We start from the raw sequence: 144,179 nt of genomic DNA on the forward strand, positions 1-144,179 counted from the left end.
GTGTGTGTGTGTAAGACTGTGACTGCTGAGCTGTGTGTGTGTGTGTAAGACTGTGACTGCTGAGCTGTGTGTGTGTGTGTGTTTATGTATGTGCATGTATATGAGAGAGCCCTGGCAATGTGTATGTGACAGACATTCTGACTCCTGACCTGTATGTGTGCATATGAGAAGCAAACTATGGTGTACGGGTATGTCGCTGACTGCAACAATGTGTGTGAACATGTGAGAGAGAGACACGGTGATTGTGGTATTGCGGGCAATTCTGTGATTGTTGAGCTGTGTGCGCGTGTACAAGATTATGGGGTGTGTGAGCGACAGACAGCAATACTGTAATGCGTAGAGAGTGACTGTTGTGCTGTGGTTGAAATCTGTTGCATTCTCACAGCACGGTTTATAATAATGACTCTGTCACCCCTCTTATTCCTTCCATTTATTTCTCGCCAGGATGTGCTGGATTAAGCAGAAAATTTGGCAGGAAGCATTTTGTTCCTGGGTAATTGAAGGTCCTGACGGACAGAGCAGATATTTATAACACTGAAGAACAGAACAGAGTGTACCAGCTATTCTAAAAGATATATACTGAATAAAATGGTCAAAGAGCTCCCAGACAGAATAGACATTAGCTTCTGTGCATTCCAGGAAGGACGTGTGCTCAGTAACAAGCAGACCAAGGTGTCCAGTACCAGCCTTAACACAAGAGGGTACACGTGCTCAGTAACAAGCATACTGAGGTGTCCAGTACCAGCCTTAACACAAGAGGGTGCGTGCTCAGTAACAAGCATACCGAGGTGTCCAGTACCAGCCTTAACACAAGAGGGTATGTGTTCAGTAATAGGCATACCGAGGTGTCCAGTACCAGCCTTAACACAAGAGGGTATGTGTTCAGTAATAGGCATACCGAGGTGTCCAGTACCAGCCTTAACACAAGAGGGTATGTGTTCAGTAATAGGCATACCGAGGTGTCCAGTACCAGCCTTAACACAAGAGGGTATGTGTTCAGTAACAGCATACCGAGGTGTCCAGTACCAGCCTTAACACAAGAGGGTATGTGTTCAGTAATAGGCATACCGAGGTGTCCAGTACCAGCAAGCTCACACTATACCTCTGGCATGCCTGTCACTCACTGAATGCACATCCTATTGTATACTTCTGCTATTCCTGTTGCTAACAGCCACAACACAAGACAGGGCGTGCAATGAATCAGCAACAGACTAGCTGAGGCTTTAGTGCGACAGAGTGTGCATTCAGTGACCCAGACTGAAAGGAGAGGGGCATGTTATCTTCCTCAGGAAAGCAAGAAGCTGTGTGTGACAGTTCCCTATACATATCTTGCGATATGTCCTGGGTGAAGGCACTAGAAAAAAAATATCATACAGAACATAAACCAATCAAATGGAAGGTACTTTGAGAGCATTTTATTATCACTCAGACATGTATTATTGGAGACAAGAACCTGCCTGCCAGATTGACTCAACAGCACAGAGTAACAGAGCCCCAGCAGGGGAGGGAGTGCACTTTACAGTACTCCAGGTGGTTGCTTCTGAGACTGTTACTGTCTATTAAGGACAGTAATCTTCACATACTCCTCTGTATCACAGAGAACCCTATGTGAAATCAGGCAACACAAGCCACTGCTTCTCTTATTCAATCTTAAGCACAAAAAAAAACCCAAAACAAAAAACATCCCAAATTATAACACAGGTCCCTTTAGCATTTCCAATACATGAGATATGCTGTATGATTTTACATTGAGGAATACACACCCACTTCCTTTATAGTTCACAATACATAAGTTATGTTGGACAGCTTTCTATTAAGAATAAATGGCCTGCTCCCCTCACCTTCCCCAATACATTAATGATAAAGAATTGAGGGAAACCTCTGTAAGCAGCTCGGTTAAATACAACTTGTTCAGCGCCAAGATAGATAAATACACAAACATCAATCAAGCCCCTGCCACATCTTATTCCATCCCAGCATGATTAAAGGATCCCCAAGATCTCTCTCAGAGAGCTCATCCAATGCCAATGACCAAGGAATTATATTCCTAGGAAGTGCTATGCTGCATCCCTCCCACATAAAAAAGGTTAAATCCATAAAGAGAGGAAACGGAGAGGAATAGAGAATTTATTAAATGATTCCAGGTATCCCCAGGCCTTTCAGCTCCCACTCCCTCTTCTAACTCACACCGACTCCATCTGCAGCTCTTCTACATCTGTACATTCCAGCTCATGGAAGGCAGCATGGGACCCAATAGACACCAGGGTGGCACCTGAGAGAGAAGAGGGTGAAGCATCAGTGACAGGGCAGGGAGAAGATCTGAACCGGAGAAGCACAGAAACTCACTCACCTAAAACCCAGAACACAGCCGAACCTGCCCCAGCCAACCAGAAGAAGGGGAAGGAGACCGCACCAGCCACGCCATATTGGTGGGCTGTACTCAGCTCACGACCTGAAAGAAAGAATATCTGCTTATACAGCTGTATATGCAGTGAACACAGAAACATGATGGCAGGAAAAGACCTTATGGCCCATCCACCCAATTAATTTAGCATTATAATTGTCATCACTTCCTTAAAGATCCTCTGTATTTATTCCATGCTTTCTTGAATTCAGATACTGTTTTTGTCTCCAGCACTTCCACTGGGAGACTGGTCCATGCATTCACCACCCTCTATGTAAAGAAATATTTCCTAGATTATTCCTGAGCGTATCCCCTTTTACCCTCAACTCATGACCCCTCGTTCTAGAGCCTCCTTTCCATTGAAAAAGGCTCACCTCCTGTGCATGGAAACCTTTAAGTTATTTAAATGTCTATCATATCTCCCCTATCTCACCTTTCCTTTATGGTGCACATGTTTAGATCTTTAAGTCTATCCCCATGTGCTTTAGAACGAAGACCACTGACCATTTTACTAGCCACCCACTGGACCGACTCCATCCTACTTACATCCTTTTGAAGGTGCGATCTCCAGAAATGTACAAAAGAGGGGTCTCTATGCAACAAAGCATCTACCTAGCATTTACTGTGCTTTAAAAACATAAGATAATGCCATACTGGGTCAGACCAAGAGTCCATCAAGCCCAGCATCCTGTTTCCAACAGTGGCCAATCCAGGCCATAAGAACCTGGCAAGTACCCAAAAACTAAAGTCTGTTCTATGTTACTGTTGCTAGTAATAGCAGTGGTTATTTTCTAAAAATAAAAGTCTGCCCATCCAGTCTGCTGGGCAGACTGGATGGGCCATTTGGTCTTCTTCTGCCGTCATTTCTATGTTTCTATGTTTCTAAGTCAACTTAATTAATAGCAAGTAATGGACTTCTCCTCCAAGAACTTATCCAATCCTTTTTTAAACCCAGCTATACTAACTGCACGAACCACATCCTTTGGCAACAAATTCCAGAGTTTAATTGTGCATTGAGTGAAAAAGAACTTTCTACGATTAGTTTTAAATGTGCCACATGTTAATTCATGGAGTGCCCCCTAGTCTTTCTATTATCTGAAAGAGTAAATAACAGATTCACATCTACCTGTTCTAGACTTCTCATGATTTTAAACACCTCTATCATATCCCCCCTCAGCCGTCGCTTCTCCAAGCTGAAAAGTCCTAACCTCTTTAGTCTTTCCTCATAGGGGAGCTGTTCCATTCCCCTTATCATTTTGGCCACCCTTCTCTGTACCTTCTCCATCACAACTATATCTTTGAGATGTGGCGACCAGAATTGTACACAGTATTCAAGGTGCGGTCTCACCATGGAGCGATACAGAGGCATGACATTTTCCGTTTTATTCACCATTCCCTTTCTAATAATTCCCAACATTCGGTTTGCTTTTTTGACTGCCGCAGCACACTGAACCGACGATTTCAATGTGTTATCCACTATGACGCCTAGATCTCTTTCTTGGGTGAAAGCACCTAATACGGAACCCAACATTGTGTAACTATAGCATGGGTTATTTTTCCCTATATGCATCACCTTGCACTTGTCCACATTAAATTTCATATGCCATTTTGATGCCCAATTTTCCAGCCTCACAAGGTCTTCCTTGTGGGAGGGAGGTTCTGGAAGCCACAATTTAGGCTCTTAGGTAGAAAGATTAATCCAGAACCTCCAGGGTAGCATTCTCTGAAATGCTCCCTGTTCCACGCGCAGGTCACCAGAGGCAGGCAGAGCTCCGGAGTCTCAATGCGTGGATGAGACGATGGTGCAAGGAAGAGGGATTCAGTTTTGTTAGGAAACTGGGGAACCTTTTGGGGAAGGGGGAGTCTCTTCCGAAGGGATGGGCTCCACCTTAACCAGAGTGGAACCAGACTGCTGGCGCTAACCTTTAAAAAGGAGATAGAGCAGCTTTTAACTAGAACAAAGGGGAAGCCGACAGTCGCTCAGCAGCGGCATGGTTCGGAGAGAGGTATCTTTAAAGGATACTAATGATGCATTAGAATTAGGGCATCCCGACAGTGAGGTTCCAATAATTAGAAAAGTAGTCCAAGTGCCTGTAACTAAAAACTCACCTGAGCTAAAAAATTCTAACTTATCCCTATCAATTAAAAACAGAATTAAAAATACAAACAAAAAAACAAACTTTGAAATGTTTGTATGCTAATGCCAGAAGTCTAAGAAGTAAGATGGGAGAATTAGAATGTATAGCAGTAAATGATGACATAGACAATGGCATCTCAGAGACATGGTGGAAAGAGGATAACCAATGGGACAGTGCTATACCAGGGTACAAATTATATCGCAATGACAGAGAGGAGCAGTCGGGAGGAGGTGTGGCGCTTTATGTCCGGATGGCATAGCTAGTCCAACCGGATAAACAATCCTGCATGAGACTAAATACAAAATTGAATCTTTATGGGTAGAAATCCCTTGTGTGTCAGGGAAGACTACAGTGATAGGGGTTTATACTACCGTCCACCTGGTCAAGATGGTGAGATGGACAGTGAAATGCTAAGAGAAATTAGGGAAGCTAACCAAATTGGTAGTGCAGTAATAATGGGAGACTTCAATTACCCCAATATAGACTGGGTAAATGTATCATCGGGTCACACTAGAGAGATAACGTTCCTGGATGGAATAAATGATAGCTTTATGGAGCAATTGGTTCAGGAACTGACGAGAGAGGGAGCAATTTTAGATCTAATTCTCAGTGGAGCACAGGACTTGGTGAGAGAGGTAACGGTGGTGGGGCCGCTTGGCAATAGTGATCATAATATGATCAAATTTGATTTAATGACTGGAAAAGGAACAGTGTGCAAATCCAAGGCTCTCGTGCTAAACTTTCAAAAGGGAAACTTTGAGAAAATGAGAAAAATTGTTAGAAAAAAAACTGAAAGGAGCAGCTACAAAAGTAAAAATAGTCCAAGAGGCGTGGTCATTGTTAAAAAATACCATTCTAGAAGCACAGTCCAGATGTATTCCACACATTAAGAGAGGTGGCAAGAAGGCAAAACGATTACCGGCATGGTTAAAAGGGGAGGTGAAAGAAGCTATTTTAGCCAAAAGATCTTCATTCAAAAATTGGAAGAAGGATCCAACAGAAGAAAATAGGATAAAGCATAAACATTGGCAAGTTAAATGTAAGACATTGATAAGACAGGCTAAGAGAGAATTTGAAAAGAAGTTGGCTGTAGAGGCAAAAACTCACAGTAAAAACTTTTTAAAATATATCCGAAGCAGAAAGCCTGTGAGGGAGTCAGTTGGACCGTTAGACGATCGAGGGGTTAAAGGGGCACTTAGAGAAGATAAGGCCATCGCGGAAAGATTAAATGATTTCTTTGCTTCGGTGTTTACTGAAGAGGATGTTGGGGAGGTACCCGTAATAGAGAAGGTTTTCATGGGTAATGATTCAGATGGACTGAATCAAATCACGGTGAACCTAGAAGATGTGGTAGGCCTGATTGACAAACTGAAGAGTAGTAAATCACCTGGACCGGATGGTATACACCCCAGAGTTCTGAAGGAACTAAAAAATGAAATTTCAGACCTATTAGTAAAAATTTGTAACTTATCATTAAAATCATCCATTGTACCTGAAGACTGGAGGATAGCAAATGTAACCCCAATATTTAAAAAGGGCTCCAGGGGCGATCCGGGAAACTACAGACCGGTTAGCCTGACTTCAGTGCCAGGAAAAATAGTGGAAAGTGTTCTAAACATCAAAATCACAGAACATATAGAAAGACATGGTTTAATGGAACAAAGTCAGCATGGCTTTACCCAGGACAAGCCTTGCCTCACAAATCTGCTTCACTTTTTTGAAGGAGTTAATAAACATGTGGATAAAGGTGAATCGGTAGATATAGTATACTTGGATTTTCAGAAGGCGTTTGACAAAGTTCCTCATGAGAGGCTTCTAGGAAAAGTAAAAAGTCATGGGATAGGTGGCGATGTCCTTTCGTGGATTGCAAACTGGCTAAAAGACAGGAAACAGAGAGTAGGATTGAATGGGCAATTTTCTCAGTGGAAGGGAGTGGACAGTGGAGTGCCTCAGGGATCTGTATTGGGACCCTTACTGTTCAATATATTTATAAATGATCTGGAAAGAAATACGACGAGTGAGATAATCAAATTTGCAGATGACACTAAATTGTTCAGAGTAGTTAAATCACAAGCAGATTGTGATAAATTGCAGGAAGACCTTGTGAGACTGAAAAATTGGGCATCCAAATGGCAGATGAAATTTAATGTGGATAAGTGCAAGGTGATGCATATAGGGAAAAATAACCCATGCTATAATTACACAATGTTGGGTTCCATATTAGGTGCTACAACCCAAGAAAGAGATCTAGGTGTCATATTGGATAACACATTGAAATCGTCGGTTCAGTGTGCTGCAGCAGTCAAAAAAGCAAACAGAATGTTGGGAATTATTAGAAAGGGAATGGTGAATAAAACGGAAAATGTCATAATGCCTCTGTATCGCTCCATGGTGAGACCGCACCTTGAATACTGTGTACAATTCTGGTCGCCGCATCTCAAAAAAGATATAATTACGATGGAGAAGGTACAGAGAAGGGCTACCAAAATGATAAGGGGAATGGAACAACTCCCCTATGAGGAAAGACTAAAGAGGTTAGGACTTTTCAGCTTGGAGAAGAGACGACTGAGGGGGGGATATGATAGAGGTGTTTAAAATCATGAGAGGTCTAGAACGGGTAGATGTGAATCGGTTATTTACTCTTTCGGATAGTAGAAAGACTAGGGGGCACTCCATGAAGTTAGCATGGGGCACATTTAAAACTAATCGGAGAAAGTTCTTTTTTACTCAACGCACAATTAAACTCTGGAATTTGTTGCCAGAGAATGTGGTTCGTGCAGTTAGTATAGCTGTGTTTAAAAAAGGATTGGATAAGTTCTTGGAGGAGAAGTCCATTACCTGCTATTAAGTTCACTTAGAGAATAGCCACTGCCATTAGCAATGGTTACATGGAATAGACTTAGTTTTTGGGTACTTGCCAGGTTCTTATGGCCTGGATTGGCCACTGTTGGAAACAGGATGCTGGGCTTGATGGACCCTTGGTCTGACCCAGTATGGCATTTTCTTATGTTCTTATCACAATCTGCTTGTGATTTAACTACTTGGAGCAATTTTGTATCATCTGCAAATCTGATTACCTCACTCGTCGTATTTCTTTCCAGATCATTTATAAATATATTGAAAAGTAAGGGTCCCAATACAGATCCCTGAGGCACTCCACTGTCCACTCCCTTCCACTGAGAAAATTGTCCATTTAATCCTACTTTCTGTTTCCTGTCTTTTAGCCAGTTTGTAATCCATGAAAGGACATCGCCACCTTTCCCATGACTTTTTAATTTTCCTAGAAGCCTATCATGAGGAACTTCATCAAACAACTTCTTAAAATCCAAGTACACTACAACTATCAGTTCATCTTTATCTACATGTTTATTAACTCCTTCAAAAAAGTGAAGCAGATTTGTGAGGCAAGACTTGCCTTGGGTAAAGCCATGCTAACTTTGTTCCATTAAGCCATGTCTTTCTATATGTTCTGTGATTTTGATATTTAGAACACTTTCCACTATTTTCCTGGCACTGAAGTCAGGCTAACCGGTCTGTAACTTCCTGGATCGCCCCTGGAGCCCTTTTTAAATATTGGGGTTACATTAGCTATCCTCCAGTCTTCAGGTACAATGGATGATTTTAATGATAGGTTACAAATTTTTACTAATAGGTCTGAAATTTCATTTTTGAGTTCCTTCAGAACTCTGGGGTGTATACCATCCAATCCAGGTGATTTACTACTCTTCAGTTTGTCAATCAGGCCTACCACATCTTCTAGGTTCACTGTGATTTGGTTCAATCCATCTGAATCATTACCCATGAAAACCTTCTCCGGTACGGGAACCTCCCTAACATCCTCTTCAGTAAACACCGAAGCAAAAAAATCATTTAATCTTTCTTCGATGGCCTTACCTTCTCTAAGTGCCCCTTTGACCCCCCTCGATCATCTAATGGTTGAACTGACTCCCTCACAGGCTTTCTGCTTCGGATATATTTTAAAAAGTTTTTACTGTGAATTTTTGCCTTACGGCCAACTTCTTTTCAATTTCTGTCTTAGCCTGTCTTATCAATGTCTTACATTCTACTTGCCAACGCTTATGCATTATCCTATTTTCTTCTGTTGGATCCTTCTTCCAATTTTTGAATGAAGATCTTTTGGCTAAAATAGCTTTTTTCACCTCCCCTTTTAACCATGCCGGTTGGTTGAACTCGACAATAAGACTTCATACACCACAACATGAGTTAAGATCCGCCAACAAGGGTCTTCTTACAGTTCCCACAGTTAAATCTGCCCACTTAAGTGAGGTGAGAGACCACGCCATTTCGATCACAGGACCTAAACTCTGGAATAGTCTACCACAAAATCTGAGTAAATTTAAAAAGAGTTAAAAACATGGTGTTTTCAACAAGCGTATAAGATTGATCCCTAAGACACAGGTGGAGAGTTATATGAGTTCTATTTTATATGAGTTTTATTTTTACTGATTCTTTAAAGTAATGACCTTAGATATCTTTTTAGTGTTATTTTATTGAATGGTTTATGTAATTTTTATTCTAATTCATTATCCTTTTATGTTTTTTTATATTATTAATATGTACACCGTGGTGATAGAAACTTATCTTCTGTACAACGGTATACAAAAGTTGTATAAATAAATAAAATAATCGTTTTGCCTTCTTTCCACCTTTCTTAATGTGTGGAATACATCTGGACTGTGTTTCTAGGATGGTATTTTTTTAACAATGACCACGCTTCTTGCACACTTTTTACCTTTGTAGCTGCTCCTTTCAGTTTTTTTCTATTTTTCTCATTTTATCAAAGTTTCCCTTTTGAAAGTTTAGCACAAGAGCCGTGGATTTGCTTACTGTCCCTCTTCCAGTCATTAATTCAAATTTGATCATATTATCCACCAATTTGCCCACCTTAAGATGATCAGATACAATCACCCCCAGATCCCGCTCTTCCTTTGTGCTTAGAAGAATTTCACCTCCAATACTGTACCTATCCCTTGGGTTTTTACATCCTAAATGCATTACTCTGTATTTTTTTTTTTTTTTTAACATTTAATCTTAGTTGCCAGACCTTAGACCATTCCTTGAGCTTTGCCAGATCCCTCCTGACATTTTCCACCCCTTCCTGACTATCCACCCTGTTACAGATTTTGGAATCATTGACAAAATGACAAATCTTTCTCCGACTATCCTTCCATTATATTGTCACAAAAATGTTGAACAGAATCAGACCAAGGATCAAGCCCTAAGGAACACTACTAGTAACACCCCCCCTCCTCAGAGAAAACTCCATTTACCATGACCCTTTGTCACCTCCCACTCAGCCAGTTTCTAATCCAGTCACTAAGATCCATACCAATTTATTTATAAGTCTTTTGTGTGGAACTGTGTCAAAGGCCTTGCTGAAATCCAAATACACTACATCTAGTGCTCTCCCTTGATCAAAGAGATTGATCAGATTTGTCTGACAAATTTTACCTCTGGTAAAAACCATGCTGACTCGGATCTTGCAATCCATTGGATTCCAGAAACTGCACCATCCTCTGTTTTAGCAGTGATTCCGTTAGTTTACTCACCACAGATGTCAGACTAAGCAGCCTGTGGTTCCCAGCCTCCTCCTTACTTCCACCTTTATCAATTGGAACCACATCCTCCCTTTTCCAGTCTTCTGGGACTACTCCAGACTCTTAAGAAACACTGAAAATGTCAGCCAGCAAAGCTGGCAGGACATCTCTAAGTTCCCTTAGTATCCGAAGATGTATTCCATCTGGCCTCATTTCCTTATATACTTGAAGTTTAGTTAGCGCCTCTTGAACACACTGTCATCAGTTGACTTTTACCTCACTTCCAGTCTTATTTGTGTTTGTTTATGTGGTCCTGCTCCAAGCCCTTCCACAGTGAACATTGAATAGAAATATTTGTTAAGCAATTTTGCTTTTTCCTCATTGGCTTCTACATATTCCTCCCCTTCACCTTTTGCATTTCCTTCTATCATTAACATATCTTTAAAAAAAGAAGTCTTGTCCCCCAGTTTTACCATATTTGGTATTTTTTCTTCTACATGAAACATAAACATAGAAACATAGAAATGACGGCAGAAGAAGACCAAATGGCCCATCAAGTCTGCCCAGCAAGCTACGCACTTTATCCATTTTTTTCCCCCTTTTTCTCTCTCCCACCTGTTACTATTGGCTTCCAGTACCCTCCAGCCCTAATTCCCCTCCACCCAATTTAGAGAGCAGCTTTGAATCTGCATCCAAGTGACATCCAGCTCAATTGGGGATAGCAACTGCTGTAACAAGCAGGCCACCCCCTTGCCTCATACTCTTACCCACCCCTGTTTTTATTTTTATTTTTTTTTGGAAATAGCAGCCCTCCATCCTTCCACTCCGTGAAGGTGGAACACCAACTACTGGCCACTGGCATCCCGCTCCGTGAATGCCTCTGTGGCTCCTGCCGCTCCGTGCAGTGTTTGAATGCCTCTGTGGCTACTGCCGCTCCGTGCAGTGTTTGAATGCCGCTGTGGCTACTGCCGCTCCGTGCAGTGTTTGAATGCCTCCATTTTATTCACGCCCTCTAGACTTGATGGATCCACAGTGTTTATCCCATGCCCCTTTGAAGTCGTTCACAGTTTTAGACTTCACCACCTCCTCCAGAAGGGCATTCCAGGCATCCACCACCCTTACTGTGAAGAAATACTTCCTGACATTGGTTCTTAGTCTTCCTCCCTGGAGCCTCAGCTCGTGACCTCTGGTTCTGCTGATTTTTTTCTGACGGAAAAGGTTTGTCGTTGTCTTTGGATCATTAAAGTTTTTCAAGTATCTGAAAGTCTGAATCATATCACCCCTGCTCCTCCTTTCCTCCAGGGAGTACATATTTAGATTCTTCAATCTCTCCTCGTATGTCATCCTATGAAGATCCTCCACCTTCCTGGTCGCCCTTCTCTGTACCGCTTCCATCTTGTCCTTGTCTCTTTGTAGATATGGTCTCCAGAACTGAACACAATACTCCAGGTGTGGCCGCACCAAGGATCTGTACAAGGGGATAATCACTTCCCTTTTCTTACTCGATATTCCTCTCTCTATGCAGCTCAGCATTTTTCTGGCTTTTGCTATCGCCTTGTCGCATTGTTTCACAGACTTCATATCATTAGACACTATCACCCCACGGTCCCTCTCCTGCTCCGTGCACATCAGCCTTTCCCCCCCCATCGAATACAGTTCATTCGGATTTCCACTCCCCATATGCATGACTTTGCACATGAATTTTTGCATTCCTGATTACTTTCCCAGCTTCTCCTAATTTTTCCAGATATTGTCTTCCTCTTTATGCAATCTCTTATAGTTTATGAATGCTAGCTTTTTCTCCCTTACCTTTTCAGCTACTTATTTAGAAAACCATAACAGCCTCTTTTTCCTCTTCCCTTTATTTACTTTCCTAACAAAATGATTAGTTCCCCTTAATAAATCTCCTTTTAGTTTTGCCCACTGTTCTTCTACTTCTCCTAGATTTTCCCAGCCAGATAGCGACTCCTTGCGGTACTCCTCCATTTTAAGAACGTTAGTATTCCTGAAGTCTAGGACCTTCACCTTAGGGTCCTAGACCTGTGTCCTAACATTGAACCACACTATTTGGTGGTCATTGGATCCCAGATCATCATCCACTACAACATCAGAAATACTATCCCTGTTGGGAAGTACCAGGTCCAGTATTGCCCTCTCCTGTGTGGGTTCAATTACCAGTTGACAGAACAGGTCTTGCAGAGAATCCAGGATCTCCCTGCTTCTAGAAGATACTGCAGTTGGGTTGTTCCAAACAATATCTGGAGAGGTCCTCCCACAACAGCTAATGTAGGTCCAGCAGTGTACAGTATGTTCTCCAAGCCACCCATTGTGTGGCATCTTCAGCAGAATGGCCACCCCTCCGTGGGCACTCCCCCAACTATGCAGCACTGCCACCAGGCAGCTTTCCTAACATGCAACACCTCTACCAGGTTCATCCCCTGGTTTTACAGAATATCTCCATCGGATACACATCCACCCTGTGGTCTTCACCAGGCAATCCTCAACTATGTGCTACTGCCACCAGGTGCTGCTCCCAATTCACAGTGTATCCTACTACCGCCAAAAGGCGTGTGGTTAGACACATCTCCACCCTGCAGTCTCTCTGTCCAGTACCCCTCGACTGCATGCCATTGCCACAAAGTGCCACTTCCAATATGTAACATATCTAGGAGCTGCACTCCACTCCCCAACAACTGCCACACAGTGTCTCCGCTAGATACACTCTTAAAGCTATGCTATCTCTGCAGGCAGTCTCCTCAACTATGTGACATCTCCAGCAAGCACTCTCTCTACACTGTGCGGTGTCTCTGCCAGGTGCTCCACCCCCCCTCCCCAACTCCAGCAGATTTCTTGCAGTTCCTGTGCAATCTCAACATGTCTCTCAAATCAAAAGGGGTCGAGGTCCCCACAGAGGTATATCTAAGATGACGTCAGCTTTGAAAGCGGACTCCATCTCCATCTGCTAGCAGGGGTGCACATAACCCATTGGTCCTTAGTCCATCTGGCTATACGCTAGGAAAGGGTGATTTCAGCATGACAGCAGGAAGCAACATGAACACTTACAAATTCAATCAGGTCTCTCCGTTCCCCGGTGTGCTAGGGGTGTGTTTTTTGGTTTTTTTTAATAGATGTAAGAGTATCACAGACTCTAGCCCTCTGGTTTCACGAGTGAAGGGTATATGAGGTGAAGTCGCCAGAGCAAATCACAATGTGACACAGCTCTCAGCATGAATGGGAAGACAAGCCCTTTACACTCCACCTTCTGCTGAGAGGTCGGCAAGGTTTCCTGCTGAATCTACACATTACATACCTCCTGACCCCCTTCAGATCATTAGCAGCTACAGATGCCTCTAATTTACTTGGTGGAAGGTGGATCTAGGGTATCTCTGGACTGTGAAAGTCTCCCCTCAGTGTGACGTTTCTAAATTAATCTCTGCTCCTTCAGCTGCCTTTAACTGGAATATTCTCTCACCTAAATCTATGTATCATACTGTCAAATATTTACAGATCCCTTCTTTCATGCCACCCTGACTAGCCCATGTCTTTCCAGTTATCCAGGACCAGAGAAGATACTCTGCTCGCCTTAGGCATGCTCTTGGTTTTACACATAGTAAGTGATCGGGCTGAAAGGAGATCAGGGGTCCTATGAGCCCCACCTTTCTCTGACTGCTACATAGTTTTCCCTCTGTGGTAATCCACGGGAAGGCAAAAAACACTATTTGTAGCTAATTCTGCAGCAGTGAAAAAAAATTCCTTCCTAACCCCAAACCTGTTCACCTCAGATTCTCTGGATTAGCTCTCTTGCCTGGCTGCAGCTATCTCATCCCACCCACCAATATCTTTTTCCTCTAAAATCTTGATAATTTCATTTTAAACTGATTTAGTGCTGCAGCCATAAATACTTCTTCTAGAAGAAAAAGATTCCATAATGTTTCTATCCTGGATAGAAACTCTCTTCCTGTGAAGGCTTATTTTTAAGAGAGTGTCCCCTTGGTTGTTTTGTTGCTCCTTTGGTAAAAAAAAAAAAAAAGATCACCTGCCAGATTCCCGCAGGGTCCATTCATACATCTGTTTAGTGTAATTAAATCTCTCTAGAAAAGAATGAAGCAGCTCAGGAAAGGGCTATTAATAAAGTGATGCAAGGCCTGTAACACAAATCTTGCAAAGAAAGACTTAAAACAGATACAGAGTGCAGGAAAGGAGGGATAGGAAAGACATGATCGAAACATTTTGACAGGCTTCAATAAAGTACAGGCAGGTGACATTTTTCATAGAAAATGAATTTCAGAGAGACATGAGATGATGTTAGATGACAGAAGGTTCAGAGGAAATCTTTACTGAGAGGATGGTAGATGCCTGGAATAACCTGCTGGCAGAGAAATCAGCACGGATTCAGAAGTCAGCTATGCTTGAGACAGATACAGAGGACAGAGGGAGCGAGAGGGTTGGAAGACGGCAGTGCTGCAAACAAGCCATCCTTTCCACTCTCCAGAGCAGAGGCAAGAGGAAAGGTGATAAGGAGAAAACGAGGTAGATAAAAAGAAAAACAACCTAGCAATGCCGCAGGCCACAGGACAGCCAGGCTACACTTCCCCAAGAAACCAAATCGGGTCCATGCTACAGGATGGTGGGGGCCTGGTACCATCCAGCAAGGCCAAAGGAGACTAGGCATGCTCAGGCAACAGTTTCACTAGCACTGGTAACCATTTAGGTTATTACAAAGCTTGGCAGTATCACACTGGTTGAGTACTGCTGGATGTTGGAATAACTAGGGGAAATTCTATGCTCATCTATCCAGAATGGTAGAGAACCAAACAGAAGCACAAAAAAAAACGGGACTTGGATAAAAAGCATCTTCCCACAACTGGTGAAGCTTCTATGATTGGCAGCTGGGATACATCCTAAATGGCGAAAACCAGACTAAAGGAAAATTCGTTCTTACCTGTTAATTATCGTTCCTGTATGTCCATTGTCATCCAAGAGATGCTTCTGGTGCTTCTAATTATAATCACAGATGAAAAACATTCTGTATCCTGCAAAAACAGGAAGGAAGCTTCGAGCGGATGGCAGGAAGTATAGGGAAGGGTGTCTGGACTGATCCGTGGTACTACAGGAACGAAAATTAACAGGTAAGAACTAATTTTCTTTTCCCTGTACGTACCCGGATCAGTCCAGACTGTGGGATGTACCAGAGCTTCCCTAAACAGGGTGGGACCGAGACACTCCCGCTCGAAGCACCTGCCAACCAAAGGAACCAAATACTGGCGCCTGTACATCAAGGCGGTAATGCCAAGCAAATGTATGCAGAGATTTCCACGTAGCTGCCCTGCATATCTCCTGTGGAGAGACCGACTGACTCCCCGCCCAAGAAGTAGCCTGAGAACACAAGGAATGAGCTTTCAGATCCTCCGGAACCTCCCGGCCCTGACAGAGATAGGCCGACGCGATTGCCTCCTTCAACCAGCGAAAGATCGTAGTCTTAGAGGCCTGCTTGCCCCTATTAGGCCCACTCCACAAGACAAAAAGATGATTCGAAACTCGGAATTCATTGGTGACCTGAAGACAACACATGAGGACGCGCTTCACATCAAGACAGCGTAGATCATCCCCTACCTTACTCGCTATATCCTTGGGAAAGAATGCGGGGAGCTCCACTGACTGATTGACATGAAAGGAAGAAATAACTTTCGGCAAGAAAGACGGGACAGTCTTGAGGGAGACCCCCCCTTAGTCCAAAAAACACAGGAAGGGCTCCCTACACGACAACGCTTGAATCTCCGACACCCGTCTGGCGGAACAAATAGAGACTAAAAACACCGCCTTAAGTGTTAGATCCTTAAGAGTAGAGCGGCGGAGAGGCTCGAAGGGAGCTTGACAGAAAGCCCTGGAGGACCAAATTAAGACTCCACGAGGGACAAGTGGAACAAATCGGCAGCTTCAAATGCTTAATGCCCTTGAGGAAACGGACAACATATGGATGAGATGCAACCACGTAACCTTCAAGATTTCCCAAGAGAGAGCCGAGGGCAGACACCTGTACTCGGAGCAAACCGAACGATAAACCCTTACAAAGACCCCGCTGGAGACACCCGATTCCGCACAGACAATTTCAAAAAACTTCCAAACCCGGACATAGGCGAGCGAAGTAGAAGACTCGCGGGCACACAGAATAGTGGATATAACTTCCTCCTTATATCCCTTCTTTCTCAGTCTCCGCCATTCAAAAGCCAAGCCGCTAGACAGAAGCAATCTGCCTGATCGAAAAATACGGGACCCTGCCGGAGCAGGTACTAAAGATGACAGAGACGAAGAGGGCCATCCGTCGACAGGTTTACTAGTTCCGCGAACCACGGTCTGCGGGGCCACTCGGGAGCTACGAGAATGACTGGACCCCTGTGGAGTTATAGAAACATAGAAATGACGGCAGAAGAAGACCAAACGGCCCATCCAGTCTGCCCAGCAAGCTTCGTACTTTTTTTTTTTCTCCTCATACTTATCTGTTACTCTTGGCTCTTAGTAACCTTTTGGTTCTATTTCCCATCCACCCCCACCATTAAAGTAGAGAGCAGTGTTGGAGCTGCATCTAAGTGAAATATCTAGCTTAATTAGTTAGGGGTAGTAACTGCCGCAATAAGCAAGCTACACCCATGCTTATTTGTTTACCCAGACTATGTAATTCAGTCCTTGCTGGTTGTCTGTATATAGATCCACTTTTCTTCATTCCACCTGCTGTTGAAGCAGAGAGTTATGCTGGATATGCATTGAAAGTGAAGTATCAGACTTTCTCCCCTGTCTTTGAAGCAGAGAGCTATGTTGGATATGCATGAAGTATCAGACTTTCTCCCCTGCGCTGAAAGTGAAGTGTCAGGCTTATTTGGTTTGGGGTAGTAACCGCCGTAACAAGCAAGCTACTCCCCGCTTTTTGTGAATGCAAGTCCTTTTTTCCACATTTCCTCTTGCCGTTGAAGCTTAGAGCAATGTGAGTCGCATTAACCATGTATATGTTTATTGAAAAGGGGTATTATCTCCAGGTAGTAGCCATCATTCCTGCGAGCAACCCACTCTTCATTGACGTCCTCTAGACTTTATGGATCCAGAGTGTTTATCCCAAGCCCCTTTGAAGTCCTTCACAGTTCTAGTCTTCACCACTTCCTCCGAAAGGGCATTCCAGGCATCCACCACCCTCTCCATTAAGAAATACTTCCGGACATTAGTTCTGAGTCTTCCTCCCTGGAGCTTCAAATCATGACCCCTGGTTCTGCTGATTTTTTTCCCCCGACGGAAAAGGTTTGTCGTTGTCTTTGGATCATTAAAACCTTTCAGTATCTGAAAGTCTGTATCATATCACCTCTGCTCCTCCTTTCCTCCAGGGTGTACATATTTAGATTCTTCAATCTTTCCTCATAAGTCAGTCGAAGACCTTCCACGTTTTTGGTCGCCCTTCTCTGAACCGCCTCCATCTTGTCTCTGTCTCTTTGGAGATACGGTCTCCAGAACTGAACACAGTACTCCAGGTGAGGCCTCACCAAGGACCTGTACAAGGGGATAATCACTTCCCTTTTCTTACTCGATATTCCTCTCTCTATGGTGGGAAAAGTCCTTCTGAGAACTTTTCCCACCAGGAGCCAAGGAGTGAAGACATACAGAAGGACGTCACGTGGCCAGGGAAGGACTAGTGTATCTACCCTTCCGAGCAGTGCTCCCTCCAGCGGCTGAAAAACCTGGGAGCACTGGCATTGTCCAAGGTTGCCATCAGGTCCAGGTGAGGAGGACCCCACCTGTTGACAATCAAATCCAGTGCTTCGGGCAACTCCCACTCGCCTGGATTGAGACACTGGCGACTCAAGAAATCAGCTTGAACATTCTCCTTGCCTGCTATGTGAGAGGCTGCTAGGCACTCCAGATGGTGCTCTGCCCAAGCGAAGAGCTTGCTGGCTTCGAGGATCACTAGGCGATTGATATACGCCACCGTGGTAGAATTGTCCGAGAGCACCCGGACTGTTCTTCGGCGAAGCAGCGGGAGAAAGGCTTTGAGAGCCAGACGAACCACCCGGGCCTCCAGGCGATTGATGTGCCAGCGGGATTGGACTGGGGACCAGTATCCCTGCATGGTCTGCAACTGGCAGACTGCTCCACACCCAGAGAGGCTGGCATCTGTCGTGACTACCATCCACTGTGGAGTCTGAAGGGAGATTCCTTTCAGAAGGTGCTTGAGCAATAGCCATCACTGTAAGTCGCTGATGGTAGAGTTGGAGAGCGGGAGTGGTGTCTGAAACTGTTCCGACACCGGGATAGCAAAGTTTTCTGTAAAGGACGCATATGCGCAAAAGCCCAGGGGACCAGTCGATAGTGGAAGCCATGGTCCCCAGGACTTGAAGGTAATCCAACGCTGTAGGGAGAGGCATGGAAAGGAGGTTTCGGTCTTGATCCATCAGCTTGAACGCTCGAGCGTCCGGCAGGAATACCTTGCCGACTTGGGTATCGAACCAAGCCCCCAGGAATTCTAAGACCTGTGAGGGTCACAGATTGCTCTTGGGAAAATTGACTATCTACCCCAGTGAAGAGAGAAGAGCAAGGTTGCGGTCTACTGCCAGCTTGCACAGAGTCTCCGACTTGGCCCGCACTAGCCAATCATCCAGGTAAGGGTGGACTAAGAGTCCTTCCCGCCGGAGGGCGGCCGCCACCACCACCATAACCTTGGTAAACGTGCGTGGTGCTGTGGCGAGACCGAAGAGCAGAGCCCGGAACTGAAAGTGTTGTCCCAAGATGTGAAATCGGAGATAGCTCTGATGTTCGGCACGGATTAGTATGTGCAGGTAGGCCTCCGTCAAGTTGAGAGAGGCCAGATATTCTCTGGGATGAACAGCCGTTATAACTGCCCTCAGGGTCTCAATCCGAAAGTGGGGCACTTTGAGGGCTCGGTTGACTCTCTTGAGGTCCAAGTTGGGGCGGAAAGAGTTGTCCTTTTTTGGAACCACGAAGTAGATGGAATACTGGCCAGCGCCTTGTTCCTCCACAGGAACCGAGACTATAGCCCCCAGTCCCTGGAAACTGGCGAGAATCTGACATACAGCGGCCCACTTCCGATGTCCGCACAGGGAGAATATGTGCAGATCCGGCAGGTCTCGAGCAAATTCTAAAGCATAGTCTCTCTCGATTATCTTGAGGACCCACTGGTCTGAAGTGATTTTTGACCCATTCCTCTAGGAACCGAGATAGACGACCACCTAAGTTTGGAACAGAGGAATGGGCTGGCTGAATCTCCATTGGGAGGTGGGCTTGGTCGTGGGTTCCATCTCGGAAGGCACGATGGCCTCGAAAAGGACAGAGATCTGGAGGAGTTCCCCTAGAGAAGGCGCCTCTTTACCAGAGGATTATATCTCGGCTGACCTCTGAATCGGGTACGTGAAGGGAAGAAGGCTCTCGACTGTTTCGGGCGGTCCTCAGGTAGTTTATGAACCTTGTTCTCACCCAAGGATTTAATAAGCTGCACCAGGTCCTCGCCAAAAAGCAACTTACCTTTAAAAGGAAGCGTGCCCAACTGCGCCTTGGAAGAAGAGTCAGCCGTCTGGCCAAGACCGCTGAAGCTATCGCTTTTGCTTGGACACTGAATAAGTCGTAAAGGGCATCCGCCCCATACGCTATAGCACCTTCCAACCTTTCAGCCTGCTCTGCCTCTGCAGACGGGAGGTCCTGGGTGCTGAGCAATTGTTGAACCCACCTAAGGCTTGTCCGCTGCATGAGACTGCTGCAGATCGTCACCCGAACTCCCAAGGCCAAGACTTCGAAGATGCGCTTGAGATAGAATTCTAACTTGCGGTCTTGAACATCTTTCAGAGCCATAGCACCCACCACCGGAATGGTGGTGTGCTTGGTGACTGCAGACACTGAAGAATCCACCTTAGGAATTTTCAGCATGTCCAGGCACTCCTCTGGAAGAGGATAGAGCTTCTCCATAGCCCTCCCGACGCAGAGCCCCAGAATCGGGAGCCTCCCATTCCCGGAGGAGCATCAGCCTATGCATGGGATGGAATGGGAAGGTGCACGGAAGAGCCCTGAGTCCCGCCAGGGACCGGGTCCGCACAAGTCGGCATCACAGCCGAAAACTCATCCACTGAAGGACACTCGATCCCCAGCTCCTGTGTGATAAAGGGGTAAGTGGTTCCAGTTCCTCCCTCCGAAATAAACGGAGGACTTGGGAGTCATCCCCCTCTGGGGGAGAGTTTCAACAAAATCTGCATCCTGATCCTGGTTGGGACCATCAAAGGAAGGGGGGATCCGGAGGGGGGGGGGGGGAACCCGAGGAACCACCCGCACCCTAATAGACCCCTGTGCGTCCGGCACCGCGGGAGCAGGCGGGGCAAATAGAGGAATTTTAGGAGGAGGGGGTCCATCTCCTCTTGTAAACGGGCTAGGTAGGATTTGTGCATTAAAAGCACAAATTCTAAGGAGAAACGAGGTCTGGAACTTCCGGAGGGGGGAGGGGAGGGGTCAGTACCTGCATCAGGAGACTGCACAGGGCTCAAATCTGGCTCCTGTGTGTCCTGCTGCCCTGAAACAGGAGCAGCTGAAAAACCCAAGATGGCCGCTGTTCCCGCGATCTTCCGACCTGGGAAAAGCGTGGCCATGCACTTACTAGGCCTGATGTAGAGGGGCCCTTCCCCCAGCAGACACTTGGAACACAGCACTTCGCGGGAGAGCCAGATCGAAGACTCCCCGCAGGCAAGACAGAGCCGAGCGCGGCATGACCGAAAGGCAGAGAAGGAGCAGCAATTAAAATCAGCTGAGCTGACGAGGCTGAGGGAGCGGAGGCAGAAGAACAAATTCTGCACACTCCCGTCTCTCAAATAAAGCTGTCGAGAGGAAAGTTAAACCTCTTTTTTTTTTTCTTTTTTTTTAATCAAGCAGTGCAGGGGAAAATAAATGTCTCTGCTGGCAGCACCGGGGAATAAACGTACCGGAAGAGAGAGAGAGAGGGCGTGTGCAGGGGGGAGTGACTGGACCACCAGTATCACCCCACAGCCGAGGAACACCGGGAATAGGAAGCCTAGGCTATATTAAACAAGGGACAAAGCCCCTCCTGGGCCCCCAAGAGCGAGGAGACAGAGAACTGTCTCCTGAAAGGAAAATCAGAGTCCAACTTTAACTTTTTTTTTTTTAAACCAATTTCAAAAGATAACAAATACTTGCTTGATCCAGTAAATTTAGACAAGGAAAAAGCCCCAAAGCAAGGGCTAAACAAGAAAAACCAGGGAACCGCAGGGTGAGCTGTCGCATCTGCTGGAGACAGACAAAAACTGAAGGGCTGCAGGGTTGGCTCTGTCCTGATATAGGATACCCTTTCAATTTTAGTCTGTCTCCATCTGCTGGACAGGAGGCTCAACCCACGGTCTGGACTGATCCGGGTACATACAGGGAACTGGGCCAATTGGTCTCTACCTGCCGTCTCCTATTTTCTACTGTAAATAGCCCCACTGTGAATATTCTTTCAGCATGCGTAAGCCCCGGTGTCCCCTTCATTAGTTCAGCTGCCATTCTCTTACACTTGGATAGCCTTTATGAGTACGGGTACTCAAATCTGAGCCCTGTACTCCAAATGGGCTCTGACAAATACCTTGTACAGTGGATGAACAAGATCCTCATTCTCTGCTTCTGCCCCCATTTAAAGCCTAACACCATGTCCCAGGTTTTGGCAACTGCTGCCTGGCTTTATATAGCCATTCCTGTTTGCTATCAACTCAACAACAAATACACTACACTTGCCTGTTCTTGTGCCCCAATCGCATTACTCTATACTCATCCGCAGGTAGGATTTAATTCATCAACATTTTGTCTCCGCAAAAGCCTTAGAGAATGGCACTAAATTTCATGTCAGTGGGCTGCCCTGTAAAATCAATGAACCCTTCTGTGTATTTACAGTATGACAGAGTTTGGTGTCAGCTGCAAATATGGCAATATTACTGTTTATTCCTTCCTAAAGATCAGGGTGGCCAGCTCCGGTCCTGGGCCGTCACAAAGAGGTCTGGTTTTCAGGAGAACCATAATGAATATGCATACAATGGAGATCGTGCATGTAAATCTGTCTCATGCATATTCATTGTGCATATCCTGAAAACCAGACCTGTCTATGGCTCATGGGGACAGGAGCTAGCCACTCCTGCTCTACATCTTTCATAAAAATACTGAATAGCAGTGCTCCCAGCACAGCTCCCTCTGGAACTCCATGTTACGCGATTCAAATTAGACTCTTTGTAACCTCCCCAAGCAAGTTCCTAACCCATATGATAAATGTTGACATCTGTCTTATTTTGAAATTAGCCTTTCATGTGGTGCCATATCAAAATCGTTAGTGAAATCCAGATAAATTAGATCAGTCATGCTTCTCATATCAAGTTTGCAGCTGAGAATCTCAAAATAATCTGGTTTGGTAGGTCTGGCAGGACCTGTTGCTTCTGAGCCCAGGTTGGTGCTTGCTAATTATTCCCATCCCCTCCTTTTAGTGCTGAAAAGCACTTATTGGGTGGCTTGGCATGATAATTTTGTTAAAGTGAGTCTATCAATTTCATATTGTGTGAACGCCAACCACAGTCCTAGAATTCAGTCTATTGAAATTCACTAGAACCTGATCAGTGAAATGCTGAAATATGCTACACTATTTAAGCGCATGGGTGGTTTTCACCGCCTTGTTTATGCCTCAGTGTTTCACCTGGAACTGAAGGTAGGCTATGCAGTCTATAGTTGCCAGGTTCTGTTTTCTTTGAACTCTCCATATTTCCAGTGAAATTGGATGCCTTGTATTCCAGCTATGACCTCATTCAAGGACTGGTTTAGGCAGACACAAACATGCATGCTTCCCACTCTGCTAGATACTCAAAATCCCACAGTGCCCTCTGCTGGGTTACCAAGGGAACTGCTATACAGCAAACAGCCTTTACTGAAGTTCTGGCTGGAGTGATGACCACAGTCAAAGGTGAAGGAAGATTTCCATTCTTACCGAACAGGACCAGTTTGGACTGTTGAGTCTTCAAGTAGATGATATAGCAGGCACCAAAGAAGACAGCTAGGGCAATCAGGAGCATGGGTGAGGTGATACTGTGGAAAGAGAGAGAAGGAGGGGAAGAGAAAGAGCTAATGTCAGACTGTGCCAGATCAAGACTATGTAGCATGGTAGTGGAGGAGGAGAGCTAGGGCAGAGGAGGTGCAGAGTGGAGGGGGGAGGGAGGGATAGGGGTAGAGGACGAGCCCCCAGAAGACAGATGGGTGTGCAGTTCAGGGTGGCTCATAGAGCAGAAGCAAGTGATGGCACAGACTCATAAAACAAAAGATAATGAGCCAAGGAAGATAGACTATAGGGAATGAAGGGCTGTCAGACTGACATGTCTATATCACTCCATAGCATCTGCTCTGGAAGGTGAAATTACTTCTTACCTGATAATTTCCTTTCCTCTAAGGAAGGCAAACTAATCTACACTGGTGGGTTATGCACTCCTACCAGCAGGTGGAGACGGAGACAACTGACTCGCTGACATCACTGACATATAGCTCTACCCCGACATCAGCCTGACAGTATCTCTAGAAAAAAGCAACATGTGGACAACAAATTATACCTGACACATGACTCTTAACAGTTAATGACGCATTACCTTCTCTTAACTCGGAAGCACTGAGCTCAAGTAAAATATTAAATTACAACTGATTACATAGGCTGGTTCTCACTTACAGTCCTTCAAATGACTCAGACAAGGAACAATCTGCATCATCCCTGAAGGAAAGGACGAACTGGAAACCAAATCACAAGAAGGCAGCCCAGGGCGGGATAATGGATTGGCCTGCCTTCCTTAGAGGAAAAGAAATTATCAGGTAAGAAGCAATTTCACCTTCCTCTGCATTCAAGCAGGCCAATCCACACCGGTGGGATGTACCAAAGCTACTCCTGAAATGGGTGGGAGGCTGCCTGCGCTCCCAATAACATCGCCCTTGCAAAGGCCGCAGCCTATTGATCTTTAACATTTAAGTCATAATGCCTAGAGAAAGCATGGAAGAAGGAGCACACTGCAGTCTGAAATCTCGGAATAAATGCACAGGCAGCTGCTTGGTGAACCGTAAGCACGCCAAGCGACCCACATGAGCTTCCAAATTGATTAACGGTCCTCTGTCGATCTTCGGCATCTCACCGACCATACGCCATTAACTCTTGGTAGGGAGCCTCCCAACCTAGGGGGGGGGCACCCCTGTTATGAGCCCCTACCACTCCTGTTATGAGCCCCTGTTATGAGCCCCTACCATTCCGAGGTCTCTAAAGGTATCCCTGTTATGAGCCCCTACCATTCCGAGGTCTCTAAAGGTATCCTTCTCAGGAGGAGTTCTTTTTTGCAACCACCACAGCAACTTTGTGTGCTCACTTCTATCAGCCAGGCGAGCCTCACTGCCTACACCTGTGACTGCGGAGTCCACCATGCCCATCAGAGCCTGCTAAAGCAGACATATATGCATCCTCGCCCTTGCCCAAGGTACTACCTCCAACACTGTTACCATCAACCCAGAGACTTAGAAATAACTTCACACCATTGGAAGGATTGAACCTGAGATTCCAGCTGTCAGAAACATTGTTTTGGCAGGCCCTGCCTCATGCCATATCAAATCTCACTCTGAAGTAGTCTAAGTCTGTATTGGCTGTAGACTGCTTTTGGCTAAGTTTACTAACAACCCAACTTGAGGAGGCAGATCACCTTGTGATTCACCCCGGACTCTCTTCCACAAGCTTTTTCCAATTCATCCAGCCATCCAGATATGGACAGACCAAAATACCCTCCTTGCACAGAGACGCCGCTACTATCCCCATGATCTTGGAGATGGTTCTAAGCACTGTAGCCAGGCTTGACACTAATGCCATCCTAGAATGGCAAAATGCAAAAACTGCCGACATTCCTGTTGTACAAGGGTATATAAATATGCTTACATCAGATCGCGAGATGGGAGAAGGTCCTCTTTCTACACTACCATAATGAAGGAACACAAAGATCCATTCTGAAGTGCGCTATGCACAAATGCTGTTTGACCCCTTTCAGATCTAAGAGGCATCGAAAGGAGTCCTCTTTCTTCTTGGACAAGATAAAATAGAATAGCACTCAGCATTTTCCTGCAATTAGGGAACTGGAATTACGGCCCTGAAGTCTGCCAATCTTCTTTCTACTGCCCCTCTCCTCACTAATGAGCTGCATGGATAAGGGCATCTACAGAGAGTCAAAGAAACTCCAGAGCCAAGCTGTCTCTCATTACTTCCAAGACCAACTGATCTGTCGCAAGTTGAGTCCATCTTGGATAAAAGCAAGTTATAAGGATGACTATCTCTGAAACCTGTAGGTGGACCCTCGCACCTTCATTGCAAGATTCAAGGTGCTCTGACACTGGAGCCCTAGTCCTTACTCGGCTCTCCGACTGAAAGCTTTCAATGGGATAGGACTTCTGATTCGTTAATCTCCTGTAGAGGCAAAATCGATGGGAATTCTTGGAGTGATCCCTTACCCCCAAAAGACTGTGCAGCCATTCTCTAATGTTCCAGCAAATACGGAATCTTGGAATCATCCCATTGATTCGCCATCCTCTCCAACTCAGTTCCAAACAAAAGAAAGAAACCTGAAATGGCAACTGTGTCAAATTTGATTTAGAAATAGTTTCTGCGGACCAGTTCCACAGCCACTAAAGAAGTCTTGCTGCTATAAACAGAAACTACTCCTCTAGCGATCATACGCACCAAGTCACAGCCCGCATCAGGTAGAAATGTGGTTACTGGTTCCAAAGCAGGCTTGAGTGACATGCAAACCTACTCGAGGCACCATAGGGCAGCAAGAAGCTATTTGCAAATATACTGCCACCACCTCAAATGCCTGCTTGAGGATAGCCTCAATCTTTCCATCCAGGGTGCCTTCAGAGCTGCCCCAACTTTGACCAGGATGGTGGTTCGCATTGATTGCGAACTCCAGGGCATCAACCTCCAGGAATCCAATTGCCCCCTTGCCCTTGAGTCTAGAGGTTACAGGCCCACCAAATATCACCCCCCTTTAAAATTTTCTACCAGGGTGTTCCATGTAAAGTTAACCAACTCATGCACTGATTCCAGGAGTGGCAATAAAAACTGGATGCCTTACTTAAGGTGTCCAGGATGGAAACCTTCCTCTTCATTCCCATATCTCCACTCCCTTCCACTCCAAGTGTTTTCAGGGTAAGAGCTAATAAACCTGACCCTGTAGAAGAAAATGGAGCAGAGCCCAAATTCTTCCAGGATCGGAGGTGGAGGAGAAAAGGAACATCTGAAACATTTGCTGGACCGGGGTAAGGAGCACCTTGCCCGACGGATAAAGCGAGGACTTCCGGGTTTGACGTCAGAGGTGGAGCCGGTGAGAAGGACTATAAAATCTAACCCCCCTGCGGCCAAATCCCGAGGTGGAGGAGAAAAGGAACATCTGAAACATACTTGCTGGACCGGGGTAAGGAGCACCTTGCCCGACGGATAAAGCGAGGACTTCCGGGTTTGACGTCAGAGGTGGAGCCGGTGAGAAGGACTATAAAATCTAACCCCCCTGCGGCGCACAGCCGACACTGGCACGCGGCTTTGCCTGGAAGTCTCGCTGTTTCTTGAAGTAATTAGTTCTTCTCCTCCACTAAAAGTAAGTAAGAACGTGATTTCTTCTTAAAGTTGTTATCTCTGAAACCTCCATTGGTGGAATCAACTGAATAATTTACTGGATAGGGTTGAAAACTTTTATTTCTTCTTGTTTTTTTTTCCCTTGGGTATTCTAGAAATGCCCCACACAAAAAGGAAGGGGAAACTGAGGGAGGTAACAACTACTTCCTCCCCAGTAACCCCCTCCCAATCCAAAACTGAAACATTTTTCAACTCAGCCCCAGAAGTTACTCCCATAGAAGGAGGCGCTGTGAACCCTTTGGTTGGGCACAAAGAGGATTCACCTGCCTCATTGACATCTTTAAGTCCGGGAGCACCGAATACGCCTTCACCCCCCCCTTGGTGGACTTTCTGTATCAAAGATTTTTGAGTTAAAATCTGCTTTAACAGGGGACAAGGTACTACAAGGAGGTGGTGATGTAGAACATTGTGATCCGGATGAAGGAGTAGGCACAGACACACACAAAGCTGTGAATACTGTCAGTGCCTTAGGGTCAGAACCCATTTTACCTCCAAAATTCAAGAAACCCTTTAAAATAATGTTAGATAATGTCTGGACTGCTATAATGACTTTGGAAAAGTCTATTACCACTCTTACAAATGTGGTCACAGATGTGAACAAAAGAATGTTAAATATTGAACAAGAAATGAAATGCAAGAGACGCAAATGCAGGATATGGACCAGAGGGTTTCAAAAATAGAGAAAATATAGACGAGCCTAATACAAGGGGATTCAATACATCATATAAAAATGGAGAAAATTGAAAATGAACTGAGATACTTAAATCTGAGGGTGATTAATTTTTCACAGGTTGGAGGAATTTCAGTTCAAGAGCAATTTAAACAATATCTGGGTACAGTATTGAAAATACCGAATGAATCAACACCACCTCTGGCAAAAATATACTTTCTACCTGAGAGAAGAGAGAAAGAACAAGGAGGACAGCAAGATCAACAGCATCAACAATGACAAGGACCATTAAATGTTACAGAATTGTTAGAAATGTCAAATGAAGAGATGGTTCCTAAGAGAGGAACTGTACTTGTTAGATTTATTTTCCCATCAGATAGGGATATGGTATTAAAATTGTTTTTGAGAAATAGATCTGTAAAGTATTATGAACAACAGATCTGGATTTTTCCAGATGTAACCAAGACAACACAAACTAGAAGAAAGGAATTTTTGGCTTTAAAACAATTAGCAGACAGAGTGGGTGCCCAGATGACAATACGATACCCTTGTAAATATATGATAAAATTGAATAATATAAGTTATATCTATTATGAACCCTCTGATCTAAAAAAAATTCCTGGAGGCTAAGAATTTATTAGGGGAAATGGTTTCTGATTAATGGTATTCATAAAGCAATGAAGATAGGGGTTATAATTTCCAGTTAATATATTTAGACTTAAATTGCTTTGATAATTGCTCAGCTAAGACGTTGATTCCTCCTATTTCATGGGTCAGGATGTCTAAAAGAATGTCTAAATCTATTTTGCCTTCTATAATTGAATTTATATGAAATGGAATATGTAATTTAAATATTCTGTATTGTAAACTTATGATAGTGGACATCCAAATAGTGTAAATGACAGTATTATGTCATGATTTAAAAAATTAATAAAGATTAAATAAAAAGAAAAAAATTCTTCCAGGATCATCCACTGAGCCTCTAGTGGGAAGGCCTAGGATGCTTCCCTTATTTACGGGACTATTTGTTCCCTGCTGGGCACCCTCTCAGAAAGGTCTGCAAATCCTGGAAACAATTTCCACTCAGGAAAAGGATGCTGAATCCATTCCTGTGTCCATGGGGCCAACCAAAGCGCTCTCCCCACTCCCTTGGGGAACCAGGGGGTTGGAAGTGTCACCGACTGGAGAATCACCTCCTGCGCTCACCTCTACCAAGTCTCCGTTGGCCGAGGGGATGCCACAAAAGCAGCAAAATGCTCGCAGGAGAATTCTCCTTGAGCTGCCAGGCAACATTGGACTGGGCGAAGAGAGAGCGATTGCTGGATTGACCTGTTAGGCAAGCTGCACCATGGGAGACCTCTCCTTTCTACCGCCGATCTCAAAGAGACTGCCTCCTGTGGGCTGCTAAAATACCACTAACGAATCACTAGGACATGGTGCAGTCAAGGCCGCGCACGCGAAATTCATGTCTGCAGTCTTGTGCGCATTGTATGTGCATGGGGAAATCCAGGTTATGGCCTTACTATGCATACATGCACATGCATTTGAGCTTTCAGGAAAACCCCCAGCCGTGGCCTTAATGCGAGTCGCAGTGGCCTAACCTTTCTTCATGCAGCCGACATACAAGAAAAGCTGCATGGGAACCTAGAAACACGACTGCCACCCAAACTAATGACATCGGTTCACCATTCTCCTCCACTCCCTGGAGATCGATCAGAGATGCAGGATTAGCGCTGGTGGGGGAGAAAACAGCCCGCTAGGGAAGGGAAGGCCTACTGTAATTTTTTTTTTACCTGATCTCAGACCAACTGAAATCACGATTTGGCAAGTGGCTACAGGGGAAGAGGGCACAAGCCTTCACCGCTGAGCTCCCCCATTTGTCGCCATATATATATTTTTTTTTTATAGCCAAAACCTGGCAAGACACAGCAGCTCAAAACGCTGCTGGGTTCACCTCAATAGCTTAAGTCTCTCTCTCTCAAAAAAAAAAACCAAAACAGGCAAGCCCCACCAGGGAGATGCATATCCACCATCTCCTGGAGATGGAGAATACTGGCAGGCTGATATCAGGGAAGGGCTATGTGTTATAGTGACTTCAGTGAATCAGTTTTCTCTGTCTCCATCTGCTGGTAGGAGTGCATAAACCACTGGTATGGAGTGGCCTTGCCAGTGGTGTCCACACTGCTCTGAGCTAGGAAGTTTTCCACATCTCTGGTTTATATCCAGGTTTGGAGAGTGTTCGAAATTTGATACAGTAAGACATTTTCACTCTCTCAAGAGTGGAAATACCGCTAATCCTGGGTTTTCTCTAGGAAGGATTAATAAGGGTCTGGCCCTAAACTCTTTACAGGTTCTGGTTGCAGCACTGGCATGTTATAGAGGTTGTATTTATGTTAGACCTTTGTTAGATGTTTCTCTATTTTTGGTATAATCCTTTATCCACAGTTTGCTTTCTTAGAGATACTGGCAGTTTGATATCGGGGCAGGACTATTCGTCAGTGACAACAGCGAATCAGTTGCCTCTGTCTCTATCTGCAGGTAGGAGTACATAAGCCACCGGTGTGGACTGGCCTGCCTGAATGCAGAGGAACCTTGATTCAACTAAAAAAAATGTGATTACTGTATTAGGAGCAAAGCTTTATGCAAAACTGGCAATAAATGACCACATTTCTTCCACTATTAGGATAGTTTTCTTTATGATTTCTTTGACAAATAAAACCTTTTTTTCATAGAAAGGTTCTAGACTCTCTGGTTCACTCAATTTCTAGTCTTTTAAATTACTGTAATAACTACACTCAGATATATTCAGCTGTTACAAAACACTGCTTTTTGGAGTGAGAGACTGATTCAATCAATCCTATATACAGTAGGCTCCACTGGTTACTTCTAGTCTATAGGATTAAATTTAAGATCTTATCCTTAGTGCACAAAGCCTTACATGGGGTATTCCAGTATACTGTAGATCAATTACTCCCTTTCAAAGCGTCTTGTACTCTAAAGTCATCCCAGCAGGATCTGCAGATGGTGCCTTCTCCTACAATAATGAGATTATAATCAACCCGAAGACCTATCTTTTGTTTTATTGCTCCTTTCTTGTGAAATATTATTATCATTCTGAATGTTAAAGGAAGAAGAGCTTAAAATTCAGCCTGGCTATTTAAATCAGGCTTATCATGACATTTAGGCATGTATTCTATTTATTTTATTTAACATTTTTTTATACCGGGATTCATGTAAATTTTACATATCGTCTCGGTTTACATTGTAACTGAAAAACAGGCATGTGAAATGCAATTACAAAGAACAAGGCATAAAACTTGGATCAGGATACATGGGGAAAAACTTGGAACATAATTAAAAAGGGGGGTGGAGAACAAACGCATATTAATATTAAAAGGCGCATAATTTAATATGAGAGGAATAAAGCTATGGGGTAGGCTGAAGTAGAGTAAGGTTACTAAATTGTAAGGGTGGCATGAATGGATAGTCTTAATTTAGAAAGTTGGCTAGTGTGATGGTGTTGATGTATGTTGTTGTCGTACTTAGAATGCTTGCTCAAATAGCCAGGTTTTTAGTCTCTTTTTAAAGTTGATAGGGCAAAGTTCTGAGCGGAGTTCTGGCGGTAGAGAGTTCCATTGTGTAGGACCTACTACTGACATGGCTCGTTTGCTTAGAGAAGTTTTGATATATGTAGTTAGTAGAGTGTTTTTGTATGCTGTTCTCGTCGGTCTGGTTGGTAGATGTGGTTGAAGTGGAATGTTGAGTTCCAGTGGAGTGAGCTTGTGGATGGTTTTATGAATGATCGTCAGTGTTTTGTATAGGACTCTGTATTTGATTGGGAGCCAATGTAGGTTTCTTAAGATGGGGGTGATGTGATCTCTCTTGTTAGTCTTAGTCAGTATCCTGGCAGAGGCGTTTTGCAACATTTGAAGGGGTTTAATGGTGTTAGCTGGAAGGCCGATTAGCAGAGAATTGCAATAATCGATTTTGGAGAAAATAATTGCTTGGAGTACTGATCGGTAATCTTGGAAGTGTAAGAGTGGTCTGAGACGTTTAAGGACTTGTAATTTATAGAATCCCTCCTTAGCAGTGTTGTTGATGAATCTCTTTAGGTTTAATTGATCATCCATAATGATTCCGAGGTTTCTCACCTGGGGGGAGAAGGAAGGCTGATTTATGGGGTTTAAGATTGGCTTAGAATAGTTACCGTCTTGAGAGATGAGGAATATTTCCGTTTTATTGGAGTTGAGGATTAGGTTAAGGCTAGAGAGCAGGTTGTTGATGGATATAAGGCAGGTGTTCCAGAATTCTAGTGATTTTTGAAGGGAATCTTTAATCGGTATCAGAATCTGTACGTCGTCTGCGTAGATGAAATGCTTTAGTTTTAGTTTGGAGAGGAGCTGGCATAACGGTAAAAGGTATATGTTGAAAAGTGTCGGTGATAATGAGGAGCCTTGAGGGACTCCTATAGATGAGTCGACGGGGAGTGATTCATTGTTGTTGATTCTAACTTTGTAAAATCTGTTTTGTAGAAATGATTTAAACCAATTTAGAGCAGTGTCTTTGATTCCGATGTCGGCTAGTCGTTCCAGGAGTAGTGAGTGTTTTACCGTATCGAATGCGGCTGATAGATCGAGGAGTATGAGAATACAGGATTGTTTTTTGTCAAGATTCAGGAGAATTGTGTCAGTTAAAGAGATTAGAAGAGTTTCGGTGCTCCGTTCTTTGCGAAAGCCGAATTGTGACGGTGCTAGGATTTTGTTGTCTTCTTTTTTTCAATTGTCTCTATTAAATTTTCAATGTAAATTCACAACATAAATCTCATTCTCCAATTCAAAGGCAATCTTAAAGAGAAATTATACATAACAAATCACTTATAATTACTATACATAAGGAATTTCTTCTCAAATTTCTATTTAAGAACAAAATAATGTCGGGGGCTTAATTTAATCAAATACAAAATAAAAATATCATCTTAAGAAGGGATATTAATTTCATCTTCCTGTGGCGCTATATCTGATGTTCCATTCTGGTCTTCTATTGGACTCAATTTATCCTTTAGAAAACAATCCAAATGATGTGGCTCAGTAAAAATAAATTTTTTACTTTGGTAATTTATATAACACTTCGAAGGATATTTAAATAAAAAGTAGCTCCAATTTCCAAAGTTTTACTCTTAAGCTCCAGAAACTTTCTCCTACGAACCTGAGTGGTTCTAGAGACGTCTTTAAAAATAAAAACTTTTTGGCCACAAAATTTTAGATCTTTATTTCTAAAAGATTTTTCCAATAATACATCTTTCTCTCTCTCCAAAGCAAGTGACACAAAAAGTGTTGATCTTTTATTAATAATGTCAGTACTTTCTTCTAGAAAGGTAGAAATTCCCGGAGAATTTTCTTCAACTATATTTACATCTTTATTAGATCTTGGAGTAAAGTAATATATCTTGGATATAAATGGTATATCCTTTTCATCATATAGCAAAATCTCTTTCAAGTATTTTACTAACATTTCTATAGGTGACAACAACCTAGTAATTGGAAAATTAACCAGTCTCAAATTTTTGATTCTAATTAAATTTTCCACATTTTCTAGGTCGGAATGTAACAATTTAGTATCTCCAATGATCATATTTTCTAAATTCTGAGTCTTATTAACTTTCACAGATAGATCTTTCAGTACTGACTCTACTTCATTCACCCTTTTACCTTGATTTACAATAGATAATCTGTTCACATTTACTAAGGCTGAGAGGGATGAATTAACCTGTATTAAATTAGAGTTCAGTTTTACCAGCACTTTCCACAAATCCCCAAGATTCACATTGGCTGGATCTACAGAACTTATCTGAGAGTCACCAATGTTCACAATGATATTCTCCTCCCCTACTTCAGCGTAGGTAGCTGATTCAGGCTCAGCCAAAACATGTTGCGATTCAAAATCACTCACGTTTGACGATTCCGTCTCAGTTAGAGGTACCTCCTTCATTGCTCCTGGCGGTTGTGGAGGTGTAAGCGCTGTGCCTGGACTTAATGTAGCATCTGATGTGCTACATATACTGTCCATTCTTGGCGTTTCTAGCCGATTTACGTGGGCGTCCATGGGTCCGATTTTGGAAACAGTAGGCGATGAGGTGGTATATCTCGCTTTCCTTTTTCTTCCCATTCCAAGTTGTTTCCCACACTTTTGGAGGGGATTCTCTCTCACAAACACAGCCAAATACGGTCAAAGCCGGTCTAAGCCGCGCGCGCCTTTGGCACGCGCAGCTTAGGCAGCACGCCGGCGTGCCTCGGGATTTAAAGGTCCCGGGCCCTGGTGATGACGTCGATGACTCTGGTCAGCTGGTCTCTCGCTCTCACCTCCTCCTCTAGCGATTGTGATGGTAATCAGCTGCGTTTCGTTCCTCAGAGTCTCTTAACCAGGACGGCTCGATATCCCTTCCAGCCAAAGCCAGCCCCCAGGATTTTGTTGTCTTCTAAGTACTCTGTCAGTTGCTTGTTCACTATTTTTTCTAGTATTTTAGAGATGAAAGGTAGATTTGCGATAGGTCGAAAGTTGGCTGGGTCATCTGGAGGAAGGTTAGGTTTTTTTCAGGAGCGGTTTGAGGATTGCGAGTTTCAGAGGGTCTGGAACTTAACCTTGCATTAGTGAACAATTGATGATGTCTGAAATTGGTTTGGCGACAGTTTTAGGGATGGCAATGAGTAAATTGGAGGGAATTGCATCTGTGGGGTGTGATGCTGGTTTGAGTTTAAGGATTGTTTCGATCTCTAAGGAGGAGGTCAGTTCAAATTTTTCCAGAGTTATGTTCTGTTGGACCAGTGCTGAGTAGAGGTGGGGCAGAGGGGGGCCTATAATTGCATTTAAAGGTGTGATAAGGTCTGTGATTTTTTTCTTGAAGTAAGTTGTTAGCTCAGCGGCTTTTGAGGCGGCTTGATCGTCCGGGATGGATGGGGGGGAGGATTTGGTGAGAGACGAGACGAGAGAAAATAGGGCTTTAGGATCGAAGATGAAATGGTGAATTTTGTGAGAGTAGAAATCCCTTTTGGTTTGTAAGATGGCTATCCGGCAGCGGTGCATGAGAGACTTGTATGTCTCACGGTTGGCTTGTGATGGATTTTTTTCTCAGTAAAGTTCCTTACTTCTGAGCTCTTGTTTCATGGTTTTCAGTTGTGGGGTGTACCAGGGTTTTCTGTTGTTCACGTTGGGATGGGTGTTTTTTGTAATTAACGGGCAAGTGATGTCTGCAACGTTCTTTGTTATCTTGATCCAGGAAGATGTGGCTGAATCTGCGTTTGAGAGGTCAAGATTGTTTAATGCTGATGTTAAGTGAGTGTTAATGGTGTTGGAGTTGCACAGTTTCCTGTATTGGAATGTGGATTTGTGAATAGGTTTAGGGGAAAGTTGGATGTTTTTCAGAGTAATAGAGATCATCTTGTGGTCTGACCAGGGGACTGGTGAGCAGATCAAGGAAGAAGCGGGGGTAAGGTTTTCATTAATGAAGATTAAATCCAGGGTGTGACCCGCTTTATGTGTAGGTTCGATGATTTGGTTGAAGCCCATAAACTTGAGTGTAGTGAGAAATGTTTCACAATTGGAAGATTGTGGAGATTTGTCCACATGGAGGTTAAAATCTCCCATTATTATAGCGGGGGAGTCTGTGTTAAAGTGTTTGGCTATGAGTTCGATTAACGTGGATGGGTCTGAATCTAGGCTTCCTGGAAGGGCATATGTTAGGCATATTTGAAGGTGTTTGGACTTGAAGAATGCTACTTCGAGTGAGGTTGATGAGTTAGTGGTCTGGAGGGATAGGCCTATTTTTTTTTTTGGCGGCTAAAAGCAATCCCCCACCTCTTGTTTTAGGTCTGGGGATAGAAAAAAAATGTCGTAGTCTTGTGTGGGGAGTTGGTTAATTATTGCCGTATCTTCAGGTTTCAGCCAAGACTCAGTGATGGCGCAGCAGTCTGGCTTTGATTCTAGTAGGTAGTCATGTAAAAGGTGAGATTTTTTTGATATTGATTGTGCATTGATCAAGGTAAGGGAGAATAGCGTGAGGCCCGAAAGTTGGTTCAGGGGTGATGTCATGATTGGAATATATCTCTTTTTCGAGAAGTAGGGTGTGGTGTGTAGGTTTACAAAGTTTCTCCTTTGGTTGTAGATGATCGGGATATCGTACATGTGCATGAATAAAGCTGTCTGGGGAGTTATTGTGATGACTGTTGTAGAGGTTAGTTTGGATGTTTGAGGTGTCCGGATGATTCTGTGAGAGATTAGAGAGGTTTGGATGTGCAGAGGATAGAACTGCTGGCGACTGGAAGAGATCTTAGGGCTGTTGGGCTAATCGTGGGGTAGGCCACTTAGATCCTTAACCTGAGGTCTCCTGTATTGTTGTTTGTTTGCTGTCTGTTTGCTGTCCGTCTGGAAGAGAGTAATGTGGGTCTGGCCCTGTTGACTGAGATGCTAGGGCATGCTGGGTAGGCTTGGAGAGAGAAGAATGAGATTCAAAGGGGGAGCGTGTTTTAGCTATGGTTTCCTGTTTTCAGTATGTTTGAGTGCTCCGTGTGCTCTGAGATCTGCTGTCACTGAGGTTTGTACTTAAGGGCTGACGGTCTAAACGTGGGGTAGGCCTCGAGAGCCTAAACCTGAGTTCTCCTGTGTTGCTGTCCGTTTTTTAAGTGAGAGTCTGAGGTAGTAACAGGCGTGATTTATACTCACTGTGTGAGAAAGTCCTCTGGTTAGGGGTAGCTGGACGTCTGTGAATGGGTTTGAGTCAGGTTGCAGGTTCCGGTGAGGTACGAGAGATGAGTTGTAAAGAGTTTAAAATTTGGAATGTGGGTTCCGTTCTGAAACGTTCTGCTCTGCTGGTCTGCACTAAGGGGCGGGCCCCTTTGTCGCGCTCCTTTGGCGTGCGACGCCCGGCGTGCGGCGCCTCGGATCGCGCTTGCTTTTTAAATTCAGGGAGGGCTCCGATTGGTTGAGGTAAGCGGCGGTCGAATCGGCGGGCGAGCTGGGGCACCCATGTGGTCGGCGGGGGGTCAGCGGAGGTAGGGCGAGAGGAAGGCCTTACCCTGATGGGCTCAAGCGCCGGTCGCGCAAGCCCCTCTCCCAGCTCCTACGTTCGGTTCTTCACTGATTTCCGCCGTCCTGCTGACTGCTGGAAAAGCGGCGCCTCGGATCGCGGATTCTAGTAGCTACTTTCTGGTTACTATGTTAATATGGTTAATTGGATTAGTTTATTAAGCTGTTACTGGTTTTATATTTTTTTACAGATTGATTTATTATTTCATTTTGTTTTAATTTTTATTTTACAAGCTTTGTTATTTATTTATTACTGTTTGGGGTAATGATGTAGTTTTTCTAAATTGTAATTTTGCTTAATATAAATAAATAAATATACAGAAGAAGGGGAAAGGTAAAAGAGTCAAGGCAAGAAAATGCATCAATGCATGTGAAATGGAGAAGGACGAGGGGATAAGGCCATGGGACCTGGCGATGTACACCTCAGGATACTGAAAGAGCTCAAGAATGCGCTGAACATCCCCCACAGCTCTTGTCAAGTTGTCCTGAAGATGGGAAAGGCACCAAGAGAATGGAGGGAACAAGGCAGAGGTTGACCAGTCACAAAGGTGGAATATAAATTAAAATTAAATTTAAATCCAAGCTACAGTCTAAATTCAGTACTAAGCAAAACTATGGAAACCCTACTAAAGAAAAAGATAGTGTGGCCCCTTGAAACTTGACACCAGAGCACATTGTTTCACAGTAACATAACAGATGACGCAGACAAAAACAAAAAACAATTGGTTCATTGCATCCGCCCTGTTGGTTTGTTCTACACTACTAAGGATATATCCTAGCTGCCAGTCATAGATGCTTGACTGCTTGCAGGATCTCACTTCTTAACCAAGTCTTTCCCTCCTTGGTAGATAAGTATTCAAGTACCTTTACTTAATTCAACACCCAGGTCCTCCCATTTCCCATGTCTTCCCAACAAGTACTGTAATACCAAATATTAGTGAGGTTGCTGCCCAAAAATATGGCCACCAATGTCCCCCTGGGCTTGCTGGATAGTACCCAGCCACCACCATTCTGCTGAAATCAACTCAGTTGGTTTCTGTAGAGCTGAAGCCTTCTGGATTCTACCTGGCTACCTTGTGGTCTGCAGCATCACTAGCTTGTGCTTCTTTTTAACCCATTCCTTATTTTCTTATCACTTTTCTCCTTTCCTCTGCTCTCTGCCCCAAATATGTTTCAGTTCTATTACAGCATTGCTTTTCATAACATCCATTTCACAAAAGGAAGATTCTATTAGACTGAGTTTTTTAATGAAATGGCAAAAGTGCTAGGTCAGGGAGGAGGGGTAGATGTGGCCCATCTGAACTTCTGACACCATTCCTGATGGAAGACTGGTAAGCAACCTGGACAATAGGGACAAGAGGACCGCAGTATGTATCGCACAGCCATTTTAAATAAATAAACCTGCCCTGGACAAATTGTACATTTGGAAGTTGCAGAATATAAGCATTTTAAATAAATAGTAATAATCAATCTTCTGATGCAGGTGGCATCGAAACACTGGCCACCCGTGTTGGGGTATGAGGAATAGCTATGTTGGCTCCATGACTTCAGCTAAGCACAATTAAGTGGTGATATAATGAAGTATTTTTAATTGCAAGTGGTTACATTTAAAAAAAATTATATTTATATATATATATATATATATATATATATATATATATATATATATATATATATATATAATGAGCTGAGGAATACTGTTGATCTGATGAGCGAAACCAAAGGATATCTGAAATATTATTGGTTTCGCATATGATGGTCCTCTAAAATTGTGTGAAAACACACAAGGGTTTTTATATTATTGATTTTGATAGAAGTAGGCCAGAAAGTTGTAAATCGGATGAGGAACTGGTTGAGTGGCAGGACGTAGTCTGATGGGCAACCAAGTCCGCTCTGTGAAGGCGAAGTGACCATTGGGGATGCCTGGCAGCTCGGGGCTGGGATGGCTTCCTTTCAGTATTCTTATGAGCAACAGTGCTCAGGGACTCGAAACTTAGATTTTTATGTCATTTGCAAACAAATCTAAGCGTGGGAAAACTGAAAAATGATAAATAAATGAAAGGGCAGTGAGAACAGTAAGACTGGTCAAAGCCTGGAAAACGTTTCAGTACTAAAATGTGCAAAACCAGGCATCAAATAATTTAGAAGGAGGAGAACCAAAAATTGGTGAACAAGAAAGATCGAGGGAATGCTAACAATATGCTCGGATGCACAGAGGTGACAGCAACAGAAAAAAAAGGAGGCAATAGAGTCTCTGTATAGGGCACTAATGAGACCCCTTCTGCAGTACTGTGCTCGGTTCTAGAGGCCATAACTTTGTAGGGACATCGAGGGGATGGAAGAGGCTCAGCAAAGGGCTACAAAAATCATACAGGGCCTGCAACATAAACCTATAAGGGAAGGCTTAAGACTTTACTACTACTACTAATTTCTAAAGCACTACTAGACATGCGCAGCACTACAGACAGTGGAAATTACTCGCTGGAGGAAAGGAAGGATATGATGGAAACATTTAAAAAAAAATTTACAGGCTTCTGACAAATCACAGGCTAGGGAAATTTTTATTTTATTTTATTTTTTTTATAGGAAAAGAATTTCAAGGACAAGAGGTCATGAGATGAAGGTGGAGGGAGAAAGGTTCATAGAAAACCTGTCAAAATACTCCATTACTGAAAGGCAACAAGAAACGAGGTGGTAGAAACCAGCATTGTGTCAGGATTCAAGCAGGCTTGGGACAAATAGAGAAGAAAGTGGTAGGAAAAAGAACTGAGAGCAGTGGGCAAGGGGAGAGGTGAAAAGAAGGAAAAAAACAAGGGCAGACAGAGGAAGGACAATCTGGTGGCACCTCGGCCTTCTTGGCAACCGGTTGGACCTATCAGGATAAAGTTCGCTAGAAAAAGAAACCGGGGTGGCAGCAGCTAGACCAGTGATGGCCAACCTTTTGAGCTCAGTGTGTCAAAATTCATAAAAAAACCGAGCATAACTCGGGTGGTGTGTCACTTCTAGAAAAATCCATAATTGTGATATTTGTAGCTCTAATTAATAACAAGTTATAATTTTAATATATGTACTGTATTTATTAATAAAGCAAAAACAAAAAATTCTTTACCTTGCCTGCTTAGTGACTTTTTTATTGCTGAATTTCGTCAGCTAAATCTTCAATTAAAACACTCTCTCCCCCTCCACCCCCCACCCCCCCTCCCACACAAACTCTTACTCCCCTGGATTTTCTCATACACACTCATGCTCTCACACTCACTGACTCCCTCACATACACACAAACACATACACCCAGGTAGGCTCCCAGTCATTTTCACACCACTCCCGCTCCATCCTCCAGGCAGGCACCAATTCATTCTCACACACACAGACCCCCAGGCAGGCACCAATTCATTCTCACACACACAGACCCCCAGGCAGGCACCTATGCATTCACACACATACACCCCCAGGCAGAGTCCCATTCATTCACATGCACACATTAAAAGCAGACCCCCCTCTCTTTTGCCAGCAACTTCGGAACCTCTCTCATTCCTCTGCTGCCACTGTCACTGCTGCCACATGACTATTGGGGATGTTACTATTCTTGCACATTCCCAAAGATTACATGTGCCAGTCACTAAAAATATATATATTTTTTTTAACCTTTGCTGTCTGATCTTAGTTTTCTAATTGATTGGTCACAGGCTTTTTTTTTTTTTTTCCACCTTCCCTTTCTTATTTTTTCCACCTTCCCTTATTTTTTTTTTTTTGCCAATTCCTTTTATATTGTCTTTTTTCTGTTTCTTTTCTCTCCATCTTCTTCCCTCAAACACACAGTCAGGTTCTCATTCTCACATGCATTTCTCTCACACACACACACCCACAGCTCTCACTGGCACATGCTGTCTGACTCTCACACACACAGGCTCTCTCTCACTCCCACATGCTGTCTTGCTCAAGCACATGCAGTCTCTGCAAACATTCAGGTCCTCACTCTCACACACAATCTCTCAACTCATGTCATACACGCGCGCGCACACACAGACCCTCAGCCTCTCTCTCACCTCTGGGCCTCCTCTTCGCGGGTCGCGCAGGATGGGCTCTGCAGCGACCCTGCTACCGGGCCTCTTCCTCTTCTCGGGCCTCTGCGACTTGGGATTCGCGGCGGCCCGTAAGTGCAAGCGATGCTCCTCTTCTGCACGCGCTGATGCTTCACCTCCTTCCTGCCCACGCGGCTCCGGCAACGTTTACTTCCGGGGCCGCACAGGCAGGAAGGAGGAGGAGCATCAGCGCGTTCAACACGATCTTTTTGTTTGGGCTGTGGTGACATGAGCCTCACCACGGCCCTGCCTATCTGCCTGTCGCTGCACCGAATGCGCCTCCCTGCGCCCTGGGGCATTGGGGGGGTGGCTGGAGGGAAACTAAAAAACTAATTTTATAGGGTTGGCGCAGCCGAAAAAAAAAAAGGCTCGGCACAGCCGATAAAAAAAAAAAATCAAAATAAAAAAAAAAAAATCGATAGTCCCAAAACGCTACGCGTGTCAGCAAAAACGGCTCGGCGTGTCACCTCTGACACGTGTGTCATAGGTTAGCCATCACTGAGCTAGACCAAGGGACCTGGGTGGGCAGATAATCAGGCAATAGTATCAATAGCTTTGTGAGCTGTTTAGATTATGACAGAGTTTGGTAGGGGAGCACTTCTGGGTGTTGGAAGAAATATGAGAACATCTCTGTTTATCTACCAGGCTGATAAAGAACCAAAAAGAGAAAGGCCACAAGAGCGAACTTGGCTAAGAAGTGATATCCTACAAGCGGTGAAGCTTTCTACAGCTGGCACATCTCTCTACCAGCATAAACCAGAATAACGGCAAACTAGAGAGGTCAGTTGGTTTTTATCTGTTGCCATCTGCTCTGTTACGATGTGTCAACACAAACCTTTCTGGGATAAGGCCCTTAATACGGTGGTGTCATCAGGAACAAATTTAATCGGGACCTTCTGAGGCAGAAAGGGACTCGAAACACAGCGCCGTATCAGGGCTCAAGCAAAATTATTCAACATAAGATAAGCTGTCTTTGAATATGATTTGTGTCATTACTGTGGATTTAAGGACACTAAAGGAAACAGAAAAATATATAAAATATATAAAAATATATAAAACTTTAATAAAGGACCATAGTCATTTTTGAGTCTTTTGAAATTTATATCAATTGATTCTTTACATTAAGGTCCGACATTCTTCATATACTGCAACCATATTCATGAATGGATAATAGTTTTCTTGTGGGCTTTGTTTTCATCGCTTCAGGTTAATCCTGCCTGTGATAGTGGGCTTTTAGTTTCTGCAATGTGTGTTACCAGATGCCATGTGATGTAAAGGCTGAGCCCTCAATTACAGAGAATGGTGGAGGGGGGGGGGGGGGTGAGCTCCGAGCACAGCACAGACTCACATGCAGTAGAGGATCAGTCCCAGGAAGACAAACACGTAGTTACTCTGGAAATGCTCCACATTTTTCACCAGGCGCTTGCACATCTCCCCAAAGTTTCGTGGCTTGGAGAAGCGTCGCTGGTCCACAAAGTTAGCCCAGGGGCGGATGGTGGAGCGGCGCCGGTCCAGCCACTCCTTAGCTGGGCCCTGCGAGATAATTTTTGGGAGATAGAGCCTGCAGAAAGCGAGAAACAATAATTTAATCTTTTTTTTTTTTAATTTTATTTTTATTTTTATTTTTTTTTTTTATCATCACAGACCACACCACTTGGGAAACACTCGGACGGTAAATTTCAAACTGGTGTACATGCACCCATTTGCATGCATACGTCGGCCTACGCTCAGGGCCATGGCAATTTATAAAACACAACACATACATATGCATGCATGTTAATAAAATAGCCTGGTCACGTGCACATGTGCGCCAAATTTTAAGCGGGTGCGTGCAAATCCCACGTCTACCGTGTAAATCAGGGGATTTTAAAAGGGACGTGCACTGATGATATTCTCAGTTTTACCAGTTTGTCCCCCAGTTAAGAGAAGGTCCTCCAACCTCCCTTGATAGTCCTGACCCCTTTGAACCCCACAGATCTGCCTAGTTTTCTTTAAATTTAAAACTTACACCACATTCATAGAGGTAAAACGTTATGTGGCGGGGGCATCAGTGCGTGCTAGGACGGGTAGGTATTTACGTGCACATTCATGCCCCACCTACATCTTACCCCTTTCTGAAAACTTTCGAGATGTGCATATCTCGGCGGCTTTGAAAATCTGCTTGGCGCACACTAGAGCAACTTTTTCGTGCATCCCCTAATTAATGCACGCATTGTGTTTTTTAAATTCCCCTCAAATTGTGCTACAATGCATGAATTCTAATTCAATCAAGAAAGCAGGGCCTCTATAAATAAACACTATATATCACCAATAAAAAACAAAGATAAATCACAATAATATATAAAAGATTGAGTCAATCCAAATAATAAGGCACCTAAGAGCCCCCTTAGTTCAGCCATCACTGAACTCGATCCAACCATAACCAGAAGTTATAACCTATCCAAGACCTGACCGAATCAGCCCTTTAAATCATATCAAAAGATTTGGAGTCTAAATTATAAAGGCAATGGCTGTGGCAAACAAAGCCAGATTGATAAAAATCGAAAGAAAGCTCTCGGTCTCATTGCAACCAGTCACTTCCTTGGCTGAAGGCACAGCCAGAGGGAGGACCTGATCAGATCTACGGGGCCAGAGAGGAAACATATTTAACCCCACCATTCCGGAGGTAACTTGGACTCCTAACCTGCAGCGGCTTCAAGGCTAGGAGCAGCATTTTAAGAAGCATCCTGTAACGAACTGGAAGCCAGTGCAGCTGTTTAAGCATAGACGAGGTGTGAACAAAGTAACTGCAATCCGTTAGCACTCTTGCTGCTATATTCTGTATGAGTATTAGTCTGTAGAAAGATTCCTTTTTTTTTTTTTTTTTAGAAAGAACAACATACAAAACTATTGCAATAATTGAGAGAGACAGGAACGAGGGGTCAGAGGGGCCACGGGATAGAGAGGAGTGCTTCACACTGCAGTGTCGAGAGCATGGCGGGTCTTTATCATGTCCTTCGGTTGTGTGTTTGCATATCTCAGTGTAACACTATGCAAAGGGAGGGAGCTAAGGCTTATGATCCCTGTGTATGGGTCAATGAGGCTAGAGAACCAGAGGAAATGGAGAGGGGAGGGACAAGGTTAACACACAATTTGGCATTACTTGTTGCTGATCCCGGTCTCCCCTTCACTTCCAGCGCTGAACAAGTCTTCCACCTTTGCAGCCATGGCCTTGGATGCAGCAGGTCTCTTCTCTGGCTGGAACACCTGTCAAAAGTCTCTCACGGTGCCAGCACGGTGAGGAGGGATTACTGCAGAAATAAAACCACATCACTTGGCATGAAAATGAACTGCTTGCAATCCAAGCTGGTGGATGCACAGTAAATACAGAGCGTTTGTGCTCCTATGTGGGTTATATTCTGCCATCTATTCTTTTTTACTTATCTCGGTCAATGTGATTAAATGGCAGGAGAGGGTGAGATCCTACCCCTCGAAACCCACCTTGCTAATGGCACAACGTATGGGCCAATTTGTGCACTCTTTGTCTGGTGGATGGAGTGGCAAGCTCTATTTTTCCAATGCTCCGTTTGACTGCCAAAACATCCCTTAGCATGGGGGATCAAACAGCCCTCCATGGCAAGGTGTTGAACCTCAAAACAGTGAGATATTTTGTAGCTTGGGATTTGGCTGGATATGAATTAAAAAACTATGAGAAGGTACATACAGATTCCAACCAATCTATATACATAATTACTAACAGGGAATCACAATGTAAATCACATTTATTATTAAATATGCACAATATTTTTATTGCAATGAAATGTAGCACTGATATACACTAATATATCTATATGTCATATTATACATTCTATTAGCTTGCAATAGTTAATAAATACATTTATAATGATCACAGACTCTCACACAACACATCCATAATATATCGGGCTTGGTAGTGTGTCCGTCAGTGCTCGCGCATGTTCCCCAGCCTGCAGATAGATGGTGCAGGCGGCTCCCTGGCCACCTTGGAGGCTCAAACACGCCATACAGCGGACATGTGATAACACCAGCTACAACAGGTACGAAGGACAGCGGCCATCACGGGACAGGCAGAATATAGCAGAGGAGACCCTGGCATGCCGTGAACAGAGCGCGTCCCGCGGCACACACTCCGTTCGCGGCGAGGATGAAGGCCCGGCGCGCCGTTTGCAGCGAAAAGGGAAGGCCCTTGTGTGCCGTGATTGGCGCGCCCGGGCCTTCATCTTTGCCACGAACGGAGCGTGTGCCGCGGGACGCACTCCGTTCACGGCATGCCGGGGTCTCCGCTGCTATTTTCTGCTCAAGGCAAAAATGGAAGGCCCTCGTGTGCCGCGAACGGCGCGCCGGGCCTTCATCTTCGCCGCGAATGGCCTAGGTCCCGCAGCATGCCGGTGAGAGAATGTGTGTCGGGGAGGGGAGGATGAGAGAGAGCAGGAGGGTGTGACAGAGAGCATGGGGGGGGGATGCCGGTGAGAGAGAATGTGTGTGTGTGGGGGGTGACAGAGAGCATGGTTGGTGAGAGGGGGGTGGGGAGGGTGCGAGAGAGAGCATGGGAGGTAAGAGGGTGGGTGGGGGGGATGCTTGAGTGTGGGTTTCAGAGAGAGGGAGCCTATATGAGGGGAGGGGGATGCCGGTGTGTGTGTGTGGGGGGGGGGGGGGGGAGTGCGAGAGACAGCTTGGTTGATAAGAGGGGGAGTGCGAAGGATGCTTGAGTGTGGGTTTCAGAGAGGGAGCCTAAATAGGAGATGTGTGTGTGTGCCAGAGAGTGAGGGAGCCTGTATGAGGGTGTGTGTATGTGGAAGGGACACTCTTACAGTGAATTTCTAGGGAAATTCTGCTCATAACAAGAGCAGATGTGTCAATAAAAAGGCTTGCCGCCTGGGCGTAGAACAGGTACAGTTGCTAGTACACACTATATCCATTCACTCACATTCTCATTTGTTCTTACATTTAATGGCATACAATGTGCCAACAAATAAAGGACCTGATTTGTTTTTGCCAACTGAGGCTTCTTCGGGGCGAACTCATATCATGTACTCTTATCCCATGCTGCCACATGTTCTTCCTAAGCATTGATTCAAAGGGGCTCAAAGAAGTCTCACTTGACCGGAAAGCCTATAGGAAAATTGGTCCTTACCTGCTAATTTTCATTCCTGTAGTACCACGGATCACAAACAGATGGTCCGAAAGATGGAAATCGTTCGTGACCTCCAAATAACATATCAGCACACGTCTGATGTCCAACTGTCTTAACTCCCTAGACTCAGAAGTAGAAAGACCTAGGCCCGCCAAGGACGGGAGCTCCACCGTCAGATTCAAATAAAAAGAGGATACTACTTTTGGAAGAAAGGAGGGAACCGTTCGTAAAGAAACTCCTTCGTTAGAAATCCTTAAGAAGGGCTCCTGACAAGATAAGGCCTGTAGCTCCGAAACACGCTGCACCGATACAATAGCCACGAGGAAAACGACCTTCAACGTCAGATCTTTCAAGGCTGCCCGCTTCAGCGGCTTGAAAGGCACATTACAAAGGGCACGGAGAACCAGGTTGAGCTTCCAAGAAGGACAGGGGTTCCGAATCGGAGGACACAGGTGTTTTAACGCCACACAGAAAATGAACCACATCTGGATGAGACGCTAGAGCGAGGCCCTGTACCTTTCCCCAAAAACTACCAAGGGCTGCCACCTGAACTCGTAGGGAATTGAAGGTTAAATCTTTTGCTAGATCTGCCTGCAGAAAGGCCAGAACATCCGGAATAGTAGCCCTGGATGGCTCCACCACGAGGTTCAGGCACCAGTCCTCGAAAATACTCCAAACTCTGATGTAGGCTAAGGAGGTAGAAGTTTTACGGGACTGCAAAAGTGTAGTAATCACCTCCTCCAGACCTAACAGCCCCCTGGGTACGTACAGGGAACATACCTCGCTTTTTCAGCGAGTTAAACCATAATACATTTCACTGTTGTCTCCTAAAACCTGTATATAATCAAAGAATTATATGCTCCAGACTCCTACCATCCATACCATTCATATCCAAACTTACTGGACAACTCTGTGCACACATTTATTATTTATTTATTTTTAATTTTTATATACCGAAATTCTTGTGGGAATTACAAATCACTCCGGTTTACAAAAAACGATGAACTGCCCAACAGCGGATGGGGGCTTTACATAGAACTGTAGAACATAAGGAACAATAAAACCGGATGTCAATTTAACATAGTAATAATAAATATAATATAATATAATATGTACATACAATTTAACTATTTAACGTAGTAGAGAGGACCTGTCAAATCTACCATATAGATACAATAAGAGTAATATAGTGAACTTATGGATTCAAAAATTGATTGAGCAGTTGTGGACACATCTGCTCTACGCCGGTCTCATAATTAACCACTGTACTGAAACTCCATATCACATCATTCCAGCTAATCTCTATCAAACGCCTACAATCAAAAAATAAAAACATCTTTTAAAATACAATTACATACCCCATGAACCAAATATCTACCACCAAAATACTCAACACCATGATACACCAGCATCCTCTCCATATCTACACCATACAACGCCACGCATGCGCATAGCCCTTCAGCTTCAAAATTTAAAGCTCCGCCAATCAGTGGCAATCTATAAGAATGCAGTCCTCTCAGTTTCACAATTTAACCCCTTGAGTATCAATATATCCCAATCATAAATAAAATAGAGGTTCTTTCCATATTAACATTTGTGAAATGTCACCCCCATGTTTACTATATATCTGACTGATGACAAAACTAAATCATCCACCATATGCTGGGCATTTGTCCAGTGTCCTACCAATAGCACTTGCTCCTTTCCAGTGCGAATGCAACTTAAAATGTTTCCCTAATACGCACACCAACAGTACATTTTGTTTCCCCACACGGTTGCAGGGGCAGATTACCATATATACAACCTGCGCTGTTTTGCATGTAAAATATCTCCACAGCTTAAAATCTTGTAAGAGTGAAAGATGACTAAACACAGATACCTTTAGAACATGTCCTGACCAACAGGACTATTAATGTCACAACGGCTGGACAGTAAAGTTATTTTTATTTGAATTGCAAATACCGGATATTCTTCGAATAACTGATCTCCCATAAGAAAAGACCAATGCCTCCGAAAGATGTTTTTAATATGTGCTGCCCGATTAAAAAACAGATTGAACGTATGTGTCGAGACAAAGAGGATTTACTCCCTGTAATCAACAAGTTCTCTCTAGTCGCACAGAGAGTGCGTTTGTATGCCCTCCATATTAACTTATAACATGCTCTTTAAACTTTATAATCAATTCACTCACCCAATTATATTGATCTACTGATGAGCACAACCTCTGGAGACAGAGGAATTGCCCAACTGGTATGTTATCTTTTAAATGGCGTGGATGAAAACTTGCATAATGAAGTAACGTATTCCTAATCAGTTTGTTTGTGATAAAAGCAAGTTTGATTACCGTAAATGGTCTTTCCGTAGACAGCAGGATGAATTAGCCTTGCTATCATGGGAGTCCTAAGCTCCCGATCACGCTATGGTTGGAATAATCTGTTTGCCCGTGATCAAATTGTCGTGGAGAGTAGACTGTCTTTTTTAAGTCGTTAAAGAGTGAAGAATCTCCCATCCCATCTTGGTGTCCTCAGATGTCTGCTGATCCAAACAGTAGTGGGACGTGAAGGTATGCAAGGAGGACCAAGTGGCCGCCTTACAAATGTCAATGGGTTGCACATGTATCCGATGAGCTATGGAAGCCAACACCGCTCTCACTTGATGAGCTTTTGGCTGGGACGGTAGGGTCAGCTTTTGCTTGATAACAAAACTGAATGCTCTGCGCAATCCAGCTGGAGTTGGTACATTTAGCTACCGGCAGGCCTGGTGCATTCGGATTGAAGGAGACAAACAATTGCAACACTCTGGAATCCATGTGTGTTCTCTTCTTATAACAGGCTAACGCATGTTTACAGTCTAGGGTGTGTAGTAAACATTCCCTGTCATTCTGGTGAGGTTTAGGAAAGAATGTTGGCAGTTCTATGGATTGATTCAAATGGAACTGCGAAACAATTTTTGGTAGAAACGATGGATGTGTCCGGAGAACGGCTTTGTGATGATAAAACAGGAAATAAGGGCTGTAGTGAACCAATGCCTGTAGTTCGCTAACTCTGCATGCAGAGGTTACTGCCACCAGAAACACCACTTTCCAGGTGAGGTATTTTATGTGGGTTGAATCCATAGGTTCAAAGGGTGTTAGCATGAGCTGCTCCAAGATGAGGTTGAGGTTCCACGGTACTGAAGGCTTAGTGATAGGTGGCCGCAGGCGAGATAGTCCCTTTATAAATCACGATACTAAGGAATGCAATGAGATGGGCTGGCCACGATGTAGTCGATGGTACGCCGATATGGCACTGAGGTGAACCCTGACCGAAGGAGTCGCGAGACCTCCCTTGTATAGTGCGTGAAGGTAGTCTAGCAGTGATTCAGATGAACAGTCTAAGGGGTGTATCCCCTTGGACAGGGGTGGGCAATTCCGGTCCTCGAGGGCTGCAAACCGGTTGGGTTTTCAGGATATCCAAGTGGCAATGTTAATGTTACTATTATTTCTCGTCTATCCTATTTAATTATTTACCCTCCTCCCAGTTTCTAATTCCCTGTTAAAATGTAACTTCCATACTTTACCAGTTTTGATGTAAACCGGCATGATGTCCACAACTAATGCCGGTATATAAAAATGTTTAAATAAAATAAATAAATAAATATCCCTAATGAATACGCATGAAAAAGATTTACATATGACTGAGGCAGAGTGCATGCAGATCTCTCTTGTGCATATTCATTAGGGATATCTTGAAAACCCAACCAGTTTGCGGCCCTCGAGGACTGGAATTGCCCATCCCTGCCCTTGGATGTGCACCATGTGGAGTATTGGTTCCATTTGAACCCGTAGTTCCGTCTCGTGGAGGGTTTCCTGGACTCCACAATAACTTCTTGGGCCTCAATGGAGATGCCCTGTTCTTTTAGAGCACCCGCTCAACCTCCAAGCTGTTAAGTGCAGGGAAGAGTGCATGGGGTGAAGAAGGGTTCCCCCATCCTGTGTCAATAGATCCGGTCGATCCAGTAATCTGATTGGATCGGTGATGTAGTAGATAGGTGTACCACAGTTGGCGGGGCCAAGCTGATGCTGTTAAGATTAGTGGTGCTGCGTCCTGCATACACTTTTGAATGGTCCTGGTGAGGAGAGAAATTGGAGGAAAAGCATACATCAGACTTGCTGTCCAAGGAAGTAGGAAGGCGTCTTGCGCCGTCTGACAACGACTGGGCCAAACTGAACAGAAACGCGGGACTTTCGTGTTCTGTTCCGTGGCATCCCCCACTGAGCAAATATTTGTTGAGTCACTTGTTGGTTGAGCAACGATTCGTGGGGGTAGAATATGCGGCTCAGTCTGTCTGCCCGAGTATTGACTACTCCAGGGCAGGCATGTCGCTTGGAGGTGGATGGAGTGGCAGTGTGCATGGTCAAAAATGAGCAGTGTCTCCTTGCAGAGGGACCATGAACCTGATCCTCTTTGTTTGTTGATGTAAAACATTGCTACCTGATTGTCGACGTATACCATTACTCAGCGACCTTGAAGCTGACTGAGAAAGGCTTGTAGGGCGTTTCGAATTGCTCTGAGCTCTAGGAGATTTATTTGTAGATTTTGTTCCTGACGCGACCACTGGCCTTGCGTTTGTAGTTCGTCTAAGTGTGCCCCCCCCCAACCTCTGCGAGAGGCATCCATTGTGAGAACTGTGTTGTAAGGGGGAGTGCTGAACGACACCCCCTTTTATAGCGTGGTCTTGTTCAACCATCAGTCCAAGTCCTTTGACATCTCCTGAGTCAGGACTAGTTTTTGATTCAGTGGTTGTGAGTGTTTCCATTGATGTTTCAACCCTCACTGTAGGTGACACATATGCAATCTGGTGTTGGGCAAAGTATAAATGGCTGCTGCCATGTGTCCCAACAATGTAAGTATTTGTCGTGCTGAAGGTCGCTGCATCACTTTGAGAAAGCGTAGTAGAGATCGCATCTCCAACTGTCTGTCTTCCGGTTGGAAGGCCCTGTTCCGTGTGGTATCCAGACGAGCTCCTATAAACTACAGAACTTGCGTTGGGTCAACATGGACTTCTGGTAGTTGATGACTAGACCGAGCTGGTCCAAGAACTCTATTTGATGCACCTGATTCATCAGAGTTGTGGGATTCGATGTTACCAGTAGCCAATCATCGAGGTAGGGGAAAATCGCATGCCCCGCTGTCGCAGGAACGCCACCACCACTGTCATACATTTCATGAACACCCTGGGGGCCGCTGAGAATCCGAATGGAAGGACCGTATACTGGTAGTGAGTGTGCTTGAACTGAAATGATAGGTAACGCCACGAAGATGGGTGGATAGGGATGTGGGAATACGCATCCTTCAAATCTATCATTCACATCCAATCGTTGGGTTGAAGAAGGGGCAGAATGGTTTTTAAGGATACCATCTTGAATTTCTCCTTCAGAAGATATTTGTTCAACTCTCGGAGGTCTAGTATTGGACGAAGGCCCCCAGACTTCTTGGGAATTAGGAAGTATGGCGAATAGTACCCCATGTTGTGGACATGAAGTGGGATCTTGCGAATGGCCCGTTGAATTTGTAGCGATGCTATTTCTGACGCCAACTGGGGTTGGTGTAATTTGGGTCCTCTGGTTGTTAAATGGAGTGGGGGTGTGGTGAGGAAGTGGAGTTGATAGCCCTGCTGTACAATCTCTAGTACCCACCGATCGGAAGTCATGGCTTCCCATGCCGGGAAATGTGCTGTTATTCATCCCGGTGGCGATGGTTGCAGCAGTGGGGAAGGAAATCCTAAAAAGATTGGGACAGTTTGGCTGGGGCTGATGGCTGTTGGTTTTGGGGCTGCTGAGACCTAGGTCTTCCCCTTCTGTTCTGCGCTTGTGTTTGTTGCGGCTGGTATGATGGCAAGCAGTACGATGAGTAAGGCTGGAAAGGACGACATGAAAAGGGCTGTCGGCGAGACGCTGAGAAGTAGCGGCATGGCATAGGAAATGTGGAAGGTGCAGCCAAGGATTGAATCGCCACTGATTGTTCTTTCAATTTTCCTATTGTCTCCTGAAACCTATTGCTGAATAGGTTGTCCCCTTTACAAGGGAGATTCGCCAATTTTTCATGCACGTCTTCCCAGATTGTGCTGGCTCGAAACCATGCCATTCGGCATGCCGCGATGGCTGAGGCTGAAGACCTTGATGATGTCTCCAAGACTTAATAGATGGTTCTGAGAAGGTGCCTGCTTCCCTCTTCAATGTCCTGGATAGGCTGAGGTGTCGACACAGAGGGCAACTCCGCTGTGTAATGCATCCCTTTCATGGCTTGTACACATTCATACAAGTATTGTACGATGTAGAATTGGTGTTGATTTATACGTGCCGCCAGCATAGCTGCTTGGAAGGCTCTTTTAGCAAAGTTATCCAAGAGACGATTATCTCTTCCCTGGGGCATGAAAGCATGGAGTTTGAGCTTCCTCGCCTTCTGGAGTGCGGATTCCACCACGATCAAATTGTGGGGGAGCTGTGGCAGAGTGTAAAACTGGGATTGCTTCATCTTAAATTTCAAGTCGATTTTCCTAGAGACTGGTGGATTGGTGCATGGTTATTCCCAGGTCTTTTCTAGGACTGCATCCAGCACTTGATGTGGTGGTAAGGAAGTGGGCTCTGCCAGCAGGTCAAATATTTTGAGGATGCCCAATGTTTCTGCTCCTCTAGATGTAGGATGGATCCCACTTTTTCTAGGAATTTTGGATACGAGAGATCCTCAGGCGGAGAATACAGTTCCAGGGGATCCTCTGGTGGATCTGATGGATAACCAGTAGACGTATCCGGAGATGTTATAGGGGAATTTGAATGAACCAGTGAAAGAGGTTCCTGAGCAGGGTCTTGTGGGCCTCGTGCTGGTGGATCCGGAGAGGCTTCCCTCGAAGGGGGCGCCGATGGAGACGAGCTTGCCATAGGCGAGAGTGGTAATGCAAAAGAGGACTGTAGCATTCTGAAGAAACCAGAGAAGGCCTCAGATAAGTGCGAGAATGCCTGTTGCATTTGGGGCGGCATGTGCGGTTTTGAGGGCTTGTGTGGCTGCTCGAAATATATTGGTCAGCTGTCCCACCTTGATGCGATGCCGTTCTCACTCGTCCCCTATTTTCCATTTTTTTGATAGTGGCTCTTGAGGTTTTTGGTCTCGTGCACATCGTCCCATGATGGACGAAAGGTCAGAAAATACTTGTAATATCAAGGACGAAGAAGAGGAATGAGAGGGGACCCTGACCCAGTCATCTTCTGAGGCAGAGTGATCTTCTAGAGCCTGCTGTCCTCCAGTCGAGGTGGATAGCCTCAAACGTTGGGAACTTGACATGGGTGAGCGAGATCGCCAGGAATCATCTCCAGTCTTTTGCAGATGAGCCTCACTGGATGAAGGCTTGGTGATTAGATGTTTTGAGGTGGCTTTCTTATGCTTTTGAGGGAGACTGGTCCCAGTCCCTACTGATTTTCCCTCTGTGAAGTGGCTAGATGCACAGTGAGCGGAATGCTTTGGCTGTTTGACATCCTGCGCCATGTGGGACGTCTTTTGCATTGATTTTGCAGCCTTGTGTGTCAATGGCCTCGACTTATGCATCACATCGGCGTCGGTCTGGAGTCGTGCTTCGATGTCGACGCAGGGTCCGACTAAGCATGCGTTGATGTTTTGTGCTTCGGCGTTGAGGGATGCTTGGGCACCAATGGATGGTGCGTCTGTTGCAGCGCCAATTGCATCAGCGCCGCCTGTCGACGCAATTCTTGGTTCAATGGATCCTCGGCGTCGTGTTTCCCGTCTTGCGCCATGTGCTCTGGGTGCGAGCAGCGCATTGAGCGCGCCTTGTCTAGATTAACTTTAGATGTAGTTTTATAGGGGTCTCGACCCCTATGGACCTCCTTGGGCTCCCCAGTACCTCCAGGCCTGGAGGTTGATGGTTCCATAGAGGAGGACCTTCGCAACGGTAGGCCCTGAGGTTTTGCTGGGCCCGGCAAGGAGTGAGACTCGGAAGGAGGGGCATACAAACCACCGGTGGGACTTTTTAAATCCTCGATCTTCTGCGCTCGCTGTCTTCGGGCTCGAGGCGACATACGGCCACAATGTATGCACTCAGCCTGGACGTGGTCGGCCCCTAGGCAGCGGTAGCAGCGATCATGTCCATCAGTAATGGACATATCTTACCGCAGCGGCAAGGTTTGAACCCCAATAGCCTTGGATTTGCTTTTTGAGACATTCTATATCTTCGAGTGAATGAAGCTGAGGAGAAGTCAGCTCCGCATGCGATCCTACGTGCGGAAAGAAACAGATTGAGGAGATTCGGTTTTCTGCATGGGAACACACGCGCAGCCGCACAGAGCAAAAGCTCTGACTTCCTCTTTGTCAGCTCCGCCTCCCGGGCCCTGTTAGTTCCCATGACAGCATGGCTAATTCAGCCCTGCTATCAATGGGAAAATTGTAGTAACTAATTGACTATACTCCTTACTCACTACTACATCCAAAAACGGGATATGATTTTGCTGATATTGAAATTCATATTTCAAATTTACATCCCATCTATTCATCCATCCCATAAATTCCAACAAATGTCTAGAATCAGACAAAATAAAAAATATCTATAAATTGCTTCATCATAACCACATATTTTGAATACCTTGAATCATAGATAAATCTGGTTTCAAAATGATCCATATACAAGCAGGCTACCGATGGGGCCACTGGTTTCCCCATCGGTGTTCCTTTGAAACAGCATGTCAAACTGAAAATAACTCCTCATTAATACAATAGATGCCAATTGTACCTATACTTGTTTATATGCCCCTCTAATCTGAGACTGATCCAAAATCTCTTCAATAAGAACCAAAGCTGACACTTGTGGGATATTTGTGCATAAAGCGGTTACATCTACTGAATATGCTGAAACTGGGAAATCTCATACAATAAATTGGACAGAATCCCTAATATATGAAGGAATATTATTTATTTAATGTTTTTGTTATACCGAGTTTCATGACAGGCATCACATCAACCCGGTTTACAATTAACAAAGTGTGAAAGCATAACGTAGCGTAATAAACAATATTCTCAATAAGAACCTTGAACTTTTAAATACAGGGAATCAGAAAAAGGATGTGAGAAAGTTACAATAAAACGGGGAAAAATTAACTTGGAACTGGAAGAGGGGAGAGAAAGAACAGAGCAATATTTACATTTCAGACACTTAATGTAATTACATTTCAGACAATTAATGTAATAGAGTAGCAAGATGAGTAAATAAGACTATGCGAATAAATGTGGCGGTACATCACTATGAAACGGAACATAAGTAACCGGATGGCTAAATATGCCACAGAATATGAATAAATATGACACAGTATATAGATCCAATTGTGCTGTTGCGTGAAGGTTTTATTCAGGGCTTGGAAATGCTTTTTTGAAAAGCCAAGTTTTTAGTCTTTTCCTAAATGTTAGCGAGCATGGCTCGCTAACATTTAGGAAAACTCGATAACGGTTGAAACAAATTATCCAAATATTTAGCAACTGGCTCAAAGACCTCCTACCTGATACAATGGGGCAACATGGAGGGGGCCACCATCGATTTATGAATCTTGGGCACCGGGTCCTGTTATTTGTTGGGACACTGGGACATTGTATGCCATTCATTGTAAGAAAAAAATGAGAATGTGAGCGGATATTGTGTATATGTGTATGTGTGGTGTGAGAGTCAGTGATCACTGTGTTATTGTATTTAGCAACGACTGTAAGCTAATAGAATGTTTGTATAGTTTTATGACATGATAAATGTTAGTGAATATCAATGCTACATGACATTATTGCAATAAAAATAGTGTATATCAGATAATAAATTTGTATTAAATTGTGATTCCTTGTTAGGATTATGTATATGGATAGAGTTGCTTACCTGTAACAGGTGTTCTCCGAGGACAGCAGGATGTTAGTCCTCACACATGGGTGACATCATCAGATTTATTTTATTTTAATCGTAATTCTATGTTGTGAGTCTGAAGAGGGACCCCGCGTGGACATGTGGTATAGGGCATGCTCAGTGTGCCTAGTCAAAGTTCTAGAAACTTTGACATAAGTTTTCCGCATTGGGGCTCCATCTGATAATGTCACCATCCTGCTTGTCCTCTATGAAGTTACGCATGCATACTCAGATAAAGTGATCCAGGCTTCCTTTGGCTATTTGTGATTGATTCATCAGTTACATTAGGATTTTGTCTATTTAGGATTTAAAAATATTAGTATACACTTTTGTACCTAATAGACTAGATTAATGTAATCAGCATTTGCCAGGGGATAGAACTTAAGTGACTGCAGATGGTTCAGAATATGGTGGTCTGGGTAGTGATAGGTTTAAAGAGCTCTTACCATATCACTCTGGGGTTGTATAATCTATAATGGCTGCCAACTCCCCAACATATTCAATTTAAAGTGCTATCAGGGCCCAAGCTATCTGAGGAAATGTTGACTATTTATAAGCCCATAAGAAATCTTAGATCTGCCATCTCAGAGCAGATAAGTGATCACATATAACACAGCGTTTAGCAGTGCTGCACTTATTTTATGAAATAAAGTGTCTTTAGAAATACAACAAATTATTGATTATTTGAAATTTTGTAAGTATTGAAGGCCTGGCTGTTAGTGGATGCTTTTGGCAGAGAATAGATAGTGTGGGAGATAGTGGGGACCTGATGGTGGAATTAGTATGATGGTCATAAGACACTGGGGATTAACAAATTGGTTTTTAAAGGTGGATTGAGTGTTGGGGGAATGCTGGGGTAGGTGACTTTTTGTTTAAATATTAATAAAATAAATGAAAATAAATTATTATGATTACCATATATACTCACGTTTAAGCCTATGCATGTATAAGCCGTTGTTTAACCTCCTAAACCAGGAAAATGCAAAACCTGCGACTAGACCAAGGTTCAACATTTGAGCTGTCAGAATTAGGCCAGGAATGTATCCTTGCCTTGTAACATCACCCTATTGATACAGGCATACATTTGCCTTACTTTAAAAAAAAAAACAAAAAAAAAACAAAAACTTTCAGATGTAGCTTACTCTCTTTGCAAACATCTCCGTGCTCTATTGGACTAAAGTAAATTTCATATTAGTTGATCTTATTGACTGAAGTGATGTTTTATTATATTCTTTTCCTAACATACACAAATTGGATGATGAATGTGTTTCCTCAAATCAGACAAACAAGGCATAATTCATGTTTCACAAAATTATTTAAAACAGAAGAGTGCATAAATATTGCATTAAAAATCAACCAGTTAAAATAATTAGCATAATACATAGTTTATATTTTTGCTAATATATATTAATAGGTAGCTATTAATGTGTAAAAACCATACTTTGGTCTAAAATATAGCCGAGGATTAGCCGAACTCAGCTTTTCAGAGTTTGTTTGGAGCATAACATTCTAGGCTTATATGTGAATATATACATACAACAAACAATATAAAAATACAAAATTATATTTTGTGTTTGCTTTATTATTGTAAACTGCTTGAATATTTTTAATATCAGGCAGCATATCAAATTGAATGACTGAATAAATATTATAGAATACAGCTTGAAGATTTGGTGTTGCTGTGATGAGTGGCAGCATCCCTGTATAGGAATACTAGGAATGCAGCGTGTCAGAGAGCAGCTTGGGAGTGGAGATGAGCTGGATGCCAGATGCTGAGTCTCCAGGGTTCTGTAGCTCTGTGCTAAGTGGGTAGAGTTACAATGGTAACAGACTCAAAATGATCCTTTCCCTGCCACTTCTTTTTGTGCTACACAGTCTGAGTGGAAATTGTGCAGTCTATATCACAGACCATCATGCTGGAGGAAATATAGAAGGCATTTACGTGGCTGAAACTTTCAATCTCAAGTCATACACCTGAATTTTTCCATTTCTAAGAAACTTGAATTTAAAGCCCAGACTCAAAATACTGCCTTAAAGAACTGTGCTAAGCTGGATGGGGTTAATCAAACATTAAATTCTTCAACACAATGGTGAAAGTTAAACTTACCTGTTAGTTTCCTATCCTTTAATGCTTCCAGACCAGTCCAGACAAGTGGATTATGTCATACTCCTGCCAGCAATGGAGAGAGAGGAAAAAAAAAAAGCTCAAAACTGACTTCACTATCCTTATAAAGTTTTGGTGTTCCTTTCAGCTCTTTAGTATCCTATGTCAAAGATAAAACAACCAAAGGTAATTATTTGTTCTGGTTTCCAGATCACCACCATAACCAAAACCCGATACACCCAAAAAACTTCACTCTATGGTCATTAACATAGGAATAAGAATCCCTACACCAAGCTCACAATTAGGCCAGCTGTCTTCAGAGAGGACAGTGCACTCACTGTTAGATTTCTGAACCTGTCAGACTGAGGGTCCTTGATGGCTGCAGCTTTTTTGGGTGGGTTCTGGACTGGTCTAGCAGGACTAAAGGAAATGAAATTAACAGACAAGTTTAAATTTCACCTTCCTTATTGTCCATGTCCAGACCAATCCAGACAAGTGGTATGTACCAAAGCTCCAATAAAACTGGGCAGGAGGAAGCCACGATAACTCTCTAGATTTCTGCATCCAAGGCACAGCCTCTCCCGGCCATCAACACCCACAATGAAAAAGGATGTAATGGAGGCATAGGTGCTGCTCTGCAATTATCTTCTGGAAGACAGATTCTGACATCTGCATGCTTGTCGAGTGGGGTCACAGACTTAAAAGCTCTTGGAGTAGGCCAAAGTGCTCCTCTCCTTGATTATTCCTGAAATTCATGTTTTAGAAACCACTGTGCATTAACAGACCACATTAATAGACCTATCCAAAAAGAAACTGGTCACTTACAAACATCTCAAAGGTTACATTGCATGATTTTCTCACCCTCATAAGTGATAAAACTACAGTGGGAACTACAGGCCAGTTAGTCTGACCTCTGTGGTGAGCAAACTAATGGAATCGCTGCTAAAGCAGAAGATAGTATAATTTTTGGAATCCAATGGATTGCAAAATCCAAGACAGCATGGTTTTACCAAAGGTGAATCTTGTCAGACAAATCTGATCAGTTTCTTTGATTGAGTGACCAAAGAGTTGGATCCAGGGAGAGCACTAGCAAGGCTGAATGGGTTAGAAACTGGCTGAGTGGGAGGTGACAAAGTGTAGTGGTAAATGGAGCTTTCTCTAAGGAGGGGGTTATTACTAGTCGTGTGCCTCTGGGATCAGTCCTTGACAACATTTTTTGTAAGTGGCATAGCGGAATGACTGTCAGGAAAGATTTGTGTTTTTGCTAATGACAATCAAAATCTATAACAGGGTGGACAGTCAGGAAAGAGTGAAAAACATGAGGAGAGATCTAGCAAAGCTAAAGGAAAGGTCTACAGCTTCAAAAGGATATATAAACAGGATGGGGTTGATCCAGAGGGTGGCTACTAATATGGTCAGTGTTCTTCATTCTAAAGCATATGGGGATAGACTTAAAGATCTAAACATGTATACCCTAGAGGAAAGCGAGATAGGGGAGATATGATAGAGACATTCAGATATCTCAAAGGTTTCCATGCTCAGGCAGTGAGCCTTTTTCAATGGAAAGGAGGCTCTAGAACAAGGGGTCATGAGATTAGATTGAAAGGGGGTAGATTAAGGAGTAATCTTAGGAAATATTTCTTGAGGGTTGTGGATATGTGGAACAGCCTTCCAATAGAAGTGGAGTCAAAAACAGTATCTGAATTCAAGAAAGCATGGGATAAATACAGGGAATCTCCAAGGAAGAGATGGGAATTATAATGCAAAATTAACTGGATGGATAGGCAGACTGTATGGGCCAAACGATCTTTTTCTGCCGGCATTTTTCTAAAAGCCTGATTCCACTACAAGTGAAACACTACCTTCCAAAAAAGGAGTGTATTGTCTTTCCTTTAAAATTACCAAAGGCCACAAAAAGGAGACTGACCTCAGCAACAAAACTCAAGAGAGAGGCTATCCTATAAAGCTCAAGAGGAAGGAATGCCAAGCCCCTTCAAACTAAGCTCACTTCCAAGTTGAGGAGCCTTCCGCAGCAGATAACTTGTGTTCTTGCATCCTCAGAAGAAAGCAGCTAATCTGAGAGAATAGCAAGAGAGTTTTCCATGACTGTCTCTTTCAACAAGCCAGAGCCAGCCTGTGCCCTCTGTGGGATTTACGAGTTATGCTTTCATCCCATTCTCCTCTAGCGGAAGGATAAGATTGAAGGAATGGATCCCTCAAAGGGAAATTTTGTATTCCTCTTTTAAACTGACCTCACAGAAGTTCCAAATCTAAAGTCTGATATGTGTCCTCTTTTTCACCACCGAAGGCTGTAACCCTTGACATTAAGTATCCTTGCTATTTAGCCTGGTTCTCAGCAACCACAGTTGTAAAAAAGAATGGAAGGTATCTTCTAGGGAAGAATCCTCCAATTAGGGGAAAGGTTGAAGGAACACCCTTGCTTCCACCTTCAGAACTCAGTCCAGGGATTGTCTAGGCTTCTTGCAGAAACATATGCTGGACGGATGACAGTCATACTTCTACCAGGATATCCAAATCCTCTGGTTCCTGCTTTTTTTTTTTTCAGCCAAAGAGCTTGCCTTGGATCATAACTCACCTCTCCATCTATAAGGCTCATGCCTACGGTGCAAAAGAACCATGGAGGAGACTCAAGATCCATTCCTTGCAGGAAGCAACTATGAAAACCATCTGCTCAGGCTCCTTATAAACTCACTGAGAGAGGGAAAATAAGCCTTGTGACCCTGAGTTACTGAATATCACCCCTAGAGGAAAGCAAATTGAGTGAGATGCACATGGGTCTGTACCTAAGGTACTACATTCAGGTCCATTGCCCTGCAGAATAGACATTTTTGGGGGCAGACATGGAAATGAAAGTACTGGACACCAAGAGTATGGCCTCAAGCCCATGAGATCCAAGGCCATAAGGTCAGCTTTCTTCTTCAGAGGCATGATGACTTCCCAATACTTCAGAGATTGGGAAGCACTATTTATTTAGACATTTTATATACCATTGTTCCATATAAAAGATCACAACGGTTTACAACAGTAACATTCATATTTATAAATCAACAGGTAACGGGTAAAGGAGGTAATTTTCATAAATAGGCATTGATATCTCTCTATCGGATTATTCTGATACATTGGACTCAAGGTTTAAAACATGGTCAAGGGTAAAGAAAATTAAAACAGAATAAAATGACATAACAGATTTCACATTTAGTTATGTTGTATCTAGTCTTTCATTCTCTTCGTGCTTCAGTTAGTATCTTTTGATGTTCTTATTCTGTTTCTTTCCACATTCAGGTTATATGCCTTTTTGAAAATCCATGATTTTAGCTCACATTTACATTTTTTCTTGTCTGGTATTAACTTTAGCATCTCTGGTATGGAATTTCATAGCTTTGGACCCGCTATGGAAAACACACGATCTCTTATTTGTGTCAGGTGTGTGCTCCGTATTGTGGGAACAGTCAATAGTCCTTTATTTTGAGATCTTAAGTATTTGCTGAGGTGTGTATGGTTGTATTGTCACTAATTGTTATTCAAGATAATCATCAGCAGAATAGGGATTCCAGACCTACATAATCTTGTGCTTTCTTGCGTCACCTTGGCCATGAATAATAAGATGTCTGACTAAAGGAGGAACAAGATTCACTCCATGCATTTGGAGGCCTTTACTACATCTTGACCAACAGGTATCTGGAGTCCTAGTTAGCAAAAGGGAAGAGCCTCACAGCTGCTAGTGAGGGATCCAGGATAATGCATCTGAGAAATATCTGGTAGCAACCCCTGGAGGGAATAAGAGGGAACGCTCCTGTATCTCTTATGTGGGGAAGAAAAAGTCTGCCAACCTCTATAAGGACCACAAGTATAGGAGAATTCACCACTTCTATTAGGAGACCTGAAATAAACAGTACTATGCCCCAACCTCTTTTCAAGAAAGAGACAGAATCCCAAAACCTGCAACTGACCAAACCAGCCTAATACTGTTGTCCCTGAGGCCTACACTGAGGGGTCAGAGATGTTCCCTTAGTGGTGTTCCATCATTCGGTGCAGAAGACGATGTGCAGGAGCATGCTCAGAACCAAGCAGCCTGCAACAAGACAGTGACTGCCCCAGGCAAATCCACTGCCCTGGAATCCTTTACTAAGGGAAGGAGAGCTGCCTGAGCAGACTGTGTGCAGCCTCTGAAACGGCCCCCCAACTAGGGCTGGTCTTGGTAGGGGAAAGGGGAGGGAGGACCAGCTTCCAATAATCCTTGAAGGATACAAATGAAACAGGAGAGTTAGGGCATCCCAAGAGAGAGGTTCCATTTAAAGCAAACATAGTCCATATGCCTATATGTAAAAATAGGCATATGGATAGGCATATGAATAATAGGCATAATAGCCATATGAATAATAGAAGGACTAGGGGGCATTCCATGAAGTTAGCAAGTAGCACATTTAAGACTAATCGGAGAAAATTCTTTTTCACTCAACGCACAATAAAGCTCTGGAATTTGTTGCCAGAGGATGTGGTTAGTGCAGTTAGTGTAGCTGGGTTCAAAAAAGGTTTGGATAAGTTCTTGGAGGAGAAGTCCATTAACAGCTATTAATCAAGTTTACTTAGGGAATAGCCACTGCTATTAATTGCATCAGTAGCATGGGATCTTCTTAGTGTTTGGATAATTGCCAGGTTCTTGTGGCCTGGTTTGGCCTCTGTTGGAAACAGGATGCTGGGCTTGATGGACCCTTGGTCTGACCCAGCATGGCAATTTCTTCTGTTCTTATCACCGAAGCAAATGATTTCCGAATTATCCCAAACAACTGAAAAGCAGATTGTTAAAACAAACAAAACACACTTTGAAATGTCTGCATGCCAATGCCAGAAGTCCAAGAGGAAAGATAGGAGAGTTAGAGTGTATAGCAGCAAATGATGAGATTGACATAATTGGCATAACAGAGACTTGGTGGAAGGAGGATAACCAATGGGACAGTGCTATATCAGGGTACAAATTATATCGCAATGATAGGGAGGATCAACTTGGAGGGGGTGTGGTACTTTATGTCCGGGAGGGTATACAGTCCAACAGGATAAAGATCATACAAGAAACTAAATACTCAGTAGACTCTATATGGGTAGAAATCCCATGTGTGTTGGGTAAGAGTATAGTGATAGGAGTATACTACTGTCCACCTGGACAAAATGGTCAGACAAATGATGAAATGCTAAGAGAAATCAGGGAAGCAAACCAATTTGGCAGTGCAATAATAATGGGAGATTTCAATTACCCCAATATTGACTGGGTAAATGTAATATCAGGACTTGCTAGAGACAAAGTTTCTGGATGTAATAAATGATTGCTTCATGGAGCAATTGGTTCAGGAACCAAACAAGAGAGGGAGCTATTTTAGATTTAATTCTTAGTGAAACGCAGGATTTGGTGAGAGAGGTAAATGTGGTGGGGCCACTTGGCAACAGTGATCATAACATGATCAAATTTAAACTAATAACTGGAAGGGGGTCAATAAGTAAATCTGCAGCTCTAACACTAAACTTTCAAAAGGGAAATTTTGATAAAATGAGGAAAATAGTTAGAAAGGTGAAAAGAAGGCAAAACGATTACCGTCATGGTTAAAAGATGAGGTGAAAGAGGCTATTTTAGCCAAAAAAACATCCTTCAAAAATTGGAAGAAGGATCCATCTAAAGAAAATAGGATAAAACATAAGCATTGTCAAGTTAAGTGTAAAACATTGATAAGACAGACGAAGAGAGAATTTGAAATTAAGTTGGCCATAGAGGCACAAACTCATAATAAAAACTTTTTTAAATATATCCGAAGCAAGAAACCTGTGAGGGAGTTGGTTGGACCATTAGATGACCGAGGGGTTAAAGGAGCTCTTAGGGAAGATAAGGCCATTGCAGAAAGACTAAATGAATTCTTTGCGTCCATGTTTACTAATGAGGATGTTGGGGAGATACCAGTTCCGGAGATAGTTTTCAGGGGTGATGAGTCAGACGAACTGAATGAAATCACTGTGAACCTAGAAGATGTAGTAGGCCAGATTGACAAACTAAAGAGTAGTAAATCACCTGGACCGGATGGTATGCATCCTAGGGTACTGAAGGAACTCAAAAATAAAATTTCTGATCTATTAGTTAAAATTTGTACCCTATCATTAAAATCATCCATTGTACCTGAAGACTGGAAGGGTGGCCAGTGTAACCCCAATATTTAAAAAGGGCTCCAGGGGCGATCCGGGTAACTATAGACCAGTGAGCCCGACTTCAGTGCCAGGAAAAATAGTGGAAACTACTCTCAAGATCAAAATCGTAGAGCATATAGAAAGACATGATTTAATGGAACACAGTCAACATGGATTTACCCAAGGGAAGTTGTTCGACGCCCTCTGTGGCGACTCCCTCCGGGTCTGATGGACGGTTGGCTGCCGCGGCTTCTTCTTGCCGTCTCCCTCCAGCATCCCCGAACTGGCACGTCGCTGCGGATCCGCCATGTTGCCTGATGACGTTGGGCATGCGCGATCCGATTGATGTACCAGCAAGGGCGTGAACCTCAGGGGCGTCCCCCTGGGATGACGTCATCCGCTTCCAATATAAAAGGTCTCAGTATTCGCTAACGAATCGAGTTAGCAAGGGGATTGCTGAGGATTGCTTCGGCTTTTCTACCAAGCTACTCTGCCTCCTCAGACTTACCAGGGGTACCCGCTCCTCGCTCTCTTTTCTTTATTGCAGATAGGAACCGGTACTCGCTCCTCGAGGGCCCATGTTCCTGAACACTCTGAAGATTCTCTACTGCCTGGAAGCTATCACAGATACAGACAATTGTGAGTTACCATCGCTCTCTCAGAGCTTTCCCTGGAACCAGGTACTCACTCCTCGAGGGCCTAACCTTTTCCAGTTACTGAGCTAAGACCTTCTGTGAGTTTTGCCATCTAGTTCTGGCTATGAACACAGCATACCCTGTCTACTCACTATCTATAGTTTCTCTACAGCTCAGCAACCCTGGGATCGCTGTTCCAGTACCTGAGGGACTTCAGCCATGCCAGGCATAACAGCTCACTACTGCCACCTCTGGTGGTTCTACTATCCTGTCTAATAAAAGAACTATCTGTGTCTGTCTCCATACCCAAGCCTAGCCGGTGGTCCCTCTCAGGATATCCTCCTGGGAGCGCAGTCATCTGCCATCGGCCCAAGGATGCACCTATCTACATTCCTCTACAGCTGGGTGCCATCTCCAAGCACTCTGCTGGTAACAGATTGCTACTCCTTCCCATCAGGAGCCTTCAGCAACAGATTCATAACAGATTACAACTCCGCAGTCTATACCTTATTTGTTTGTTAACTCCTCCCTCTACAGGAGCTGATTCATAACAGATTGCTAGCTCCTCCCTCAGCTGGAGCCAATTCATAACAGATTGCTAACTCCTCCCTCTACAGGAGCCAATTCATAACAGATTGCTAGCTCCTTCCTCAGCAGGAGCCAGTTCATAACAGAAGTCTTGCCTAACAAATCTGCTTCATTTTTTTGAAGGGATTAATAAACATGTGGATAAAGGTGAACCTATATATATATATATATATATATATATATATATATATATATATATATATATATATATATATATATAGTGTATTTGGATTTTCAGAAGGCGTTTGATAAAGTCCCTTGTGAGAGGCTTCTACGAAAACTAATAAGTCATGGGATAGGAGGCGATGTCCTTTCGTAGATTACAAACTGGTTAAAAGACAGAAAACAGAGTAGGATTAAATGGTCAATTTTCTCAGTGGAAAAGAGTAAATAGTGGAGTGCCTCAGGGATCTGTACTTGGACCGGTGCTTTTCAAAATATATATATATATATGATCTGGAAAGGAATACGATGAGTGAGGTTATCAAATTTGCGAATGATACAAAATTTTTCAGAGTAGTTAAATCACAAGCGGACTGTGATACATTACAGGAGGACCTTGCAAGACTGGAAGATTGGGCATCGAAATGGCAGATGAAATTTAATGTGGACAAGCGCAAGGTGTTGCATATAGGGAAAAATAACCCTTGCTGTAGTTACACAATGTTAGGTTCCATATTAGGAGCAAACACCCAGGAAAAAGATCTAGGCATCAAAGTGGAAAATACTTTAAAATCGTCGGCTCAGTGTGCTGCAGCAGTCAAAAAAGCAAACAGAATGATAGAAATTATGAGGAAGGGAATGGTTAATAGAATGGAAAATGTCATAATGCCTCTATATCGCTCCATGGTGAGACCGCACCTTGAATACTTTGTACAATTCTGGTCGCCGCATCTCAAAAAAGATATAGTTGCGATGGAGAAGGTACAGAGAAGGGCAACCAAAATGATAAAGGGGATGGAAAAGCTCCCCTATGAGGAAAGGCTGAAGAGGTTAGGGCTGTTCAGCTTGGAGAAGAGACGGCTGAGGGGGGATATGATAGAGGTCTTTAAGATCACGAGAGGTCTTGAATGAATAGATGTGACTCGGTTATTTACACTTTCGAATAATAGAAGGACTAGGGGGCATTCCATGAAGTTAGCAAGTAGCACATTTAAGACTAATCGGAGAACATTCTTTTTCACTCAATGCACAATAAAGCTCTGGAATTTGTTGTCAGAGGATGTGGTTAGTGCAGTTAGTGTAGCTGGGTTAAAAAAAAGTTTGGATAAGTTCTTGGAGGAGAAATCCATTAATGGCTATTAATCAAGTTTACTTAGGGAATAGCCACTGCTATTAATTGCATCATTAGCATGGGATCTTCTTAGTGTTTGGGTAATTGCCAGGTTCTTGTGGCCTGGTTTTGGCCTCTGTTGGAAACAGGATGCTGGGCTTGATGGACCCTTGGTCTGACCCAGCATGGCAATTTCTTATGTTCTTAAGCTTTGGGTCCCTAAACTTCCAGGACTGAGAAGATAAAACTGTACAAGACTGAGATCGCAACGGTCATCACTTTGTGGGAGAGTTCACCAGGGACACTCCATCTTGAGCTAGCACTGACCTGACCAGACCAGATTGAGGGGGGGGGGGGGGGGGGGGAAGGTCCTAATCAAAAGGCCTTCCAAGCATCACTTACCTACACCATGGCAAGACTTCCCTATGACTGTCTGGGAGCTGTTGGTCCCTGTCTAGGAAAGTTCAAGACTTTCCACCTCTGCACTTCATTACCTACAGGAAAGGTCCCCAAGCCTCTACTGAGGGACGTTCACCCAAAGCAGAAGGATCTGAGTCACAAAGCCATTGTACATAGCAGCCTGTGAACAGAGACTATGGGAAGAAAAAAAAAGAAAAAAAAAAGTGAGGTTCCACTTAATTTATTATGGGGATCCCTGATCATTTTGCTTTCTTCCACCAATTGTGGTCTTAAAAGATGAGTGCAACTCTCTCCCACACCCCCCTGTATCTCCTCTCAGCACCCTATCCTTCTCCTTCTTGGGAAGGGAATATAAATCCCTCAGTCTTGGCCACCTTAAGGCTGGAATCAAGTGTCCCACACTGAGATCATCCCATCTCAAACAATTAAAAGAATTGGGAAGCACTCTGTGGAAGGGGGATGCAGGGGAGGCCTACGATCACCCAGGAATATGGAATCCCCTACGCCCCAGAATTAAGGGTCACAAGCTCCTATTTCCCCTCTGAAGCATTATCCCCCCTTCTGAGCAGGTACAACCACCTCTTCCTCCTCTTGTCCTGACAATTTGCTAGAACTGCTCCAGTCAGAGGAGTGTTCCAGCACCCCTAAGACTACCAAGGCCAAAAGAAAATTATTACTTACCTGCTAATTTTCGTTCCAGTAGTACCATGGATCAGTCCAGACCGTGGGTTATGTCCCCATTCCAGCAGATGGAGTCAGCCCAAAGCTTCGAGGGGGCGTCACCATAAGTACTACTACCCCCTCTGCAGGAGTTCAGTATCGAGAATATCAAAGCCCGAGGAACCAGAAACCCCTGAATTGGATCAAGTTTAAACAAGACGGCAACAATAAGCCGCTGAAAATGTAACTAGAGAAACTGCCCCGTCCCACCAACGGATGGGGGGTCCCCTCGCATGTTGACCCCTAAGAAAACAAGCACAAAACAGTGAAACCAGGGAACACGTGAGAGAAAAACAGTAGAAAAACCACTACCATATAACAGCTGAGGCGAATCAGCCACCAAAGACAGCCGAGCAGGATGAAGACCCAAGTGAGGTGGGCGTCTGGACTGATCCATGGTACTACAGGAACGAAAATTAGCAGGTAAGTAATAATTTTCTTTTCCCTGTACGTACCTGGATCAGTCCAGACCGTGGGATGTACCCAAGCTTCCCTAGACCGGGTGGGGTCCTGCGAGGCCCGCTCGTAGAACCTGTTCGCCAAAATGTCCATGGACGGACGAGGCGAGGTGTAGGCGATAGTGTCTTGAGAACGTGTGCAACGATTTCCAGGTGGCCGCTCTACAGATTTCCTGCGAAGAGACCGAGCGGGTCTCCGCCCAGGAGGCTGCCTGCGACCGGGTGGAATGCGCTACAATGCCAGACGGCGGGGACCGCCCCACCCCAATGTAGGAAGCAGCAATACCGGCCTTCAGCCATCTGGCGATGGTCGTCTTCGAGGCCTGAGAACCCTTCCGGGGCCCGGACCAAAGGACGAAGAGATGATCCGAAGTCCGAAAATCATTCGTAGCCTCCAGGTAGATGCGCAGAGTGCGCTTGACATCAAGTAGACGTAGGGACCGCGGCTCAGATGAAGGGAAAGATGGCAGTTCCACCGTCTGATTCACATGGAACGCAGAAACCACCTTCGGAAGGAAGGAGGGTACAGTACGAAGAGACACTCCCGAATCGGAGAATCGAAGATAGGGCTCTCTACACGACAGAGCCTGGAGCTCCGAAATCCGCCGAGCCGAGCAGATGGCCACCAGGAACACAGTCTTGAGAGTGATATCCTTGATCGTCGCATTCCTCAGCGGTTCAAATGGAGGTCCCGACATGGAACGTAGTACCAGATTGAGACTCCAGGAGGGACAAGGGTCCCGCAATGGAGGTCGCAAATGTTTGACCTCCTTGAGAAAACGGACGATGTCTGGATGTTGTAACAGAGAACCTCCGTCACGCAGAAGGGAGCCAAGGGCGGCCACTTGAACCCGGAGGGAGTTGTAAGCGAGCCCCTTGTCCACTCCCGCTTGTAGGAACTGGAGGATCTGGGGAACCGACGCCTCCATGGGTCTTGTGTTCAGGCCGGTACACCACTGCTCGAACACCTTCCAGACCCACACATAGGCCACTGACGTGGAAGCCTTCCGAGAACGCAGCAGCGTTGACACTACCGCCTCCGGATAGCCCCGTCGCCGGAGGCGGCGCCTCTCAAAAGCCAGGCCGCAAGACAGAAGAGTTCTGCCTGGTCGAAAAATACCGGTCCCTGGTGGAGGAGGCGGGGAAGATGGCCCAGCCGGATGGGACCGTCGATTACCAGGAGGAGGAGGTCCGCGAACCAAGGACGTCTTGGCCACTCTGGCGCGACGAAGATTACAGTCCCCTGATGAGCCTCTATCCGGCGGAGTAGTCTTCCCACCAGCGGCCATGGGGGGAACGCGTAGAGGAGCAGATCGGCCGGCCACGGGAGCGCGAGTGCATCGACGCCCTCTGCCCCCCGCTCTCTCCGGCGGCTGAAGAAACGGGGGGCCTTGGCATTTTGTGCAGTCGCCATGAGATCCAGGTGGGGGGGTCCCCACCTCCGTACGAGCAACTGCATGGCCTCGTCGGAGAGGGACCACTCTCCGGGGTCCAGCAGCTGACGGCTGAGGAAATCCACCTGGACGTTGTCCACGCCCGCGATGTGCGAGGCCGCCAGACGGGCCAGGTGCCTTTCCGCCCACTGCATCAGCATTGCGGCCTCGATCGCGACCTGCGGGCTTCGAGTGCCGCCCTGTCGATTGATGTAGGCCACCGTCGTCTCGTTGTCCGATAAGATTCTGACTTCCCGATTCCGAAGGAGTGGGAGGAAGTGGAGGAGCGCCAGCCTGACTGCTCTGGTCTCCAGACGATTGATGGACCACTTCGCCTCTTCCGCGGACCACGTCCCTTGTGTGGCGCTGCGGTCGCAGACTGCTCCCCAGCCTGTGAGACTGGCGTCGGTGGTTACCACTATCCAATTTGGCAGATCGAGGGAGACGCCGCGAGCCAGGTGCTCCGGGACCATCCACCAGGCCAGACTGCTCCTGGCAACCTGGGGCAGTGGAAGGATCACCTGGTAGTCCTGCGAAAGAGGTTTCCAACGGGAGAGGAGCGCTCGTTGCAGAGGTCAGAGGCGCGCAAAAGCCCAAGGGACCATGTCGATGGTGGAACCCATGACCCCCAGGAGCTGCAGATAGTCCCAGGAGGTGGGAGCTGGTAATGCAGAAAACCACTGTATGTGCTCCCGCAGGGCTTGCGCCTTGTCCTGGCGTAGGAAGACCGCTCCCAGACGGGTGTCGAAGGTCGCCCCCAAGAAGTCCAAGCGCTGCGAGGGCACGAGGGAGCTCTTGGAGAAGTTGACCACCCATCCCAGGGACTGCAGAAACTCTATCACCCTGGCCACAGCAGCCTGTCCATGCCGAAAAGACTTCGCTCTGATGAGCCAATCGTCCAGATAGGGGTGGACTAGAATACCCTCCTTCCGAAGGGCAGCCGCCACGACAACCATTATCTTGGTGAAGGTGCGCGGGGCTGTTGCCAATCCGAACGGAAGCGCCACAAACTGGAAATGCTGGTCCAGGATCTTGAAACGTAGAAGTCGATGATGCTCCCGCCGGATGGGGATGTGCAGATAGGCCTCCGTCAGGTCCAAGGAGGCCAGGAACTCCCCTCGATGCACCGCCGCGATCACTGAACGCAGCGTTTCCATGCGGAACCTGGTCACTCGGAGAGATTTGTTGACTTCCTTCAAGTCCAGTATGGGGCGGAAGGAACCGTCTTTCTTCGGTACGACGAAGTAGATGGAATAGTGACCCAAGCCCACCTCTCCGGAGGGCACGGACACAATGGCGCCTATCTCCCACAGTCTGTCCAGTGTCAGCTGAACCGCCCTTCGCTTGGTGGCCAAGCCGCAAGGGGAGAAAATGAACCGTCCCTTGGGAGCGCGGACAAACTCCAACTCGTAGCCGCGTCCTATGGTGTCCAAGACCCACTGATCCGAGGTGATCCGCGCCCACTCCTCGTAGAAGAACGCTAGCCGCCCCCCAATCTTGGGGACGGCGGAGTGGGCGAGCTGAACATCATTGCGAGGACTTGGGAGACGGTTGTCCCGCCGAGGAAGTGGGACGCGCGGGGCGGCGCCCGCGAAAGGAGCGCGACCAGGGCTGAGACCTGGAGGGAGGGGGTCGGGCTGTCGCCGGTCTGTAACTCCTGTAGCGTCTTTGCGCCCTGGCTCTGGTCCGGGAGGACGAGAAAGCCCTGGTGGAGCGATATCTGTCTTCCGGCAGGCGATGGACCGCGTTTTCCCCCAGCGACTTGATGATCTGGTCCAGATCCTCCCCAAATAGGAACTTACCCCTGAATGGCAGGGAACCCAGGCTCGACTTGGAGGACGTGTCCGCCGCCCAGTTGCGTAGCCATAGGAGCCGACGCGCCACCACCACAGAGGCCATGGAGCGGGCGAGGACCCTGAAGAGATCATAGGAGGCGTCAGCCCTGTAAGCCACCGCGGCTTCCAGCCTATCCGCTTGAGCGGCCTCCTCGGGTGGCAGCACCTGAGAAGTGAGCAGTAGCTGCACCCAGAGAAGACTAGCCCGCTGGGCAAGCGAGCTGCACATCGCCGCCCGCAGCCCCACTGCGGAGACCTCGAAGACCCGCTTGAGGAAGACTTCCAACTTGCGATCCTGCGTGTCCCTTAACGCCGCTCCACCCGTCACCGGAATGGTGGTCCTCTTCGTGACCGCCGTCACCGCGGAGTCCACCCTGGGTACCTTGATGAGATCCAGAAAATCTTCCGGCAGCGGGTACAGCCTCTCCATGGCGCGGCTGCCCTTTAGAGCAGCCTCCGGGGAATCCCATTCCCTGGTGAGGAGTTGCAGAAACGACTCGTGAATGGGAAATGCCCGCGCCCGCGGACGAAGTGCTGCCAGTACCGGATCTCCCTTCTTCGAAGACGTGACTACAGCCGGCGCGACGGGAGCTGGCGGGTCCGGCGGGGGATCGAGGTCCAACCCCTGGATGATCTGCGGGATTAAGTCATCCAGCTCATCCCGCTGGAAAAGGCGCAGCGTGCGTGGATCCTCTCCCTCTGACGTAGAATCCCCTTGTCCCGTAGCGGCAGGGTCCGATCCTGGGGAAACCGGGTCCGACCCAGTCCCCCCCGAACCCACGGGGAGCCGGACGTGGGCGGGGAGCTGCGGGGCCCCTACGCCCACCGGCGGGGGAGGGACCGGAGAGAGGGCCGCAGGCCGCGGCAGCTTGGGTGGTGGAGGCCCCGCGGGAGCCGCCAATTCCTGCAAGTACGCTGTATGCATCAGCCGAATAAACTCTGGAGAAAAGCCCGGCCTACTCGGGGTGACCTCCGCGGGTGGGGGCCCCGGGGAACCCTGTCCCTGTGAGTCCACCTCCGTAGCTGCCTCCGGTAATAAGATCGGGGGAGGTTCCTCAGAGGTCTCCCCATCCTCCAGCACCGTCTGATCCCCTTCGGGGCGCAGCGCGTGCAAAATGGCCGCCATTCCCGCCAGGAATGGGGGAGGGGCCGGCCCACGCCGCCCGGGCAAGGCTGCGAATGCTGAAAAATAAGTGCGGGGCCCGGACGTGCCTTCCCCCCCTGGGAGGCACCTAGCACAGATGCCCTCCCTAGAAATGCGCGATCCTGGCTCGCCGCAGGCCGAGCAACGCGACGGCCGCGGCATGGCAGGCGCGCAGAAAGACAGCCCCGACGGTGAAAAACCACCCGGCAGCCTCGGGGGGGGGGGGGGGGGGGGGCCGTGAGACGGCGCGCCGCTGCGAGGGGGCCCGGACGGCCCGCACTACCCGCCGAGACAAGAAACCCAAGCGGCGCCACGGGGGGGCCTTCCTGGCCTCACAGCCCGCCGAAATAGCTCTCCCTGCTGCCCACGAGGAGCCGGCAAAATGGCCGCGGGAGCAAGTGAAGGAGGCCGGTCTCACCGGCAGTCGCGATAACCTAGCTGAAAAGAAAAAGTACAGCCAAGAAAATAACAGGAAAGCGACTTACCCCGGGAGAGACACAGACCAGCGCTGAGAGCGAAGAAAAAGGAAGGCAGAGAGCCAGCACAACAGAGAAGCCACGCCTCCCCAATTAACCAATTAACCCTTTTTTTTTTTAAACTAAAGTACAACTTATCGGGAGCAAGCCCAGATTCCACTACTCGCATCTGCTGGAGTCAGAAGATACTGAACTCCTGCAGAGGGGGTAGTAGTACTTATGGTGACGCCCCCTCGAAGCTTTGGGCTGACTCCATCTGCTGGAATGGGGACATAACCCACGGTCTGGACTGATCCAGGTACGTACAGGGAACCGGAGGTTTTTCCATGGGGCAACACAAATAGTGGCTGGGAAGCACTCAAGGAGGAATGCAGAAGCTACTGCCCAAGCAGAACCAGCCAGAGACTTTTTTTTCTTTTTTTAAACAGGCTGCAGTTGTTTTCAGCAGCACAAGCTTCATTTAGTCTTAAAACCCCTCTAGGAAGCCTAATTTATGTAGGGAGAAAGAGAGACGGCTCTACAGGCCGTTCCCTTCAATTGCTCCAGCAGCAGAGAGAAATTCCAACATGCCTGCGAGGTCACCTGCTACAATGACTCCATAGTGAGCTGGCGCTGGGCAGGCTCTGCCATGCCCGAGGGCAAATCTGAAGCCTCCCTGCCCCCAAAGGAACTTCTCCCTTTGACTATTACAGGGAAGAGAGAGGTAAAGAGCCTGGCATGCTTGGCCCTTATGTAATTATCTTTTTTTTTTGGCTCAAAGAGGTAGTAAATGGGTGCCAATCCTGCCAAAATCAGCACACGCTGACTAGCACACCAATACACTGCCTTCCCCGATAGGGGCCAGAGCTTGAATTAGGAAACCCCAGACTTGCTTCCTCTCACTGGGTACCTGCCTGCTTGCAGGGCTGATATGGTGAGCCACAGTAACTTACCTGTGGTATCTCCCTTCTCTTTTTTTGTTTTTTTTCCCCAGAATCCAGCAGGAGGAAGCGGGGAGGGTTATTTAATTTATTTAAACCATTTCTATACAGTCTTTAACAATACAGGATTGACCAAAATGGTTTATAATAATTTCAAAAAATAAACAGAAATTATAAATATACTATAAAAATAAAATAAATAAAACAGAATAAAAAGATAAAATAACAAAATCAGTAGGAGAGAAATACAGTTTATATATTTTATTCCCTAAACTTGTATAATATAATCTATATTCCCTGTACTTAAATTACCAAAAATCAAGAACCAGCCAGAAAAATCTAAGAATACAAAAGACCTAAATAAGAGATATCTAGAGTAATTTCAGATGTTGAACTGTAAATTGAGTTATTGGCTCATAGCTGCGAATGCTTCTTTGAACAAATGGGTTTTTAGAGATTTTTTTAATTCTTTTACGTCCGAGATTTGCCTTAGGACGTTTGGGAGGGAATTCCATAATATGGGCCCGCTATGGAAAACGCCCTCTCTCTTGTGACGTTTAATCTGGTGACTCGTACTGTTGGGACTTCTAGGAGATTCTTGCTAATGGATCTAAGGTTTCTAGCAGGTTTGTAAAGCCTCAAAGAGGTGCAAAACCAAATTGTATCTTGATTATTTATGAGTGCATGTAAAAGAGTTAGAATTTTGTATTTGATTCTGTATTTTATAGGCAACCAATGTAAACTGAATAAGATGGGTGTAATATGATGCTTCAATGGTGAACCGGTAAGTACCCTTGCTGCAGCATTTTGAATTAGCGACAAGGGTTTAACAGTAGATTCTGGAAGACCAAGATATAAACCATTACAGTAGTCCAGACCAGAAAAAATCAGGGACTGGAGTACTGTTTGGAAATCTGATGAAAATAGCAGTGGTTTTAATCGTTTCAACGTGTGAAGTTTAAAAAATGAATTTTTAACAAGATTGGAGATATCATGAGTTAGTGATAGATTAGTATCTACCATGACTCCTAAGTTCAGAGCCACTTTTGTTATGCGAATCTTCTCATGTCCCATATGAGTGTACGAATGTGGGCTGTTAGTAGGATTGTCGATTACACTTAGGAACACTATTTCAGGTTTTTTTGGCATTAAGAACATAAGAAAATGCCATACTGGGTCAGACCAAGGGTCCATCAAGCCCAGAATCCTGTTTCCAACAGTGGCCAATCCATGCCATAAGAACATGGCAAGTACCCAAAAACTGAGGGGCAGATTTTTAAAAAATACGCGAGCGCGTACTTTTGTTCGCGCACCAGGTGCGAACAAAAGTACGCTGGATTTTATAAGATACGCGCGTAGCCGCGCGTATCTTATAAAATCCAGGGTCGGCGCGCGCAAGGGGGTGCACATTTATGCAACCTGCGCGCGCCGAGCCCAGCGCGAGCTGCATGTTCCCTCCGAGGCCGCTCCGATTTCGGAGCGGCCTCGGAGGGAACTTTTCTTTGCCCTCCCCCCACCTACCTAACCCACCCCCCCCCGGCCCTATCTAAACCCCCCCTTACCTTTGGTCGGCAAAGTTACGCAGGCGTAACTTTGCGCGCGTCGCCGGCAGCCCCGCTCCATCCTCCGGTCCCGGGGGCTGGTCCGGAGGCCTCGACGACGCCCCCGGGCCAGCGCCACACCCCCGGGCCCGTCCCCGAAATGCCGGGGCACACCCCCGAAATGCCGCATCGTTTCGGGAATGCCCCGGACACGCTCCCTCCCTCCCCTTTTCGAAAGCCCCGGGGCTTACGCGCGTCCCGGGGCTTTACGCGTGCCGGCGGCCTATGCAAAATAGGTGTGCCGGCGTGCGTGGGCCTTTTAAAATCCACCCCTAAGTCTATTCCATGTTACCATTGCTAATGGCAGTGGCTATTCTCTAAGTGAACTTAATAGCAGGTAATGGACTTCTCCTCCAAGAACTTATCCAATCCTTTTTTAAACACAGCTATACTAACTGCACTAACCACATCCTCTGGCAACAAATTCCAGAGTTTAATTGTGCGTTGAGTAAAAAAGAACTTTCTCCGATTAGTTTTAAATGTGCCCCATGCTAACTTCATGGAGTGCCCCCTAGTCTTTCTACTATCCGAAAGAGTAAATAACCGATTCACATCTACCCGTTCTAGACCTCTCATTAAGTTTAAGTCTACTATGTGCAAGCCATTGATCAATGGTTTTGAAGTAAATTTGTGTTAGAGAGAGGGTATCTGCCCAGGAGGATTTGTATGGAATGAAAATCTGTATGTCGTCCGCAAATATTTTAAATTGGACATTTAAAGCGGTTAATATCTGGTAAAGAGGAAGTAGATATATATTGAATAGTATTGGTGACAGGGAAGATCCTTGAGGAACTCCTGTGGCTTGTGTGTGAATTTGAGAGCAGCTGGTTCCGATATTGATTTGATAGCAGCGGTTTGTAAGATTTATTTATTTAACGATTTTTATATACCAATAGCCATTTGCACATCGTACCGGTTTACAAGGAACAAGTGGAAGGCCAGAGGAAAGGCACAACCGTTACATGGAACGAATAAGTGAACATTTGAAAGCATTTAAAGAACAAAAGAAGAACATTTGATAACGTTCGATAACATATGAAAGATTAACTTAGTTATGTAAAACAAGGTATAAGAATTATATTTTACAAATATAAAAAGGTAGTGATTGTACATATGGGAGGGACTGGGGGGGGGGGAGTAACTGTTGAACCAATTTAAAACAGTGTCTTCTAGGCCAATAGATTGGAGTCTTGAAATCAGGATTTTATGGTCTAGTGTATCAAACACTGCAGAGATGTCAAATAACACTAGTAAAAAATCAGTGTTTGAGTCAAAGCCCCTAATATATGTGTTGAAAGATGAAAGTAGTAGGGTTTCAGTTGAGTGGCCCTTTCTGAAACCATGTTGATGTGGATGTATTATATTATGATCTGATAAGTATTCTTTTAATTGGTGAAGAACAATAGATTCTAAAGTTTAGGATAAAGAAGTTAATAGCAATTGGTCTCAAATTAGAAAAATCTGTAAAAGCTATTGATTTTCTCTTTTGGATGGGTGTAATTGAAGACTGCTTTAAACAATTTGGAAAAGTACCAGTTTCTAATGATTGATTTATTATTGCACAAATAGGTTCAGGGTAAGTTTCTCCTAAGCTCTTAAACAGCTGTCCAGGGCAAGGGTTCAGCAGGGAATTAGATAGTTTTTGTTTGTTGATAATTTTTTGAATTGTTTCCACAGAAATGATATCAAAAGAGGACCAGTGATTGACAGGTTCTTGATCGTTATAGTTGGGATAGGGTAGGTTTTTTAATTCTTGGGAGATGTTGATAGCATTATACTTTCAATCTAAAGTTATTTGATTACAAGTATTATTATCGATGTCAGAAGTTGTTTGAGAATCTGGTGATGTCAAAGATTTTACTATATTAAACAATGTAGCTGGGTTATTGTTGGCTAATTTTGTTAGCATAATATGTTTTTTTCTCAAAATTAACCTCTCGCCTGTATATTCTTAAGATACAGTGATAATTGCTTTTGGTATGAGTGTTTTTCTGTTTTCGCCATAAACGTTCTTGCTTTTGTAGCAGTGTTTTTAGTTTAAGTAGTTTATCACTATACCAAGGAGACTTGGGTTTTTGTTTATGTAAAGTTATGGTTTTCATTGGGGATACCAAGTCTAGAGTTTCGGAGTTGATGGTATTCCAGTTTTCAATTCCTGGTCTCCTATGATGCTGTGCCAGAGTGGCAAGAGGCCCATGGGGAACTGGGGTTATATTACCTCTGATCGAGTCCACATCCGGCACAGCATCATAGGATATCAGGAAGCAGTCCACGGAAGAGGATGAGCTGCAAACCGTTTTTTTTCCCCTCAAGCCTTAGGGGAGCAGGGGTCCCTCTGGTGACTTTCTCTTTCTCATTTCATAAGAGGCCTGATGTATTGTGAGCACGAATTCCATTGAAAACTACTGCTCTGCCCAACGGCCCTGCCTTCAGTGGATCTGGGTCTACCTCAGAATCCTCTGTCATCCGGCTGCTGCTCCATCTCCACTTACCCAGCTTCCCAATGCTGCAACCAGTTCCCCATGGGTCTCTTGCCACTCTGGCAACTCCTTCCCTCCTGCAAACTCCGTGGAGGTCCTTACCTTGATTGCCTCCTGCAGCTCCCCTTGCTCTGGGCCATCACAGTTCCAATATAAGGAGCCTGCAATGGCTCCCACAGAGAAAATGCTTCCTTCCCCTTTCTGCCATATTTTCTGAAGAGAGGGACACGCTCCAAAGAAATCATTCTCTCTCACTGCACAGCAAATGCTGCAGGAACAAACTTCTCTCTCTCTCTTTTTTTTTTGGAAGGACCAAATTTATACTGCCCTGCTGCAAACAAGCCCAGATAGGAACTGGATTATTATTATTATTATTTTTTTTTTTTTTTTAATGAACGAGAAGCCACTGCTGGCAGTTATCCATCAAGCTCTCTTTTTGTCTCGGGTCTGGGTACCTTAGAAAGATCAACCCTGTCAGGCCATTATCTTAAGGCCCTTATTTTTCCTTCTATCCCAGATCCTCTTCATCATCTGCTGGAGGCAGAGAACTACTGGCAACCATTCCTGCTATCCCAGGCTATATAGAGATGCATGACATCAGGAAAGGCTTGTGTTCTCTGCCTCCATCTGCTGGTGAGGGTGTATAACCTGTCTGGACTGGTCTGGCAGAATGACAAAATGACATTTTACAACATGGGAAAAATTCACAGAGCAGTTACTTGTGGCAGCCAAGTAAACTATAATTGTTTTGCAGGCTGCCACAACCTAGAGCAGGGGTAGACAACTCTGGTCCTCAAGTGCTTCAAACAGGTCTGGTTTTCAGGATAACCGTAATAAATATGGATAAAGTTATTTGTATGCACTGTTTATTTATTTCTTTAAAATATTTTTATGCCACACCATCCCACGTTCTGGAAGGCTCACAAGATTCACATATATGAAAGCATTTCTGAACATAAATAAAAACACCACAACATTCCATCATCTACAAATCTATCTGATGCATATTCATTGTAGATATCTTGAAAACCAGACCTGACTGTGGCATTTGAGTATGAGCATTGCCTATCTCTGACCTAAGGGGTAGATCACAGAAACTGAATATGGGGCATCGCAGGAAGATGATGGGCAAAGCAGAACATTTTTTGATGTGAATGTGTGGGAACTGTATGACGGTTCCACATTATAACATAAACGCCTATTTCTCAATGCTTAGGATAATGTAATGTTGTGCATTCTACCTTTTTCTTTAATTACTGATAATATACGACAGTTTTCTGAAGTTTACTGTCCTCTCGTCTTTATCACATATAATTTGCCACTAATTTTTATAAAGCCGTGTAATAAAACAAGGAATAATCTTTAAATCTAATCCAAAACTATCGTTGGATATCAACAACCCACTCCCCACCTTTCTAAAGTCAGAGAATTGGATACAAGGCTTGAAAAATAGGTCAGATGTTATTGGTTAAATAACAACGTAGCACATTATTGAGAGCGCGATGAGGCGGCTGATATCTCACTAAGATCTTTAAAATAGTCTTAAAATGAAAATGTTGGCCAGGCACAGAAAGAATGAGTCTTAAACTTGAGAAGCGAGATGGGACCCATGGGAAGAGCCTTAAAGTGAGGGTGTTAAGCGGGAATGGAAGAAGATCCTTAAAGCAGAGCTATGAGATAGGAACAATGCTTTAAAGTGAGGGCTTTGACCAAGAACAATGGGAGAAAACCTTAAAGTAAGGATATAAGACAGAAACAAGAGCGATAACTGTAAAGTGAGGGCATGAAATAGGAATAATGAAGTTCCTCCACTCTTTCCCTTATCTCCAAATCCCCTTCATTATTTTTAATACGATTACAAATCCTTTACCTTCTTCTTCGACAAGTCTCCAGTCTCTCAATTATTCCTACTCCAACCCAACGGAAGTGATGTGTAACAGCAACAATCCGGTTCGGCACCAAAACTCACCTCCTTTCCACTTCCGTAACAACGTCCGCATCACGTGCCAGGGACGAGTAACGGGACTGCCGGATTGCAATTATGAGCTACAACAAAGGGCGGAAGAGGTAGAAAGACTTCAATCCCCATAGACGCCCGGGGCACATCCAGGAGCGTGACGTTTTTGAAGTCGATGGGATCCTGGGAACTATAGTTAAAAAATATCGGCAGTGCACCAATAATGAATCTTAGGCGAGGGCAAAAAAGGCTGCCCGAAATAAGTTCAGAACTTGAGGAAAGGAAGGAGAAGAGGACACTGCATTAGGTTAGGAAGAACAGTGTCAAAGTTGTTAACATAGTAATGTTGCAAGGCCTAAAATAAATCTGATGGCAGATTGTCATCCAGATGAGAAAGAGAGAGAATTGGGGAGCGTTGAACTTGGAGGGGGAGGGAGAGAACAGGACGTGAAGGAGGAACCTTTGAAGTTAAAATGGGGAGGGAGGATTAAACTGGGAGAGAGAGGCAAAATGGTGGGGAGGCAAGAAAATAGAGCTGGCGGGTGGGAGGAGGGGGTTTGAACCAGGGAGGGAGCAGGAGAGAGAGTTAGGAGTTTATTCTTGAGGGAGGGTGGTTGAGAGAAGGAGCTGAGAAATCGAGCCTTATGCACTTTTACGTTACTTCTGGAGGAACTTTGCTTAAAAAAATAAAAATTCTGTATCAGTAATTTTTTCTGTATTGCACTGTAAATTAATACTGAAAGACTGATTTTATTTTTTTTTTTTGAGAAACAGGATGCAGAATCTTAATATTTTTGCACAGAATTCCACCAGAAGTATAATTTTAATGGTATATAACCCCAGTTCAGAGTAAGGACTGAATTCTGATGGGGCCATAAAAATCCCAGGGCTTATGCCCTGGGGTGTAGGTTCTTGATCTCTTTGGGGGGAGGGGAGGGGGGGGGGGGAGGATATCTTTCAAGGCTCAGGTCATGGGTGAAATCCCTTCCTTGTATGTTACAGTAGTTCTTAGGGGAAAGTACACTGACAGAACAGGCAGGACTCACTGGTTGGGTGTTCAAATAAAAGTTGATTTGTTGCAAAACAAGGTGCATAAACAGTGGGATGTCCAGTTAGATTAAGGTTTAACTGTCATATCGGAGTAAAGGTTTACGGTCTCTCTATCTCTGTGGAAGTGGCCGTCACTGTGGTGTCCTGAAACTGGCTTACCATCCTTGGAGTAGAATGATAAAAATGTCTCAAGTTGCTGGGGGTGTCCTAAGTCTGAATGAATCCCCTTTCCCACAGTACCTGAGGTCAGGGGAACTCCGCTCTTCCAAGACCTGGCAGTGTCCTGTGTACCCGGGTGGAGATTCCTTTGGGGGTTTCCATATGTGCTCCATTCTTCAGTTTCCTAGCGTGTAGACAGATGGACTCTGGACCAGTGGGTTATGCACCTCTGCCAGCAGATGGAGACAAAGCAAACTGATGTCACAATACTGCCAGTATTCTCTGTCTCCAGCAGATGGTGGACGTGCATCTCCCTACTGGGAACTGCTTCAGATTTTAGAAGGAGAATTTTTATAAAGAAAAGAAAAAGCCCTGCTGTCCTGTAGTGAATGGTCCCTCCCCCAGTTGAGAATTTCTGAGGTGATTTCTGTGGTTCCTCAGATGTCTGCCTTGGTCCGGTAGCTGGTTTCTAAGCTGGTGTGGACTTAGCTGATTGTACAGCTTAAAGGCAGTGGGTGCAGGAAGCCTCCGCAGAGGTGACGGCAGATGCCCTCTTCCCTCGTCGCCAGAGAACAGTCTCTGTGCTCAGCTCTGTGCTCAGAGACATACGAGATAGCATACTGGGTCAGACCAAGGGTCCATCAAGCCCAGCATCCTGTTTCCAGCAGTGGCCAATCCAGGCCATAAGAACCTGTCAAGTACCCAAAAACTAAGTATAGAGTAGAAGAGTTGTGTAGGATTTCCTCCGGTCTCTGTGCTCGGTGCGCCATTCCGCCGTACGTTCCCACTGCCATTGGGGTTAAAGGATCCATTCAGACCTAGGTCACAGTGACCAAGAAACCTAAGCACCTTTCTCTCTGTGTTGCCTGTCATATTTTTTGGTTTTTAGTACCTTTTATATTGATACTGCATTACTTTAAGCACTTATTTGATATTTAAATAATTAATTTTTAATTAGAAATGTTTGTATTTCCTATTCTGTATTGCTCGATATGTAAACCGTTGTGATGGTACTACTAAACGACGATATAGAAAAGCTGTCAAATAAAATATTTGGGGATCTCAGCCTGGCATGCTCTCTAACATGTGTCAACGCTGCTTAGAGCTCAGGGAGAGTTATGGTCCTCTGATTTTACTAAGCCTGGGTCTTTCCAGCCTGATGATGGCCTGGTTAAGGGCTTGTCTGGCGGAACCCCTGACCTTGGAACTCCCTTGATTGGTTCCTTCGCAGGGAATGGCAGCTCAGTAGGCCCCGCATAAGTGCCTTCTGGTTTTGGCATGGATCCTTCTGCCTTGGGTAGAATCTTTTTCAAAGATTGCAATCCTTTCTTCAGGCGCAGTCTTCAGCCCATCCAATCCTGTCAGGTCAGATCCTCGGGTGGTGGCCCCTTCCTCTCCCGATACTATGTTTAAGTGCCGAAGCACACCTCTGTTAGCTGTGGGTATTCCTGATGGGAATCTGGAAGGTACGATGATGAGGCAGATCCTAACTCTCTGGAGGATGGGGAAATTCCTCCGGGACTGGAACCTATGTTGCGGTTCTTTCATAGAGTGAACTGCTGGCTCTAATTTCTCACACACTGAAGATATTGGGAGTTCCTGGGGCAGAATCCATGTCTGAGCCAAAAAAATCCCAGTTTGGTTTCTTTGCATAAAGCCTCTTGTTTTTTCCCAGTTATGAAGCCTTTCAAGAATTGATTGAGCTTGCAAGTGTCACAGGAAATAGACCAACTTATGAAATGGGTGGAAGGGCATCTCCAGGTGATCTCGGCCTCTCACATTGCAGACTTTCTCAGCAGGGAGAGTCTGGACCCAGGAGAATGAGTATTGTCGGTTGAGGCGTTTCAGTTGATAATGGATTGCTGGGGCCTTCCGTTCCTAGATTTGCTGGTGACTTCTTGCAATGCGAAAGTTCCTCAATTCTTCAGTCGCAGGAGAGTTCCGAGGTCCTTGGGTATCAATGCTGTCGTGCAGATCTTGCCGGAAAACAAGCTGCTGTATGCCTTTCCCCTGTGACCCATGTTGGGCAGAATAATTTGCAGGATGAAAGGTCAAGGGGGATGGTGCTCCTGGTGGCATTGGATTGGCCCAGAAGACCATGGTATGTGAAGACTTCTGGTAGAGACCCCCACGTTATCTTCCGCTGCACAAGAATCTGTTGCAGCAGGGGCCTGTCCTTTACGAAGATCTGACTTGGTTTTGACTTATGGTATGGCCCTTGAGAGGGCTCGCTTTTTGAAGAGTGAATATTCTTCTGCAGTGATTGCCACCTTGCTATGAGCTCATTCCACTGGGGCTGAGGCAGTGTCATGGGCGAAGGTTAGATTGTTGTCTCCCGTTAACATTTGCCAAGTTGCGACATGGTCCTCCTTACACACCTTTTCCAGGTATTATCGTCTGGATATGCAGGCCTGGAGGACGCAGTCTGCATGTGCAGTGTTGACTGGACTGCGGGCAGCCTCCCACCTTATTCTGGAGTAGCTTGGGTACAACCCACTGGTCCTAAGTCCAGCTGTCTATATGCTATGAAAGGAGAAATTACTACTTACCTGATAATTTCATTTTCCTTAGTGTAGACAGATGTACTCAGCTTCCTGCCCTTGGCTGCCCAATGATTGTGTCAATGGTCCTCCTGTGGGGCTCTGTGTTCCAGGGGATTACTGGTAAGGGTTCATTCACTCCCTAGATTGGGGTACATACATTCATTGCCTGAGTTCAGTGTTTCCTGTTGGTTGAGTACTGAAATGGTTACCTGTTTTTAATCAAGTTTTTTTTAAAGAGAATACTGGCAGGCTGATGTATATACTGCGATTTCAGCTTTGCTCCGTCTTCATCTGCTGGTTTGAGGTGCATAACCCACTGGTCCTGAGTCCATCTGTCTATATTAAGGAAAAGGAAATTATCAGGTAAGTATTAATTTCTCCTTTTCCTCTCTAAACTCTCTTTAATAGGTGACTTTCCTGGAGAAAAGGCCTTCTCTGGAAGACAGCTGCTAAGTCTTTCCAGATGTAGGGCAAGGAAGACATTTCCTTACCTAAACTCAAGTAGACAAAAAGCAGAAAAATGTCTTCCTTAACCTGTAGGTCACTACAGCCCCATCTTGTACTGGGCAAAGAGGTATGCAAAACCCTCCTGGTCTTCCTAGGCAGGGGAAACAGCTTCCCAGAAAGGCACAGTTCTTTGCAGAAAAAAAACTAAAAAAACTCTCTTAAATTCCCTTCCAGCCTTATAAAGGACCTGGCACAGCTGTGCCTCTCCTTTCCTGTTCTAGGCTGGGGCCTGAAATGGGAGAAACCACCAAGACACTCCTGATCCTCTCAAAAGAAACTCTAAACTGCCACACTAGTACCTAAACTCCTTCCCCCTTATGATACAGGAGCTCATCATACCAGGCAGCGTCAGGGAGCTGCTGTTACAAACTGTGCGCCCTGCACCTAAACTCTCTAATCCCAGGGTGGAACTAGAGCCATCTAGTGGAGGCCCAAAGGGTCTTGGCAGGTAGTTTTACTGGGTAGTGGAAATTGGCTGTGTCTGTTGCATAGAAGGTCCTTCTGTCTAGATATGCCAGTGGTGTGTACACTCAACACCTCACGACAGTGTCGCAAAGTGTTTGCAATGGCACCTCCTGCTTTATGAACAGGAGAGTCCCCACACAGCTTCTGGCCAAATGTTGGTAAGAGGTAAGTGTGGAGGGAGCCATGGGATCCTTCCCAGGACCAAACTAAAAGGACGGTTCTCCCCCACAGTCTGTGCAGGATGACTTCCTGATGGGAGCTAGATGGGAATGCAAGATTGTGCCTCATCCTCCACCCCTGGACTGGCCGGAAATGCAAGCATTGGCTTCCAGGCACGGGAGAACCATGCTACATCACTGCTGTGTGCCTGTGCCAGCCTGCTGTTAATCTGACTGCCAGGAAGGAGGGAAAATAGAAGAATTTGAGTCTTTTAGGGCTGAATTTTCAAAGCTTCTTACATACATAAAGCCCTGTTTCATATGCACAAGTGACACTTTGAAAATCATTTAGAGGGTTGTGAATGTAAAAGTGCTCGCGTTTCACTCTTACTTGTACCCAGGATAGGAAGAGGTGTTTCATGCTTATGATTTTCAAAAGTATGTGTATGAATGTATATGTAGAAAGTTACACCTGCTTAGGAGCAGGTTCATGCATACTGAACATAAGAACATAAGAAATTGCCATGCTGGGTCAGACAAAGGGTCCATCAAGCCCAGCATCCTGTTTCCAACAGAGCCCAAACCAGGCCACAAGAACCTGGCAAGTACCCAAACACTAAGAAGATCCCATGCTACTGATGCAATTAAAAGCAGTGGCTATTCCCTAAGTCAACTTGATTAATATCAGTTAATGGACTTCTCCTCCAAGAACTTATCCAACCCTTTTTTGAACCCAGCTACATTAACTGTACTAACCACATCCTCTGGCAACAAATTCCAAAGCTTAATTGTACATTGAGTGAAAAATAATTTTCTCTGATTAGTCTTAACTTCATGGAATGCCTGCTAGTCCTTCTATTATCCGAAAGTGTAAATAACCGATTGATTCACATCTACTTGTTCAAGACCTCTCATGAGCTTAAAGACCTCTATCATATCCTCCCTCAGCCGTCTCTTCTCCAAGCTGAACAGCCCTAAACTCTTCAGCCTTTTCTCATAGAGGAGCTCTTCCATGTTTTTATGGGATTTGAACCCGGGTTTTCAGTTCATCTCTCTAATCTATGCCACTTTATATTTGCTACGGATTTTGCCAAGGGGTTGTCTGTATTCTCTACCTTTTCTTTGACACATAGAAACAGAAAATGGCTGCAGATAAGGACTGTAAGGCCCTTCCAGTCTGCCCATTCCTGATGCAATACCACAAGGCCTTCCAATAGATCCTCCACCAGCTCCTCAGGGAGCTCATTCCATGCATCTGCCACCCTTTAAAAATTGTTACTCCTAAGTCTACCCCACTTTGACCATCGTTCATGCCCTCCTGTTCTAGAACTTCCACTGAAAAAAGGTTTGTTTCGGAGATCACGTGAGGTAGCAAGGGGGAACGGATGTAGGTTTTCCTGCTCCGTGCTTCGCCTTCCCATCCAGCCCCATCAACCGCGCCAATTAGTAATCGGAGCCACAGTTATCATCTTTGCAGCAAGATTAACCTCTCAAGACTACATCAGCACGGGCCATGGCGAAGTGGGTCATCCGTAAAGATAAGGAGAGAGACAGAGAGAAAACTAAAGGCTCTGATCCGCCATCTTCGCCCGGGGACGTGCCGCACGTGCCACCAACTTCCCAGCCAGATATTGAAGCTATAAAATCGGCGGTGGCCGCGGCTCTAAGCCCTGAATTGAAAACAATCGAGGACAAACTTTCAGCAATTACTCAATCTCTCAGCGATTTGCGGAGGTGGAAGGTAGAGTTTCGGAAATCCAAGATGGCCTGGTCACCGCAAAGAGGGACATAGAGGTTCTCCAGGCCTCGATGGCGCAGCAAATACAGAGTGTCGAGGACCTGAAGAACCGATCTCGCCGATTGAATATCCATTTAATAGGATTGCTGGAGACGATTAAGGAGCAGGATCTGTCGGCCTTACTGGAAACCTGGCTGCAGGAGCAGCTAGAGCTCCCAGCCACACACGGGCACCTACGGGTGGAACGTTCACAAAGGCTGGGCCCCAGGCAGGTGAATGCCACGTGTCCGAGGTCGGTGATTGCTAAATTGCATAATTATGCCCTCAAACTGGACATTTTGAAGGCACTGTGGGGGGGGCCGTTCACTTACATATGCCGGTTAAAAAATTCTCCTCTTCCAGGACTTTTCGGTGGCTGTTAAGGCGCAACGTAGAGCCATGGCGCCCCATTGCTCTCAGCTAATAAATCAGGGCCTGCGCGCCATCTTAATTTACCCAGCTCGCCTTCGCGTGGTTACTGAGTCGGGGATAAAATGGCTGGAGACCCCTGCGGCGGCTCAGGCGTTTGTGCGTGAACATGAGGGCCGGGAACCGGCTGCAGTGTTTTGATTTCTCTCACTTTGTTTTGGCTCTAAAATGGCCGGCATCTAATTTAGACAAGCAAATGTAACCCTGGAACTTTTTATCTGACCACGTCTCGCAGTCTTTGACACTCAGAACTGGATCGGGTGGATAGCCAGGGGATTTTCTTCAGGACAGGCCTAAAGCTTTCCATGGATGTGTCTGTCTCGGCATACGATATGTGTCTCCCCGAAGCGTTTCTCTGCTATAGTGCTGAGAATCTGAGCGTTCCCATGAGCTGGAAGTTTTATGGCTTATTCTTTCTCTGGGACTGATTGTTCCCTGGAGCTCGGGACTATTCTATTGTCTATTATCTATTCTATTATCTTCAACAAAATCCTCGCATCATAAACGTGCCATATCTATAGCAGGCCCCATTCAATGGAATGCGCTCCCACCAGACATTCGGCTTGAGTTCTGCCACTCTTCATTCAAAAAAAAACTTAAAACCTGGCTCTTTAGCCAAGCTTTTCCAGGACCATGATCATCATTTTTTCCCCTCCAACCAGCAAGAACATATCTTCTTCACAAACCCCCATTTTCCATACCACTACCTACTTCGGTATCTAATCACTTGCTGCAGGACACTTGAGACTTTCTCACTTATACGTTATAATTTTTATGCTCAATAAGACCTGTCAACTTAATTGTTTAAGTCTTTTTTTTTTTTTTTTTTTCTCCTTTATCTTTTGGTCATCAATGTTACAACGTTATTGTTAAATTTTGAACTTATGTACACTGTTCCAAGTTTCATAACCTTGTTCTATGTAATGCCTTTTGGCAATTTTCATGTTCTGTTTCAATGTAAACCGATGTGATCTTTATTTCATATAGGAACACCGGTATATAAAAATCTAAAAATAAAATAAATAAATAAATAGTCATCATTTTCTGGATTTTTTTTTTGCAGACTCCGTGGCCAATTTCTACAGTCCAGATTTTCCCGGCACTTTTTACTACACCGCTGAGACACTTGAATAACTCTCCTTATTTCTTTTTATCTTACATTTTTGTTTATCTCTTTTTACTCTTTCAATTTATATTTCTGTATTATGTGGGGATTTAAGTGAGCGGTAGAGGAGCGCTGGGGTCCTGCCGATCCTAAGGGAGGCATATTTAAATATTGCAGGGATTGTTCGTGTGGGGGAGGGAACGGCAGCCATATCACTTGCTATACTTATCACTAGGGATGTGCAGAGCAAAATTTTATGTTCATATTTTTTATGTCCGAAAGGGGGTCCCACTTGCGGCCAATATGGACATAAAAAAAATCCAATGAGTTGGGTATATGTACATATGTGCAAAAAAAAAATTTAAACCCCCTCACCCTCCTTAATCCCCCCCCCAGACTTACCACAACTCCCTGGTGATCGAGCGAGGAGTGAGGAAGTCATTTCTGCAATCCTTGGCGAGAAGCATGTGACGTCGGTGGCACGTCGAGTGACGCGGCGTCACGTGATTCCCGGCTCGTTCGCGCCGGACGGCTCGTTCGGCCCAAAAAGAACTTTTGGCCAGCTTGGGGGGGCCTCCTGACCCCCTCAAGCTGGCCAAAAGTTCTTTTTGGGCCGAACGAGCCGTCCGGCGCGAACTCGCCGGGAATCACGTGACGTCGCGTCTGAGTGACGCGGCGCCACGTGATTCCCGGCTCGTTCGCGCCGGACGGCTCGTTCGGCCCAAAAAGAACTTTTGGCCAGCTTGGGGGGGCCTCCTGACCCCCCCAAGCTGGCCAAAAGTTCTTTTTGGGCCGAACGAGCCGTCCGGCGCGAACGAGCCGGGAATCACGTGACGCCGGCGTCACTCGACGTGCCGCCGACGTCACATGCTTCTCGCCAAGGATTGCAGAAATGGCGTCCTCACTCCGCTCCATCACCAGGGAGTTGTGGTAAGTCGGGGGGGGGGGGGGGATTAAGGAGGGTGAGGGGGTTTATATTTTTATTTTGGCTCAACAATCGCGATTTCCCACATATCGAACATATCTATGTTCGATATGTGGGAAATCCGATCGTTTATGTCGAATCAATTTTTTAAGTAAAAAAAAAAAAATGAGTTGCGTTTCACTAATGCGGTCAATCCGAATGCACACCCCTACTTATCACATATCTGTCGAGATTATTACCTTGGTAACTAATTCAATAGCCTCCAGGGGCCTGGGATCTGGCCTGTGCAGGGGGGCTACTAGTCCAGTGACACACCCCACACCCATTGGTGACTCTACCACTCTCTGGACATGTTTTTGGGGATTTTTTCCCCTTATCTTCTCGGGACTCATGGAGATCCCCACTGCAGCTGGTTTCTTTATTTTTCTCTTTCCTCTCCCCTTCCCTCCCCTCCTCTCTCTCTTTCTAACTTATGTGAGATACAGGCACTGATTATTGTGAGAAGCCCTTCAGAGCAGGTAGCACTCTCGGTCTGTTTCTCTCGCCTGCGAGACAGATACTTCTTATTTACGCTGCAGCCATATACTGGTTAATGGGTCTGTCCCTGGGTATGTTGTCACATCTCCGGTGCCCAGGGTAAGCTGGGCAGTACATATGATTGGTCATCGGGACCTGGGATTCTGGACATGTTTATAGTCGAGATTGCTCCCTTCTTTGGAAGACTTCAGAACATGTGTATTTCACCTTACCTGTTCATGAGTGGGACGTGGTACTTCTGTATATGAAGGTCTGGTCACCATTGGTTGATGTTACTGGTTTCTGTTATTTTTTGTCGCTTTACCTTTCACAAAGGTAGTTTGGCGGCGGGGGCTGGATGGGAGATGGGGTGGGGGTGGGTGGAACAAAGTCAGCATGGCTTTACCCAAGGCAAGTCTTGCCTCACAAATCTGCTTCACTTTTTTGAAGGAGTTAATAAACATGTGGATAAAGGTGAACCGGTAGATGTAGTGTACTTGGATTTTCAGAAGGCATTTGACAAAGTTCCTCGTGAGAGGCTTCTAGGAAAAATAAAAAGTCATGGGATAGGTGGCGATGTCCTTTCGTGGATTACAAACTGGCTAAAAGACAGGAAAAAGAGAGTAGGATTAAATGGACAATTTTCTCAGTGGAAGGGAGTGGGCAGTGGAGTGCCTCAGGGATCTGTATTGGGACCCTTACTTTTCAATATATTTATAAATGATCTGGAAAGAAATATGACAAGTGAGGTAATCAAATTTGCAGATGATACAAAATTGTTCAGAGTAGTTAAATCACAAGCAGATTGTGATAAATTGCAGGAAGACCTTGTGAGGCTGGAAAATTGGGTATCAAAATGGCAGATGAAATTTAATGTGGACAAGTGCAAAGTGATGCATATAGGGAAAAATAACCCATGCTATAGTTACACAGTGTTAGGTTCCATATTAGGTGCTACTACCCAAGAAAGAGATCTAGGCGTCATAGTGGATAACACATTGAAATCGTCGGTTCAGTGTGCTGCGGCAGTCAAAAAAGCAAACAGAATGTTGGGAATTATTAGAAAGGGAATGGTGAATAAAACGAAAAATGTCATAATGCCTCTGTATCGCTCCATGGTGAGATCGCACCTTGAATACTGTGTACAATTCTGGTTGCCGCATCTCAAAAAAGATATAATTGCGATGGAGAAGGTACAGAGAAGGGCTACCAAAATGATAAAGGGGATGGAGCAGCTCCCCTATGAGGAAAGACTAGAGAGGTTAGGTCTTTTCAGCTTGGAGAAGAGACTTTTCAGCTTGGAGAAGAGACGGTTGAGGGGGGATATGATAGAGGTGTTTAAAATCATGAGAGATCTAGAGCGGGTAGATGTGAATCGGTTTTTTACTCTTTCGGATAATAGAAAGACTAGGGGGCACTCCATAAAGTTAGCATGTGGCACATTTAAAACTAATCGGAGAAAGTTCTTTTTCACTCAACGCACAATTAAATTCTGGAATTTGTTGCCAGAAGATGTGGTTAGTGCAATTAGTATAGCTGTGTTTAAAAAAAGGATTGGATAAGTTCTTGGAGGAGAAGTCCATTACCTGCTATTAATTAAGTTGACTTAGATTTTGGGTACTTGCCAGGTTCTTATGGCCTAGATTGGCCACTGTTGGAAATAGGATGCTGGGCTTGATGGACCCTTGGTCTGACCCAGTATGACATGTTCTTTTGTTCTTATGTTCTTTCTCCAGGAGGTACGGGAGTGTGATCTCACGGTTGAGTGTATTGGGGGGGGGCAATGCTATGGGGACAGAGGTTGGGGAAGGGGAGAGGCGAGAAGGGGGTAGGGTATGGCAATAGGGGAAAGAGGGATAGAGGGAACTATTGGGCTCCTGATTGGTTTGAGTGTCCTAAAATTTGCTTACATATCTGGTTTTCGGAGGTCTCGATGGCCAGGGATTTCTTTTCTCGAGTGTGGGCCCCAGCTGGGAGGGCTCAGGCTCAGCTTAAGGTGAAAAATCTGCTTTACTTATCCTCGCTTTTAGTTACAACTTAATCAACAAACGCGGATAGTGTCATGGAATGCATGTGGCATTCACTCCCCTATTAAACGCTCTAAGATACTGACTCGCTTACGGCGTCTGGAGACAGACGTGGTATTCCTCCAAGAAACTCACTTATCTGATTCAGAACATGCTAAACTATGTAAATATTGGGTGGGAAGTTTACACTATGCCTCTGCTACTTCTCGCTCAGCGGGAGTGGCGATACTTTTTCATAAGTCTTTACCTATTCAGGTCTGTAAAGAAATTAAGGACCCAGAAGGACGTTTTCTTATTCTAATCACCAAATTATATCATCAGACTGTGGTGTTCTGCAATCTATATGCCCCCAATACTTATTCTCCCACTTTCTTTCAAGTTCTCTATCAACATCTGCTCCCATTTATTGCGGATATGATCATTGTAGGGGGCGATTTCAATACTGTTAAGGACCCTCAACTAGATGCCTCTCAAAATCGTGGGCGGGAAACGGGGATGGGAAGGGGTCCTTCTTTTCTGGAGAATGCTCTTCACTTGTGGAAATGTGGCGCATTCTAAACCCGGGGTGAAGGAATTCACTCACCTCTCCTGAGCGCATGCCACATATTCTCGTATTGATTTTTTCCTCTCTAGTAGTCAAGCTTTTTCAAAGGTATCTGAGGCTGCCATAGAGAATATTGTGATTTCTGATCATGCCCCCGTGTGGATAAATATGGCTTTTCAGTCCCCTTCTCAGTCTGCTAGGATCTGGCATTTCCCCTACTATTTAATTGAGGACAGGAGATTTCAAAAGTACCTTGACGAACGATGGTCCGACTATGACCGGTTAAACCACGACCATAGAGCCCAACCTACACTTTTCTGGTATACTACCAAGGCGTTTTTGAGAGGAGACATCATCTCCTACACGGCACATTGCTGAGTTACTCTCAATAAACGGATCTTACAGCTCACTAATCAGCTGAAAAAAGCTAAGGCACAGCTCCTTGAAGTGAATACAGGTCCGGCGAGGGACACGTACCTCTCCCTCCAATGCGCTTTAAATACGCTGTTGCACCAGACAGAACAAAAGAGTCTCTTATACTATAAACTTCGCTTATATCAATACAGTAATAAAGCGGGCAAATTGATGTCCCAGCTGATTAGATCCTCACGTGCATCCCGCTTTATCACAGGTTTGCGAAATGAATTGGGGCACATAGAGGCGCACACCAAATCTATCTTGCGTATCTTTCGCGATTACTATAGTAATTTATATCGGTCTGAGGGGGGGACGGAGGATGCTTGCGCTTGTTTTTGTAAATCCTTATCCTTGCCTCATCTTACCATGGAGCAACAGCACCTCTTGAACTCTCCTATAATGACGGAGGAGATCAAATTGGCCATCCATAAATCTCAACGTCTGAAAGCTCCAGGCCCAGATGGATATCCGGCCGAATTTTATAAATGCCTAATTGATAAGATTGCTGGACCCCTGACCCTTTTATTCTCAGATTTGGTAGCTAAGGGGAGTTTTCCTGAGCAGATGCGTGTAATGCCTACTTGTAGCCATCGCCGAAAAGCAGCAGTTTGAGAGCCGGGAAGAAAGTCAGCGTTTCCAGCTATGTGCAGCAAATATGCACAAACCTGAGGTGTCTGCAATCTTTTAGTTAATTGGACCCATGCTTGCCGAATAGGACGAATAATGGGAGAAGAAGTCAGAAACGTAGAGAATTTTGAAGGCTCCACTTGAAGAACATAGGTCACCTCCAAGGGCACAACTAACGCACAATCCGCAACAGACGGGGTATGTGAAGAAGTGCCCAATATCCAGTCTCTGATCACTCGCATATTGCATGCCAAATTATATAAGTGTAGATTCGGCACCCCCAGCCCCCCCACTCCCCACTGTTTCTGCAGCCATGTACTCACCAGGGAGGGTGGTCCACTTCCTTATTCTGAATTCCAGGACTGTTATCGTTTGGGGGGCCCTTTGGTATTCCCATATTTACAAATCTCACATTATTTAAATGCCATACCTGTTGCTTTCTGACAACAAGCCACATTCCAGAAATTGGAGCAGATTTTTCAATTGGACAAAACGTCTACCCCTTCTTTATCCTATTATTATAAACAACTAAGTAAGGTTTTGCGGGTAGAAATTTGTGAGACCCTGGTAGAGCGTTGGACAGGGGAGGGGGAGTTTGTTATACATCCTTCTGTATTGCATGTTTGTTTTGGTCGGGTGGCCAGTTTCACAAAATTCTTATTATAGAGAAGTCCATTATAAATTTTTCGGGAGGGCCTATATCTCTCTGCAGATGGCTCATCGCCAACATATTACTGCTACCGCTTTTTGTGGTCGTTGTCCACAAGTCATTGGCACTTTGTCTCATGCATTTTGGGCTTGCCCAACTATTAAGCTTTTTTGGACTAAAATAGCGAAGTATCTGGCCACCATATTAACCATTTCTATTCCAGTAGCACCTCTATGGCTTCTCTTTGGATGTATTCCACCCCTGCGGATTAGGGACCCGGGCATTCTCATGTCTGGTGGGGAAGCGAGTGATCCTACTGAATTGGAGGGACATGGAGCCACTGTCGTTTTGGGCCTGGAGAAATTTCTTTTATTCGCTCATGCATATGGAATATTTATCATCATGCAGCTCGCCGTGTCACCGGAGTCATTTTCTGGCCATTTGGGAACCCTACATTCAGACTCTTCCACATCGAGCCCGGAGTAGACTGCTTAATGACTAAGTGTCGCTCACTCGGGTGTGCAACTCATAGATGGACTCTTCTTGATTTTTCCTGCTATTGAGACTTTTGATTCTTGTACTGCATTGGGACCTCAATCAGGGACTCATGGGAAGGGGAGGGAGTTAATGGGGGGGGGGGGGGAGAATATCTTCTTGGTTGTATCTAGTTAAAGTTTGACTGATTGCAAATTGGGAGGTGTTACAGTGCCACGCACCTCCTGGTCTGTTTGTGTTTTTCTTATTGCAAACTTCAATAAAACATTGTTACAAAAAAAAAAAGTTTGTTTCTTGTACATTATGTAGACCTTTGAGATATTTGAATGTCTCCATCATATTCCCTCTCTTTCTTCTTTTCTGCAGGCTGTACATATTTAGGTCCTTAAGTCTCGAGTCATAAGACTTTTGGTGCAGACTGAGCCATTTTGGTCATCATTCCCTGGTTCGCCTTTATTTGGTTTATTTCTTTTTAGAGCTACAGCCTCCAGAACTGAACACAAAATTCCAGACGAGGTCTCACCAATGGCCTGCACAGAGATATTATCACTTCTTTTTCTGCTGGTTATGCCTCTCCCTATGCATCCAGGTATTCTTCTGGCTCTTATCCCTGCTTTGTCGCATAAGTTTTCAACTTTGAAATAGTCAGATGTAATCACCCTGAGATCCCTTTCTTGGTTGAAGCACATCAGTGTCTCATCCCCCATTGTGTACTGTTCCTTCGGATTTCTGCAGTAATAATGGGAGATTTCAATTATCCCAATATTGACTGGGTAAGTGAAACAGGGCATTCTAGAGAGATAATGTTCCTGGATGGAATAAATGACAGTTTCATGGAGCAATTGGTTCAGGAACCGACGATAATTCTCAGTGGAGCGCAGGATTTGGTGATAGTGGTAACAGTGGGGGGCCACTTGGCAATAGTGATCATAATATGATCATATCTGAAGTAATGACTGGAAGGGAGACAGTAAGCAAATCCACGGCTCTCGTGCTAAACTTTCAAAAGGGAAGCTTCGATAAAATGAGAAAAATAGTTAAAAAAAAAAAATACCTGAAAAGTGCAGATACAAAGGTAAAAAGTGTGTAACAGGTGTAGACACTGTTAAAAAATACCATCCTAGAAGCACAGTCCATATGTATTCCTTGCATTAAGAAAGGTGGAAGGAAGGTCAAGCGATTGCCAGCATGGTTAAAAAGTGAAGTGAAAGGCTATTTTAGCCAAAATCTCTTCATTCAAAAATTAGAAGACGGATCCATCAGAAAAAAATAGGATTAAGCATAAGCATTGGCAAGTTAAATATAAGACATTGATAAGCAGGATAAGACAGAATTTGAAAAGTTGGCCGTAGAGGCAAAAACTAACAATAAAAAGTTTTTTTAAATATATCGAAGCAGAAAGCCTGCAAGGGAGTCGGTTGGACTGTTAGATGATCAAGGGGTTAAAGGGGCACTTAGGGAAAGATTAAATGATTTCTTTGCTTCAGTGTTTACTGAAGAGGATGTTGGCAAGATACCCGTTCTGAAGATGGTTTTCAAAAGTGATGATTCAGATGAACTGATCCAAATCACGGTGAACCTGGAAGATGTGGTAGGCCAGACTGACAAACTGAAGAGTAGTAAATCACCTGGACCAGATGGCATACACCCCAGCGTTTTGAAAGAACTAAAAAATTGAAATTTCAGACCTATTTCAGTTAATTTGTAACCTATCATTAAAATTATCTGATGGAGCCGAAGATTGGAAGATGGCCAATGTAACTCTGATATTTAAAAAGGGCTCCAGGGGTGATCCGGGTAACTATAGACCAGTGAGCCTGACTTCAGTGTCGGGAAAAATCATGGAAACTGTTATAAAGAATAAAATCACAAAACATTTAGATAGACATGGTTTAATGAGACACAGCCAGCATGGATTTACCCAAGGGAAGTCTTGCCTCACAAATCTACATTTTTTTTGAAGAGGTGAATAAACATGTGGACAAAGGTGAACCATAGATGTGATGATTTTCAGAAGGCGTTCGACAAAGTCCCGCATGAGAGGCGTCTAAGAAAACTAAAAGGTCATGGGATAGGAGGCGATGTCCTTTTGTGGACTGCAAGCCTATTAAAAGACAGGAAACAGAGAGTAGGATTAAATGGCCTGTTTTCACAGTGGAAAAAGGTAGTGCAATGCTTCAGGGATCTGTATTTGGACCGGTGCTTTTTAATATATTTATAAATGATCTGGAAAGTGGGTCGATGAGTGAGGTGATCAAATTTGCTGATGACACAAAATTATGCAGAGTAGTTAAATCTCAAGCGGATTGTGATGAATTGCAGGAGGACCTTGCGAGACTGGCAGATTGGGCTTCCAAATGGCAGATGAAATTTAATGTGGACAAGTGCAAAGTGATGCATATAGGGAAAATAACCGTTGCTGTAGTTACATGATGTTAGGTTCTATCTTAGGAGTTACCACCCAGGAAAGAGATCTAGGTTTCATAGTGGAGAATACATTGAAATCGTCAGCCCAGTGTGCTGTGGAGAACAAAAAAGCAAACAGAATGTTAGGAATTATTAAGAAGGGAATGGCAAATAAAATGATGGATGTAATAATGCCTCTGATTCGCTCCATGGTGAGACTGCATCTTGAATACTGTGTGCAATTCTGTTGCCGCATCTCAAAAAAATATAGTTGCACTGGAGAAAGTGCAGAGAAGGTCAATCAAAATGATAATGGGTATGGAACGGTTGCCCTATGAGGTAAGGCTAAGAAAGTTAGGGCTGTTCAATTTGGAGAACAGACGACTTGGGGGATATGATAGAGGTCTACAAAATCATGAAAGGACATGAACAAGTTAACGTAAATTGCTTATTTACTCTCTCAGATAATAGAAGTACTAGGGGATACGCCATGAAGTTAGCAAGTGGCTCATTTAAAACAAATCAAAGAAAATTCTTTTTCACTCAACGCATAGTTAAGCTCTGGAATTCATTGCCAGAGGATTTGGATACAGCAGTTAGTGTAACTGGGTTTAAAAAAGGTTTGGATAAGTTCCCAGAGGAAAAATCCATAAACCGCTATTAATTATTAAGCAATAGTAGCTTGAGATTTATTTAATGTTCGAGGACTTGCCAGGTACTTGTGACTTGGATTGGCCACTCTTGGAAACAGGATACCGGGCTTGATGGACCCTTGGTCTGACCCAGTATGGCAGTTCTTATGTTCTAAATGCGTAACTGCATGGCTTTTGTATTGAGCACTTGACCACTCAAGCTTTCTTTGATCACTCAGCAGTTTGTCTGTTCTATCTGATGTATCTGGTCTTTTGCAGATCTTAATAGCATTGCAGAAAAAGACAAACCTTTCCTAGTAACCATTCTATAGTATTACTGTTGAAAATACTGACCAGAACCATTTCCTGCAGCACTCCACTGATGGCTGGCTGCTCTTTCCTTACCATGGACTCAGTTTACAATTACCCTTTGCTGTCTGTCACACAATTCCTTTTTAATCTACTCAACCACCTCAATGCCACCCCTACCCTGCTCAGATGATTTCTGAGTCTCTAGTGCGGGGCAATATCAAAAACTTTACTCATTGCCAAGTACTCTGTAACTAGTGCTTTCCCCTGATCTAATTCTTGGTTGCTCATGCAAAGAAATTGATCAGATTTGTCTGAAATGACCTCCCTCAAGTAAAACTACGTTTTTGCCTTGACTCTTGCAAGAGATTGAATTCATGATGCCCCATTAACCTTTCCTTTAGATGTGACTCATTTAATTTGCCAACCCCATGAGGTCAAACTCACAGGCCTATGGTTACCATTCTCCTTCCTATTTCCACCCTTCTGAAGAGGGATGATGTCTTCTGGAGCCTTTCCTGTCTTCAAAGGATTGTTGAAGAGATCTGGCATTGGAGCTGCCAAAACCCCTTCCCATAACATCCTGCAATGTATCCCATCTGGCCCCATTGTCTTGTCCACTTTCAGTTTTGCTCTTTCCATGCAAACCCTCTCCTCTGTTTATGGGGGTAGTATCAACTCCTTTACCATACATACGCTTGCTGTCTATTTGCAGGCCTTCTCCAGCTACTCTGTTGGTGAACCTTGAACAAAAATCTTTGTTCATTGATTCTGCTTATTCACCCTCGACTTACATTCTTACCTTTTCATAATTTTCTTTCACTGAAAGTCTTCTGTCCTTGCTTTACTGTCCACCTTGACTACTTTTGCCTCGCTCGCACCTTTGCTGCCCCAACTGTCTTCCCTGCTTCTCTCACTCGTCCCCTTTTGAATGCTAATCTCTTTGCCCTTACCTTTTCAGCCACTTTTCATTGAGAACCAGAGGACTCTCTTTTTCCTCTCCTGTTTAGGTTCCTAATGTAAATATATTATGCCTTCACCTACTCAGTAATTCCACAACCTTTTCAAAGGTTCAGCTTCAGCTGTGTGCCTCCAGGAAAGCAGCTTACGTCTTCTGAGCAGGGGAGTAAGATTCCAGGAGCACTGTCTTCCTTTATGAAATGTCCCAGTCTCTTGTCCTGTATGCTTGTCTTATTAGATTATTAGCTTTATTGAGCGGTCTGCCTTTTTTGTGTCAAGCCGATTCTGTAAAGTGCACTTGGCTGTGCGCACTGTTCTACACGCATTTGGCTGCATGTTTTCAAGGGGCATCTATTACCCCTTATACTGTAAGGGGTTTAGCGCCTCTCAAACTCGCAGCCAAACCCCCTGAAAACTGATAGCGCTCATCACAAGCAAATGCATGTTGATGAGCCTATTAGTCATTCACCCAGCATTCTGTAAGCAAAATGTGCGGCCAATCTGCACATTTTGTGCTCATAAATTGCATCTATGGACTTATAGTTCCAATTTCTCTAGGAAAAGTAGGGCCACACATCCATAGAGCACAAGGAGATAGAGTTCAGCAGGGTAAGATCAGGATGTATTCAGAGCTAGGGAACTGCTGAAATAGAGAAGCAGCTGGGGACTGGAACAAGAAATCTGTGAGGATCCTATCACTGGTGTCATCTGGAGAGGCAGGTCTGGTTTTACCCTCACTGCATCTATACTGAGACCTCGTGCTTCTGATTTCCTTTAGACACATTAGCACTCTAAAAAGCCAATATTCAAAGCCATTTAGCCAGATAACTCACAAGTTATCCGGCTAAATGGCAAGTTTCTGAATATTGTGTAATGGCCCTTTGGGGAGCAGGAGGAGGGGTGCTGCATGTAGGAACAGCTATTCCACTGAGGTTGCTGAAATGCCCCCCCCCCCCCCCCCCCCAGGTTATAAAAGCAACGTGCAACACTGCAAAGTGTGGTGACTGAGTTAGTGGTCAGAGGAGCAGGAGTGTTTTCCTGTGTTAGAGTTTTGCTCCCCTGCTCATAGCCCAGAACTCCACCTGGAGCAGGAAGGGGACCAGTACCTTCTGATGTAGTTTCCAGTGGTTTAAGGATTTCTGGATTTCTGCTTTTGAGGTTTCTGTTCTGTGAGAGCCCTGGTACCCCTGGCTGGAGGAATTTGGGGAGTCCAATAGCTTAGTCTAGGAGGTAAGGAAGATTCCGCTGTCCTCCATCTCACAAAGTATGTGCTGGATCAGGGGAGACTCGCTCCAGGAGGAGTCCAGATGTTCCCAGTTTTGTGAAGAGTTTTACCTTGAGTTACTGGGAGGAAATTTGTGGCTACCACTCCTACACTGAAGAGGGAACATCCAGAGAGCTGCTGCCTTCCCTGCTATCCAGACTTTCCTAAGAAAGATCCTGTTTTTGTCACCTGAAGAGGAGAACTGTGAGTAAGAACTATTGTTACATTCTGTGGACCCCCACTTGGAGCTTTCACCTTGGAGAGAAGCAATGCCATTTGGCAGACTGTGCAAAGTCGAAGCCATTCTGTTTTCCAGCAGTAATTTGGAAGGGGACAGGATACCCCTGTCCACCTGGGAAACCTTTCTTTGCCACGACCTATAGGGTAAGAATTTTGCTTGGACACTTACACAGATAAAGAAAAGAGTGGAGAATTGTGATGTCAAAACATTATGCCAAGATCTGATGTGTGCAGTGCCGTTTCTGCCATCTATGAACTTCTGCATAAGATTTGATTTGGACACCAAGACTGAGCCTCCAGAGTATTTTATTGGTACTTACATCCCCTATGGTTGAAAGTGAAGTGATACTTCCCCAGGACAGTGAAACTAAGAGTCACCCCTACCACTTGGGGCTGGGTTGATCTATTCCTCCCCCCCCCCAGAAAAGAACCCTGGCCCTGGCCCCCTGGACGGAGTTGGAATGGGAGAGAACTGGTCCTGGGACCCTCGTGTGCCCTGATCTCTTAGCTCATAAACTGGAGCAGGGGTTGCAATTGGGTAGCTTATCTGGCTGCATTTTATCCACATGCTGTAAGTCATTATCCAGTTAAAATCTGGCCGGATAAAATGCAGGCGTTCTGGGGCAGCTCTAAGTCTTGCAGCTAACCTAGCCGAATTTCACTTGCATTTCCCTAAGCTAGCCGGATAACTTTAGACCTGCCACATAACCGGATATGTTGAAAAGATATCTGCTCTCATGGCACTGAAGAGCAAAATCAAAATGGGCCATGTGGCTTACAGTCTGATTCCCTTCCCAACCCCCAATATGTTATGAATGGCCCCAAGCCCCTCTGATGTTTAAACTCTGCTGTAGGATCCTCAGGGTGGACTCCCCTAACCTCACCCCTTTCCCTGCTGCTTTTTAAATGAAAAATCAATCTTCTGCCCCCTCAGGGCAGGACAGCAGTTTGTTTATCTTTTGCTTTATGGTGCCAGTTGATCGGATATCTTTGAAGATATCCGGCTACATAAGGCCAGATAACTTTCAGACCTATCCGGTTGCATTCAGACTGCCAGATTTAGATTTAAAAGTTATCCGGCTCTATGTAGGGGAGTGTATTCTGCAGAACCTCTGCTGAGATTTGTTTCATTGTGTACATTGTTTTAATTTTATGATTATGTTGTAAATCACCTTGAGAGATGCAATTAGGAAGGTGATTAAGAAATAAATTAAAAAAAAAAAATAAAAATAAATTGTCCCGCTGAATACCCAGCTAACTTTAGCCAGTTAACTTGTCTGGTTGCTGGCTTACTGAATATGGACCTCACAGTCCCTAGAGATGCCTTGGGAGTAAAACCAGGCCTGGCAGTGCCTGGCCCTGATTCTCTGCAAGTTATTCATTTGTTTTTATAACTCAGGGGTTGGGTGGAATCAAGACCTTACGTACAGAAAGGGCTGAGGTTTGGCTCAAAGCCTCCCCAACCATAAGAAATGGATTTGAAGCAGAAAACTTTCAGAGCTTGTCTTGAAAGGAGGATGGCAACTTGTATAGGGGGGGGGGGTGAAGAGGGAGAGGGGGTGGTGGTGGTGGTGCAGTGTCACATGCTCTGTTCTGCACCAGGACAGGGCGGGAAGGTTCTGGGTTAAAAGCAGCCTTTTGATGGAATTAGGCACTTGCAGAGACACTTCTTATAGGATAAGAGATGCACTCATGCAAAGGAAAGGCAAAATGAGCCTCTTAGCTGGCCCCCAACTGTGGAGAATGACTTTTATACCATAAGACAGCTCTCTTGGCACCAGATTAATTTATTATACCCCAAATGAAATACAAGTAAATAGAAACGTCAATAGTCCTTGACACAGGGATTGCTTTCGCTACAAGCTCAGTGTCCTCATTCCTCGCCCCTCCTCAGTTCCTGGACTTCAGTTCCCGAGCCAGCTGACAAAGTGCACACGGCGGGATGCAGACCATGGCCACCCAATCACAGCAGATCGAGCCCTGCAGGAAAGCAACACACAGGTCAAAACTCATTATTAACATAATCTATGACACCTTGCCAGTGTACAAAGCACTGTACAACCACAGAGTGATGATTATTATTTATAAAGCACCATAGGTGTACACAGCTCTGTACGGCCCCAGAGCGATGATGATGGTTATTTTTTTTAAAGAGTACCAAGTTCTGTACAGAGTAACGAGTATCTATTTTCTATATCATAGACTGTGATTCAGTGCAATCTTTTCCAGCCTCTATCTCGCTGGGAAAAACCCTTTCATAGACAAATGAGGGAGCGAGTCGCACGGCATGGGAGGGCTTTGCAGGGTTATTTTCCTCAAAGTTGGGGGGGAGCCTGTGATCAAGGCCTCCTAGGAACATGGTTGGGAGATGAGGGCCGCCTGCTGTCCCACTTTGAGCAAAAGGCTACCTTAGTCATCCTTATTAATAGAGCAATGTTGGATAGGGATGTGTCCTATGCTTCATTTGCTTTCAATGAGTGCGCATGAATGAAAGTATGCACTAAATAAAAAAATAGTGCACAATAAATGGCATTTAGTGAACATCTAAAAAAATGTAGTGTGCACTAAGAAACGAAATCAAAAAAGCAAAAATGAAACCTGCAACTGCATGCTCCCAATGTTCAGCATTGAAACTTGGTTTCAGTTTACCATTCGTCCTAAGCTGGAAATTTCACGGGTTTCTGACTAGTTATTTATCAAATGCCATCAGTGTACCCAGCACTGTACAGCCTTGGAGCAATGATAAATGATAACATTCCATCAGCCCAGCACTATATAAGAATCATTTTTAAAGGACTGCTTCTGACTCCAGAGGATGGGTCAGGGGCTTATGGCCCTTCTCCCTCCCACCTCACAGCTTGATTCTTGTCCTCCAAGCCTTACCTCAATTCGGTAGCGCTCTCGCACACCAGTACGCAGAGCCACCAGAGTCCCTGGCACGTATGGCAAGCAGCAGCATTCACCAAAGTCCTTGGCAACCTGACAAGCCAGGATACAGGGACAGAATGTGCCACAGAGACCTGCAACGAGAAACCTCAGTATTAACCTGGAAAATATGCATTGGAAGCAGAACTAGGGGGAGTTTCTGTAGCACCAGACAGAAAATTGTCCCAACAGATTCTGTGTTTCTGGTACTTCAGAAACAGCCATCGCTGGGGTACAGGCCCTGGCAGCACATATCTGCCAGCTCGGCCACACAATGCTATCTGACCTGAAAAGAAGACCTCGCTGTCTCTGTTAGTTAAAATGGGTGAACTCAAGCAGAGGGAGAAAATGTGACTCGTCCCAGAGTTACACATAAATTTAGGAGCAGATTGGGGGACTAGAACTGAAGCATCAAGGGATAAAGTGATTTACTCTAGGATCTCTTTCTCTCTCTCTCTCTCACATATATATATATCCCACTCTGCCAAGAATTAGAACTTGCAGCTCTGAATTCTGGCTCTTTCCTAAGTCTCAGCTTAAAATAACCTCAGAGGAACGGCTGAAAGGTTTGAAATTGGGAATTTCCTGCAGGCAGGGTGTCCTGGAGCAGAGAGCTGATAAGATCATCTCTTACCAGCATCATAGCCTTGCACATAAGATGCTCTTATAACGATAACAGAGCCTCCCACAGAAAGCTCCAACTGACTAGTGCCTCTATGATGATATAGGTAGGCAGAGCCTGTAATCTACCAATTTTGTAGCCAATGGCGGCTCTAGCAAAATTATATTTGGGCTGGTGGTGGTGACACTTCCACAAATCACCCCCATCTCCACACAGCATGGTCCCCTTTCTAAATTAGCTATAAAAGACACAATAAGGGCCTTCTGCACAATTTAAAAAATCCAGGCCAGTTTCATCTTCCTATTAAAACTGCAATTAAAATGATTTCATATCCTCATTCAACCAATTCTTCAATGTGGACATGAATGTGTAGTCTGGGGTCTACGCATGAACGGACAGAATCTCAATATAAATCTTGCACCTTCAGTTCCATAATACACTCTGCATCCACAGAAAATTCCCCTACACTGGGCTTTGGATGTTTCCCCTTACAACTCACCATACAAAATAAAAATGTCAAATTCTGGTGTCATCTCAGTAACAGAAACACAAATGCCTTCCCCTTCAAGACACATTGTGAAGTAACACGGAACCCTTCAGAAAAGACACTCAAAACCTGCGTAGCAACCCTGCCACACTATAACAGCAGAATTCAAACAGCAGCAACCCTTCCTAGGAAAAGATAACAATGCCATATTACACTGGGTCTGAAACAGCAATACATCTTGTATGTGGAAAGCATACCAAGCTGGCCTGCAACATGTTCTTTCAAAAGCTAGGCACTAACAGAATTTTTCTCTTCAGTCACACACGCAGAACACAGACAGACCCTCACCAAATACAGAACAAAGTGACCATAAAGTGCAGACGAACTGAACTGAAACCCCAACAAGCCAGACAGACGCTGTATGCAATGCAACAATGAAAAAAACAGAAATATCACCATTCCTCATCAAACAATAAAATCAAGAAATATAAAACAATCAGAATAGTAAAACCTTATTCATAAAAAGAATAAATATTTCAAACCACCTGATGAGAAGAATATTCAAAATTTCATATACACCAATACAATATTTCAAAACAGCAGACACATCAAGCACCATGCAATAATTAAAACAAATAAAGATTAAAAAATTCCTTTCTCCATACCTGGGAACTTTTGATTTCCAGGTGCCCTAAGATTGTCATGGATTAGTGGGGTAGGGGAGGAAATGGCACACCAACTTTATCCTCTCTCTTTCCCACCCACATCCTCTATCCCCCTCTCCCATATTCCCACCCATTCTTTCCCACTTTCTCTTCTACCCACTCTCTCCCACTGTCTCTTTCACTCAACCACGCTTCCACACCCACCTACTGTCTCTCTCTCTCTTACACACACGCATCCACTCTCTCTCTTCTTCTCTCTCTCCCCTTCCCACCCACTCTCTCATCTTACAGACCTACCTACTGTCTCCCTCTTTTTACCACACCCATTCACTCTCTCTTTCCAACACACCTACTCTATCTCTCTTTCCCTCATACTCACCTACTCTCTTTCCCACACACACCTAGCCACTCTTTCTCTTCCACTCACTTTCTCTCCCCCACATACACACTCTCTTCCCCACACACCCACATCCACTCACTCTCTCACCCACACCCCCCCACTCACACACCCCACCCACTCCCTTTGTCTCTTCCACCCACCAGCTCTCTCCCACAAACCAACCCACTTCCTCTCTCTTCCACTCACCCACCCACTCCCTCTCCCACAACCCTTTCCCAACCATTACTTTTCTCATCTCTCTTTCCCACCCACCAATCCACTTTATCCCCACACACCCACCAACTCTCTCTCTCCCACACATCCACTCTCTTTCCCACCTACATGGACATACAATCTCTCTTTCCTACCTACCCCTCACACTCCTTCTCTTTCCCACACAACCAGCCAGCCACTCTCTCTCTCTCATATGGATACTCTCTCTCTCTCTCTCTCTCTCTCACACACACACACACACACACACACACACACACACACATTTGCTCTCACTCATTCAATGTCAGGGCCTCCCCTCTCTTCAGAGCCTCTTCTCTTCTTCAGCCACCAGCAAGCCTCTTTATTTTCTTTGGCTGCCAGCAGGATGGGCTCCACTGGTGGACTGCTGGATCTTCTTGCTTTTAGAGGCAATACATCCCTTCCCCTCAAACTCTGCCCACAGCATGGTATGGGCTGTGGGTGGCTGCAGGATTCGCATTTAAATAACATCATCACCTGCTGCTGTGAGGCCAATCTCACAGTAGGAGCTTCAAGATTGGCCCCATGACAGCAGGAGATGGAATTTACTTAAACACGACTCATATTGCTAGCTGCGAGTTAAGAGAGGGAAGTGAGTTACTTCAAAGATCAAATGGCTGATGGCACTCCCTCTCTGCATCAGATCAGGCAGGGTTTGGTTTATCCCTGCCCCATCCAATATATAAAACTAAGGTGGCAAGCCATTTTGTTGGGGTGGCATTTACCTATATTTGTGGCATGGGCAGGCAGGAGGAGGACCAGCACAGAAGAACCAGATTGCAGACTCGCATTTCTCTACTTCCACTGATCCTTGTACCTTATGCCCTTCTCTGAACCCTAGTCCTGTCCCTCTGCCACCAATCCCCAGTCCTTGTTCCTCTTCTCCACATTCCTCAGTCACCATCCCACCTTCTGCCGATCGGATCTCGCTCCCAACTTGTTGATATATAGTCCTCTCCCCCCCAGTCCCCAATCCTTGCTTCTTTTCTTCCTCTTGCCAACCTTGTCCCCTTCCTGTGGATTCCTTTTTACTCTCCCCTTATCCCCAGGCTGGCAGAAGGAAAGTGGTGCTTGCCACTGTTCATAACTCCTTCTGGTCTCTTCTACTGTGTGTTTTCATGGTTCCATTCATGGTTCGTGTGATCTGCGCAGAGCCCCATAGATCTTGTGTTGTTCTAGCAGGGCTTACTGGCACCACATGGTTCATACAGTATGAGAGACTGGAAGCCCAATCATGGTAAAGGAGGCTACAGGAGGTAGCAAAGCACTGATAACTTCCTGTTGGCCACAGTGGGGGGTGGGAGGGAATGGTGAGGGAAAAAAAAGGAAGTAGACCCAGGACCTAGGACTTGGGTGGAACTGGGGTTGTGAGGACCCAGAATTTCAGTGAGTGGGAGAAAAGAAGTGAGCAAAAAAGGACCAATCTGGGGATCAAAGTGGGGGAGAGAGTGAGGACTGGGGATCAAGCTGGGGAAAGGAGGAAGAAAGGACAAGGGATGAAGGTAGGATGGATAGAGGTAGGACTAGAGGTTGAGTTAAGGGAGAGAGGGAAGGATAGAAATGGGAATCAAGGTGGGAGAAGGTGAGAGGTCTAGGATTGGAGTGGAACTAGGTATGGCATAAACACAGAGGATTCACAAGGGAAGAAATGCAAACAAAGCAGAAGTGGGGCATTCTATTAAACGATCAATAAAAATTTCTTTATCTGACACTGATTCACTTCTGCTTTGTTCGCATTTCTGCTATATTGGATCGGTTTCCATGCTGTTTTTTTGGGACCTTCACAAGGTAAGAATCAGAGATTGTCTGGGTTTATGGCATTGTTTCCGAAGTGAGGTTGGGCAATGTGGATGGACCTAATGGCCCTGTCTACTGTCATAGTCTAAAAACAGTAGCAGGAACTAGATTGGGAGGTTGAAATATTGCTAATAAATATAAACCACCCTTCACTCTCTCAGAAGCAGAGGCGAAGGGACAGATTAAAGGGTATGTTACAGCAAGCTATGGGGTAGTCAGGTCGATATCAGAAGGCTACAACAGTGTTAGTGTTGTCAGAATGGTGGTGGCCAGGTACTGTCCAGCAAGGCCATATAGGCCTAGAAGACCAGTTATTTAGTTTTGGAACATTCTACATTATTATGGAACTTGATGGTAAGACATGATGGAGGGTGATGGTGCTGGTAGGATTTCTGGATATTGGACTGGGGATGGGATCTTGTGTGTTCATCTATTTAGGACACAAAAAACCTATAAGGAAGCAACCAAAAGCAATGGATAAAGCAGTGATTTCTTGCAAATGGTCAAGCTTGTATAGCAGATGGACAGGGATAGCTGAGCAGAGTGGTCGGACCAATTGCTCTTTTTGTGCACTGGAGGATTTGTGATCAGCTGCTATGTAACTATATTATTGTTACTAGGAAAGGACAGGGAATCAAGCTCGGGGGAGGAGAGAGGACTGGGAATCAAACTGAGGATCAAGTTGATCATCACTAAAAATGTTACAAACCCGGCACCCTTAGTGGGCGTGACCACCAATGGACGCTACTTACACACTTTCATATCAGTGCAGCAGTCACAAATGTCTGTATTCCAGCTGTTCTGTCCACCAACAGTGACTGTGTAAGTGGTTGTGATGCCTTGAGGTTGGGAGGAGATGATCTCAGTCTGGTATGCCATCTTGAGCCTGAGCCTGAAACAATTGCATCACGCAACTAATAATCTTAACATCTTGATGTTACTGACAGGTTTCCTAGAAAGCTCCTCATAGTAGAGAGTCATAATGTTCTTTTTCAGCATCCTTAGTTTCTCAGATTGTACTGGTTATTGCGGACAGCACAACATCGACTTGGGTGTAAATTTTCCTCAAGACTAAGGCACACCTCGCCAGCCATATTTTGTGTTATCAAATGGCAGTAATTAGCCACAGACTGAGCTCATAGAGGCTGACTGGGCCATAGCCCAATCCCATGCATTCTGTCCATGTAATTGGAACATTGGCTTGTGATCTCTACTAAATGGGCAGCTCACAAACAGGTGCTCTATAGTTTCTTTCTGTGTGGTACAGAGCGAGCAAGGACAATTGTTGCCCAGATTAACCTTCAACCTTATGTTAGCCCGGACGCTGAGACACCCACAGGAAGTCCCACATAGATTGTGGCATCCTGCGCTCTCCCAACTTTTGAAGTATCTCAGCAAAGTATGCACAAGGACACTGAAGCGAGGCAAAGTAATCATAGAATGACCTTCTGAGTACAAGGTCATACATCTCTGTGCTGGAGAGTGATGTCACATCATCTAACCTGATATGTAAGGGTGCTATATACCTCACGAGATCCTGAATATGGCAAACACTATCCTGTATCCTTTTGTCCAGGCTAGGATTAAGGACATGACCCATCCAGATAAGATGTATTGCCATTGACATATCCCACTCAGGCGTTGATTCAGATTGAAATAAACATATACAGTATAATGGCACAAAACAGCCAAGTCTGGGGTGTCACAGGACAGGATTCAGGGGCATTAGTAGAGCTCTGTATGTGAGTCTCACAACTGGAATAGTAGGGAGTGCCACAGAGTAGGACTTGGGTGTGTTAGCAGAAGTGTAGGGTGGGGGAGATCCTGCACACTGCCTCTTTTCAGCAAGTCCGTCTTTCCACTCCTTTCCAGACACACATAACACTGCATGGAACATTAACTGTGGTTAGTTAGTTACAGGCTGGCCCTTTATCTACTGCATCCATGAGATAAGAGTGTGTTACAGGGAGGGGCAATGACTCACATGGTAACAGAGCTGTAACTGTGAAAAGCACTGATCAGGGCTATAGAGAAAAATCTTCTATTCTCTTCTACTGATACAGTGGGAAATGTGCTGATCGGTGCGGTGATATAACAATCCACCATTCTATTCTACAGCACAGACTCCATGGGAAATGTACTGATGGGCGCTGCAACAGAATAATCTACTGTTCTGTTTTAGAGAACGAGCACTATGGGACATGAGCTGTCAGTCAATTTGAAGGAAGCTGGAGTCGATGGACCTCTGGTCTTCTTTCAACCCAACCAGCTACAAGACTAACAGCATCAACAGAACCAGAACCGATACCAGAATGATGAAGTTTGGTGATAACGCCAGAGCATATAAAACTCAGAAAATAAGCCCTCTAGTGCCAGTCCTTGGCCCCTACTTGCCCATGAATGCTATAGGTATGAAGCATCTTACCTTGAAGTGCCTGTGGACCCGATCAACTACTACGATAAGGAAGTCAAAAGCGTTCCCACTTGCAGTGTGCCCATGTATATATACCCAAGCTGACCCATGATGTGACGCCTGCAGTGACTGGCGTCAGTGGAGGCGGGAAGAAGGGTGTAGGTTTTGCTGCTGCCATTGTGACCTGATGCTATCAGAACTTGGCAAACACAGGAGTGGCGTAGTGTATGTATTGGTAGGTATGAGTTTGTGTGTGTGTGCTGCAGATTCTGTAGAGCAGGGTGAGGCTCAGAGAAACTTGTGACATATTTGTGTTAGAGATGGAGCAGAGAAGACTTGATGGCACCAAGGGCCCAGTTACCTTTTCACTGTGACAGCAGCCCTCTCACTCCTAAGTGTCCATGCTGAAACCCACCAGAATGGCTTGTGATTCAGATGCCCTAGGCTCCTCAAACCTGCTTTGAAGGCCTAGTACATGCACATTTATTGTATATATATTCATTGTGGAAATTCTGAAAACCCAGTTGGCTATGGGGTTCCCAGTACTGGTTTGGGAAGCACATTCAGAACTGCTTTTGCTTATGGGCAAAAGGGGTAGCTGTCCCAGGCCCTGCATAGCAGGAGGTCTTTTGCATGAGCAGACAAGGCTCTGCCCCATGACTCTAATGGTCAGTGTCTCAAATCTCAAGTAGCAGAGAACCATCCCCTGCTTCTTGCTCCAGCTCCTCCCCTCTTAGGCAGTCTTAAGGAACAGGAGAGGTAGGGGTGAGCCTGGAGCAAACAGAATTTAGATTGAGATAATTTTATTGTCATGAAAATGTTTACATGTATTGTCAAAGTAATACATAAAGTAGTTAAAACAAAGGGAAAAATACAAAATAATAGGACTTAGGGTTAGGTGTGAGCCTCTCCTAAAAAGGGGCCGTGCTAGTGTGTTTGCTGCCCTGTGCAAAAAAGTACTGTGCTCCCCCCCCCCATTCATTCAGTGTCTGTCCTGGGCCCATCAAATAAAGCCCAGCTCCGTCCTACAATCTATATTTTTACAATCTGCCCCCCCCCCCAACCCCGGAACCCATGGATAGGGAAGGGTATGAGGTACCCTAGGCAAACCGTACAGCCTTGCACATACATCAGCCCCCCACAAGCTCCCACATCCTTTACAGACACACACAAATTATGCATTTATAATCAATTTTACATGAAATTAGCATTCAAAAGTACAGTCTTCTGAGGCAAAAATATCACTTATAACATGTATATTATATTTACATGCACTCACTCCTGAGGTGCCAACCAGAAAACTCTGCAGAAAAGACACTTGGAACTCCTATGGAATTAGACTTTTTGTAATGCATGCTGGGTTTGGGCTTGGTCTTCAGAAAGCCATGAATAAACAGAATTACCATTACAATATAGTAAACCTCCCATACCAAAACAGCCCTAATAACCTAATCTATGAAACGGCAACACTGCACCTATTACACCAGGCCCTAGAACATAAATAAAACTCTTATTAGGAAACCAGGCTGCTATAGATCCCTGCACAGAAATTACATGCCAGCATTTTTAATATATTTTAAATATATTTATATATGACCTGGAAATGGGAACAAGTGAGATGATCAAATTTGCTGATGACACAAAATTATTCAGAGTTGTCAAATCTCAAGAGGATTATGTTCTTATTGTGAGAATTTGCAAGAGGATATTGCAAAATTGGGAGATTGGGCATGCAAATGGCAAATGAAATGTAATGTGGACAAGTGCAAAGTGATGCACTTAGGGACGAGTAACCCAAATTATAGTTACACAATGCAAGGTTCCATATTAGGAGACGCAACTCAGGAAAAGGATCTAGGCGTCATCAGTGATAATATGTTAAAGTCTGCTCAGTGTGCAGCAGCAGCCAAGAAAGCAAATAGAATGCTAGGAATTATTAGCAAATGAATGGAGAATAAAACAGAGAATAGCATAATGCCTCTGTATCGCTCCATGGTGCGACCTCATCTTGAATACTGTGTTCAGTTCTGGTCACCACATCTCAAGAAAGATATAGCAGAATTAGAAACGATACAGAGAAGGGCGACCAAGATGATAATGGGATGGAACAATTCTCCTATGAAGAAGCTAAAGAGGTTAGGACTCTTCAGCTTGGAGTAGAGACGGTTGATAGAGGACTATAAAATAATGAGTGGAATAGAACAAGTAAACGTTAATCAGTTGTTTACTCTTTCAAAAAGTACAAAGACCTGGGGACACACAATGAAGTTACTGGGTAATACATATAAAACTAATAAGAGAAAATATTTTTTACTAAATGCATAATTAAGCTCTGGAATTCATTGCTAGAGGATGTGGTGAAAGCTATTAGTATAGCTGCATTTAAAAAAGGTTTGGACAAGTTCCTGGAGAAAAAGTTCATTAAGAATTATTAAAGGAGAGTTGCAGAAATCCACTGCTTATTCTTGGGTTAAGAAGCTTAGAATCTATCTATCCCTTGGGATCCTGCCAGGTACTTGTGACCTGGCTTGGCCTCTGTTGGAAACAGGATACTGGGCTTGATGGACTCTTGGTCTGACCCAGTATGGCAAGCCTAAATAAATAAAAAAAAAAGTCACCTCGGTTACATATGCAGAACACAGAGAAACCCTGACCAAATACAAAATGAGGAGATTAGAAAGTATAAACGAAACATGCTGAGAACTGAACTGGAACCCACAACAAGCCAGCCTCTATATGCAGAGCAACGATGGAAAAACAGAAACATTACCATTCTTCACAAAACATTAAATAATAAAATCAAGAAATATAAAATATCATTCATTTTTGTAAAATCATATTCATAAAAAGAATATTTCAAACTAGTTAAAGAATAGAATATCGAAATTTTCCAAACACCAATAAAATATTTCAAAACATCTCATGAATAAAAAATCCAATAATTAAAAATATTCTATTCCCCCCAAAATAAATTAAATATTTTAAAAGAACAGAATCATCCAATTACACCCTATAATTAAAACTAATAAGGATTAAAAAAATCTCCTGCTTTCCATACCTGGGATCTGATTTCCAGTCACCCTGAGATTATTGTGGATTGGGGGAGGTAAGGCCCCACAAATTTTATCTTCTCTCTCACACATATGCACAATAAACATTCGGTCTCTCACACACTCCCTCTCTCTACCATATAAAGGCTTCCTCTCCCTCACCTTCACAGATACATTATGTGTGTGTGTGTGTGCACATGTACGTGCCTGTGAGAGCCTATATGTGACACATAGGCTCTCACAGGCACACAAACATACACAAACACAAACACACATTTACAGGCACACAGGTACTAACACAGACATACACACACATAGGCTTTCACACAGTCACACACACACATATACACTCACACAAAGGCTCTCACACACACTTACAAGCTCACACACATACACACATGGTCTCCTGCTGTCATCGGACAGTGGTGGGATGTGCTCTACCACAGCCCCTTGAGCCTCCTGTCCTGTTGTCTTCAGACCATGGTGGCATGAGCTCCACTATGACCCACCGATCTTCCTGCTTGGGGTGGGGTGAGCGGAAACTGCATGGGCGGGCACTCGCGCACATAAACAGAAGATGGGCTTCTCCTTCTTTGGCTGCCAGCAGGTTGAGCGCCGGCAGCCTTCAGCCTCTCTCCTTCTTAGGCTGCTGGTGGGTTAGGCTCCGCCGGCAGTCCTGTGGCCTCTCATGCTGCAGCTGGCCCGCTGCCCCCCCGGGTGTGCCACCCCATGCAAATGCATGGAATGCACACTGTTACGGCTATGCCTGCTTTGTAGCCGCCTCACCACTAGAGGTCCTCCTCAAGCATGTCCTTCTGGCTGGCCCACTCCTTCCTTCCTGTCTACTCTATACACCACTCTTGTCTTTATAACCCTGTCTAGCAGTACCATCGGCGCTTCAGCATCGAGCTCTCTTGGGCTCCCTGCTCTAGCCTCCCGTGCTTGGCCTTTGGGCCTTCTGTCTGCTTCTGTGTTGCCTTGCTTGTGGTGTTTGGCCTTCGGTCCTGTTCTGTATTGCCTTGCTTGCGGTGTTTGGCCTTCGGGCCTTCTGTCCTGTTCTGTATTGCCTTGCTTGCGGTGTTTGGCCTTCGGGCCTTCTGTCCTGTTCTGTATTGCCTTGCTTGCTGTGTTTGGCCTACGGGCCTTCTGACCTGACTCGCCTTGCTCTGTGTGTGTGTGTGGCCTACGGGCCCTCTGCCTTCTGTATGTGTGTGTGGCCTACGGGCCCTCTGCCTTCTGTGTGGCCTACGGGCCCTCTGCCTACAGGGTGTGTGTGTGGCCTACGGGCCCTCTGCCTACAGGGTGTGTGTGTGGCCTACGGGCCCTTTGCCCTGCTCTGCTGCCTTCGGGCCTATGTGTTTTATGTTCATTGTCAGTGCTGTCCTGGTTTGTCTGTACCGTTCTCTGTCAGTCTTGTTTTCTCTTCTCGGTCACTTATACCTCCAGCCATTATCACTCTTACCTGCACGCTTCCTGAATTCATCCTTACCAGCACCCAGTTCCAGTTTCCCGTACACCTGTACCTGCATTCACATTCATACATACCTCCATGCAGTATCAGTACTTAAGTTCACCCTTACCTTCATGCATCTGATATTAGGTATCCCCAGTCAGTGTGAAACTCCATTTGCCTATTCCACCTTCCCACTTGCCCATAGGGTTCATTCATTCCTGCCTGCACCAGCCAGCATCTGGACTCGTCTGCAACCCTGCCTCTCTCCACCCAGAGACACCCCTGTTAGTGGTGTTCTCAACTCCTGACCGGAGCCCTACCGTGACAGTATGCTGAAGCCATCAATTTCTGGTGAGAGAGAAAGGACTCTGTATGCAGACGGTGAGTCTCCACGGTTTTTTACCTGCACCCTCTGTCAAACCTTAAATTATCCATATTACCAGAACTGCTTAGCTTGTCAGCTTTCTGACCAGGAACATTGGGTTTGCAGTAATTGTTTGAAAAGAAATGTTTCCGTCTACCAGCAATGCTTAAATTGCTCTGCTCCTACACCAGGATGGTGGACTTGCCCTTGCCTTCCGTGTTTGTTGCCTCCAGGCAAACCCTGCCCCCGCTGCACAGCTAATGGGCCATCCGTTTCTCTCCATACCTCAGCCAGCTCGTTTACACTACATTCTACTTCTGGCACAACTAACAAGGTTTCCACTATTGGCACCTTGCAAACTCAGGTTTCCAACACATTACTTCATAAAACTTATGACCAAGAGGCGAGTCATTTTTCAGAAAAACCAAAAACTCACCTGATAAAAAAGACGTCTTTGTCTTCCACGCTAGAGCCTCAGAAGCAGGAGGAACTAATTAAGCATAATAGAACTCTGCTTCCCACAGCTGCTCATCAGTCACGACTAACAAGCACCTTCCCAAGACGGCCCAAACCTGCCTGTGTCTTCACAAAACTGCAAGTTTCCACCACAGATTCAGGGAACCATGATATGGGGTTTGGACTCACTCCTGTGCATGAAAAAGGGGATAAGTCTGCTCTGTTGCCCCCGGAGGTGCTGGAACCCGCTCCACCACCCCAAGAGGGGTTTGGACTCACCACTGTACCCCAGGAGGGGTTTGGACTCACCACTGTGCCCCAGGAGGGGCTTAGAATTACCAGTGAGCATCAAAAAAGGTTTAAGCCTGATCTGCTGCTCTCGGAGGGGCTGGAACCCACTCCACCACCCCAAGAGGGGTTTGGACTCACCACTGTACCCCTGGAGGGATTTGGACTCACCACTGTGCCCCAGGAGGGGTTTAGAATTACCAATGTGCCTCAAGAGGGGTTTGAGCCTGCCGTGCTGCCCCCGGAGGGGCCCGAACCGGTCCTGCTGCTGCCGCCCCTGGAGGGGCCCGAACCGGTCCTGCTGCTGCCGCCCCTGGAGGGGCCCGTACCGGACCTGCTACTGCCGCCCCAGGAGGGGTTTGGATTTACCACACTACCACACCTGGGGTTCGAGACTGTTTCGCTACCTTGGGAGAGGTTTGACCCTGCCCTCCCGCCCCAAGCGCGGTTTGTACCTGCCGGGTTGCCTCGGGAGGGGTTTGGGCCTGCTCAACTGCCACAGGAAGGGACTGGACTGATTGCGTCATCTCCGGAGGGGCTCGTGCCTGCCGCCCAGCTGCCGTCCCTGGAGGGGCTCGTGCCTGCCGCCCAGCTGCCGTCCCTGGAGGGGCCTGTGCCTGCCGCCCTGCTGCCGTCCCTGGAGGGGCCGGTGCCTGCCGCCCAGCTGCCGTCCCTGGAGGGGCCGGTGCCTGCCGCCCAGCTGCCGTCCCTGGAGGGGCCGGTGCCTGCCGCCCAGCTGCCGTCCCTGGAGGGGCCGGTGCCTGCCGCCCAGCTGCCGTCCCTGGAGGGGCCTGTGCCCGTCGTTCTGCCGCCGCCCCTGGAAGGGTTTGGATTTCCCACTGTGCCCCTGGAAGGGCTTGACCTTGCCGTGTTCCCCCAGGAGGGGTATGGACTTACCACTGAGCCCCTGGGGGGGTTCGAGACTGTTTCTTTACCCCAGGAGACATTTAACCCTGCCCTCCTGCACCTAGGGAGCTTTGTACCTACCGTGTTGCCTCTGAAGGGGTTTGGACCTGCACACCTGCCTCAGGAAGGGTCTGGACTGGTTGCACCATCTCCGGAGGGGCCTGTGACTACCGCCTTGCTGCCTCGACTGGGGTTCTGGACTACCTTGCCACCCCTGGGGGGTTTTGAGACTTTTTCACGATTCAAGGAGGAGTTTGGGCTTATTGCATTGCCTCAGGAGGAATTTGGTTCTGCCATCCTGCAGTGTTCTCTGCAAAGTTGGGACCCCGGAGGGGGAGGAGACCTTGAAGGGAGGGTACTGTTACGGCTATGCCTGCTTTGTAGCTGCCTCACCACTAGAGGTCCTCCTCAAGCATGTCCTTCTGGCTGGCCCACTCCTTCCTTCCTGTCTACTCTATACACCACTCTTGTCTTTATAACCCTGTCTAGCAGTACCATCGGCGCTTCAGCATCGAGCTCTCTTGGGCTCCCTGCTCTAGCCTCCTGTGCTTGGCCTTTGGGCCTTCTGTCTGCTTCTGTGTTGCCTTGCTTGCGGTGTTTGGCCTTCGGGCCTTCTGTCCTGTTCTGTATTGCCTTGCTTGCTGTGTTTGGCCTACGGGCCTTCTGACCTGACTCGCCTTGCTCTGTGTGTGTGTGTGTGGCCTACGGGCCCTCTGCTTTCTGTGTGGCCTACGGGCCCTCTGCCTTCTCTGTGTGTGTGTGTGGGCCTACGGGCCCTCTGCCTTCTCTGTGTGTGTGTGTGTGGGCCTACGGGCCCTCTGCCTTCTCTGTGTGTGTGTGTGGGCCTACGGGCCCTCTGCCTACAGGGTGTGTGTGTGGCCTACGGGCCCTCTGCTTACAGGGTGTGTGTGTGGCCTACGGGCCCTCTGCCTTCTGTGTGTGTGTGGCCTACGGGCCCTCTGCCTACAGGGTGTGTGTGTGGCCTACGGGCCCTTTGCCCTGCTCTGCTGCCTTCGGGCCTATGTGTTTTATGTTCATTGTCAGTGCTGTCCTGGTTTGTCTGTACCGTTCTCTGTCAGTCTTGTTTTCTCTTCTCGGTCACTTATACCTCCAGCCATTATCACTCTTACCTGCACGCTTCCTGAATTCATCCTTACCAGCACCCAGTTCCAGTTTCCTGTACACCTGTACCTGCATTCACATTCATACATACCTCCATGCAGTATCAGTACTTAAGTTCACCCTTACCTTCATGCATCTGATATTAGGTATCCCCAGTCAGTGTGAAACTCCATTTGCCTATTCCACCTTCCCACTTGCCCATAGGGTTCATTCATTCCTGCCTGCACCAGCCAGCATCTGGACTCGTCTGCAACCCTGCCTCTCTCCACCCAGAGACACCCCTGTTAGTGGTGTTCTCAACTCCTGACCGGAGCCCTACCGTGACACACACGTGGTAACACCGGGCCTGCTCCTAAGCTGTCTTACTCACACACACACACACTCACAATTATGCATGCAGACAAACCCAGCAGCAGAAGCAGGGGGACTGACAGGTGTTCACCTCCTGTCTCTTCACCCTTTCCCCTCCTCGCTCATGCTTTTTTCATTGCAGCAGGAAACTGCATAAAAATCAAGGCCAAGTGACTGCTGTCATTTTGGGGTAAGCACTGGCAGCTCCTTTTAGCAGCTGTGGTTGATCATCTGCGGACAAAGTAAGAAGTCCAGCAGAAAGTATGCTCACGCCACTTAATAATAAGTTCAAAAAAACAGTTTAGTATTTATTTGAGAAACTAAATATCTATGCAAAACAAGAAATCCTAAAGGTCTCTTTAGAAATTGCAGCACAGCTGCAGGGCAGATCAGAAGGTGAAAACTGTAATCAGCAAACAGGGAGAGAGAGAGAGAGGGAAACAAGGTGTGTTGTATGACATCCGCTCAACCCCCTTGTCCAAGCACAAGCAGTAAGTGCTAAACAGAGAAAGAAGGAAAACATTTTAACATGATCTTATTTTACACAACTGTGCATTAGGTCAATACACGCAAACATACATGAGAACCTTCCCTCCCTTTACACTTTCAGGAGTTGATGGTCCCAACAACTCCCTTCTCAGCAACTCTGCACATTTGCTGGCGATTATTATTCTAGTCTCAATTCGTCACACAGGGCCAAGAAGTGATCCCTGCACAGAGGCTTAGTTAATATATCTGCCATCATGTTCTTTGTGGGGCAGTATTTCAGCTAGACCAGTCCCTTCTCACACAAGTCCCTCACATAGGGGTAGATTTTAAAAGCCTTGTGGCTTCTCATGTGCATAGATGGGGTTACATGCGCCGGGCCTATTTTAGAAAGGCCAAGTGACGAGTGTAAAGCCCCGGGACATGCGTGTGTCCCGGGGCTTCGAAAAAGGGGCGGGGAGGGTGTGGGACGGTCCGAGGGTGGGGTGGGGCGGAGTCAGAGGCTCCTGGCACAGGGGCCATTTGCCGCTTTGTTGGGGGATCACATACTGGCAGGCTGCTGGCGCGCGCAACAGGTAGGACAAAGGTCCGGGGGGGGGGGGGGGGGGGGGGTTGTCTAGATCAGGTCTAGAGGGTGGGAGGGTTAGGAGAAGGGGAAGGGGAAGAGAGGTTAGGTTAGGGGGTTGGGAAGTGGCCTGGGAAGGAACGGGGGAAGGTCACGGGTGTTGGCGCGCACAAGTTGCACAATTGTGCACCCCATTGCGCATGCATGTTATAAAACTGGGTGCCCATGCGCGCGCGCCGGGTAACGCATGCACATGGATGCACGCGCGCTAGTTTTGAAAATCTACCCCATAGTGTACTTTTATGTCCACATATTTCATGTTTGGCCTGATGTATTTTGTATCTGCTATTTGGATATACCCTTGGTTGTCTTCAAAAGGCTATACTGGGGTCAGTTAATTGATCCCAAAATCTGAGAATAATTTGTACAGCCATGCAAGTTCTCTGTCAGCTTGCTCTATGGCATGGCACTCTGCTTCTGAAGAAGAGAAAGCCACAACTGTCTGCTTCTTGCTTGACCAATGCGCTAGCTGCACTTTTGTGAAAGAAAGTGCATCCTGTTTTTGATTTTATATCTCCTATCTGCATCCACATTGCAAGTTTTAAGTTCATTCTCCCTTTCAGGTATCTTCCCAGCATTTTTGCTGCTGACCAGTCCTCCTGAACTGGATTAGTCACTCTTCTGCTAAGCAGATTTACTGCATTGGCTATGCCATGCTTGGATACTGTTGCAATATAGAGAAGTTTCCCAACCACTGTCCTTTTAATGATGATTAGTTGTGTCTTTTTTGACTTCTGCCTCCTTTTTGGTAGTCTGTTTCCATGGAAGTACTTATTTCATTGGCTTCAGACCAACCTAGAAAATTTAGAAGAGCTTTGATCTTTGGTTCAACTGGGATTGTCAGTTTTTATCCTTTTGTATTTCAGCACCCTAGATAGTAACTCATATTGCCCAACAATTTTCCTTTTACTTCTTTATTTAAACAGTCTATGATCTCTGAATTGTGGTCATTCTTTTCATAGCACACAATCAGGTTGTCAACATTACACAAAATGTACATCCATCTTCCATTTTTTTGTGTCTAGAATACAGACATGGGTCAGCGTTTCCTGGCTTGAATTCCATTCTCTTAGCATTTTGCTCAGCTTGTCAGCCCATGCCTTAGTAGCTTGCTTTAGGTCATATATGAATGTGTGTAGTTTACACACCAGTCTCTATTTGCCTGGTTCATCAAGTCCTGGTGGCTGATCCATATACATTTCTTCTTTAAGCTCACCATGCACAAATGCAATCTTTATGTCAAGTTGCTGAACTTGCAAATTTTTGTTTGCTGTCACACTAAGCAGGCTTTTTATGAATGTGTGCTTCACAACTGGCGAAACGTTTCATCGAAGTCAGCACTATAGTTTTGCATGTAGGCTTTGGCTACTAATCTTGCCTTGTGTCTTTGCATATTTCCCTCCACATCATACTTAGTTTTAAAAATCCAATGGCATCCTACAGCTTGCTTACCTCTTGGAAATGTAGTCGGTGTCCATTTCTATTTCTTTTTTTCCTGCATTTCTCTATCTTTCTGCCTCATCAGGAGGCATGTTCTCAATGTCTCTCCATGAAGCCGGGTCAGACACATCTTTTTCTTGAATTGTGCTGCACATGCTTTGTGGTCTTTTAGATCTTCTTAGCTTTGGCTCTGGTTCTATAAGTACTGCATCTCCTTCTGTCTGATTGTCATGGTCATGCCCCTCAGGTTCTGAGACTGTTTGAGGAAGAATATCATCGGCCTCTGCATCTTCTTCATCTTTTAGACCATTATCACTGGCAGCTCTGCAGACCTCTGCTTGCAGGTCAGCATCATCAGCCTCTTGCACAATAGCCCCTTCTTACTGTCTTACTGTGCTGCTCGTGGATCCTGCTTTTAATATTTCAGATCCAAGGCTTAATGATTCATCCCGGTTTCTTTTTCATCAAAATATGCCACAACGCGTATTTTTACTTCTTTTGTTTTGAGATCCAGGATTCAATAACCTTTAGTTCCTACTGCATATCCCAGCATTATTCCCAATTCACTCCTGCATTGCAGATTGTTTTTCTTGTCTTTGGGAATATACACGTAAGCTTTGCAGCCAAATACTCTTAGATGAGATAAAATCAGCAAAAAAAAAAAAAAAAATCAGCAGAACCAGGGGTCACAATTTAAAACTCCAAGGAGGAAGACTCAGAACCAATGTCAGGAAGTATTTCTTCACGGAGAGGGTGGTGGATGCCTGGAATGCCCTTCTGGAGGAAGTGGTGAAGACCAAAACTGTTTAGGATTTCAAAGGGGCGTGGGATAAACACTGTGGATCCATAAAGTCTAGAGGATGTGAATGAAGAGAAGAGGCTCGGCTTGCGGGAATGATGGCTACTACCTGGAGATTAATATCCTTATTCAATAAACATTCACACAGTTAATGCAACTCCAGCATTGTTCTCTGCTTCAACGGCAAGAGGAAATGTGGAAAAAAGGATTTGCATACTCAAAAAAGCAGGGAAGTAGCTTGCTTGTTACGGCGATTACTACCCACAAACCAAATAAGCCTGATACTTCACTTTCAATGCATATCCAGCATAGCTCTTTGCTTTAACGGCAGGGAGAATGGAGAATGAAGAAAAGACAATTTATATTCAGACAACAACCAACAAGGAATGAAATACATACTCTGGGTAAAAAAATAAGCATGGGTATAGCTTGCTTATTACGGCGGTTACTACCCCGAATCATTAAGCCTGATACTTGGATTACATATTTGGTGCAGTTCACTGCTTCAACGGCAGGGGGGAATGAAGTAAAGAGGATTTATATTCAGACAACCAACAAGGACTGAATTGCACAGGCAGGGTAAACAAGCCTGGGAGTATCTTGCTTATTATGGCGGTTACTACCACAAACCAATTAGCTAGATGGTTCACTTAGATGCAGCTCCAGCACTGCTCTCTACATCAATGGTGGGGGTGGAAGGGAATTGGAACCAAAAAGTACCAATAAGGGCCCTGACTTCAGCGGTCAGAGTAACAGATAAGTATGAAAACAATTAGGTCTGAAAGCTTGCTGGGCAGACTGGATGGGCCGTTTGGTCTTCTTCTGCTGTCACTTCTATGTTTCTATGTAAATTAGACTCGCATCCATTCCAGAGCTCATAAGGTGTTTTATCTGCATCCTTGGTAGCCAGGCAGTTTTATAAATAAGTGGCAATACTGATTGCTTCACCCCAAAAATCATCAGATAACTGTGCATCCAACAGTAGACATCTAGTGATGTTTAAGCAAGCTCTGATTCTTTCTTTCTGCCTGTCTGTTCTGCTCATGGCTAGAGCTTTCAATCTTTTCATATTGTATTCCTTTTTCCCTTAGCAATTCCTTCATTTCCTTTTGCAGAATTTACCTCCATTGTCAGTTCTAAATCTCTTAATTTTTCTCTGAAATTTATTTTCATCAAAGGCACAGTAATTTTTAAGCTTTTCAAAAACTTCACTTTTATTTAACAACAGCTAGGTGTTGGTGTACTTTAAATAACAGTCCACTAAAATTAAAAAAATAGCTCTTGCCATTCTTTGTTTTTATGACTAGGGGCCACAAAAATCTGCACAAGCCAGATCCAAAGTTTGTTTGCTATCATTTGTTTAAGTACAGGAAATGAGCTTTGTTTTACTTTTGTTCTTACATTCACAGGGCATGTTCTTAATCATCTTTGCAATTGCAAAGGTCAAGCCCATCTGTAAGTTCCTCTCTTCTGACTTTGTTTAGGTATTTATAATTAACATGCCTGCAACATCTGTGCCATGAATTGATCCTTCTGTTTCCATGTGAACAAGCCTTGATTGTACTGCACCTATCTGCAGGCTGCAATAGCTGAAGCAGATTTGCACTGGCCTTTTTTTGCCTTTAGGAAAATCTCACAATCTTTCTCCACTATGCATTCATTGTTCTTGAAATGGATCTCACAACCTCATTGCATCATGTAGCAAAGGCTTAGATAATTCCCATCCAGTTCAGGGTTCCAATATGCATCCATAATCTCAACAATTCTCAATTCCCCTTCAACAATAAAGCATCTTAGTTGGATTTTTCTCTTTCCAAGGGCTGCAACAGACTGCCACCTGCTAGGCAAATCTTTGTTGTACATGATTTGTCTAAACAAGTAGATGCACTTTTATTGCACACATATTGGTACAAGGCACCTGAATCCAAGTAAAACTTCTGTTTGCTATCTTCAGTTGGGCTGTTTGATATCTTTAACAAGCATTTGTCTGCTAGCATCATTATTGACTTTTCTTTTACCCATGTTCTTGTCTTACTACAGTTTGGAAGCTTCCCCTCCTCCTCTTCTTCCAACAGTTTTGATTTTCTGCTAGTAGAAGCAGTTTTAGCAATGTCCTTGTTTAATTTGCAATGCCTTTTCACATGACCCCTCTTCATGCATAGATAATACAACATATCTCTTGTTTCTGATTTAAGACATTCTGATCCCTTTCTGACAAGTTGACATCATTATTTTTAAGAGTCCTTTGTAGTGATATGAACTCTAACACATGAGTAGTCAGGTTCCCCCCTTCTCTTAGCCTTGTGCTTAACAGTCTTTGGAAAATTATAGACATGGAAGCCATACACACCTGTGCAAATGTTTCTTTAATTGCTTGCCATATCTCTTTCCATATAGGCAGATCTTCAATTAGCTTTAAAATTCAAACACTTAAATGCAGGATGATTTCTGCTTTAAGCTTGGCTTCATGTTTTTCCCACTGTTGCTTGGAATCCATAATGTCCTTTATGCTGAAGAAGGCGTGCATCATGGTTGAACATGCAGGAGAGGATTTGCTATCTTCTAGCATCACAAGATCTTCTACTTTAGCTCAAGCCATGTTGCACAAAAAAAACTTTTGGATATCTGGGCCCATAACCCAATGTTAGAGACTGCGCTTCAACCTTTGTTTTCAAAGTAAGTAGTGCATCAGAAAGAATGTACATGCCACTTATGTTTCAAATGTTTTTATTCAACAACTTTCACATATACAATACTGTTTACACTTCCCAATTACATGCCATTTAATAAGTTCCAAAAAAACAGTTTAGTATTTATTTGAGAAACAAAACATTATGCAAAACAAGAAAACCTAAAGGTCTCTTTAGAAGCTGCAACACAGTTGCAAGGCAGATCAGGAGGTGAAAACTGCACGCAGCAAACAGGGAGAGAGAGAGAAAGAAACCAGGTTTGTCTTATTTATTTATTTATTATTTTTTATATACCGACATTCGATCTGAGATATCACATCGGTTTACCTTGTCCAATCACAAGCAGTAAGTGCTACAGAGAGAAAGCGAGAAAACTTTTTAACATGATCTTATTTTACATAACTGAGCATTAGTTCAATGTACATAAACCTTCCCTCCTTGTTACATTTTTAGGAGTTGATGTTCCCAATAGCTCCAGCACTCTCTGCTCTACTTTCTCTGGGTGGCCAGAAATGATCCGGCTGCCAGCGTCTCTGCAGAGAGCTGAAACTGGTTTACTGCTGGCTCTGCTATGTCTCCTTGGGTCCTGGAAAAATGGTGGCACAAGGACATTCTGGATTGTTCTGCCAGAAATGAATACCTGGGTATAACAGTGAGTGTATATGTGCATATATATATATCTATATATATATATATATATATATATATACTGTATACACTACGGGCTGTGTCTTTACTTGCTTAGCTAGCCAATTCTGTGTGTGACATCTCTGCTCTGGATTCTGTTCCTGCATAGGTGGAAAATACAAGCAATGGTTGAGTGGAGCAATTGGCTGATTATGTACTAAGAGTTTGCTTGGTGATGTAATGAAAGAAAGGGCAGAGAGAGAGAGCTGTAGAATTCTTGCTCCTGTCTCTCCTTTTTTCCCCCCTGATTGTGAGTGTGAGAGCCTTAAGGGAATCCCCAAAAAAGAGGTGAGAATTGTATGCCAACTTCAAAGTTTCTTTTATGACTCTCTGACCTGATTGTTTGCATATAAGAAAATATTTTGGTCTTGCTGTGTTGGAGTAGAGGAATAGGGATAGGTATCTGGTGGGGGGCGGCTCGGTGGGGCAGGTGTGGAAAGGGGTGGCAGGAGGATATGATGGTGGCGGTGTAGGTGGGGTTTAGAGGAGGTGTGTAGGTTGTATATGGTGTAAGTGCACACTCCCTTCTCCTCCTCCTGTGTGTATGTGTTGGGAGGAGGGAGAGGAAGAGGTTTTTGTGCGATAGGACGGTGAGGACTGTGGAGTGGGTCAGGGAAGGTGTGTTGGGAGGACTGAGTTGAGGTGTGTGTGTGTGTGTGTGTGTGGGTGTCAGCACTCTATTCCTCTCTCGTTCTCTACTTTTTACCCTCCTCTCTCTCCTTCCCCCGTGTGTGTGTGTGTGTGTGTGTGTTGTTAGGTTGATATGAGTGATGCAGGAGTGTATTTCAGGGAGAGTCCGGGGGAGGGGTGTATGTGTGTGCACTCTTTCCTCCACTTTCTGTCCCTCCTGTGTGTTTGTGGGCAGGGTGAAGATGGTGTGGCCTGATGGGAGTGAGTTGATTGTGTGCGTGTGGGGGACCCCGCATGCACCCCTTGTATTTGTATGTGTAGGTGGGATGCAGGTGGCATGCATGGGGGATGAGTAGGGGGTGGAGGGTGGTGATGTGTGGGTGGGAGGGGGTGAATGGAGACTGGAGTGGTGATGTGTGAGTCTGTGTGCTGTTTCTACCCTCCCTGTCTCCTTTCTCCCTCTGTATATGTGTGTGTGTGGGGGGGGGGGGGGGCATTCTCCACCTCTTGTACGCTCCACTTTGTCCTCCCTCTCCTCCCTACATCTCTCCTCCCAGTGTGCATGTGTGTATAAGTGGGGTTTGTGATTGTGTGTGTATTTGGGGGGAGGGAGGGAATAATGGGGAGAGGGAACTGTGTGCACCCTTTCCTTCTCACACTGTCTGCTTTGTCCCTCTCTCTTCTTCTTCCTGCTATCCTTCCTCAGTGTTTGTGTGCATTTAGGTGTGGTGTCTGCTTGTTTGTGTGTGAGGGGGGGGGCTAAAGGGGGTGCACTATTTCTCCTCACACTATCCATTTTGTCCCTATCTCTCCTAACATTTTCCACTTTGTCCCCCTTCCCTAGCCCCCCCCCCCCCCCCATTCCCTGGTGTTGCGTCCATCAGTCTCAGACTGCTTCGACCCTTGTGCCTCACCTTTCTCTCTACTCTCCCCGCTAGCCTTGGGAAGATGGCTACTGCCGCGTCTGCATGCCGCTCTCTCCGGCATCCCTGGAACATGATTCTCCTAAGGGCCTCCTAGGGTGCGCGCGTGCGCATGCCACCCACATCTATATCCACGTCATGGCGGGAACCTCAGGGGCATCCCCCTCAAGTGATGTCACGCCATCTGGGTGTTTAGCCTGCCCTTGTTTGCTAGCTCATTGAGTTAGCAAGGATCTTGATACTGATTGTGAATGGATGGAAAGCCTCTGGTCTGAGCTACTCTGCCACTTCCTTGCTGCCGCTGGAAGCTCTCTTTGCCCTTCGGGGTATTTCTCTAACCTGGGTACCCGCTCCTCGGGGGCTCTTTACTTTCTTTCAGGTACCTATCTGGGATCAGGTACTCGCTACTCGAGGGCCTGCTCTCCCGCACCTGGGGCCTGTGTTCAACTTCTTCTGCCTGCTGGGATCTCCACCTATTCAGCTACCAACTTATTGAGTAATCTAACGTTCTCAGTCTGTCTCATCTACCGCTCTGCTGCGCTGGGAACCTGATCCGGATATCCCTATACTATCTATGTGAGACGGGTCTCCTCAGCCGAGGGTCCCTAGACTGCTACCTCTGGATCACCTCACTACTGCCACCTCTGGTGGAACATCAGCTGTATAATAAAAGACGAATCTCTGTGTTTGTGCGTCTGAGTCTAGCCCAGTACTGTAGTTCCCCACAGGGCTTCTCCCCGTGGGCGTGGTCATCTCCACAGTACCCAAAAATCCACTCAAACACCTCCAAACCATAACAGCTTGGGCCTCTCCGCTATGGGAGTGTGATGATCCTATCCTGCATGATCTTGCGGGTTCCTTGAACTGTTCAGATCAATATTTGATGACCCTGCCCGGTACACGACTGCAGGAACTATGTTGGTTCAACTGAAGCAAGGTAATAAACCTTTACCAGACTTTGCCATAGAATTCAAGACGCTGGCGTCAGAATTACATTGGGACCCTAAATGCCTGAAGACCCTCTTCTTTGAAGGACTGAACTACCGGTTGAAAGACGAGCTGGCGGCTTGTGAGATGCCTGAGACCTTGGCTGAACTAATGAAATTGGCAACAAGGATTGATCGCTGACTTTGTGACAAGGTTCAAGAGACCAAGTCTCCCAGAAGAACCCTTCAGGGAGAAACGAGTTAAGTCTACACCCAGGCCTGCTCCTTCAGGTTCAGTGGCTGGCGAATAAGAACCAATGCAATTAGGCCGCAGTCACTTGACTTCAAAAGAGAGAAGAACGCGAAAGAGGTTGGGACTATGCATGTATTGTGGTCAAGCTGGTCATGCTGTACAAACATGCCCTATATGTCCGGGAAACTGGCAGACCTAAGTCCTGTGGGAGAACTCTTCTTGGGTCTAACTGCACCTTCTCCTCCACTCTCTCTTCCTGTATCTTTAATCTGTGAACCTTTGGAATACCAGACTCTTGCCTTAGTGGATTCTGGGGCAGGAGGCAATTTCATTTTAAAGCGTCTAGTGGAACACTTGCGGATCCCCACCACTACCATGACGTCTCCACTACTCCTATCTTCGATTCATGGGGAGCCCTTACCGAGCGAAGTAACCCTGCTCATCGAACCAGTGAACTTACGTACCGGTGCTCTTCATACAGAGACTATTTCCTTTTTCGTGCTAGAGAAGGCCATGCACCCTTTAGTTCTGCAGTTACCGTGGCTGCAGAAGCATATGCCTCAATTCAATTGGGCCACTCTAGATCTTTCACGTTGGGGCCCAGATTGCCATGGTAAATGTCTGATGGAGGTCTCTCCAATACCCTGCATGCCAACTACCCCGTTGATGCCTGGGTTGTCACCTCAGTATGCATCTTTTCAAGATGTATTTTCTAATGAAGCCGCAGATGTACTACCTCCACACAGATCCTACAGCTGCGCCATCAATTTGAAGTCTAACACAGAACCATCCAAAGGAAGGGTTTACCCTCTCTCCATAGTAGAAAATAAAGCTATGTCTGAGTACATACAGGAGAATCTTCAGAAAGGCTTCATAAGACCCTCCAAGTCTCCTGCTGGCGCAGGCTTCTTCTTCGTGGGGAAGAAGGACGGAACATTGCGTCCATGCATTGACTACCAAGGTCTCAATGAGATCTCTGTGAAAGCCCGCTATCCCTTACCACTCATCTCGGAGCTATTTGATAGACTACAGGGAGCCAAGATATTCTCCAAGCTTGATCTCAAAGGAACCTATAACCTAGTTCGCATCTGCTCTGGCGATGAATGGAAGATGGCCTTCAATACCCGGGATGGGCACTTTGAATACCTGGTGATGACCTTCGGCCTATGCAATGCCCCGGCTGTCTTCCAAAACATGATGAATGACATTCTGCGTGATCTACTCTACAAATGTGTTGTTGTCTACTTAGACGACATCTTGATATTTTCCCAGGACCTGAATACCCATCTGGAAGATGTCAAAAGAGTGCTGCAAAGAGTTCGCGAGAATCGCCTATACGCCAAGTTGTCTAAATGCGAATTCCACAAGGAATCAGTGCCTTTCTTAGGGTACATTGCTTCAAATAAAGGTTTTCAGATGGATCCACAGAAGCTGGAGAGCATTGAAAAATGGACACAGCCTACTGGTCTAAAGGCTCTTAGACAATTTCTGGAGTTTACCGACAGTTCTGTGATCTCCTAGCAGAGTTAGCAATCTGTCAGAAAGCTCTGTTGTTAAAGCTGGTATTTAGAATAGTTGTGGGTGGATCCTTGGACCAGTGGCAGATGACCACGCCCTCGGGGGAAATCCCGAGAGGGATGCTGGTCAGGCTTAGTGTAGGAGACAGACACACACTAGTTCTTTTATTAGACAATATAGTAGACCACCAGAGGTGGCAGTAGTGAGCCAAAAGTGCCCGGCTGGGCTGTAGTCCCTCAGGTATTGGAACAGCGATCCCAGGGTGGCTAAGCTCTAGAGAAACTAAGAAAGTGAGTAGGCAAAGCATGCGGTGTTCAGGAACAAGTCCTTGATGGTAACACTCCCACAATAGTCTCCTAAGACAGCCCAGGAGTTGGTATGCATTAGGCCCTCGGAGTGAGTATCTGTTTCCAGGGAACGCTCTGAGAGATAGATACAGACTCATAGATGTTAAGCAGCTAAGACTTCTTAGAAGTAATATATTAAACCACCAAAGGTGGCAGTAGTGAGCTGGAAGCGCCCGGCTGGGCTGTAGCCCCTCAAGTATTGGAACAGCGATCCCAGGGTGGCTGAGCTCTAGAGAAACTAAGAAAGTGAGTAGGCAAAGCATGCGGTGTTCAGGAACAAGTCCTTGATGGTAACACTCCCACAATAGTCTCCTAAGACAGCCCAGGAGTTGGTATGCATTAGGCTCTCAAGGAGCGAGTATCTGGTTCCAGGGAACACTCTGAGAGATAGATACAGACTCACAGATGTTAAGCAGCCAAGACTTCTTAGCAGAAGTGGTATCCAGGAGCAAGTCCGGGATGTGGGCCCTCGAGGAGCGAGTACCGGTTCCGGACTGTGACCTGCAAAGGAAAAGAGAGAGCGAGGCCCCCGAGGAGCGGGTACCTCTAGTGAAGTCTGAGGAGGCAGAGAAGCTAGCGTTGTGGAGAGCGAATTCCATCTGCAGTGACCAAGAGGAAGCTAGGTAACGAATCCCCATGCTAACTCGTCTTGTTAGCGAAAACTGAGACCTTAAATCTCTGGACTAGTGACGTCATCTCAGGGGGACGCCCCTGAGGTTTGCACCAACACTGGTACATCAGTTGGACCGCGCGCCCTTAGGCATCTGGTCAACATGGCGGCTTGCAGTGTCAAGCCGGTCCGGGAATGCCGGAGGAGAACGGCCTGGAGACGCCGCAGCAGCTAGCCTTCCATCAACCCCAAAGGGAGTCGCCAACGAGATAAGGTGGGCGGAGCAGAGACAGCGACAGACACAACAGTACACCCCTTCAAACGGCGATCTCCTCTTTGGGTACCAGGTTTGAACTTTGAAGGATGCACGAGATGGAATCGACGAAGCATCACTTATCCACGATAATGGTCTGAGGCTCCCAAAAGTGAAATTCAGGGCCAAACCCTTCCCATCTTAGAAGGTATTCAAAAAATCTTGCCTCTATATGAACATCCAGTATCTTTGATTTTGATCTCTAGTCTTCTACATAGATGACAGGTGGATCTTGAAATTTGAAGACAATTCGCTGAGAATGAGCGGTTACAGATGAAAAGTAGAATGCGTTATGGAAATTGACCAGGTGGTAGCTTCAGACAGTAGGTGACTTTGCCAAAACGATAAAGGACTGGAAATGGACCCACGTAATGAGGAGCAATCCAAAAGGAGAATATATGAATCAGAGGTGCTTGGTTGACAACCAGCCCTAGTCTCCTGGCTTGAAGACTGGAGTCTGCACCAGGAGCGCATAGTAGTTCATCTTAGCATGGTCACTTGCTTAATGAGCATGTCCTTGGTCTAAAGCCACAGTCTATGGAAACATCAGCAATGGTTAAGCTGCTGGGGACGTCACTGAAACTTCAGTGGAAGTGGCGATGTTAGGGAACGTCCAAAGCCCACTTCAAAGATGACAGTCCAGTACATATAGCTGGATGAAGACTGATGATGTTGCCAGTGGATACGGACTGGGTAGTTCCCAAGAGTATCGTCTTTGGATCAATATGTGCTGTGGCTCATCAGGCACATCCTCCGAAAGGAAAGAGCATAGCAGAGATACTCTAAGGTATAATGATCTGTGAATATGGTATTGATGTTGAGCGCCTTCGAGCCACAGTGAACGTTGAAGGCGTATGAATATCAGCAGCAATGGAAAGGGCTGCTGGGGACGTCATAGCATTCTTCAATAGAAGTGGTGGTGTTGAGAAACGTCTAAAGCCCACTTCAAGTTGTATTGCAATAGTGGATCTTTTGAATTGGCGAGAAGCCTCTTCAGATATTCCACTAGAGTTTGAGACATAAGGTTGCCTCCTTTCCCTGAGTCGACTAGGGCAGGAGTCTGAACGGAACCCGGTCTGCAGGTCAAAGAGACTGGAAGAGAATGCAGAGGAGAAGAGGCAGTAAGGCCCAAGAACAGTCCTCCTGCAGGACTTAGGCCCGTCTGTTTCCCAGATGAATGGAGCATGTAGAGACATCATGGCCAGGCTGACCACAATATATGCAGAGGCCGCGCTTCTTCCGAAATCTTCTCTCTTTAGAAGTCAAATGTCCACGACCAAGTTGCATTGGTTCATCTTTATCAGCAGCAGAAATTACTGGAACCTTTCGAGGTGCAGGTATAGAGCTAGCCTGATTTCAACCCAGATAACATCCTAGGCTGGAGTTCTTTCACCTTGTCCCGGAGCCGGTGATCAATCCGAGTAGCCAAGGCTACTAATCCGTCCAGTGAGTCAGGTGTTTCACGAGCAGCCAGCTCGTCTTTTAAACGGGTATCCAGGCCTCTGCAAAAGAGAGTCTTGAGACATTTGGGGTCCCAACAAAGTTCTGCCGCAAGAGTTTTAAACTCTATGGCAAATTCAGCCAATGATCTGTTGCCTTGCTTCAAATCCACCAAAGCAAAACCGGCTACAGAATTTCGAGCAGGGTCATCAAAAACGGATTTAAATAAGTCCATAAATCCTTCTATGTCCTGCAACATAGGGTCCTTGTGCTCCCACAAGGTAGATGCCCAGACAAGGCCCTACCATCCAAGTAAGAAAGGATGTAGTAGTCTTGGAGAGAGCAGTAGGAAATAAAGATGGTTGTATGGTAAAATGCATGCAGCACTGGTTTAAAAAACCCCGAGTCTTCTGTATTTCTCCAGAGAAGCATATCGGAGCTGCCAGTGGTACAGCAGTCTTTAAAGTTACCTCCTGTAACTGACTTTCATGGTTAGAAGGAGTACTTTGAACCTTCTGCGTGTGGAGCTGATGAAAAGCTGAAGTAAGTTTTTCCAAGGTGTCCTGTTGTTCCGTAATGCGCTGAGCCAGGCCCGGTATAGCCTGCAAAGCATTGAGTTGGCTGGATCCATGTAGTTACCCGAACTCTGGAGTCAAGCCGAACCCTATAGTCAAGCTGGATCCTTGGAGTTAACCGGAACCCTGGAGAAAAGCCGGATCCATGGAGTTAACCGGAATCTTGGAGTTAAACTGGATCCCTGTAGTTAAGCGGAACCTTGGACACAAGCCGGATCCATGGAGTTAACCGGAACCTTGGAGTTAAGCCAGATCCCTGGAGTTAGCAATCTGTTCTGTACTCCTGCTGGGAGGAGTTAGCAATCTGTTCTATGATCTCCTTGCGGGCAATCTGTCAGAAAGCTCTGTTGTTAAAGCTGGTATTTAGAATAGTTGTGGGTGGATCCTTGGACCAGTGGCAGATGACCACGCCCTCGGAGGAAATCCTGAGAGGGACCACTGGTCAGGCTTAGTGTAGGAGGCAGACACACACTAGTTCTTTTATTAGACAATATAGTAGACCACCAGAGGTGGCAGTAGTGAGCTGGAAGCGCCTGGCTGGGCTGTAGTCCCTCAGGTATTGGAACTGCGATCCCAGGGTGGCTAAGCTCTAGAGAAACTAAGAAAGTGAGTAGGCAAAGCATGCGGTGTTCAGGAACAAGTCCTTGATGGTAACACTCCCACAATAGTCTCCTAAGACAGCCCAGGAGTTGGTATGCATTAGGCCCTCGAGGAGCGAGTACCTGGTTCCAGGGAATGCTCTGAGAGATAGATACAGACTGACAGATGTTAAGCAGCCAAGACTTCTTAGCAGAAGTGGTATCCAGGAGCAAGTCCGGGACGTGGACCCTCAAGGAGCGAGTACCGGTTCCGGACTGCGACCTGCAAAGGAAAAGAGAGAGCGAGGCCCCCGAGGAGCGGGTACTTCTAGTGAAGTCCGAGGAGGCAGAGTAGCTAGGGTTGCAGAGAGCAAATCCCATCCGCAGCAACCAGGAAGAAGCTAGGTAACGAATCCCCATGCTAACTCATCTTGTTAGCGAAAACTGAGACCTTAAATATCTGGAGCTAGTGACGTCATCTCAGGGGGACACCCCTGAGGTTCGCACCAACACTGGTACATCAGTCGGGCCGCGCGCACACCCTTAGGCATCTGGTCAACATGGCGGCTTGCAGCGTCGAGCAGGTCCGGGAACGCCGGAGGGGAATGGCTTGGAGACGCTGCAGCAGCAGCTAGCCTTCCATCAACCCCGAAGGGAGTCGCCAACGAGGTAAGGTGGGCAGAGCAGAGACGTCGGACAGCGACGGACACAACACCAACTACTACAGAACATTCATCAAGAACTACTCTTCACTAACTGTTCCGCTAACAGCAATGACTAAGAAAGGTGCCAATGTCGCCAATTGGTCTACGGAAGCTGTGACAGCATTTCAGAAACTGAAAGATGCCTTCTCGAGTAAGGCATGCCTCCGACACCTGGATCCAACCCGGCCCTTCATCGTAGAGGTCAATGCCTCAGATGTAGGCGTAGGGGCCGTGCTAAGCCAGTCCAGTGACTCTAAGACCATGCACCCATGTTCTTTTTTCTCCTGACGCTTGTCGCCAGTGGAGAAGAACTACGGTATTGGGGATAAAGAACTACTGGCAATAAAGATGACGTTCAAGGAGTGGCACCCCTGGCTTGAAGGTGCACAACATCAGATCACTGTTTTCACAGATCACAAAAATCTGGAGTACCTCCGTCACGCTCAGCACCTAAATCATAGGCAGGCGAGATGGTCCCTGTTTTTCAACAGATTTGACTTTGTGCTGAAATACTGCCCTGGAGATAAGAACGTCAGAGCAAATGCCCTATCTCACTCATTTCTCTCTGAGGACGTACCTGATGAACCCCAACATATCATCGACCCGAAGAGAGTTATCCTGTCAGCTACACATCCGGTACCTGTGGGCAAGACCATTGTACCCAGTAACCTCAGGAAAAACCTATTAGCAAGGGCTCACGATTCGAAACTGGCTGGACACCCTGGTCAATGAAGAACTCTGGCTAAATTACAGAAGTACTACTGGTGGCCCTCCATGAAGGAAGATACATTCTCCTATGTTGCTTCTTGTTCCAATTGTGCCAGACAGAAATCTCCACCTGGACGTCTTTGGGGCCTGCTTCATCCCTTGCCAGTACCAGATGAGCCCTGTACTCACATTGCTACAGACTTTGTGGTAGACTTACCACTCTCTGGAGGTAACAATACCATCTGGGTAACAGTGGATCGTTTCTCAAAGATGGCTCACTTCATGGCTCTCCCTGGCTTGCCCTCAGCCATGGAGCTTGCAAGACTTTTCATCACCCACATCTTTCGCCTACATGGCATACCAAAGCACATCGTCTCTGACACAATTGCTCAATTTAAAGCAAAGTTCTGGAAAGCTTTGTGCAAGAAGTTTGATATCTCTCTCGACTTCACCTCTGCATACCATCCTCAGTTGAACGGGCAAACTGAGAGAATGACTAGGACACTCAAGCAGTTCATTCGAGCCTTAGTTGGTTCACATCAAAATGATTGAGCTGAACTGTTGCCCTGGGCTGAATTCGCCATCAACTCTCATCCAGCAACATCAACTGTATCCACACCTTTTGAAGTGGTCTACGGACGACTACCATTATCACCCTTACCACTTCCACTTTCAGTGTCAATCTACTGCCAAAGATATCCAACAACTATGGATTAAGACTAAAGAGATACTCCAAAAAGCAGGACAAAGAGCAAAGAAAGGCTATGATGCCCACCACTGCAAGGCTCCTGAATTCCAGCCTGGTGACAAAGTCTGGCTGTCAACAAAACATCTAAGTCTCAAGCTACCATCAGCTCGTTTTGCTCCTCGCTTTGTCGGACCTTTTCCTATTCACCGACGACTGGGTACTCTCACGTACAGTCTGAAACTTCCACCAGCAATGAAGATTCATAATGCATTCCATGTCTCACTACTGAAACCGCTAGTCCTTAGCGAGTTTTCCACCAAGACACCTGAATCTACACCCATCGATGCAGAAGAAGACATCGAGTACAAGTTATATGCCATTCTTGATGTTAGAAAGAGAGGCAGAGTGTGGGAATACCTCCTGTCATGGGAGGGTTACGGACCTGAAGAAAACTCTTGGGAACCTTTGGCTAATATCATGGATAAAGAGCTGCTTCAGCTATACCACAGAACGCATCCTCAGAAACCTAGACCAGGTAGGAGGTCTGGAGGGGGCCCTTTGAAGAGGGGTACTTTTGCGTCCATTGGTCTCAGACAGCTTCGACCTTTGTGCCTCACCTTTCTCTCTGCTCTCCCCGCTAGCCTTGGGAAGATGGCTACCGCCACGTCTGCATGCCGCTCTCTCCGGCGTCCCCGGAATGGCTATGGCAAAGCCTCAAGCCATGTTTCTCCTAAGGGCCTCCTAGGGTGCAAGCACGCATGCCACCCACGTCTTTCTCCACGTCATGGCGGGAATCTCAGGGGCATCCTCCTCAAGTGACGTCACGCCATCCGGGTATTTAGCCTGCCCTTGTTTGCTAGCTCATCGAGTGATACTGATCGTGAATGGATGGAAAGCCTCCGGTCTGCCGCTTCCTTGCTGCTGCTGGAAGTTCTCTCTGCCCTTCGGGGTATTTCTCTAACCTGGGTACCCACTCCTCGAGCGCCCTTTACTTTCTTTCAAATACCTATCTGGGATCAGATACTCGCTCCTTGAGGGCCTGCTCTCCCGGACCCGGGGCCCATGTTCAACTACTTCTGCCTGCTGGGATCTCCACCTTTACAACTACCAACTTAGTGAGTAATTTAACTTTCTCAGTCTGTCTCATCTACATCTCTGCTGTGCTGGGAACCTGCATCTGGATATCCCTATACTATCTATCAGGCCGATACAGTAAAAGTTGCTCTCCTGTGCTCGCGATTTAGTATCAGCCCACATGCAAATGAGGGCCCATGGTAAAAAGAGGTCCTAGGGACACTAGCGCGTCCCTAGCGCCTTTTTTTTTACAGGAGCGGCGGCTGTCAGCGAGTTTGACAGCCAACGCTCAATTTTGCCGGCGTCAGTTCTCAAACCCGCTGACAGCCACGGGTTTGGAAACCGGACGCCGGCAAAATTGAGCGTCCAGTTTTCAACCTGCGAGCCGATTTTAAATTTTTGTATTTTTTGTATTTTTAATTATTTTTAATTATTTATTTTTAATTTTTAACTTTTGGGACCTCCGACTTAATACCGTCATGATATTAAGTCAGAGGGTGTACAGAAAAGCAGTTTTTACTGCTTTTCTGTGCACTTTCCCGGGGCCGGCAGAAATTAACGCCTACCTTTGGGTAAGGAGCAAAAACTCTTCAAAAAAAGCTTAAAAAATGGCTTTTCAAAAAGGCCTTTAAAAGTGAGAATGGGAAATAGGTAATACTAAGAAACAAGAAAAGGACTTATACGCACAAGCAAAAGTCACCTGAGAACATATGTGAGTTTTATTTTTATTTTATCACACTTAAGTAGAAAGTCAAAGAATTACAGTATACCGCATCTACGGTTAGCCCATAAAGGGAATTTTATTACACTTTACATATAGCTTATAACAGGGGTCAGAAACCTTTTTGGCTGAGAGAACCATAAACGCCACATATTTTAAAATGTAATTCCATGAGAGCCATACAATATGTTTAAAACTAAATACAAGTAAATGTGTGCATTTTATGTAAGATCACACTTTTAAAGTACAATAAGTCTCTGAAAATATTACACCAGGCCTTAAGGCACCAATACATCTCCTATTAGGAAAACGGACCAAGTCAGGCTCCTATAGAGTCCTACACAGAAACTACACGCCAGCAGAAAACCTCACCTGAATCACGTGCTGTCCCTCACCTAACATAGAATAAAGAGACCAAAACGCATAACAAGAAGCATGCAGAAAAAAATGAATTGGAAACTGCAACAAGCCAGAGTCTCTGTATGCAGTGTAACAAAGGAAAAAAGAAACATCACCCATCCTTATAAAACAAATCAAGAAATATAAAATCATCAGCAGTAAAACTGTACTAACAAAAAGAACATATTTCGAAACAGCTGATGAGTGGAATATCCAATAATTAAAAACGCATATAAAACATTTCCAGATACCAACAAAATATTTCAAAATAGCAGACACAAAGACCCAGTAATGAAAAATAATAAGGATACAAAAATTGTTTTGCTCTGCATACCTGGGAACGTTTGATATCCAGGTGTCCTGAGATTGTTCTGAATTAGCAGGAGGCGGGGTGGTTTGCTTGGAACTTTCTCCTCTCTCAGTCACATACCAGCGCTCTCACTCACACTGGCTCTCAATGACACACCTATACACACATGCTCTCAGTACTCACATATACACATGTTTTTTCTCTCTCACTTATATAGGCTCTTAATTACACATTTACACACATGCTGTCTATCTTTTCACGCTTACACACACACACAGACTTTCAATCACATAAATACATGCTGTCTTTTTCTCTCACGCACAGACTCTCATTCACATGCTTACAAACATGTCCTCTCTTTCTCTCATTTACACACAGGCTCTCAATCACATACTCACATGCTCCCTCACCTAAATCAGCTCTCAATCACACACAGACACACATGGTCTCTCTCTCTCTCATTTAAACACAGGCTCTCAATCACATAAACCAGCTCTCAATCACACACAGACACACATGATCTCTCTCTTACTTATACACACAGGCTCTTAATCATACATACACATGATTTCTCTCACACACAAAGGATCTCAATCATACACACATACTCTTTCACACAAACAGGTTTTCAATCACAAACTTACACATACAGGTTCCCAATGGTAAACTTACATTCATGCTCTCGCTCTCTCTCACAGGCAGGCTCTCAATCACAGACATACTCTCTTTCACATGTACAGGCTCTCATTCACATACATGCAATCTCTCTCTCACACACACACACACACACACACAGCCCCCCCCCCCCCCCGCGGCTCGGAAGAGGAAGTGGAGAGTATCGGGTGCGTGCGCGGCAAGAATAGGCCACGCTAGTGCGCTCAGCATCGGCCTGAAGAAAACAAGACTGCAGCGCGGCTCGGAGGAAAATGAAGAGCTTCAACCGCGGCCGATGGGACTCCGCCTCCGCGAGGGCTGAAAATGAAGGAGGTTAGCGTTGGGAGGAGGCTGCTGCTGCTGCCGCGAGTTCCTGGGGTGGGGGTGGGGGAGAGAGAGAGTGAATCGCTCATTCAGTCTCTCTCTCCCCCCCCCCCCCCCCCGCCACCCCGGGAACTCGCAGCAGCAGCCTCCTCCCCCCAACGCTAACCTCTTCATTTTCAGCCCTTGCGGAGGCGGAGTCCCATCGGCCGCGGTTGAAGCTCTTCATTTTCCTCCGAGCCGCGCTGCAGTCTTCTTTTCTTCGGGCCGATGCCGAGCGCACTAGCGTGGCCTATTCTTGCCGCGCACGCACCCGATACTCTCCACTTCCTCTTCCGGGCCGCAGGGGGGGGGGGGGGGGAAGAAGAGAGCACGCCGGTGCCGCTGACTCCAGCTGTCCTGCTGCGTTCCACCCGGGCTGACAGCATTTTAAGCCCGGGCGGAGGAGGACCGGGGAGCAGCTGGGTCAGCGGGAAAGTGTGGCGACTGTCTGCGAGCCAGATGCAGCCCTCAAAAGAGCCATATCTGGCTCGCGACCCATGGGTTCCCAACCCCTGGCTTATAATATTGACCCATGTATCCGAACAACTGCGGCACCCTCTGGTTAAAATTAAATCCATTCTGAACTTATTTATGTGCCTATTTGTAAACCGTTGTGATGGTATATCACTAAACGATGGTATATAAAAGTTTTTAAATAAATAAATAAAATAAATAAATAGGCGCTAATTTCTGAAAGTAAAATGTGCCCCTTGGCTGCACATTTTGCTTACTGAATTGCGCGGAAATAACTAATAGGGCCATCAACATGCATTTGCATGTTGCGGGCACTATTAGTTTCGGGGGGTTGGACGCGCATGCTCGATGCACTATTACCCCTTACTGAATAAGGGGTAAAGCTAGCGCGTCGAAAACGTGTGTCCAAATACGGGTTAACAGTACGCTCTGCTGGAGCGCACTCTACTGTATCGGCCTGTATGTGAGACGGGTCTCCTCAGCCGAGGGTCCCTGGACTGCTAACTCTGGATCACCTCACTACTGCCACATCTGGTGGAACATCAGCTGTATAATAAAAGAGGAATCTATGTGTTTGTGCGTCCGAGTCTAGCCCAGTACTGTGGTTCCCCACGGGGCTCCTTCCCGTGGGCGTGGTCATCTCCACAGTACCCAAGAATCTACTCAAACACCTCCAAACCATAACACCTGGGTGTGGATGGGGAGTGGTGCTGTAAGGAGGTGATTGTGTGGGGAAGTGTGTATGCATCTGTATGTGTGTATATCTACTAGTACACTCTCCCCCTGCACTATCCTCTCTCCCCTGCACTATCCTCTCTTCACTCCTGTGCGTCTGTGTATCTATGTGTGAGGGTACACACTCCTCATCCTTGCATTATTCATTGCCCCCCTTACACCTATTCCTTTTACAACTTCTGTGTATGTGTGTAGAGTTGGTGTGTGTGTGTATAATAGAAAGGGTGATGTTGTGGTGTAAGGAGTGGCTATGTGTGGTGTGGGGGCTTGGTGGTATAGGTGTGGTATGTTTAAGGGTTGTGGTGTGTGCTTGCGTTTTGGGTGGTGTGTTTGTGTGGGAGGGGTGGGTTTGAATGGGTAGGTGTGGTGAGTGTGGTAGTATGGAGAGGTGTGAGTGAAAATGGGGAAGGGGAGGAGGTGGAGTGTTAAGATGAGGTGGGTAAGGGAGAGGTGCATGTGTATGTGGAGGTATGCATGTATGTGTGCGTGTGTGTGTGTGTGCATATGGATGCATGAATGGGGTGCGTGCAGAGAGGGGTGCGTATGAGGGGGATGTTGTGCACACTCCTCTCCCCCACTTGCACTGTCCACGTTTTTCCCCTTCCAGCTATCACTCTTCCCCCTCTAAACGACCTTCCATCTCCTCTCTGTTGCAACCGTCCCTCCCTGACGGCTTCACTCCGCCTACCTTTCTTTCTCTGCTCCTCCTCTTGCTGTGGATGGACGCCTGCCGTCCTCTCCGGCGTCTCCGGACCGGCTTGGGCGCTGCCTCCCGCCATGCTCCGCTGGTACCTTAGGGTGCAAGCGCCGCGCGGCCCTCACTCTTATTTCCTACTTGGCGCGAACCTCAGGGGCATCCCCCTATGATGACATCACGCTGCCCGGATATTTAAAGCCTACGATGTTTGCTAGCCTTTGAGTTAGCAAGGGTGATTCTTACGGATGGGATTCGCTCTCCGTACCCAGCTACTCTGCCTTCAGTCTTCCATTGGACTCTTAACGCTAACGGGGTACCCGCTCCTTGGGGGCCTCACTTGCTTTTCAGGTCGCTATCAGGAAACCGGTACTCGCTCCTCAAGGGCCCATGTTCCCTGACTGCCTGCTCCTACCTTCTCCTACATTCTCCAGTAATTCAATGGGACATCCTCCAGCTGACCCAGTGGAGTCCCTTCTGCTTTGCACACTGTCTACAGGTCCTGCATCCACCGAGGCCACTACAGCTGTGCTCTTTGCTTCTCTTACCAGAGCCATATCAAGCTTTCGCCGACGTCTTCTCCAAGGAGATGGCAGAGATTCTCCCTCAACACCGGCCATTTGACTGCCCGATAGATCTGCTACCGGGTACCACACCCCCTCGAGGCCGGCTTCTTCTTTGTGGCTAAGAAGGACGGCTCACTCCGCCCCTGTATAGACTATCGAGGCTTGAATGCCATTACCAAGCGGGATCGTTATCCCCTTCCACTGATCCCTGAACTGTTGGACGGCCTTCAGGGATCACAAGTATTCACAAAACTAGACCTTCGGGGGGCCTACAACCTCATCCGTATTCGTCCTGGAGATGAATGGAAGATGGCCTTTAATACCAGGGATGGGCATTACGAGTACTTGGTAATGCCCTTTGGACTCTGCAACGCCCCAGTCGTCTTCCAGAACCTCATGAACGAGGTCTTACGTGAGATGTTGCACTCTCACGTCATTGTGTACTTAGATGACGTGCTTATCTTTTCAAAGGACCTGGAATCTCACCGCCAACACGTCAGACAAGTTCTGCAGGCTCTCCGGGACAACCGCCTCTATGCCAAGTTGGAAAAATGCGTCTTCGAGGCGGAGTCTTTGCCCTTTCTGGGGTACATCATTTCGTCCACTGGCTTCCGGATGGATCCCGAGAAGGTCTCGGCCATAACCAAATGGCCTCAACCCCTGGGCCTCAAGGCTCTCCAAAGATTCCTGGGGTTTGCTAACTTCTATAGACATTTTATTCCGCGATACTCGCATCGGGTCGCTCCCCTTACTGCCATGACCCGCAAGGGAGCCGACGCCAAGAACTGGTCCGACGCCGCAGTTGAAGCATTCTCAGATTTGAAGGAGGCATTCCTGGCTGACACCTGTCTCCGACATCCGGACCCGGCAAGACCCTTCATCGTTGAGGTCGACGCCTCCAGCGTGGCCGTTGGGGCGGTCCTCAGCCAACACTCCGCTTCTAGACAGTTATTACCCTGCTCGTACTTCTCCAAGAAGTTCTCCCCAGCCGAAGCGAATTACTCCATTGGCGACAAAGAACTTTTAGCAATCAAACTCGCCTTCGAGGAATGGAGGCAGTGGCTCGAGGGAGCGAAACACCCAATCACTGTATACACTGACCACAAGAACTATCCCAAGCCCAACGATTAAACCCCCGTCAAGCCCGATGGTCCATGTTCTTCAGCCGCTTTGACTTTATCCTTCAATACTGCCCTGCAGCTAAGAACCTTCGGGCCGATGCCCTGTCACGGACCTCCATGTCTGAGGATGACCTTGAGCCTCTGCAATACATTCTGGACCCTAGCAAGGTCCGCCTATCTGCCCTGATGGTCCTTTCCCAGGATAGGACCGTGGTTCCCCGACGAGACCGTCTAAAGACCCTGCGCTGGGCCAATGACTCCCTCACTGGAGGCCACGCCAGGCGAGAACGGACATTGGAACTCCTCAACCGGTTCTACTGGTGGCCCAACATTCGACAGGACGTCCGCACCTACGTGAGCTCGTGTCCCACCTGTGCTCGACAAAAGCCCAGTCCTGGCCTTCTGTGTGGTCTTCTGCAGCCTCTCCCGGTTCCCACAGAACCCTGGACCCACCTCGCTACTGACTTTATGGTCGACCTGCCACTGTCACACGGAAAGACGGTCATCTGGGTCACCGTCGACCGTTTCTCCAAAATGGCGCACTTTGTCCCGTTGCCCAAGCTACCATCCGCACCTGAACTGGCCCTCCTTTTCGCCCAGCATATATTTCGGATTCATGGGCTTCCTCAGGACATTGTTTCTGACCGAGGGCCACAGTTCACCGCATGCTACTGGAGGGCTCTCTGCAAATGCTTCAAGGTGCAGCTCAGCTTCTCCACCGCTTTCCACCCTCAGAACAATGGGCAGTCCGAAAGGATGAACCGCTCCCTAAAGACCTACCTGCGAGCCTTCATCAATGAAAGGCTTCTGCCCTGGGCCGAGTTTGCCTACAATAATCAGTTTCATGCCGCCACCGGACTCTCACCCGTCCAGCTAGTATATGGGAAGCAGCTTAAAACCTCCGCTCCCCATTCCCACGCCTAGTGTCTCCCCGGCCGCTCAGATGACGGCTCAGCAACTACAGACTCTTTGGCAAACAACCCAAGAAAAGTTGGCTCTCTCAGCCTCCTCCGCCAAGCGAACAGCTGATCGCCACCGACGCCCGGCTCCCACCTATCAGCCAGGAGACCGGGTTTGGCTCAGTACAAATAACGTTCATCTCCGGCTTCCCTCGAGGAGGTTTGCACCCAGGTTCTGCGGTCCCTTCCGGATTGCTGAAAGGGTGGGCCTCGTCTCCTACCGGTTGAGATTGCCATCCTCGCTTCAGATCCACAATGTCTTCCATGTCTCTCTGCTAAAACCCTTGGTCCTTTCCCGCTACCACCGTAAACCTCCGGACCCTTCTCCTACTCCCATCGCTGATGATCCTACATACCAGGTACGCGAGGTACTAGATGTACGATTCTGCAACCGAAGATGGGAGTATCTCCTCGCCTGGGAGGGTTGCGGTGACGAGGACAACACTTGGGAACCCAGCCGTAACATCCTGGACAAATCCCTCCTTCAGCAGTTTCATCTTGACCACCCAGAAAAACCCGGTCCTCTAAAGAGGGGCCGTAAAGGGGGGGTACTGTTGCGGTCCCGACCGCCCCTCTCCTGATAGGGCTCAGGCCCGCCTACCTCCGCTCTGGCGGCCGCGGGATTCCGCCTGGTCCAGGTCCCGGTGGGCTCTCTGTTCGCACACTTCCCACGTGGCAGATGCCATTGCGGGCCTGTTCCTCTCCAGCCTTGCGCGCGCGTGAGGACGCTCTTCTTGTGCGCCCAGCTCCCGGAAGCCCGGCTCCGCCCTCTTGGCTGACGTCACGCTCTGCTCCCGATATAACCGGCGTTCAGTCATTCCCTAAATGCCTTGCAACAAGGTTCCCAGCTATCTAGTTGCTTCCAGTTGCTTTTCCTATTGTCTTCCTGGTTCCTGCCTTGACCCCGGTTTGCTTCTGACTCCGCTACAGCCCGCTGCCTGCCTTGACTCCAGTTTGCTTCAGACTCCGCTACAGCCCGCTGCCTGCCTTGACTCCGGTTTGCTTCTGACTCCGCTTCAGCCCGCTGCCTGCCTTGACTCTGGTTTGCTTCAGACTCCGCTACAGCCCGCTGCCTGCCTTGATTCCGGTTTGCTTCTGACTCCGCTTCAGCCTGCTGCCTGCCTTGACTCCGGTTTGCTTCTGACTCTGCTACAGCTCGCTGCCTCCCTTGACTCCGGTTTGCTTCTGACTCCGCTACAGCTCGCTGCCTGCCTTGACTCCGGTTTGCTTCTGACTCCGCTTCAGCCCGCAGCCTGCTTGTCTCTGGTTTGTTTCTGACTTCGCCGCAGCCTGCGGCCTGCCCTGTCTCCCGTCTACCTTCAACCTTGCTACAGCCTGCCGTCAACCCTACCCGGGTTGCCACGAACTCTTACCTCTGCCTGCCTGCGCTGGTCCCAGTGTACCTTCTGGGCCAGCTCCCTGACCTGGTCTTTCACTGTGACTCTCTGGCAATACTCGAGCCACCTCTGCTGCTGATAGACCTCCTGCCTTCCC

At 45.7% G+C, this 144,179-nt stretch overlaps 2 protein-coding genes across 3 annotated transcripts; both read right to left on the minus strand.

Moving 5' to 3' along the window:
* Nucleotides 1–1,400: 1,400 nt before the first annotated feature.
* On the minus strand, nucleotides 1,401–80,005 carry RABAC1 (Rab acceptor 1). Its single transcript, XM_029577122.1, has 6 exons — nucleotides 79,855–80,005; nucleotides 43,778–43,925; nucleotides 41,984–42,196; nucleotides 23,095–23,192; nucleotides 2,351–2,452; nucleotides 1,401–2,272 (listed from the first exon to the last, which is right to left on the minus strand). The coding sequence occupies exons 2-6, from the start codon at nucleotides 43,840–43,842 to the stop codon at nucleotides 2,184–2,186; spliced, it is 567 nt and encodes a 188-aa protein (XP_029432982.1). The 5' UTR covers nucleotides 43,843–43,925; nucleotides 79,855–80,005; the 3' UTR covers nucleotides 1,401–2,183.
* A 21,909-nt stretch (nucleotides 80,006–101,914) lies between these two features.
* LOC115076282 (cornifelin homolog A-like) lies at nucleotides 101,915–115,044 on the minus strand. Of its 2 annotated transcripts, none has more exons than XM_029577556.1 (4): nucleotides 114,989–115,044; nucleotides 108,025–108,164; nucleotides 103,029–103,165; nucleotides 101,915–102,125 (listed from the first exon to the last, which is right to left on the minus strand). In XM_029577556.1, exons 2-4 carry the CDS (start codon nucleotides 108,149–108,151, stop codon nucleotides 102,036–102,038), a joined length of 354 nt encoding a protein of 117 aa, XP_029433416.1. In that variant the 5' UTR covers nucleotides 108,152–108,164; nucleotides 114,989–115,044; the 3' UTR covers nucleotides 101,915–102,035. The 2 variants fall into 2 exon arrangements, with proteins under 2 accessions (XP_029433416.1, XP_029433415.1); XM_029577555.1 differs by lacking the exon at nucleotides 114,989–115,044 and adding an exon at nucleotides 109,698–109,782.
* Nucleotides 115,045–144,179: the final 29,135 nt, after the last annotated feature.

Source organism: Rhinatrema bivittatum, chromosome 14 (genome assembly GCF_901001135.1).
Source record: "Rhinatrema bivittatum chromosome 14, aRhiBiv1.1, whole genome shotgun sequence".
Lineage (NCBI taxonomy): Eukaryota > Metazoa > Chordata > Amphibia > Gymnophiona > Rhinatrematidae > Rhinatrema > Rhinatrema bivittatum.

Coding starts and splice junctions, on each gene's coding strand:
- RABAC1 (XM_029577122.1), bottom strand. CDS start 43,842: ATGGCTGCAAAGGTGGAAGACTTGTTCAGCGCTGGAAGTGAAGGGGAG. Junction 42,197..43,777: donor GAGACCGGGATCAGCAACAA/GTAATGCCAAAT, acceptor CGCTTTCTGCAG/GCTCTATCTCCCAAAAATTA. Junction 23,193..41,983: donor GGACTGATCCTCTACTGCAT/GTGAGTCTGTGC, acceptor CTCTTTCCACAG/TATCACCTCACCCATGCTCC.
- LOC115076282 (XM_029577556.1), bottom strand. CDS start 108,151: ATGGCATACCAGACTGAGATCATCTCCTCCCAACCTCAAGGCATCACA. Junction 103,166..108,024: donor CTGCACTGATATGAAAGTGT/GTAAGTAGCGTC, acceptor TTCTCGTTGCAG/GTCTCTGTGGCACATTCTGT. Junction 102,126..103,028: donor GAGAGCGCTACCGAATTGAG/GTAAGGCTTGGA, acceptor GCTTTCCTGCAG/GGCTCGATCTGCTGTGATTG.